The sequence below is a fragment of the Neoarius graeffei genome, chromosome 2, assembly GCF_027579695.1.
Source record: "Neoarius graeffei isolate fNeoGra1 chromosome 2, fNeoGra1.pri, whole genome shotgun sequence".
NCBI lineage: Eukaryota > Metazoa > Chordata > Actinopteri > Siluriformes > Ariidae > Neoarius > Neoarius graeffei.
Genome location: NC_083570.1, coordinates 56549842 through 56694020, shown reverse-complemented (window position 1 = coordinate 56694020; position 144179 = coordinate 56549842). Strand labels below are relative to the sequence as shown.

Below are 144179 nucleotides of genomic sequence, written 5' to 3'. Positions count from 1 at the left end.
TGCCTCTGCTTTGTAGACGCCCTCTCCGATAGCCGGGCACCTTGACCGCCTCTGCTTTGTAGACGCCCTCTCCGATAGCCGGGCACCTTGACCGCCTCTTCTTTTTAGACGCCCTCTCCGAGAGTCAGGTACCTTGCCCGCCTCTGCCTTTTAGACCCCCTCTCTGAGTCGGGCACCTTAACCGCCTCTTCTTTTTAGACGCCCTCTCCGAGAGTCGGATACCTTGACCGCCTCTTCTTTTTAGACGCCCTCTCCGAGAGTCGGGCACCTTGACCGCCTCTGCCTTTTAGACGCCCTCTCTGAGTCAGGCACCTTGACCGCCTCTGCTTTTTAGACGCCCTTTCCGAGAGTCGGGCACCTTGACCGCCTCTACTTTTTAGACGCCCTTTCCGAGAGTCGGGTACCTCGCCCGTCTCTGCTTTTTTTAGACGCCCTTTCCGAGAGTCGGGCACCTTGACCACCTCTGCTTTTTAGACGCCCTTTCCGAGAGTCGGGTCCCCTGCACGTCTCCTCTTTTTAGACGCCCTCTCCGAGAGTCAGGTATCTCGCCCGCCTCTGTTTTTTTAGACGCCCTTTCCGAGAGTCGGGCACCTTGACCGCCTCTGCTTTTTAGACGCCCTTTCCGAGAGTCGGGCACCTTGACCGCCTCTGCTTTTTAGACGCTCTCTCCGAGAGTCGGGCACCTTGACCGCCTCTGCTTTGTAGACGCCCTCTCCGATAGCCGGGCACCTTGACCGCCTCTTCTTTTTAGACGCCCTCTCCGAGAGTCAGGTACCTTGCCCGCCTCTGCCTTTTAGACGCCCTCTCTGAGTCAGGCACCTTGACCGCCTCTGCTTTTTAGACGCCCTTTCCGAGAGTCGGGCACCTTGACCGCCTCTACTTTTTAGACGCCCTTTCCGAGAGTCGGGTACCTCGCCCGTCTCTGCTTTTTTTAGACGCCCTTTCCGAGAGTCGGGCACCTTGACCGCCTCTGCTTTTTAGACGCCCTTTCCGAGAGTCGGGTCCCCTGCACGTCTCCTCTTTTTAGACGCCCTCTCCGAGAGTCAGGTATCTCGCCCGCCTCTGCTTTTTTAGACGCCCTTTCCGAGAGTCGGGCACCTTGACCGCCTCTGCTTTTTAGACGCCCTTTCCGAGAGTCGGGCACCTTGACCGCCTCTGCTTTTTAGACGCCCTTTCCGAGAGTCGGGCACCTTGACCGCCTCTGCTTTTTAGACGCCCTTTCCGAGAGTCGGGCACCTTGACCGCCTCTGCTTTTTAGACGCCCTTTCCGAGAGTCGGGCCCCCTGCACGTCTCCTCTTTTTAGACGCCCTTTCCGAGAGTCAGGTACCTCGCCTGCCTCTGCTTTTTTAGACGCCCTTTCCGAGAGTCGGGCACCTTGACCGCCTCTGCTTTTTAGACGCCCTTTCCGAGAGTCGGGCCCCTTGCACGCCTCTTCTTTTTAGACGCCCTTTCCGAGAGTCAGGTACCTCGCCTGCCTCTGCTTTTTTAGACGCCCTTTCCGAGAGTCGGGCACCTTGACCGCCTCTGCTTTTTAGACGCCCTTTCCGAGAGTCGGGCACCTTGACCGCCTCTGCTTTTTAGACGCCCTTTCCGAGAGTCGGGACCCCTGCACGCCTCTTCTTTTTAGACGCCCTTTCCGAGAGTCGGGTACCTCGCCCGCCTCTGCTTTTTTAGACGCCCTTTCCGAGAGTCGGGCACCTTGACCGCCTCTTCTTTTTAGACGCCCTTTCCGAGAGTCGGGTACCTCGCCCGCCTCTGCTTTTTTAGACGCCCTTTCCGAGAGTCGGGCACCTTGACCGCCTCTGCTTTTTAGACGCCCTTTCCGAGAGTCGAGCCCCTTGCACGCCTCTTCTTTTTAGACTCCCTTTCCGAGAGTCAGGTACCTCGCCTGCCTCTGCTTTTTTAGACGCCCTTTCCGAGAGTCGGGCACCTTGACCGCCTCTGCTTTTTAGACGCCCTTTCCGAGAGTCGGGCACCTTGACCGCCTCTGCTTTTTAGACGCCCTTTCCGAGAGTCGGGTCCCCTGCACGTCTCCTCTTTTTAGACGCCCTCTCCGAGAGTCCGGTATCTCGCCCGCCTCTGCTTTTTTAGACGCCCTTTCCAAGAGTCGGGCACCTTGACCGCCTCTGCTTTTTAGACGCCCTTTCCGAGAGTCGGGTACCTCGCCCGTCTCTGCTTTTTTTAGACGCCCTTTCCGAGAGTCGGGCACCTTGACCGCCTCTGCTTTTTAGACGCCCTTTCCGAGAGTCGGGTCCCCTGCACGTCTCCTCTTTTTAGACGCCCTCTCCGAGAGTCCGGTATCTCGCCCGCCTCTGCTTTTTTAGACGCCCTTTCCAAGAGTCGGGCACCTTGACTGCCTCTGCTTTTTAGACGCCCTTTCCGAGAGTCGGGCACCTTGACCGCCTCTGCTTTTTAGACGCCCTTTCCGAGAGTCGGGCACCTTGACTGCCTCTGCTTTGTAGACGCCCTCTCCGATAGCCGGGCACCTTGACCGCCTCTGCTTTGTAGACGCCCTCTCCGATAGCCGGGCACCTTGACCGCCTCTTCTTTTTAGACGCCCTCTCCGAGAGTCAGGTACCTTGCCCGCCTCTGCCTTTTAGACCCCCTCTCTGAGTCGGGCACCTTAACCGCCTCTTCTTTTTAGACGCCCTCTCCGAGAGTCGGATACCTTGACCGCCTCTTCTTTTTAGACGCCCTCTCCGAGAGTCGGGCACCTTGACCGCCTCTGCCTTTTAGACGCCCTCTCTGAGTCAGGCACCTTGACCGCCTCTGCTTTGTAGACGCCCTCTCCGATAGCCGGGCACCTTGACCGCCTCTTCTTTTTAGACGCCCTCTCCGAGAGTCGGGCACCTTGACCGCCTCTGCTTTGTAGACGCCCTCTCCGATAGCCGGGCACCTTGACCGCCTCTTCTTTTTAGACGCCCTCTCCGAGAGTCAGGTACCTTGCCCGCCTCTGCCTTTTAGACGCCCTCTCTGAGTCAGGCACCTTGACCGCCTCTGCTTTTTAGACGCCCTTTCCGAGAGTCGGGCACCTTGACCGCCTCTACTTTTTAGACGCCCTTTCCGAGAGTCGGGTACCTCGCCCGTCTCTGCTTTTTTTAGACGCCCTTTCCGAGAGTCGGGCACCTTGACCGCCTCTGCTTTTTAGACGCCCTTTCCGAGAGTCGGGTCCCCTGCACGTCTCCTCTTTTTAGACGCCCTCTCCGAGAGTCAGGTATCTCGCCCGCCTCTGCTTTTTTAGACGCCCTTTCCGAGAGTCGGGCACCTTGACCGCCTCTGCTTTTTAGACGCCCTTTCCGAGAGTCGGGCACCTTGACCGCCTCTGCTTTTTAGACGCCCTTTCCGAGAGTCGGGCACCTTGACCGCCTCTGCTTTTTAGACGCCCTTTCCGAGAGTCGTGCACCTTGACCGCCTCTGCTTTTTAGACGCCCTTTCCGAGAGTCGGGCCCCCTGCACGTCTCCTCTTTTTAGACGCCCTTTCCGAGAGTCAGGTACCTCGCCTGCCTCTGCTTTTTTAGACGCCCTTTCCGAGAGTCGGGCACCTTGACCGCCTCTTCTTTTTAGACGCCCTTTCCGAGAGTCGGGCACCTTGACCGCCTCTTCTTTTTAGACGCCCTTTCCGAGAGTCGGGCCCCCTGCACGCCTCTTCTTTTTAGACGCCCTTTCCGAGAGTCGGGCCCCCTGCACGCCTCTTCTTTTTAGACGCCCTTTCCGAGAGTCGGGCACCTTGACCGCCTCTGCTTTTTAGACGCCCTTTCCGAGAGTCGGGCCCCTTGCACGCCTCTTCTTTTTAGACGCCCTTTCCGAGAGTCAGGTACCTCGCCTGCCTCTGCTTTTTTAGACGCCCTTTCCGAGAGTCGGGCACCTTGACCGCCTCTGCTTTTTAGACGCCCTTTCCGAGAGTCGGGCACCTTGACCGCCTCTGCTTTTTAGACGCCCTTTCCGAGAGTCGGGACCCCTGCACGCCTCTTCTTTTTAGACGCCCTTTCCGAGAGTCGGGTACCTCGCCCGCCTCTGCTTTTTTAGACGCCCTTTCCGAGAGTCGGGCACCTTGACCGCCTCTTCTTTTTAGACGCCCTTTCCGAGAGTCGGGTACCTCGCCCGCCTCTGCTTTTTTAGACGCCCTTTCCGAGAGTCGGGCACCTTGACCGCCTCTGCTTTTTAGACGCCCTTTCCGAGAGTCGAGCCCCTTGCACGCCTCTTCTTTTTAGACTCCCTTTCCGAGAGTCAGGTACCTCGCCTGCCTCTGCTTTTTTAGACGCCCTTTCCGAGAGTTGGGCACCTTGACCGCCTCTGCTTTTTAGACGCCCTTTCCGAGAGTCGGGCACCTTGACCGCCTCTGCTTTTTAGACGCCCTTTCCGAGAGTCGGGCCCCCTGCACGCCTCTTCTTTTTAGACGCCCTTTCCGAGAGTCGGGTACCTCGCCCGCCTCTGCTTTTTTAGATGCCCTTTCCGAGAGTCGGGCACCTTGACCGCCTCTGCTTTTTAGACGCCCTTTCCGAGAGTCGGGTCCCCTGCACGTCTCTTCTTTTTAGACGCCCTCTCCGAGAGTCGGGTACCTCGCCCGCCTCTGCTTTTTTAGACGCCCTTTCCGAGAGTCGGGTCCCCTGCACGTCTCTTCTTTTTAGACGCCCTTTCTGAGAGTCAGGTACCTCGCCCGCCTCTGCTTTTTTAGACGCCCTTTCCGAGAGTCGGGCACCTTGACCGCCTCTGCTTTTTAGACGCCCTTTCCGAGAGTCGGGCACCTTGACCGCCTCTGCTTTTTAGACGCCCTTTCCGAGAGTCGGGCCCCCTGCACGTCTCTTCTTTTTAGACGCCCTTTCCGAGAGTCGGGCCCCCTGCACGCCTCTTCTTTTTAGACGCCCTTTCCGAGAGTCGGGCCCCCTGCACGCCTCTTCTTTTTAGACGCCCTTTCCGAGAGTCGGGCACCTTGACCGCCTCTGCCTTTTAGACGCCCTCTCTGAGTCAGGCACCTTGACCGCCTCTGCTTTTTAGACGCCCTTTCCGAGAGTCGGGCACCTTGACCGCCTCTGCTTTTTAGACGCCCTTTCCGAGAGTCGGGTACCTTGCCCGCCTCTGCCTTTTAGACGCCCTCTCTGAGTCAGGCACCTTGACCGCCTCTGCTTTTTAGACGCCCTTTCCGAGAGTCGGGCACCTTGACCGCCTCTGCTTTTTAGACGCCCTTTCCGAGAGTCGGGTACCTCGCCCGCCTCTGCTTTTTTTAGACGCCCTTTCCGAGAGTCGGGTACCTCGCCCGCCTCTGCTTTTTTAGACGTCCTTTCCGAGAGTCGGGTCCCCTGCACGCCTCTTCTTTTTAGACACCCTTTCTGAGAGTCAGGTACCTCGCCTGCCTCTGCTTTTTTAGACGCCCTTTCCGAGAGTTGGGCACCTTGACCGCCTCTGCTTTTTAGACGCCCTTTCCGAGAGTCGGGCACCTTGACCGCCTCTGCTTTTTAGACGCCCTTTCCGAGAGTCGGGCCCCCTGCACGCCTCTTCTTTTTAGACGCCCTTTCCGAGAGTCGGGTACCTCGCCCGCCTCTGCTTTTTTAGATGCCCTTTCCGAGAGTCGGGCACCTTGACCGCCTCTGCTTTTTAGACGCCCTTTCCGAGAGTCGGGTCCCCTGCACGTCTCTTCTTTTTAGACGCCCTTTCTGAGAGTCAGGTACCTCGCCCGCCTCTGCTTTTTTAGACGCCCTTTCCGAGAGTCGGGCACCTTGACCGCCTCTGCTTTTTAGACGCCCTTTCCGAGAGTCGGGCACCTTGACCGCCTCTGCTTTTTAGACGCCCTTTCCGAGAGTCGGGTCCCCTGCACGTCTCTTCTTTTTAGACGCCCTTTCCGAGAGTCGGGCCCCCTGCACGCCTCTTCTTTTTAGACGCCCTTTCTGAGAGTCAGGTACCTCGCCCGCCTCTGCTTTTTTAGACGCCCTTTCCGAGAGTCGGGCACCTTGACCGCCTCTGCTTTTTAGACGCCCTTTCCGAGAGTCGGGTCCCCTGCACGTCTCTTCTTTTTAGACGCCCTTTCTGAGAGTCAGGTACCTCGCCCGCCTCTGCTTTTTTAGACGCCCTTTCCGAGAGTCGGGCACCTTGACCGCCTCTGCTTTTTAGACGCCCTTTCCGAGAGTCGGGCACCTTGACCGCCTCTGCTTTTTAGACGCCCTTTCCGAGAGTCGGGTCCCCTGCACGTCTCTTCTTTTTAGACGCCCTTTCCGAGAGTCGGGCCCCCTGCACGCCTCTTCTTTTTAGACGCCCTTTCCGAGAGTCGGGCCCCCTGCACGCCTCTTCTTTTTAGACGCCCTTTCCGAGAGTCGGGCCCCCTGCACGCCTCTTCTTTTTAGACGCCCTTTCCGAGAGTCGGGCACCTTGACCGCCTCTGCCTTTTAGACGCCCTCTCTGAGTCAGGCACCTTGACCGCCTCTGCTTTTTAGACGCCCTTTCCGAGAGTCGGGCACCTTGACCGCCTCTGCTTTTTAGACGCCCTTTCCGAGAGTCGGGTACCTTGCCCGCCTCTGCCTTTTAGACGCCCTCTCTGAGTCAGGCACCTTGACCGCCTCTGCTTTTTAGACGCCCTTTCCGAGAGTCGGGCACCTTGACCGCCTCTGCTTTTTAGACGCCCTTTCCGAGAGTCGGGTACCTCGCCCGCCTCTGCTTTTTTTAGACGCCCTTTCCGAGAGTCGGGTACCTCGCCCGCCTCTGCTTTTTTAGACGTCCTTTCCGAGAGTCGGGTCCCCTGCACGCCTCTTCTTTTTAGACACCCTTTCTGAGAGTCAGGTACCTCGCCCGCCTCTGCTTTTTTAGACGCCCTTTCCGAGAGTTGGGCACCTTGACCGCCTCTGCTTTTTAGACGCCCTTTCCGAGAGTCGGGCACCTTGACCGCCTCTGCTTTTTAGACACCCTTTCCGAGAGTCGGGCCCCCTGCACGCCTCTTCTTTTTAGACACCCTTTCCGAGAGTCGGGCCCCCTGCACGCCTCTTCTTTTTAGACGCCCTTTCCGAGAGTCGGGCCCCTTGCACGCCTCTTCTTTTTAGACGCCCTTTCCGAGAGTCAGGTACCTCGCCTGCCTCTGCTTTTTTAGACGCCCTTTCCGAGAGTCGGGTCCCCTGCACGTCTCTTCTTTTTAGACGCCCTCTCCGAGAGTCAGGTACCTCGCCCGCCTCTGCTTTTTTAGACGTCCTTTCCGAGAGTCGGGCCCCCTGCACGCCTCTTCTTTTTAGACGCCCTTTCCAAGAGTCGGGCACCTCGCGCCTCTGCTTTTTAGACGCCCTTTCCGAGAGTCGGGTACCTCGCCCGCCTCTGCTTTTTTTAGACGCCCTTTCCGAGAGTCGGGCACCTTGACCGCCTCTGCTTTTTAGACGCCCTTTCCGAGAGTCGGGCACCTCGCGCCTCTCCTTTTTAGACGCCCTTTCCGAGAGTCGGGTACCTCGCCCGCCTCTGCTTTTTTTAGACGCCCTTTCCGAGAGTCGGGCACCTTGACCGCCTCTGCTTTTTAGACGCCCTTTCCGAGAGTCGGGTCCCCTGCACGTATCTTCTTTTTAGACGCCCTCTCCGAGAGTCAGGTACCTCGCCCGCCTCTGCTTTTTTAGACGTCCTTTCCGAGAGTCGGGCCCCCTGCACGCCTCTTCTTTTTAGACGCCCTTTCCAAGAGTCGGGCACCTCGCGCCTCTGCTTTTTAGACGCCCTTTCCGAGAGTCGGGTACCTCGCCCGCCTCTGCTTTTTTTAGACGCCCTTTCCGAGAGTCGGGCACCTTGACCGCCTCTGCTTTTTAGACGCCCTTTCCAAGAGTCGGGCACCTCGCGCCTCTCCTTTTTAGACGCCCTTTCCGAGAGTCGGGTACCTCGCCCGCCTCTGCTTTTTTTAGACGCCCTTTCCGAGAGTCGGGCACCTTGACCGCCTCTGCTTTTTAGACGCCCTTTCCGAGAGTCGGGCACCTTGACCGCCTCTGCTTTTTAGACGCCCTTTCCGAGAGTCGGGTCCCCTGCACGTATCTTCTTTTTAGACGCCCTTTCCGAGAGTCAGGTACCTCGCCCGCCTCTGCTTTTTTAGACGCCCTTTCCGAGAGTCGGGCACCTTGACCGCCTCTGCTTTTTAGACGCCCTTTCCGAGAGTCGGGCACCTTGACCGCCTCTGCTTTTTAGACGCCCTCTTCAAATCCTTTCACACACAGAGACAGAACCATGACGCCATGTTGAACTTTCTGTCCGAGTGAAGACTGAACACTCCAGAGGAATGTGTGTGTCCAACATGAGCTCGGATCCTGTTTCTTTTGTGTCGCGTCCCTGTGTAAATGAACACACCCCTACAGCAAGCAGGCGTCACGAGACCCGGAGGCGCTCACTAGCAGACGCACAGGTGCACAAGAGGAGAGTAAATTTGAAGTGAAGTGACCGAACACTTCCTCGCCTAGACTTTTTATTTATTTATTTAAAAAAAATCCGTGCCGTTAATTTTAATGTTATTTGAACAACACAAACACATGAGTGAACTCAGCGTCGCGTCGCGTGACTGAACGCGGTTGCTATGGCGCTCTCAGAGCTCTACACAAAGGTAGGGGGTGAAACGGAAGTGTTTTAAATATTTATTTTTTTACTCGGCTTAGTGTTTCACAAACTACCGTAACTTATCCAATTTATGTACTGTGTTTTGGAAAACCTTTTAAACATTATTTTACTTATGTTTCTGTTGGTTAAAAGTTTCCTCAAGTGCAGCATATGGTAGAGAATCCTGACTAGCAGCAGCTCACCTGTAAATCTGGTGTGATTATTGTTGTTACTTATCTTTCGAATAGTTTCTGCTCTTTTTTCAAGTTTGAGTGACTTTCTGAAAACATTCCAGATTGTGTTTTTGTGTAAAAATGCTGCCTTTACTGCAGTATAACCGAGTATGGGTGCCAGATGCAGAGCAGGTGTGGAAGTCAGCTGAGCTCCTGAGAGACTACACACCTGGAGATCCAGCTCTACAGCTGCAGCTAGAGGATGGAGCTGTAAGCACTCGTAGTATACTTTTTGTTTGTGGACACCTGAAGAAAACCACACCCGTATGTGCTCGTTGAATAATCCTGTCCCAGGTTTAGTCCCGTTGTTCTGATTTTAGATTTCCGCTCTTCTGGGTAGATTTTGGAGCGTGGCTGTGGGGATTTGTCGTTACTGATGTCAGGTGAGGAGCCTGGGATGCAGCCAGCGTTCCATTTCATCCTAAAGGTGTTCGGTGAGGTTGAGAGTCAAGGCTTCGTGCAGGAGTTTTTCCGCTCCAACCTTGGCAAATCATGTTTTCAAGAAGAAGAAGCACAGTGAGATTCATCCTCTGCATTTAACCCATCTGAAGCAGTGAAAACACACACACAGAGTAGTGGGTAGCCATACTACAGCACCCAGGGAGCAGTCAGAGGTTAAGTACCTTGCTCAAGGGCACTTCAGCCCAAGGCCACCCCACATTAACCTAACTGCATGTCTTTGGACTGTGGAGGAAACCCACGCGGACACTGGGAGAACATGCAAACTCCACACCGAAAGGCCCTTGTCGGCCGCTGGACTCAAACCCAGGACCTTCTTGCTGTGAGGCAACAGTGCTAACCACTACACCACCGTGCCGCCCCGCCTTTACATTACATGGCATTTAGCTGACGCGCTTATCTAGAGTGACGTACAAGTGCTGAACTTCTAGATAAGAGAGTTCTAGTGCCAAATGAACAAGTGACAGAATAACACCTAGTGTAATATTCTCTTGAAGTAGCAAACAGCCAACCATACAAATGAAGTGACAAAGTACAGCTAAATGGAGAAAAATAAAACCCTAAAGGTTAACACCAGGGCGGCACGGTGGTGTAGTGGTTAGCACTGTCGCCTCACAGCAAGAAGGTCCTGGGTTCGAGCCCTGGGGCCGGCGAGGGCCTTTCTGTGTGGAGTTTGCATGTTCTCCCCGTGTCCGCGTGGGTTTCCTCCGGGTGCTCCGGTTTCCCCCACAGTCCAAAGACATGCAGGTTAGGTTAACTGGTGACTCTAAATTGACCATAGGTGTGAATGTGAGTGTGAATGGTTGTCTGTGTCTATGTGTCAGCCCTGTGATGACCTGGCAACTTGTCCAGGGTGTACCCCGCCTTTCGCCCGTAGTCAGCTGGGATAGGCTCCAGCTTGCCTGCGACCCTGTAGAAGGATAAAGCGGCTAGAGATAATGAATGAATGAGGTTAACACCAAGTCATCATGACCAGGCGAGACAGCACACAGCCTGGGTTGGTGAGGACCGCTAAGTCTGCTACATGGTGGCACAATGGGCAGGGAAGCAGGGGAGAGGTGCAGCCTGAAGAGGTGGTTCTTCAGTCTGCGCTTGAAGGTGGTCAGGGAGTCGGCAGTTCTGATCTCTATGGGAAGGTCTTTGGACTGTGGGGGGAAACCGGAGCACCCGGAGGAAACCCACACGTACACTAGGAGAACATGCAAACTCCACACAGAAAGGCCCCCGCCGGCTGCTGGGCTCAAACCCAGAACCTTTTTGATGTGAGGCGACAGTGCTAACCACTACACCTCTGTTTTCATGGCGCTTGCTTTGTGCACAGGGGCATTGTCACATTGGAACAAGTTTGGGCCTCTTAATGAAAGTGAAGGCAAGTTTGTAATTCTATATGAGGGTGTGCTTCCAGCTTTGGTGAAGGAACACACACGGATGTGATGTTCAGGTGTCCACATGCTTTTGGCTGTATAGTTTATATTTCAATTGTATTGGAAATTCAGTTTTGAGTATATGATTTGTTAGATTAACTTTGTTCTAGTTGTTTTAACTTTATGTACTTTAGGTGTAGATTTAGTCTGTCATCTTGCTTCTTGGGATAGATTAAACATTTTAGAGCTTTTTTAAAAGTCTTTAAAAAAAAAAAGCCTGGATAAATACTGCATATTATCTAACATCCTTGAAACGGGCAAGATGTTTCTCATTAGTAGTCTAAATGAACTAAGGAGGTCTGCTTTATCTATCCATATATGAAAATAGTAAAACGCTGAATGGTTGATTTAAGGCTATTTAATATTTCATAATTAAATCAGTGTTTCTGTAACATATATAATGCATACAATCTAGAATATGAGGAAATTCTTCAAGGACACTAACAGATTTAGGAAAAAAGGTTAACTTTTAAAGATGTATTTCACCTGCCAGCCCTGATTTTTCATACTTAACTAACTGAAGTCCTGCAAATGTTACATGGAAAAAGAAAAGCGGTTAATAATTCACAGTAACTGTTTTTAAAAAGAAAAGATTTCAGTAGCCTATGGAAGTGTAAGCAGTAAGGATCTACTCAGGTTTCTGATGGCAGTTTACTACTAATTCAGTTTTATTCACAAATGGCTGGACTGAAGTGCATCCAACCTCATCACACTTCAGATATTCTGAACCAACGGAAACTTACCCTTCTATCAATTTATACCTAGTAGTAAGTTCTCAGTATACTTACAAGTTTAAATTGCATTTTAACCTTGGTCTTGATTTAAAAAAAAATGAAGATGGATAAATTTGACATTGGAGTTATGGTTAGTTACACATCCACTTTTATAAGTGGTACTTGACAAGATATTGCTCATCTTTCAGACAGTCCTTTTCTCAGTCTACCAAAAAACACAAGCAAACAAAACCTGAACGGTCTTCTCCTTTAATTGTCTTTAACCAAAAATGAAGTACTGGCCAGCAAAAGAAAAAGTATATAGAGCTCTATATGTAAAATGTGAAGGGGTGTGTTTGCCTTCAATAACCAAAATGGTCTAAAGGGTGGTGTGGCAGCAGTTCTGCTCCTCAAGGGCCACGGGGAAATGGCAGGAGTCCATCCACTAGCAAGGAAACATCACGTAATCGGGTGACATGAGGGGAGTAAGTGCAAAGCTTGGCACATGTTAACTCTGCTACAGCTATTACCATCTGAGCCTGCGTTTCCCACTAGAAGCATTATTATATACAAGCTGGCAGTTGTAAAGCTAACATAACGCATCATTGTAACACTTAAAGGAACAGTCCACCATACTTCCATAATGAAATATGTTCTTCTCTGAATTGAGACGAGCTGATCCGTACCTCTCCGAGCTTTGTGCGACCTCCCAGTCAGTCAGATGCGCTGTTACTTCTGTTAGCAATGTAGCTAGGCTCAGCATGGCCAATGGTATTTTTTGGGGCTGTAGTTAGATGCGACCAAACTCTTCCACGTTTTTCCTGTTTATATGACCAGTGACATGAAACAAAGTTCAGTTACACAAATTGAAACGTGGCGATTTTCTATGCTATGGAAAGTCCGCACTATAATGACAGGCGTACTAACACCTTCTGCACGCTTCGACAGCGCATTGATACCTTCACTCGGAGTTGTACCATTTTTTTTTTATTTTTATTTTTTAGACAGGGCGGACGGACCAGGGCATTCGCCTGCCTGGCCGTGCCCGATGAGGAGCACTCTCGGCCGGCTTGGGAGGCAGACGGCAGCCCCTCCTGGAAGTGTGGTTTTACCATGGGCCTCATGCGGAAAAATGGCAAAGTCCCAATTTTACCATGGGGCTCGAGTTGTACCATTTTTTTCAGACAGGGTGGACGGACCAGGGCATTCGCCCGCCTGGCCGTGCCCGAAGAGGAGTGAAGGTATCAATGCGCTGTCGAAGCGCGCAGAAGGTGTTAGTACGCCTGTCATTATAGTGCGGACTTTCCATAGCATAGAAAATCGCCACGTTTCAATTTGTGTAACTGAACTTTGTTTCATGTCACTGGTCATATAAACCTATGTAAACAGGAAAAACGTGGAAGAGTTTGGTCGCATCTAACTACAGCCCCAAAAAATACCATTGGCCATGCTGAGCCTAGCTACATTGCTAACAGGAGTAACAGCGCGTCTGACTGACTGGGAGGTCACACAAAGCTCGGACAGGTACGGATCAGCTCGTCTCAATTCAGAGAAGAACATATTTCATTATGGAAGTACGGTGGACTGTTCCTTTAAAGGGCAACACACACAAAAACATAACATGGCAGCATAATCTGACCAAAATTACAGCTGGATTACAGAAAAGGGCTCATTTTCTTTTAGTGTAGTGTATTATTTAATTTTAATCTAATTTTATTTCAGTTTAAAATGTAAATCTGTTTGTTTATAGCTTAAAACTGTGACGCATAATATCAATCCATAACAGTTATAAGACTGGACTAATATAATAATGTAATACAGCACCCTTTAAACTTGTTCATACACCGCTTCTCAAAGAGCACAGACACTGATTGACTTTGTTTTCAGCATGGTTAAATGCTCAATATACATTAAGACCTGTTGTGTGTTAAGTCTATGAGGAGTTTCATCTTGTATGACATTTCTCCACATAAATACCTAAGGACCGCCACTTTGTAAGGTTTAATTCAATGAAAATTTAGTAAAACTCCTGACAAAGGCTGTTGGGAAAACCAGATTTCAAAGAATCCAGAATCACACTTGCAGTACTGATGGTTATGTTACTTGCAGATTTTGTACAAATCTGATATGAGAACTTTATTAGTTCATGCTGCTGTTCTGGCTGATTCTGTGCCTCAGGAGATCCTGTATGCAGTGGATGTGGATGGTCAGTTACCTCCCCTCCGTAACCCAGACATCCTGGTGGGGGAGAATGACCTAACCGCACTGAGCTATCTCCATGAACCGGCTGTGCTACATAACCTGCGTGTCAGATTTGTGGAGTCGAAAATAATCTACACATACTGTGGTAGGTGAGGATGTTGTTTCCAGGAGTTTAATCATTTTATGAGCTCACCGAAGATAAGACTCCGAAGCTATTATGGGACCTTGAAAAACCACATAAAATGCTCTCTGACTCAACGGTTTGCTGTGCTCAGAGTTTTTAGTACGAATAGTCATGAAACTAAAACAATTCAAACTCCGTGTTGTCCTACCAAGAGATATGGGGTAGGATATGACCTTACCATGCATTTCCAAGCATTTTACGGTTAGTTTTTCTGAGGTTTGCTATTAGGTCACAGCACATACAATGCACAAAACAATGCCACGTTCATCACTAAAGATTATTTATTTACAGTAAAAGTACAACAGCAGTCTTTTTTTTTTTTGAAGTAGTAGTTAAGAGAGAGGAATATGTGAACCCACTTATGAAAAACTGAGTTTTAATTATTTTTATGCAACTTGCTGCTCTTACTTAGGATGTATAGTCAATCAGTTAAATAAAACAATTAAATGGCTTAATACAGGGTGTTTCAACAAATTTGATATTATTTGAGCTGTAAATAGCCATAAAATTAGTATTAAAAAAAAAGTATAAAATTTATTCCTCAAAATTTGAATGAGAAATTCAAAAGGTATGTGGATTCCATGAACAATTTCACAAATTTTCAATATGTGCGCCACCTGACACACACACAGCCTTCCTCTTTGAACTTTTTGTGCCGTGTCCAAATCTACATTGCAGTTGGTGCATTTTTACAGAATTCTCTCATGAATGCACGCTGCACAGTCTTGTTGGACTGTGTCCGAGCGTACTCTAACACACAAAACGCCTTTTCTTTTCCAGTGAATGGCGTTTCTATACCTAAAAAGATAAAAACAAAAAAGATTACACATAAAATTTTGACTTGTTTCCACACATGCTGTTAAAATTTGAGGTCAGTTGAATGAGAATTGGCAAAATTATTAGACTGTGAAATGATATAAAAAAAAATTTAAAACACCCTGTACATTATCACCCGATCAACAAATTATTTTACACTTTCAGTTTGCCATTAGGTGTTAAAAGCACTCTGTAATTGGCCCAGAGTCTTGTTCGTCTCTTTCTCATCTCTCATCTCATTATCTCTAGCCCCTTTATCCTGTTCTACAGGGTCGCAGGCAAGCTGGAGCCTATCCCAGCTGACTACGGGTGAGAGGCGGGGTACACCCTGGACAAGTCGCCAGGTCATCACAGGGCTGACACATAGACACAGACAACCATTCACACTCACATTCACACCTACGCTCAATTTAGAGTCACCAGTTAAACTAACCTGCATGTCTTTGGACTGTGGGGGAAACCGGAGCACCTGGAGGAAACCCACGCGGACACGGGGAGAACATGCAAACTCCACACAGAAAGGCCCTCGCCGGCCACGGGGCTCGAACCCGGACCTTCTTGCTGTGAGGCGACAGCGCTAACCACTACACCACCGTGCCGCCCGTCTCTTTATTTCTCATGCTTATAGCAGGACATCATATTACTTACTTTTAGCTTTGAGTTACTCTTCTGTAATTCTTCTTTTCACATATTTATATGTTTATCCCTCAGAGTCTTTCTTGTTTTATACTGTGCATCTTAGGCATTATCCTAGTGGCGGTAAACCCATATAAACAGCTCCCCATTTATGGAGATGCAGTCATCCGTGCTTATTCTGGCCAGAACATGGGAGATCTGGACCCTCATATATTTGCTGTGGCAGAAGAAGCTTATAAACAGATGGCAAGGTAAGTTTATTCCAACATTCAGGTCAACTGACATTGATGTGCACCATTAGATATAATGAAATTACATCCTGCAACATCAGTACAACTTTATTGGTTTAATTATCCTGGGGAAAATTAACATTTTCAGTCCTGTATTTCAAATGTACTTGATCGGCTAAGACATATTCAAAATCAAGATTTAATTTCTTTAGTTTTGCACAAGACTGTGAGACAAAATGTTTTGCATCCTGCAAACTAGACTATACACTGAAATCATCACATACTTGCTTTCAGTGATGTTAGTACGGATTGCATGGAAATATTTTTTCTTTTTCATAAAATCTCAGTATTCAAATTAATTAAATCTGTGTTCACAATAAGTGCTACTACAGTTTTTGCTACAGTATGCACTTACCGTTGTGGTCAGAAGTTTACATACAGTGACATGAATGTCATGGCGATATTTGGGCTTTCAGTAATTTCTTTGAACTCTTTCTGTGGCAGAATGATTGTACAGCATACATCTTTAATTAAAAAAACCACTAGAATTTGTTGCACAAGTTTTAATTTTCTTTGGGATTTCTGAAATCAACACGGGGTCAAAATTAGACATACAGGGGTCAAAAATTTACATACGCTCGCCTAGATTATTAATTCAGAGGTGTTGAAACTTCCAAAATGTCTCTTATCTTGCCAAGGCTGAGGACGCTTTACTTCCCGTTAGTGATCATGATTGATTCCAGCTGGTAGCTTCTCTGTGCCTTCATAAAAAGGGTTTGTTTACAGCACTCATTTGATTGACCAACACAGAGTAAAATGGGAAAGTCCAAGGAGCTCAGTGCAGATCTGAGAAAGTGGATCACAGATATACACAACTCTGGAATGTCTCTTGGAGCCATTTCTAAACAACTGCAAATTCCAAGATCGATTCAAACAATTGTATTTAAGTTATTGTGAGGTGTAGTCGTTTTGCCAAGCCACTTTGCTTCAAGAAAACCCAAATTGTCACCCTCAGCTGAAAGGAAATTGATTTGGATGTTTAGGAACAACCTGGGAACCACCATGGCACAGCCCTGCCATGAACTGGAAGCTGATGGATCACTGTCTACAGTTCAGATCACCATGGACTAAGAGGCTGCTATCCAAGAAATAACCCCCTGCTCCAAAATTGACACCTTCAAGCTTAACTAAAATTTGAAGCTGACCACACAGACAAAGGAAAAAAGCCTTCTGGAGGAAAGCTGTATGGTCAGATAAGACAAAAATAGAGTTGTTTGGCCACAATGACCACCATGTACAGAGGAACACTGTACCAGCTGGTGGTGGTGGTAGGATCATCATGCTCTGGGGCTGTTTTACTACCAGTGGAATTGGTTCATTGCACAAAGTGGATGGAATAATGAAGAAGGAGGACGACCTCAGAATTCTTCAGCATAAACCGTCAGAAACTTGAACAAGACTTGGGATTTACAACAGGACAATGAACCCCAAACATGCATCACAGCTGGCTGTGGAGGATAAAGCAGGCTAGCATTAAGCTTAAAACAAGTCCTGACTTCAACCCTATTGAAAATATATGGACTGTGCTTATAAGTCGAGTCCATGCCAAGAAAAAAATATTTAATTGAACTCTACCAATTCTACCATGAAGGGTCGTGAAATATCCAACCAGAATTCTGCCAGAAGCTTGTTCATGGTAAACAAAAAATGTTTGGTCAAGGTGAATCTTGCGAAGAGACATTTTACCCAAATATTATGTGTGCTGTATGTATATTTTTGACCCCGTATGTATAATTTTGACCCTGTGTTGATTTCAGAAAACCCAAAGAAAATTAAAACTTGTGCATCAAATTCTAGTGTTTTTTTTTTTCAATTAAAGATGCATGCTGTGCATTTTGCTACAGAAAAAGAAGAGTTCAAAGAAATTACTGAAAGCCCAAATATCACCATGACATTCATATCCAAGATGACATTCATGTAACCATATGTAAAATTCTGACCACAACTATATCTATAAAATAGATACATATAGATAACAGTACATACAATGAATAAAGGTTAGATTATACAGTATCCTTTTCTGTGAATGCTTATAACGTATTTATACAGGAACAACAAGAATCAGTCCATCATAGTCAGTGGGGAGTCTGGAGCAGGGAAGACTGTGTCTGCTCGCTACGCTATGAGATACTTTGCAATGGTCAGCAAATCGAGCAGCAACGCCCGGGTGGAGGACAAGGTTTTGGCATCGAACCCCATCACTGAAGTACTGTGGTCCATCAGCAATATCACTTATTATTCTATCCACATTCACTGGATATGAGCAATTGCGTGCTCTGATTGATTGGCCACTCTAATACTAGGCTATCAGCTCATATACCATGAGTAGAGAAAAACAAAATGGCGGTGCGTGTTGCTGAACCAACCGAGGATTAAATAAAAACTCTCCTTGAAAACAAAACCCCAAAAAATACAAAAAAAAAGCATCAAAATATGGAATAAAAGTATTTCATGGTAAGAATGTATCTTTTTTTTATTTTTCAATAATTATTATTATAGCATTTTTCACAAATTACTGCTGTCTTTGCGCTGGTTTGTTTACATTCTAAGCAGAAATTATTTTGTTGGACATTTTGTATAAAGTTTTTATTTATCAAATTTGCAAAAAATAAAAATGCTCTACTTCTCAAAATCCAGTGAATGTAGATAGAATAAAACAGTTATTCCACTCAATCTCATCGTACATGGCTTATGGCCGACTCGGCCCTCTGCGCCTCATCAGCTATCAGCTCATGTACGATTCGATTTAATGGAACATCTGTTAATTATATGCTCTTACATAAAGTGACATAAATAATAACATAATAATGTGCTGTGCACTTTTGCTCTACATTTGCAGGCAATCGGTAATGCGAAGACCACCAGGAATGACAACAGCAGCCGATTTGGGAAATACACTGAAATCAGTTTTGATCGGAGATATCAGATAATTGGTGCTAACATGAGGACGTACCTTCTAGAAAAGTCTAGGGTTGTTTTTCAGGTAAAGAAGTTTGCATGTTGTGGTCAGGGGTAGCTGGTATGAATGCACTAGAAAGGCTGAGCTTCCCATGAGGTTCAACAGTAAAAAGACATCAATATACAGTGTCATTTTTGGCCTCTACATCAGATTATTTGCTGTTAAAATGTTTTAAGGTGGATTATTTTGGACTTTTGTGGAACCGAGTATAACACCACCTCGGAAATAAAGAATGAAGGAAATAAAAGTAGATGGAAGAAGCATACGTTTGGCAGATACTCTTATCCAGAGCAACTTACAAAAGGGAAAGGAGTTTTATATTTTTATCTCATTTATACAACTTGCAGGGGTGGGTTTCCCAAATGCATCGTAGCACAAAGATCATCATTAAATGGTAGAGTGAGCAGCACAATGAACACACTCTCTCCTAGTTAAGATGCTCTTAGCGTTAAGAGGCTATTGGGAAACCCACCCCAGTTGAGAGTTAAGTCCCTTACTCAGAGGCCCAGCAGTAGCAGCTTGGCAGGGATGGCATTTGAGCTCATAATTTTCTGATTAGTAGGCCAATGAGCTACCACCACCAGGTTAGTGTTTTTTATTTGAATAAATGTTACAGCATTTCTGTTTAACATGTTGGAAACATTGTTTACGCATCTAAAACACCTTAAAAAGGGAGAAATTACAAGTTTAGATACCCAATTGTGCATGAATGTGTAATAGTTTGCCACACATCATTCTTATTACATCCTTGATGAGACCTCATGATATAATGCATTGCTCAATTCTGATTCTTTATTCTCAAGCTACAGTGCCTTGCAAAAGTATTCATACCCCTTGAACTTTTTCACATTTTTCCACCTTACAACCACGAACTTAAAAGTTTTTCATTGAGATTTTATGATAGACCAACACAGAGTAGCACATAATTGTGAAGTGAAACGAAAATGATAAATGGTCTTCAAAATTTTAAACAAATAAAAATCTGACAAATGTGATGTGCATTAGTATTCAGCCCCCCTGCGTCAGTACTTTGTAGAGCCACCTTTTGCTGCAATTACAGCTGCAAGTCTTTTGTGGTATGTCTCTACCAGCTTTGCACATCTAGACACTGAAATTTTTGCCCATACTTCTTTGCAAAATAGCTTAAGCTCAGCCAGATTGGATGGAGAGTGTCTGTGAGCAGCAATTTTCAAGTCTTGCCACAGATGCTCAATGGGATTTAGGTCTGGACTTTGACTGGGCCATTCTAACACATGAATATTCTTTGATCTAAACCATTCCATTGTAGCTCTGGCTGTATGTTTAGGGTCATTGTCTTGCTGGAAGGTGAATCTCCTTCCCAGTCTCAAGTCTTTTGCAGCCTCCAACAGGTTTTCTTCCAGGATTGCCCTGTATTTAGCTCCATCCATCTTCCCATCAACTCTGACCAGCTTCCCTGTCCCTGCTGAAGAAAAGCATCCCCATAGCATGATGCTGCCACCACCATGTTTCACAGTGGGGATGGTGTGTGCAGGGTGATGAGCAGTGTTAGTTTTCCGCCACACATAGCGCTTTGCATTTAGGCCAAAAAGTTCAACTTTGGTCTCATCTGACCAAAGCACCTTCTTCCACATGTTTGCTGTGTCCCCTACATGGCTTCTGGCAAACTGCAAACGGGACTTCTTATGCCTGTCTTTCAACAATGGCTTTCTTCTTGCCACTCTTCCAAAAAGGCCAGATTTGTGGCGTGTACGACTTATAGTTGTCCTGTGCACAGATTCTCCCACCTGAGCTGTGGATTTCTGCAGCTCCTCCAGAGTGATCATGGGCCTCATGGCTGCTTCTCTGACCAGTGCTCTCCTTGCTCACTCTGTCAGTTTAGGTGGACGGCCATGTCTTGGTAGGTTTGCAGTTGTGCCATACTTTTTCCATTTTTGAATGATGGATTGAACAGTGCTTCTTGAGCTGTTCAGAGCTTGGGATATTTTTTTATAACCTAACCCTGCTTTAAACTTCTCCAGAACTTTATCCCTGACCTGTCTGGTGAGTTCTTTGGTCTTCATGATGCTGTTTGTTCTTCAGTGTTCTCTAACAAACCACTGAGGCCTTCACAGAACAAGTGTATTTATGCTGAGAGTAAATTACACACAGTAGGACTCTATTAACTAAGTAGATGACTTCTGAAGGCAATTGATTTGCACTGGATTGTATTTAGAGGTATCAGAGTACAGGGGGCTGAATACTAATGCACACCACATTTTTCAGATTTTTATTTGTTTAAAATTTTGAAGACCATTTATCATTTTCGTTTCACTTCACAATTATGTGCTACTCTGTGTTGGTCTATCACATAAAATCTCAATAAAAAGCTTTTAAGTTCGTGGTTGTAAGGTGGAAAAATGTGAAAAAGTTCAAGGGGTATGAATACTTTTGCAAGGCACTGTATATATTAGATTTTAGCCTCCCATCTAATATCACCATCAGCCGTAGGTTATAATGATGCATTATGTTTTACATATGTTTATTTGAATGGTCATGCTGAGGATTTCTTATTAGCTATTTTTTTGTTCTGCCTCCAGTCAGAGAATGAAAGAAACTATCACATCTTCTATCAGATGTGTGCTTGTGCAGACCAACCACAATTTAAGAGCTTGAGACTGCGTGAGTGTGTATGCTGTTTAAGTTTATCTTTGCCTAATTAGTATCTCGTTGCAACAGTATACAAGCCTGTTTATTATTTTGATGTATATGATGCTCATGTTAAAAAACAAAAGCAAAATAAATAATAGATATATACAGTGGTATGCAAAAGTTTGGGCACCCCTGGTCAAAATTGCTGTTATTGTGAACAGTTAAGCAAGTTGAAGATGAAATGATCTCCAAAAGGCATAAAGTTAAAGATGACTCATTCCCTTTATATTTTAAGCAAAAACAATTTTTTATTTTCATCTTTTACATTTTCAAAATGACAAAAAAGGAAAAAGGCCTGAAGCAAAAGTTTGGGCACCCTGCATGGTTAGTACCTAGTAACACCCCCTTTCGCAAGTATCACAGCTTGTAAACACTTTTTGTAGCCAGCTAATAATCTTTCAGTTCTTACCTGGGGGATTTTCACACATTCGTCCTTGCAAAAGGCTTCCAGTTCTACAAGTTTCCTGGGCTGTCTTGCATGCACTGCTCTTTTGAGATCTATCCACAGATTTTCAATGATGTTTAGGTCAGGGGACTGTGAGGGCCAGGGCAAAACCTTCAGCTTGGGCCTCTTGAGGTATTCCATTGTAGATTTTGAGGTGTGTTTTGGATCATCGTCTTATTGTAGGACCCATCCTCTTTTTAACTTCAACTTTTTTACAGATGGTGTGATGTTTGCTTCCAGAATTTGCTGGTATTTATTCGAACCCATGCTTCCCTCGACCAGTGAAATGTGCCCTGTGCCACTGGCTGCAACACAACCCCAAAGCGTGATCGATCCACACCCATGCTTCAGAGTTGGAGAGGTGTTCTTTTCCTGGAATTTGGCACCCTTTTTTCTCCAAACATATCTTTGCACATTGTGGCCAAAAAGTTATATTTTGATTTCATCAGTCCACAGGACTTGTTTCCAAAACGCATCAGGCTTGCTTAGATGTTCATTTGCAAACTTCAGACGCTGAATTTTGTGGCTAGGATGCAGGAACAGTTTTCTTCTGATGACTCTTCCATGAAGGTCATATTTGTTCAGGTGTTGCTGCATAGTAGAACAGTGCACCACCACTCCAGGGTCTGCTAAATCTTTCTGAAGGTCTTTTGCAGTCAAACAGGGGTTTTTATTTGCCTTTCTAGCAATCCAATGAGCAGTTCTTTCAGAAAGTTTTCTTCATCTTCCAGACCTCACCTTGATCTCCACTGTTTCTGTTAACTGCCATTTCTTGATAACATTACAATCTGAGGAAACGGCTACCTGAAAACACTTTGCTACATTCTTGTAGTCTTCTCCTGCTTTGTGAGCATCAATTATTTTATTATTCAGAATACAAGGGAGTTGCTTGGAGGAGCCCATGGCTGTTGATTTTAGGGACAAGTTTGAGGAGTCAGAGAATTTATACAGCTTTGAAATCTGCATCATCTGACCTTTCCTAATGAATTTGAACAAGCCACAGCTCAATAAGCTAATTAAGGTCTGGAACCTTGGTAAAAGTTACCTGAGAACTCAAATGTATTGGGGTGCCCAAACTTTTGCATGGTGTTCCTTTTCTTTTTTCACTCTCCAGTTGTACAAAACAAAAATAATACACAAATCTTACAGAAAACGCTGAAAAGAAATGTCGTCTTTACCTTTATGCCTTTTGGTGATCAGTTCATCTTCTGCTCACTTAACTATTCATAGTAACAGACATTTTCAGTAAGGGTGCCCAAACTTTTGCATGCCACTATATTATTATTATTATTATTATTATTATATTTTATTTTTTGACATACAAGTGGGCGCAGACAAGTTTAACTATACCTGCATGGGAGGGGAGACAGAGATCCAAGGAATGGATGATCGTGCTGATATGGCTGAAACTTGCCGGACATTCACTCTACTGGGTAAAAACTGTACACTTTTGTCTGTCCTGCAGCATGACTTTTTGTATTTCGTGTTCTTTAATGATTAATGTGTTGCACATACATTGAATAGCACAGTAATGTTCTGTTTTCTTCTGTAGGACTAAAGAATGACTTTCAGTGTGACGTGTTCAAGATGCTGGCAGGGATTTTGCACTTGGGCAATGTGGTGATCCAAGCAGTTGGGTCAGACCAATCATCCATCAGTGTAAGGAACATTTAACTTACGGCTTAGTTTATGACTCCTTCACCTCAAATACTCTGTGTGATAATTTTATATTGTTTATATTGATCATCATCTTTTAAAGCATGTCTACACTGAATGTAGCCTATTTAAGGACTAAATGGAAGCACGGAATGCACATTCCATTCTTCCCATCTGGATATTCATCATAGAAGTGGCATTAATGTACAACCCTGATTCCAAAAAAGTTGGGACAAAGTACAAATTGTAAATAAAAACAGAATGCAATGATGTGGAAGTTTCAAAATTCCATATTTTATTCAGAATAGAACATAAATGACATATCAAATGTTTAAACTGAGAAAATGTATCATTTACAGAGAAAAATTAGGTGATTTTAAATTTCATGACAACAACACATCTCAAAAAAGTTGGGACAAGGCCATGTTTACACTGTGAGACATCCCCTTTTCTCTTTACAACAGTCTGTAAACGTCTGGGGACTGAGGAGACAAGTTGCTCAAGTTTAGGGATAGGAATGTTAACCCATTCTGGTCTAATGTAGGATTCTAGTTGCTCAACTGTCTTAGGTCTTTTTTGTTGTATCTTCCGTTTTATGATGCGCCAAATGTTTTCTATGGGTGAAAGATCTGGACTGCAGGCTGGCCAGTTCAGTACCCGGACCCTTCTTCTACGCAGCCATGATGCTGTAATTGATGCAGTATGTGGTTTGGCATTGTCATGTTGGAAAATGCAAGGTCTTCCCTGAAAGAGACGTCGTCTGGATGGGAGCATATGTTGCTCTAGAACCTGGATATACCTTTCAGCATTGATGGTGTCTTTCCAGATGTGTAAGCTGCCCATGCCACACGCACTAATGCAACCCCATACCATCAGAGATGCAGGCTTCTGAACTGAGCGCTGATAACAACTTGGGTCGTCCTTCTCCTCTTTAGTCCGAATGACACGGCGTCCCTGATTTCCATAAAGAACTTCAAATTTTGATTCGTCTGACCACAGAACAGTTTTCCACTTTGCCACAGTCCATTTTAAATGAGTCTTGGCACAGAGAAGACGTCTGCGCTTCTGGATCATGTTTAGATACGGCTTCTTCTTTGAACTATAGAGTTTTAGCTGGCAACGGCGGATGGCACAGTGAATTGTGTTCACAGATAATGTTCTCTGGAAATATTCCTGAGCCCATTTTGTGATTTCCAATACAGAAGCATGCCTGTATGTGATGCAGTGCCATCTAAGGGCCTGAAGATCACGGGCACCCAGTATGGTTTTCCGGCCTTGACCCTTACGCACAGAGATTCTTCCAGATTCTCTGAATCTTTTGATGATATTATGCACTGTAGACGATGATATGTTCAAACTCTTTTCAATTTTACACTGTCGAACTCCTTTCTGATATTGCTCCACTATTTGTCGGTGCAGAATTAGGGGGATTGGTGATCCTCTTCCCAGCTTTACTTCTGAGAGCTGCTGCCACTCCAAGATGCTCTTTTTATACCCAGTCATGTTAATGACCTATTGCCAATTGACCTAATGAGTTGCAATTTGGTCCTCCAGCTGTTCCTTTTTTGTACCTTTAACTTTTCCAGCCTCTTATTGCCCCTGTCCCAACTTTTTTGAGATGTGTTGCTGTCATGAAATTTCAAATGAGCCAATATTTGGCATGAAATTTCAAAATGTCTCACTTTCGGCATTTGATATGTTGTCTATGTTCTATTGTGAATACAATATCAATTTTTGACATTTGTAAATTATTGCATTCCATTTTTATTTACAATTTGTACTTTGTCCCAACTTTTTTGGAATCGGGATTGTAGAATATAAGTGTAGCTGTTTTGATGAAAAATATTGAGATGTTAGTGGTCGGAATGAGATTTTAAAAAACCGGAAGTCAGAAGCAAGTGTCAATTTCAGTTCAATTAACTGGAATTGTTTATTGGATGTGACTCAGTTTTTTTTTTTCCCACGGTTAGACTTGAAAGCTTTGAATATTAATTGAAATAATCATTTATATTCTTTCATATAAACACAAGTAGGCGGCACGGTGGTGTAGTGGTTAGCGCTGTCGCCTCACAGCAAGAAGGTCCGGGTTCGAGCCCCGTGGCCGGCGAGGGCCTTTCTGTGCGGAGTTTGCATGTTCTCCCCGTGTCCGTGTGGGTTTCCTCCGGGTGCTCCGGTTTCCCCACAGTCCAAAGACATGCAGGTTAGGTTAACTGGTGACTCTAAATTGACCGTAGGTGTGAATGTGAGTGTGAATGGTTGTCTGTGTCTATGTGTCAGCCCTGTGATGACCTGGCGACTTGTCCAGGGTGTACCCCGCCTTTCGCCCGTAGTCAGCTGGGATAGGCTCCAGCTTGCCTGCGACCCTGTAGAACAGGATAAAGTGGCTAGAGATAATGAGATGAGATAAACACAAGTAAGCCCTACTTTTGAGAAATACGAAGGCCTACAGAACACAAAGAGGGTATTAGAAATAATCTTTTATTACTGTTTAATTTTGATAGAGAATGGTAGATGTGAATGATATTCATATTTTATAATTGTATTTGTAATTAACATTGATTTCACCTTTGTGATGGATAAATGAGAGTTAAGATCAGCTTTATATTGCACAAATAAAGCCATTAGGTGAAACTTTGAAGAGAGTGTACCGATTTAACGGTTTTGCCTAATTAGCATAATGAATACTAATTAAATACTCATCTCATCTCATTATCTCTAGCCGCTTTATCCTTCTACAGGGTCGCAGGCAAGCTGGAGTCTATCCCAGCTGACCACGGGTGAAAGGCGGGGTACACCCTGGACAAGTCGCCAGGTCATCACAGGGCTGACACATAGACACAGACAACCATTCACACTCACATTCACACCTATGGTCAATTTAGAGTCACCAGTTAACCTAACCTGCATGTCTTTGGACTGTGGGGGAAACCGGAGCACCCGGAGGAAACCCATGCGGACACGGGGAGAACATGCAAACTCCGCACAGAAAGGCCCTCGCCGGCCCCGGGGCTCGAACCCAGGACCTTCTTGCTGTGAGGCGACAGCGCTAACCACTACACCACCGTGCCGCCCCTAATTAAATACTAATTAGCATAATTTGTTTTTACTCATTTTTCAAATTTTGTATTCATATACAACCATCTATGTGCCTGCCAATTTCCATGTAAATATCTTGAAAAATAAAAAAGTTATTAAGAAAAAACATTTGGTCTCATTCGTTTATGGGGCCCATTTTGGACCATGTTATCCTAATACAGAATATTATGGCAGTTTTCTAAAAATGAAGCCGTTTGTCAATCTTTGATTTGTAATATCTCAAGAACGGATAAACATTTTAACTCTGTAAAAAAGTATGTTCTGCATTCAATTCTGAATTCAATGAGAGCAGTTTCAAGCAATTTGGACTGAATTTGAATTTTCACCTGATATGGCTAATTAATGTTCTCTCTCTCTCTCTCTCTCTCTCTCTCTCTCTCTCTTTTTTCTAGTCTACTGACTCTCACCTGGCTGTGTTCTGTGATCTGCTTGAAGTCAGAGGAGAAGATATGTGTCGCTGGTTATGTCATCGGCGTATTGTCCTGACATCTGAAACTGTAATCAAACCACAGCCAAGGGAGCGTGCTGTAAATGCCCGGGATGCACTGGCCAAGCATCTATACGCTTATCTCTTTGACTGTATCATCCACAGGATTAACCAGGCACTGCGTGTGCCTGGGAAACAGCACTCTTTTATAGGAGTGCTGGATATCTACGGGCAAGATAAAGCTCTTTTTTTTATTATTATTACTGACTGTATTGGTTTTGGCATATTTTATAAATTATAAACACTTTTTTTGGAAGATCTTAATTACGCACTAAACCCTCCTTTACTCTCAAAGCATACATTATTAAAGATGTGTGAAATGGATCCGTTTCTGATTTTGCTTTGTCTTTGGGACTTTACAGATTTGAAACCTTTGATGTGAATAGCTTCGAGCAGTTTTGCATCAACTATGCCAATGAGAAACTCCAACAACAGTTCAACTTGGTATGTTCCCCATCTCTTTCTGTGTGCTGTGTTTAAAGCCCAGGCCATAATGGTTGTTCACTGAATCAGGGATTGGACTGACCAACTCTTTTCCTTCCTGTCTGGTTGTTTCTTATTAGCACGTGTTTAAACTTGAGCAAGAGGAGTACATGAAGGAGGACATCCCCTGGACGCTGATCGATTTCTATGACAACCAACCAGTCATTGATCTGATTGAAGCCAAAATGGGCATTCTGGACTTGCTGGATGAGGAGTGTCTGGTGAGGAAATCTGTAAAAATAGCAACCGTGTTTCGACAGCAATTTGATACGAATTTGCGTTTTTATTCAGTGTTGTCTCGGCTTCAGTGTTCTGTTTGCTCCACAGTTTCCTCAGGGTACTGATAACAACTGGCTGCAAAAGCTCTATAATTATCTAAGCTCAAAGCCTATGTTTGAGAATCCTCGTCTATCCAATGAAGCGTTTGTGATCCATCACTTTGCAGACCGGGTGAGGAGACATAATGTGCATCTGGTCTGTTTTGTTGATGCTGCTGGTATACCTTTTTGTCAGCTGTAGGATTTGAAGAAGTGCTATTAAACCCACTTTTCAATTCCTAGGTAGAATATCAGTGTAAAGGGTTCTTGGAGAAGAATAGAGATACCCTCTATGAAGAGCTGGTGGACATCATGAGAGCCAGCAAGGTACAAACTGTTACTTGCCCTAAACTATGTATGGCTTTTTAAATTTTTTTTTTTTTAAATAAAGAATCCGCCGTTAAAAAGAGCAACATTTTGTACCAAGGACCTCGAACAGTATAACTTTAATAATGAACTGTAAAAATGTATACTGGATTAAGCCTACAGATACTAATTTAAAAATACTTTACTATTTTAAATAGCTCCCTTTACTGAGATTTGCATTCATCTGAAACAGAGATTAGTAAAAGGACAGATTTTGCTTTTGAACTGTCTCAAATGTATGCGGCTGAAGATGTTTGAAACCTTTTTGCTGTCAGTTTCCTCTCTTGGCAGATTTCTTTAATGAAGAGGATCAAAATTCTGTGCATCTAATGAAGGGTGTCAAAATAAAAGCAGCACGACCTGGAATCAAACCAGCCAATAAGCAACTCAGAACCACTGTAGGAGATAAGGTGCACGATCAAACGGGTCACCATTGCTATCTGTATCCATAAAAGCTAACATCTGTTTATTGTGAGCAAATACAGTGGTGCTTGAAAGTTTGTGAACCCTTTAGAATTTTCTACATTTCTGAATAAATATGACCTAAAACAAGATCAGATTTTCACGCAAGTCCTAAAAGTAGATAAAGGGAGCCCAGTTAAATAAATGAGACAAAAATATTAAACTTGGTCATTTATTTATTGAGGAAAATGATCCAATATTACATATCTGTGAGTGGCAAAAGTATGTGAACCTCTAGAATTAGCCGTTAATTTGAAGGTGAAATTAGACTCAGGTGTTTTCAGTCAATGGGATGACAATCAGGTGTGAGTGGGCACCCTGTTTGATTTAAAGAAGAGGGATCTATCAAAGTCTGATCTTCACAACACATGTTTGTGGAAGTGTATCATGGCACGAACAAAGGAGATTTCTGAGGACCTCAGAAAGTGTTGTTGATGCTCATCAGGCTGGAAAAGGTTACAAAACCATCTCTAAAGAGTTTGGACTCCACCAATCCACAGTCAGACAGATTGTGTACAAATGGAGGAAATTCAAGACCATTGTTACCCTCCCCAAGAGTGGTCGACCAACGAAGATCACTCCAAGAGCAAGGCGTGTAATAGTCGGCGAGGTCACAAAGGACCCCAGGGTAACTTCTAAGCAACTGAAGGCCTCTCTCACACTGGCTAATGTTCATGAGTCCACCATCAGGAGAACACTGAACAACAACGGTGTGCATCGCAGGGTTGCAAGTAGAAAGCCACTGCTGTCCAAAAAGAAGATTGCTGCTCGTCTGCAGTTTGCTAAAGATCACGTGGACAAGCCAGAAGACTATTGGAAAGATGTTTTATGTATGGATGAGACCAAAATAGAACTTTTTGGTTTAAATGAGAAGCGTTATGTTTGGAGAAAGGAAAACACTGCATTCCAGCATAAGAACCTTATCCCATCTGTGAAACATGGTGGTGGTAGTATCATGGTTTGGGCCTGTTTTGCTGCATCTGGGCCAGGATGGCTTGCCATCATTGATGGAACAATGAATTCTGAATTATACCAGCGAATTCTAAAGAAAAATGTCAGGACATCTGTCCATGAACTGAATCTCAAGAGAAGGTGGGTCATGCAGCAAGACAACGACCCTAAGCACACAAGTCATTCTACCAAAGAATGGTTAAAGAAGAATAAAGTTGATGTTTCGGAATGGCCAAGTCAAAGTCCTGACCTTAATCCAATCAAAATGTTGTGGAAGGACCTGAAGCGAGCAGTTCATGTGAGGAAACCCACCAACATCCCAGAGTTGAAGCTGTTCTGTACGGAGGAATGGGCTAAAATTCCTCCAAGCTGGTGTGCAGGACTGATCAACAGTTACCAGAAACGTTTAGTTGCAGTTACTGCTGCACAAGGGGGTCACACCAGATACTGACAGCAAAGGTTCACATACTTTTGCCACTTACAGATATGTAATATTGGATCACTTTCCTCAATAAATAAATGACCAAGTATAATATTTTTGTCTTATTTGTTTAACTGGCTTCTCTTTATCTACTTTTAGGACTTGTGTGAAAATCTGATGATGTTTTAGGTCATATTTATGCAGAAATATAGAAAATTCTAAAGGGTTCACAAACTTTCAAGCACCACTGTGTATAACATTGTCAAACCCACAAGGGAGTACACTGGTATGTTAAATCAAACTTTGCTCCATTCAGTGAGCGACTGTGAAAACTGACAGCCATTCTAATTTAAGCGAAGTCTTTCAACTCTCTTCCTGTTTATCATTTCAGTTTCGGAGTTCACTGTATCTGTTAATGGAAACTCTTAATGCTACTATACCACATTATGTTCGCTGCATTAAGCCGAATGAGGAGAAGCTGCCATTTGAGTGAGTAATTCCAACTGATATGAAACATTATAATTTTGTTCCTTTCTTGTTCCATGTTTCTGAAGTCTTTGTCCACAGATATGACTCAAAGCGTGTGGTTCAGCAGCTACGGGCCTGTGGAGTACTGGAGACTGTTCGAATTAGTGCTCAGAGCTACCCATCTAGGTAAACACAGTCAATCACTGTCTCAACATTACACCTTTTTCAGATTTATTCATGGTAGCCTTAAAGTCTCAAGTATTTTTTAAAGTGTGCTTAGGGACAGTATAAAAAAAAATTGCCTCGAGTACAACTAGGAAACATGATATTGAAATATAAAGTATTTACGTAATGTGTAAATGTAAGGACATTACTATCCAATCCCAGAGTAATCTGCTACTTGTGCCTCAGTTGTACACTTGTTTTGTATTGCAGATGGACCTACATTGAGTTCTACAGCCGTTACAGTATTCTGATGAGTCAGGCAGAGCTCAGATTAGGGGAGAAGAAGCAAACATGTCGAACAGTGTTGCAGAGGCTAATCCCTGTAAGAACGCCTTTATTTACTTTACTCGTCTTTGTTCATTACTCACCCTTCACATTGCTATCAGCTTCATAATGCAGAAGAATTCCCTTTTTCATTTGTTTTTATTTGTTAATATCTTTGGACCAGAGTCTGAGATTGCCAGTCTACCATCCTGTTCAAAATAAAATAGTCAACCAAAATTCTCATCAAATATGTGCTTCATTTTAACACCATTGATATTCAGATTCATGTTCAGAATTGGTGACTTAAGTCCAAAGGTTTTGTCAATATTTACACAGGGAAAATTAAACATATTCAAAGTCTCATTATAGACATGCTTAGCAGGGCTTTCCACAGAAAAAATAAAATATCAGAGCAGTGTTACTGATGTGGAGCCCAGCCCGTAAGGACTGGCCTGGCCCGGAGGGCCCCAAAGGCTGCTAAGGGAGTCCGGGGGCATGCTTTCCTGGAAAATTTTGAAATTAGAGACTACAAATGGTGCATTTTGGTGGCATCTAGGGCTGATTTAGGCACAATTCAACATTATTATTTTTTTAAATTTGCCGTTTTTTTTACCTTGTCAAATATGCAAGGGGCAAAATTTAAAGGGCAAAATTAGACTTGAAATGAAAACACTTCATACCACGCCTCTTCATTTTCCAATTCCAGGATGCCAGGAACAGGATCAAGGTCAAATCATGCAACAGCGCCATCTAGCGGCCAGTGCCTAGAGCATGGTTTTATGTATGGTTGCGAATGGCAGTCAGTGCACGCAGCGAAACCTTTTATTTTCACTTCTGGGTTGAGCACCAGGATAGTCTAGACCTCTATATTACAATATCTTCCTATTTCTATAGTTATTACTTATTTTCAGAGGGGAATAGGAGATATTTAGGTCCGGAAAGTACTCTGCATTGTTCAATTGATGGTATTGTGTGTTTTTTTTTTGTTTTGTTTTTTTACTTTTTTTTGGTGTGCGAGTGACAGTGTAGGGCTGATGTCACACAGTACGGTGGAGTGCTGTGTATCCACACTTTGGGGAAAGCCCTGCTTAAGTAGATTTACTGTGAGGCCCATTCAGATTATGTCAGTCATGTAGTTTGGTTGCTGGCTTATCTGGAGTCCAAGAGATGGTTTCCAGCATTTTCCAGACTAATATCTTTAAACACAAGCACTTACCTTTAAACCTGAAAAAAAGGTCACGGGATAGAAAATGCAGACTGAAGATCCAAATCACTTTTTTTTTCTTCTTTGCTGTGAAAAGTAATACGATGAGCTCCTGAGTAATGCAACAGAAAAGTGTTCGCCCCATCGTCAGGAGATCTCAAGCTTGAATCCTGGCGATGCCACAGCTATCTGTGACCAGGAGTCTAGAGAGCAAAACTGGTTGTGCTCTCTGGGTGGAAGGAATGGCATACTCTTTGTTCTCTGGCAGTCACAGCATCACTAGCCAATCATGGGGATCTGTGAGCTTATTTGAGTGTGTTACGCTGCCCTGTGGTGCGGCATGAGTAAATATGCAGTTGGCTACATGTAAGAAGTGTCTCCAATTAAGATACTGTCCCGTCCAACGTGTCCTCTAAGCCAAAAGAAACATTTCATGGACTTTAAATGGATGAAATATTTAAGTTATTCCACGAAATCAAGTCATACATAAGTTGACAGCCGACAAGGCACATAGCGCTGAGTTGGCTATAAGCCATGTCCGATGAGATTGAGTGGACTAACTGCTTTATTCTATCCATATTCACTAGATTTTGAGAAACGAAGCATTTTTATTTTTTGAAAATTCGATAAATAAAAACTTTTTTATACAAAACATCCGACAAAATAATTTCTGCTTAGAATGGAAACAAACCAGCACAATGACAGTAGCAATTTGTGAAAAATGCAATAATAATTCTTGAAAAAAAAAGTTCTTACCATCAAATACCTTTATTCCATATTTTGTTGCCTTTTTTTTTTGCCGGTTTGTTTTTGAGTGCAGTTTTTATTTCGTCCCTGGTTGGTACCAGCAACACGTTCTGCCATTTTGTTTTTCTCTACTCACAGTATATGAGCTGATAGCCTAATACAGGGGTCATCAAAATTTTTTCTCTGGGGGCCACATTGTCGTTCCTGACTGTGATGGGGGGCCGGGGTCGGGTCAGCTAAATAACATAGAATTGTATGACCCAGACAAATATGACCACCAGCAGGCCTCATTGTGTAGTAGAGATTACTAGCCTGGCACAGCCATCCACACTACTATATCCCCACCACTATATCAACACAACTATATCAACACTTGATTCCTGGCACATATTTGTTTATCTTTACTAGTGGTTTGCAAAAGTAGTAATCAAGTCTTCACACTTTATTTTAATTTGAAATACCACAGATATTCCGTTTATTTATTTTCCAATAAAAATAACATCAAAGCTGTCAAGGTAAGAAACATCTGCCTAGTTGAGGTGACTGACACTGGCAAAGGCGAGTGGAAAATTATAAATTGTAGGTAGGCCTCTTGATATTATTAATAATATTAATAATAATTGTGTGCAGCACTTAGTAAAGGTCAAATAAATAGGCCTATAAAATAAATACATTTTAAAAAACAGTGAAATTATAATATAAGCAATAGAGCAATAGATCACAGCAGTTGTGCTGTGTCCTGCACGTCATTGCTCTCATCCATGGCCAAAGCAAAAAACTCGAATTCTGATGCTTTCTCATTCAGCTGGTCATACACGTTGTCCCCCAAATCTTCGGTTTGCCTGGTCATAGTAGGTGCGGAGAGACTCACTGCGTTGAGCGCATCCTTCTTGTCAGGACACACCTCCTCGGCCACAGCAAGCATGCATACTTTAACAAAGTCCCCATCAGTAAACCGCTTTCCATGGGTAGCTAGTAGGTGAGCTACCTTATAGCTAGCTCGGACAGCAGCCTGGTTGATCTGGGTTTGGCGAAGGAATACATTCTGTTGTGCAGCCAGTCCGCATTTCATCCTCCGAATCCTGCCTTCTCTTGTTTGCCCTCGCAAACTGGCATACTCTTTGTGGAGGGTTTCGTAGTGACGACGCAGATTATATTCTTTGAAAACCGACACACTTTCTTTACATACAAGACAAACTGCAGGGTCCTTACACTGAACGAAAAAATAATCAGTGGTCCACTGTTCTTTAAAAACTCTGCACTCTCTGTCAGCTTTTCGCTGACCGCTAGCCATTTTGCTGTCCTGAACACTGACAGTTCTCTGCACATGCGCTGCCGGTCACTGCTTGATCGCAAGCATATGACGAAAATTCGGAAAATATGAATAGTTAATTTTATAACTAAATATCAATTTTAATTGATAAGATCAACAAAATACAAGAGGCAGACATGTTATTATTTGCCAAAAAGCAATTTAAAAAAATAGGCCATGACCACTTTTGGGGATTGCCTCATAGGGCCGGTTCAAGTGGTGGGGGGCAGAGGGGCTGGTGGGCCGGTCAAAGGGGGGTGGCGGGCCGGAGTCGGCCCGCGGGCCGTAGTTTGATGACCCCTGGCCTAATAGTAGAGTAGCCATTCAGAGCACACGATTGCTCATATCCAGTGAATGTGGATAGAACAATAGTGTTATATGTATTTATCATTGGCCTCAAATGCCATTACATAGATTTTGGGTGCAATTCTTACCCAAATCATAGCTTAGCCCTTTCAGGTTTCATACCTCTCCTTCGCACATCTCAATCATAATAATTGTTTACATTATTTTAAATGATATGCTTGTGCATGCATGCATGCATAAATAAATAAATAAATAAATAAAATCATACCTGGTACATTTCAGCATGACCACATTACGGTTACATCAGATGGTCAGACAGTGGCAGTGAACTTAATACTACAGCTTATACGAGCCAATATCACATGAAAAATCGATTTCATTCCAAGTTCTGAATCGCACACAACTCCAGTCTGTATGCAAGTCCGGCACGACTGTCCAAGTAGTATTAAGTCCATAGTTACATCTGAATACCGATGTGCGGAGGTTTGGTATTTAACTTCTCACCATGCATCAACTCATCTCTGAAAATATCAATAAATATTTTTTGCAGGTATTTATTTTCTGGTTACATTGTTGTTAAATTCTTATAGTGTTCGGTCACAGCTGAAAAATATCAGTTGAATATGTCTGACGGTGATGTTTTAATCACAACAGGACTCTAATCAGTACAAGTTCGGACGGACCAAAATCTTCTTCCGGGCAGGACAGGTGGCGTATCTGGAGAAGCTGCGTTTGGATTATCTGCGCACTGCATGTGTGACCATCCAGAAGCATGTGAGGGGCTGGATTCAGAGACGCAGGTATCTGCGCATGAAACAAGCTGCCATCATCATCCAGCAGTACATCCATGGCAAGAGACAGATCAGGTGAGCGAGCCAGTCAAACTTCTTACTGAAGAAGCAAATCTCTGTTGTGGATTCAATAACATGACTTTTCAGTTTGTTTGGGGGCGTCGTGGCTCAGGTGGCTAAGGCGCCATACCATAAATCTGGGGACCCGGGTTCGATTCCGACCCGAGGTCATTTCCCGATCCCTCCCTGTCTCTCTCTCCCACTCATTTCCTGTCCTGTCTCTACACTGTCCTATCCAATAAAGGTGAAAAAAAGCCCCAAAAAAATCTTTAAAAAAAAAAAGAATTCGCTGGTATAATTCAGAATTCATTGTTCCGTCAATGATGGCAAGCCGTCCTGGCCCAGATGCAGCAAAACAGGCCCAAACCATGATACTACCACCACCATGTTTCACAGATGGGATAAGGTTCTTATGCTGGAATGCAGTGTTTTCCTTTCTCTAAACATAATGCTTTTCATTTAAACCAAAAAGTTCTATTTTGGTCTCATCCGTCCACAAAACATTTTGACAATAGCCTTCTGGCTTGTCCACGTGATCTTTAGCAAACTGCAGACGAGCAGCAGTGTTCTTTTTGGAGAGCAGTGGCTTTCTCCTTGCAACCCTGCCATGTACACCGTTGTTGTTCAGTGTTCTCCTGATGGTGGACTCATGAACATGAACATTAGCCAATGTGAGAGAGGCCTTCAGTTGCTTAGAAGTTACCCTGGAGTCCTTTGTGACCTCGCCGACTTTTGTACGCCTTGCTCTTGGAGTGATCTTTGTTGGTCGACCACTCCTGGGGAGAGTAACAATGAATTTGAATTTCCTCCATTTGTACACAATCTGTCTGACTGTGGATTGGTGGAGTCCAAACTCTTTAGAGATGGTTTTATAACCTTTTCCAGCCTGATGAGCATCAACAACACTTTTTCTGAGGTCCTCAGAAATCTCCTTTGTTCCTGCCATGATGCACTTCCACAAACATGTGTTGTGAAGATCAGACTTTGATAGATCCCTGTTCTTTAAATAAAACAGGGTGCCCACACACACCTGATTTAATATCCCATTGATTGAAATCACCTGACTCTAATTTCACCTTCAAATAAACTGCTAATCCTAGAGGTTCACATACTTTTGCCACTCACAGATATGTAATATTGGATCATTTTCCTCAATAAATAAATGACCAAGTATCATATTTTTGTCTCATTTGTTTAACTGGGTTCTCTTTATCTACTTTTAGGACTTGTGTGAAAATCTGATGATGTTTTCGGTCATATTTATGCAGAAATATAGAAAATTCTAAAGGGTTCACAAACTTTCAAGCACAACTGTATGTGTTTCTTCTAGGCGCATGGTTACAGCAGCAGCTCTGAAGCAGGCCTGGGCAGCTGTGGTCATCCAGAAGCACTGTCGTGGCTATCTTGTACGCCGAATTTACCAGTATTTACTGGTAGCTACAGTCACTATTCAGGCGTATACCAGGGGATGGATTGCCCGCAAGCGCTACAAAAAGGTTTCTTATAAAAGTCTAGATTTAATGAAATTTTGAATAGCTTTTTGAAATATTTTGTGTTAAAGTTTTTGTGTGTATGTGTTTATCATTCATATAGATGGTGGAGGAGCATAAGGCTCTGATTCTGCAGAAGTACGCTCGAGCCTGGCTGGTGCGTCGCCGTTTCCAGACCATGCGCAGACTCGTCTTAAACGTGCAGCTCTCTTACAGAGTCCAGCAGCTGCGTAAGAAATTGGAGGAACAGGCGAGTTCATAATCCCGAGTATTAGAAACTGCATCTGCAAAACTACAGATGCAAAATATGAGAGCTAGTATTGGATACACTTATGTCCTGTGAATCTTCAGAAAAGCCTTGGGCTTTTTCTGAAGATTACAGTATGATTTTTTTTTTTTTTAAACTGAACAATGGAAATTTTCTGGAAAAAAATGATGAAAAGTGTGTGTGTGTGTGTGTGTATATATATATATATATATATATATATATATATATATATATATATATATATATATATAATATATATATACACGTGTGTGTGTGTGTGTATAGGGTTGGTCAAAATTATGTTAACACTTAAATGGTTTCTACCATTTATTCACAAAACATACATCATATGCGCAAGATGATTTACAAGACGGTCTCAACCTGTTCAACACACAAAACCCAGCGAGCAACATTCTCATCTCATCTCATTATCTCTAGCCGCTTTATCCTGTTCTACAGGGTTGCAGGCAAGCTGGAGCCTATCCCAGCTGACTACAGGCGAAAGGCGGGGTACACCCTGGACAAGTCGCCAGGTCATCACAGGGCCGACACATAGACACAGACAACCATTCACACTCACATTCACACCTACGGTCAATTTAGAGTCACCGGTTAACCTAACCTGCATGTCTTTGGACTGTGGGGGAAACCGGAGCACCCAGAGGAAACCCACGCGGACACGGGGAGAACATGCAAACTCCACACAGAAAGGCCCTCGCCGGCCACGGGGTTCGAACCCGGACCTTCTTGCTGTGAGGCGACAGCGCTAACCACTACACCACCGTGCCGCCCAGCGAGCAACAGTACCGTTTAAAGAATAATAAAAATAAGAATCATAAAAATAATCTGTTAGTGTTAACATAATTTTGACTATTTTTTATGTATATATATATAGATGCTGCATTTATTACTGAACTATACACTGCATGTCCTGCATATGCATATATAATGGATATAATATAGTAGATTGTACTACATATAATGTTTAAGAATCCTACTGTATGATTCATCTGATGGCATAACAGCTGTTTAGTCCGAGAGGAGTATTTAGAGAACATATTATATTAGCCATATATGGAAAGATGTATCTACTGCTAATTTTTGTTATCTTCAGAATAAAGAGAACCGCGGTCTGATGGAGAGACTCACCAGTGTGGCCAACGCTCATGCTCAGGGATTAGACAGGGTGCAGTCCCTGGAGGTGGAGCTTAACAAAGCAGCCAATGAAAGACTATCTGTTGAAGAGAGGGAGAAGAAAAGGAAAGAGGAAACTGATCAGGTAGGACCTTGTAACTTGACTACTCCGGATTATGTAATTCACTGAATATTGTCTGGATAGCTTTCTATCAAGCAGTCTTTAATTCTATGAATGATACATAATTCAGGACATGCATTTTTTAAATATACCCAAGATACATAATTAAGTACATGCGATGAATTTTTCACATCGTACCCATGTATTTCACTCCATAAGGTGATTGCTCAGCTTCAGGACGAAAGGGATAAAGTCAAGCTGGAGAATGAGGCTCTCCAGATGAAATTTGAAGATTCCATACAACAAATGAGAGGTCGTCCAAATTATACCTAATTCGATTCATAATAATAGCTACATTTCACTTAAAACTATGCAACCAAAATGCCTTTTTTTTCCCCCCCAGACAATTTTGAAGAACTGAAGAAAAAGCTCATAGAGGACCTAGAGAGAGAAGAGAGGCTACGAAAGTAATAATGAGCACTTTCACATTTACAAGCTACATCGTGCTAATTTTCCTTCTAATCTTTTGGAAGTTGATACTGAGAAAAGCTTTTTTTCACTCTGGATTGACAGAGTTGCAGAACACAACAGTGAGCTACAGAAAGAGGACTTGGAGAAAGAGATTGCAGCACTGAAGGAGGAGAATCGCAGGCTGAGGGAGGACAAGATCCAGCTGCAGGCTCAGGCTGAGGAAGACACGCAGATCAACAAAGAGCTCCAGCAGCAGCTTGGTCAGCTCACCAAACATGTCAAGGTAGATTCTCTCACTGACGCATGAAAGAGGTCTGTAAGTTTTGTCATTATTAGGACAAAGTATTTTATTTTCTTAATGGGGTGTGCCTATTTATTCTTATCTGTTTAGGTGATACCGGAGTTACATAAAGAGATTAACAGCCTCCAAAATGAAAAAATTGAAGCAGACAGAAAGATGAGGGACCAAACTGAGCAGACCAGAGGTACTGTCTGACACGTACAGTACGAGTAGGGATAGTTTCCTATATGTTTTACTCAATACTCTCCACCTAGAGTAATCATGCTGCATTTTTGTGGCTACTGCCTCATAGAGGCGGAGCCACCATGTCATCGTGTTGTAAGAATGAGTGTAACAATAGCGCACCGCGCATGCACATATGCATAAGCGTTACAATCACCAGAATGGCGAATCATGATCTCGCGATACGAACAGTTGAGCTCACGTTATCAAACACTACGTTCAGACTGCAACCTGAAACGACCCATATCCGATTTGTTGTGAAATCCGATTTTTTTGTTAGGCCGTTCACATTACCAATTATATGAGACTTGTATGCGATCTCCAATATGAACGGAAAACGACCCAAAAGTGTCCCGCATGCGCAAATTGACACGTAATAAGCACATCTACGTCATACGTAAACAAAAAAAAAGCGCACTCTTCAAGTTTAATGATTTCTTTTTTTTTTGTTTGTTTGTTTAATTATCTGGTTAGTGTTAAAGTGTGAGGTCTCGTGTGTGTTTTTGTTTCTGAACTGAAATGAAAACGTGTAGCCTGGTAACGAGGGTTGACTCCTAAATGTCTCTCTAATTTCTATACAAGTGCACTACATGTTACTAGGAAGTAATGGATTTTTAAACTCTATATAGTGCACTCGAGCTTCAGTAGGCAGTCATTTGGGATACGGCCGCTGTATTACCAAACTCTTAATTCAGGCTTAATAATTTGCACATATTTATTTCGTCATATTAATAAACTTTTTCTACATTTTTATAAATATTTATTTAGATTGTTTATAGCCAGCTGAATTCTGCAACTTCTCTCAGCGCTGGCTCAAGGTGCATAAACACCAGTGCAGTTTGCTATGGAGATGAGGCGAGACCTGGCGATGTGGTTTTTGTGGCGGAACTCACACAATAATCTGATTAATGTGGGCAGCAGACTAATGAGACCGAAGGTGTCAAATTACTGGAAATTTCCAGAACAATCTTATAATCTTGTAATACAGGATGGTTTAAGTTATAAATCAGTTATAGAAACTGTTTTATTTAATCAGGCTAACAGATCAACATCCAGGTCCCTACCAAATCCACCATTAGCTTGATCAATTCTATAAAAGTCTATTTAAATTCTGAAAACTGTACAAATGTTGTTGTTTTCCACCAAAGAGGCGGGATTAGCCAACGCAGAATAGTGACGTTTGTCTCTTGTTGATGACGTGTAGGTCGCATGAATGCGACCTGTCCGGTCAGAGTGCAGTTGCATGTGAAAATATCGGATATGCATCGGAATTAGGACCACATATCCAAGCGGCCTGGGTCGCATGTGAAAAAATCGGATCTGTGTCGTTCAGATTGTCAATAACAAATCGGATACAGGTCGCATATGGGCAAAAAAATCGGATATGGGTCGTTTCAGGGTGCAGTCTGAATGTAGTCAAAGTTGCACAAGAACGAGTGCCAAAGCCACTATGTCTTCATGTTGTAAGAATGTAACAATAGTGAAATTTCGTAACCAATCAGCACTTATCCTGATCAAGTTCGATTACCCGTTCTACTTCGTGATAAACTTCGGAACCAATCAGAACCAGAAACGAAATAAGAGAAACTAACCCTGTGTCCAAAATCGCTCACTCGTTCACTACTCTCTACTCCCTATATAGGGAATTACGACATAGAGGACTATATAGTGAGCTCATTTGGTAAAATGAAAAAACAAACAAACAACGCTTTCAGACACTAGTCCGTCGTGCTGGTATTTACATCATTACTGTCGCACAGTTACAACGTGTCATATCAGCTGGCTGGTAGTTTTCAAAATAATAAATGCATGTATTTTTGTGATAAATCCATATTATACTGAGCGCATTTCCCACATTAATCAATACAAAGTACCTGCATCTTTCAGTTGTTTTAAATCAAGGCTGAATTCTTTCTTTTGCCACTGCCTTTTATTAAATCAAATTTGAGACTTTGATTTCTTTCAGCGCAACTGCAGTGTATGATGGGATATATTGCTTGGTTAGTGACCATCGGTTGTACACTACTTTTTGTGATGCATTGTGGGATGTTTTGAGTGCACTATATAGGGTGTAATCATCCTCACTATCATTTCGGACAGCACTACAGAATGGCGTCCTCACTATATAGTGCCCTGTATAGTGAATAGGGAGCGATTTCGGACTCGGGGTATAAAAGTTAAAAGTATAATTGGTCAAACTTCTGCTATTCGCTTTAATTTTTTTATTTAATTTTTTATTTTAGAGTTTTTACACTACACTTGTGAAACAAAATGTGCTCATTAGTACTAAATAATGCTTCTAAGACAATTCATGAACAAGTGCTTTCTTACTATTTTGAAAATGGATATAGTTCACAGCACTGTATTGTAAACAAAATTGGTAACCAAAATACTGCAAGCCCTGATGCTGCTCACAGCCTGGTGATGCTTGCAAGACATGAGGCGAGTATAATTGATGACATGTATATATGCGATATTTACCAGAGGTGGACAAAGGATCCAACTTCATTACTTAAGTCAAAGTACAGATCCCACTGGTCAAATTTTTACTCCGATACAAGTGAAAGTTGTCCAGTCAAATTTTTATTTAAGTTAAAGTACTGAAGTACTTGCTTTTAAAAATACTTAAAGTGCATATCCTGGACCAATTTTTTTTTTTAATATGAAAGTAGGTCCCTTTACACACTCATCCAGAAGGGTAATTTTTCACAAGGCCATCTGTCTACAGCAGAATAAAATAAAATAACAAAATGCGTCTGGAAAAATTCCAAGGGAGTCTGGAGCCAGAATTGTGACGTTACCTGCAGAAGCGCCAGCAGGCTGCGAGAGCTTTGCACAGTTTCAGTGCACAGCCTGTGTAGACCAAGCGCTCCCATTTCTCTCTCATTGTCCGGTCTTCTGGAAAACGATGAGTCCTAATCCCATCAAGATTGGTGTTGCTACACCCTCCTACGATACATCTGTTAACCATTTTAATAATTACGCGATAACGTTGAAGTAATTTGCAGAAAACCACCAGGTTATTTTCTCATAAACAAACCAGCGCTGACGTAGGATTCAGAAGGAGACGTCCCGCACGCGATGTCACGAAAATCAATGTTTGCCAGGAAATCCAAATGCCAAGTTTTTTCAGAGGCGGACCAATTCGCATCAAATGGCTTGATTTCAACTGAATTTTTCTGGTATTGTGCAAGGTAAAAAAATTGCGCAAAATGTTAGATATTGGACCAAAGTTTAATATAAAATAGGAGAATTACATTGATCTTGCTCCTGAATTTACCCATGATATGCACTTTAAGTATTAAAAGTACATTTTCTGTCAACGCATCATTGTATTATTGCCACAGCGCTTACAAAACCTAATGCCTCTGAAGCAACCGACTGGATTTACTGACTAGCTTATAGAACCTGCAGAATAAACACCTTTAAACACAGATTTCTACATTCTGTTTATTTGGCAAGATTATGCTGAAACATATTTCTGAAAGGACTTCAGATAAGTGAACATTATTCATGTTGGCGTAACTGTTTTTACATGCTAACTAACAGTGTCCGAGTTAACTAGCTACGCATTAATGTTAGCCGTGGACAAGGCTACGGCAACTTGGTGAGCAAATCCACAGAAAGTGATGCGACTAAAAGACTGTATAGCTGTTGCAATGTTATTGCCAGCTCTGAAAGCACAGACAACTTCATTGCAAGCTTTCTCTTGGAATAAAATGTTTACAGACCTCAATGTGCTTCCGCAGGTCGGACGGCGAGTTTTCCATGATATGGTTTGTTTTCGGCAAACAAAGCAAACGATTAAAACAAAATGACTCTTTAATCCTTTCAGAAAACAGAAACATGAGTTCTAGGTACAGTCATGAGTGCGTATGCATTCCCCAGAAGAACCGCCTCCTTCCATTCTGCCATCAGTTGATCGTGTTCAAATAAAGTTGTTGAGAAATCATTGAACTTGATTTTATACAGTCTATGGACGTGACGTGACCCGAGTGATTACTGATTTGGGTTTTTTTCGCAGGTGACACTGAGCAAGCCTATCACGTTTTAGAAAAGAAAAGAAAAAACATCCACTTTCAAAGCCTCTTCATAGTAACGAGGACATTGACAGAAATGTAGTGGAGTGAAAAGTATGATATTTGTCTTTCAAATGTAGTGAAGTTAAAGTCATAAGTTTCCAAAATAATAATAATAATAATACTCAAAGTACAGATACTTAGTGTATTCAAGTAAATGTACTTCGTTACTGTTCACCTCTGATATTTACTGTATGGACATGGTACCAGAAAACAATTTTATTTATCAGCAGTAGCCACATGTGCCCATAGGGTACCTATTTTTATCTCGTATTGCTCAGATAAAGTATGTGCTGGAGTATAGAATCAGTATGAGAAAAACTATATCAAACTCCAATTACTAAAGACTGGTCTTTGTTTTGCTTTTTCTCAGCAAAAATGAATACGATTACTAGGCAGCTTCTGGGTGAGACAAAAGAAGACATCATTCTCAGGTCATGATGAACTTTTTTTCCTTCTTTTTGAGAATTCCGATGAACATGTCTGTCTCCAAAGCATAAACTGTAAACAAGGCAAATCCTCTAGTCCTGCAAAGCTTCAGGTTTTCTCTACCTCCAACAAACCTGATCCATCTTCTGGAGGAGGCCTTGGTCATTAGCTCATGATCTAGAGCAAGTGTATTTAGGAAAGAAAAAAAAAAGAAAACTTGAAACTCTGCAGGGCAGTAGAACACAAGGACTGGCGCGGAGTCCATGAGTTTTTACTTTCCTTTAATGCAACTCATAAAAATTCAGTTCCTCTGCATGCACACATACACACTGATAGTTGGGTTTGTTACAGGTTGACAAAAGAGGCCACAGAAGCTGATGATGATGAGGAAGAGCTACTGTTTGCATTTAATGGGCTGCAGAACGCCACCAGGTTTGAGAAACATCTCATCTCATTATCTCTAGCCGCTTTATCCTGTTCTACAGGGTCGCAGGCAAGCTGGAGCCTATCCCAGCTGACTACGGGTGAAAGGCGGGGTACACCCTGGACAAGTCGCCAGGTCATCACAGGGCTGACACATAGACACAGACAACCATTCACACTCACATTCACACCTACGCTCAATTTAGAGTCACCAATTAACCTAACCTGCATGTCTTTGGACTGTGGGGAAACCGGAGCACCCGGAGGAAACCCACGCGGACACGGGGAGAACATGCAAACTCCACACAGAAAGGCCCTCGCCGGCCACGGGGCTCGAACCCGGACCTTCTTGCTGTGAGGCGACTGCGCTAACCACTACACCACCGTGCCGCCCTGGTTTGAGAAACATTATAAGTATAAAAAGCATTTTTCAGCCTACTTTATGTGGCACCTCTGTAGTGTACCTGTGATTACAAGGAATAGTTTTAAAACATTTCAGTCAACATTTCAATTTCACAGTTATTCAGTTTGTTCATTCATTATCTGTACTGCTTATCCACTGCGGATAAAGCGAGAGGCGGGGTACACACTGGACAGGTCACCAGTCTATCGCAGGGCTAACACAGAGAGACAGACAGCCATTTACACTCACATTCACACCTATGGGCAATTTAGAGTAGTCAGTTGACCTATTCCACATTCGGGCTGTAAGAGGAAACTGGAGCACCTGTTTGGAAACCCACGCAGGCACGCAAACTCCACACAGAAAGGCCCCCAGTCAACCAGCAGGTTTGAACCCGGAACCTGCTAGCTGTGAGACAGCAGTGCTAACCACTGCACCACCATGTCACCCATTTCACAATTATACAACACAAATTACAACTGTTACGCTAAAAGCCTTACGCCTATGATTGAATATCTTTTTTAAAATATTTACAATGCAATAATAATTCAGATTAATGATCCTTTGCATAAGGTTTTGTGGCATCCATGTAGAATGAAATGGAGACATTTTCACTTTATACTTGTCTTTGATGGGGGACACAGGTTGTTGTTTTTTTTCTGAAAAATGTCCTATTTTGAAAATGACCTTTTGACTAAATCATTGGTTCTACAAAAATCTATTTCACATAAATATTTACTGACTTCCACACCATCTGCCCTCTGTTCTTATAACTCTGTTCTTATGAATGAATATATAATAGGTTTTCTGTCCTTTCTCGGTAGATGAAAACGTCAAAGTTCTGATTCTGATCTGTAGAGGTGGTAGATGGAGATCAGTTTAAAGTCGTGCTATATGCATTCACAATTATGGAAGCACGATATTGCAGCAGTTTGTGTTGCTGCCTCACGACTCCAGGGCTCAGTCCTGAGCTTGGGTCACTGTCTGTGTGGAGTTTTATATGTTCTCACCCCTTGTTTGTGTGGGTTTCCTCCAGGTTCTCCAGTTTCCTCCCATCTTCCAAAACCTGCCAGTAGGTGAATTGGGTATGCTAAATTAATTAAATGTGAATGTGTGTGTGGGGGGGCAGGATGGAGCAGTTACTGATGAATGAATGATTTTATGAATACAAGTTCATTGTTTCTTCAAACATATTTTTTGTTTTTATCTGCTCATACTCTGTCCCTCTTCCTGGTTTAGGCTGGTGGAGTCTCAATTACGGGAGCAAAGGGAAGGTTATGAAAGTAAGCTGGAGGCACTGGTTTTCAAAAATGATCACCTGAGTAGAGAGAACCAGCAGCTACAAACCCTCTTTCAGGAGAAGAGCGATGTCAACCACAGCATTGGACAGGAGGTGGCCCGGCTCACAACTGAAAACATGGTAGTGTACATCAGCGTTCTTTATTCTCACCTCTGGTGAAGCTGGTGAATGAGTCCTGACCTTCTGGCAAGCACCATTTGAATGGCATAATCTATTAAAATCTATTTTACTATCTGGATAAATATACAGTTGTGGTCAGAAGTTTACATACAGTGACATGAATGTCATCTTGGATATGAATGTCATGGCGATATTTGGGCCTTCAGTAATTTCTTTGAACTGTTCTTTTTCTGTGGCAGAATGATTGTATAGCATACATCTTTAAAAAAAAAAAAACAACAACTAGAACTTGATGCAAAAGTTTTAATTTTCTTTGGGTTTTCTGAAATCAATACAGGGTCAAAATTAGACATACAGGGTCACAATTTTACATACGCTCACTTAGATTATTAATTCAGACGTGCTGAAATGTCCAAAATGTCTCTGATCTTGCCAAGGCCGAGGTCTCTTAATTTTCTGTTAGTGATCATGATTGATTCCAGCTGGTAGCTTCTCTGTGCCTTCATAAAAAGGGTTTGTTTACAGCACTCATTGGCTTGACCAACACACAGTAAAATGGGAAAGTCCAAGGAGCTCAGTGCAGATCTGAGAAAGAGGATCGCAGATATACACAACTCTGGAATGTCTCTTGGAGCCATTTCTAAAAAAAAACCCTGCAAATTCCAAGATCAGTTCAAACACTTGTATCCAAGTTATTGTGAAGTGTAATCACTTTGCCAAGCCACTTTGCTTCAAGAAAACCCAAACTGTCACCCTCAGCTGAAAGGAAATTGGTTTGAATGGTCAGGAACAACCTGGGAACCACCATGGCACAGCCCTGCCATGAACTGGAAGCTGATGGATCACTGTCTACAGTTCAGATCACCATGGACTAAGAGGCTGCTATCCAAGAAATAACTCCCTGCTCCAAAATTGACACCTTCAAGCTTAACTAAAGTTTGAAGCTGACCACACGGACAAAGGAAATGCCTTCTGGAGGATAGCTGTATGGTCAGATAAGACAAAAATAGAGTTGTTCGGCCACAATGACCACCATGTACAGAGGGACACTGCACCAGCTGGTGGTGGTGGTAGGATCATCATGCTCTGGGGCTGTTTTGCTCCCAGTGGAACTGGTTCATTGCACAAAGTGGATGGAATAATGAAGAAGGAGGACTACTTCAGAATTCTTCAGCATAAACCATCAGAAACTTGAACAAGACTTGGGAGTTACAACAGGACAATGAACCCAAACATGCATCGGAGCTGGTTGTGGAGGATAAAGCAGGCTAACATTAAGCTGAAAACAAGTCCTGACTTCAACCCTATTGAAATGGACCGTGCTTATAAGTCGAGTCCATGCCAAGAAAAAAAAAATTACTTGAGCTCTACCAATTCTACCATGAAGAGTTGTGAAATATCCAACCAGAATTCTGCCAGAAGCTTGTTCATGGTAAACAAAAATGTTTGGTCAAGGTGAATCTTGTGAAGAGACATTTTACCCAAATATTAGGTGTGCTGTTTGTAAATATTTGACCCTGTATGCATAATTTTGACCCTGTGTTGATTTTAGAAAACCCAAAGAAAATTAAAACTTGTGCACCAAATTCTAGTGTTTTTTTTTTTTAATTTAAAGATGTATGCTGTACATTCTGCCACAGAAAAAGAAGAGTTCAAAGAAACTACTTGAAAGCCCAAATATTGCCATGACATTCATGTCACTGTATGTAAACTTGTGACCACAACTGTATCTTATTATGTGAAAATTTAAGCTTGTTAATTTTGGGAAAGTGATTGGGGAAACATTTCTGTGTTGTATGGAGGTGATTCCTGAACTGAAGCAACAAATAACGGCGTTACAGCGTCACAACCATGAGCTGGAAACACAGCAAGAGGAACAACGCACCGAGATGACTGGTGAGCTCTTTACAGGGAAAACACTCCTTCATTATGGTCATAATTGCTTGCTATTATTATTATTTTTTTTTTATTTGTTTGACAGAAAATAACATCAGGGTAACCAATGAGCTTCAGCGTAAGCTTGAAGAGGAACGCTCACAAAACAGGTAACTTCCATGTCTCCATTTTTTTTTTAAATCCTAAAACCATGTTACTGACTGTGTACCAGTATATATGTTGTGTGTGGATTTCTACTTGCAGGCTTTTGGAGCAGAGGAACAGAGAAATTGAGAGAGACCAGGAGGAGATGAAGAAGAGGCTGGAGGAACTAGAGGAAAATCTAGAGCAGCTTAAGAGACTCCAGCAAACAGACAATGAAGCCAAGAACAAACTCAGACAGGAGACCTCACGCCTTACAGCTGAGAACATGGTGTGTGTGCACTCCTGACAACTATATGCAACTAATATTGTCAGTGGTTAGTTTAGGTTTTAGATACATCTTTTGTTCACAGGACTTTGAAGAGCAAATAGATATGAAAGACAGGACCATAAAGAGGCTGCAGGACCAAATCAAAGCTCTTCAGGCCCCAGTGAAGGGTAAGGTGCAGAGCTGGCTGGCTGTGATGTAGTGATTTGGATTTACATTGATAAAAATGTATCAACTCTTTTCTCAACAGTCAGTGAGAAAGCTGGACCAACTGTTCCAAAAGAATACCTTGGCATGCTGGAGTATAAGCGAGAGGATGAAGGCAGGCTTGTGCAGACATTGATACTTGGTAATTTCCACTTCTGCTCATTGCTGTCTGTATGTCGGTAAAATTTACATACTAATCAACATACATGTTATATTAAATTGATTAGATTGACAGCATGTATTAGCTGGTTACAGTGGTGCTTGAAAGTTTGTGAACCGTTTAGAATTTTCGATATTTCTGCATAAATATGACCTAAAACATCATCAGATTTTCACACAAGTCCTAAAAGTAGATCAAGAGAACCCAGTTAAACAAATGAGAAAAAAATATTATACTTGGTCATTTATTTATTGAGGAAAATGATCCAATATTACATATCTGTGAGTGGCAAAAGTATGTGAACCACTAGGATTAGCCGTTAATTTGAAGGTGAAATTAGAGTCAGGTGTTTTCAATCAATGGGATGACAATTAGGTGTGAGTGGGCACCCTGTTTTATTTAAAGAACAGGGATCTATCAAAGTCTGATCTTCACAACACGTTTGTGGAAGTGTATCATGGCATGAACAAAGGAGATTTCTGAGGACCTCAGAAAAAGCGTTGTTGATGCTCATCAGGCTGGAAAAGGTTACAAAACCATCTCTAAAGAGTTTGGACTCCACCAATCCACAGTCAGACAGACTGTGTACAAATGGAGGAAATTCAAGACCATTGTTACCCTCCCCAGGAGTGGTCGACCAACAAGGATCACTCCAAGAGCAAGGCGTGTAATAGTCGGCGAGGTCACAAAGGACCCCAGGGTAACTTCTAAGCAACTGAAGGCCTCTCTTACATTGGCTAATGTTCATGAGTCCACCATCAGGAGAACACTGAACAACAACGGTGTGCATGGCAGGGTTGCAAGGAGAAAGCCACTGCTCTCCAAAAAGAACATTGCTGCTCGTCTGTAGTTTGCTAAAGATCATGTGGACAAGCCAGAAGGCTATTGGACAAATGTTTTGTGGACGGATGAGACCAAAATAGAACTTTTTGGTTTAAATGAGAAGCGTTATGTTTGGAGAAAGGAAACCACTGCATTCCAGCATAAGAACCTTATCCCATCTGTGAAACATGGTGGTGGTAGTGTCATGGTTTGGGCCTGTTTTGCTGCATCTGGGCCAGGACGGCTTGCCATCATTGATGGAACAATGAATTCTGAATTATACCAGTGAATTCTAAAGGAAAATGTCAGGACGTCTGTCCATGAACTGAATCTCAAGAGAAGGTGGGTCATGCAGCAAGACAACGACCCTAAGCACACAAGTTGTTCTACCAAAGAATGGTTAAAGAAGAATAAAGTTAATGTTTTGGAATGGCCAAGTCAAAGTCCTGACTTTAATCCAATCGAAATGTTGTGGAATGACCTGAAGCGGGCAGTTCATGTGAGGAAACCCACCAACATCCCAGAGTTGAAGCTGTTCTGTATGGAGGAATGGGCTAAAATTCCTCCAAGCCGGTGTGCAGGACTGATCAACAGTTAGTTGCAGTTATTGCTGCACAAGGGGGTTACACCAGATACTGAAAGCAAAGGTTCACATACTTTTGCCACTCACAGATATGCAATATTGGATCATTTTCCTCAATAAATAAATGACCAAGTATCATATTTTTGTCTCATTTGTTTAACTGGGTTCTCTGTATCTACTTTTAGGACTTTGTGTGAAAATCTGATGATGTTTTAGGTCATATTTATGCAGAAATATAGAAAATTCTAAAGGGTTCACAAACTTTCAAGCACCACTGAATAAGGGAGGTCTGATGACTCGCCGTTTTATATCTGAGATTTCAAAGCAATGTACGTAAATCACATACGAATTTCTGAATAGTGGGTGTGTGAACTACAGGTACATCAGTCACAATAACTGGAAAATTATTTAATGTTTTAAGGGGAACAGCCTCATAAGTCAAAGTAGTGTCAAATACGGGCAAGGAGAATCAGCGAAGAGGAACAGTGGTCACTAGTCAGAGTTCACTGATTGGGTTAGAGGGACACTTTACAGGATAGTTGCTAAATTTCCCAAATTTACAGCCATACAAATAAACCAGGATGGTGGTGGCTCAATGGTTATGGCACTGAGTTGCTGATCAGAAGGTTGGGGGTTTGAGACCTGGAGCCACCAGGGCTGCCACTGTAGGGCCCTTAGACAAGGCCCTTAACCCTACGTGCTCAACTCTATCCACATTGACCACACATAGAGGTCAAGGAAAAAGAGGTAGATAACCAACCAACCACAACCATAAAAATTAATTGCATGAGCAGTTCTGTTCAGATCGCAAGTTGGCCTAGTGGTTAGCGTGTCCGCCTCTCAGTCAGGAGATTGCAAGTTCTACTTGTGGTCAGGTTATACCAAAGACCATCATAAAAATGGTACCTACTACCGTCTGGCAAGGCACGCTGCAATACATATGCGAGTGGGGAAGTCAAACTCTCGCAGTTCCCAGAGGACTAGCCCCCCCACTATAACCCTAGCTGTATAGGCGAGAGGCCAAAGGCTATCGAAACAGAGATCGGCGCCGCACCCATATGCCTCAAAGAGCTGGTTAGTACTAGGACAGGAGACTGCCTGGGAAGACCAGATTCTGGTGTGAGAGGGATTTTGACTTTTTTGACTTGACTTCTTCTGTTCAGTCTCAACATCATGAGCTTCTCACAGCTGGAATTAGGAAACCGTTTGTATCAGTTGTCTACCTGTAAAGATGGGGTAAGAAGTACAAAACCTAGACCTCTGAGCAATGGAAATATAATATAGTCTGAGTCAGCTTTCATCATATTTCCTACATCTAGCCAAGTGAAAGCCAATTGAAGCCTCAACCATTAATGTCTGCTACCAACGGTTATTTACAGTGGAAGATGAAAAAAATCTTCTTGAAGAATGGTCCATCATAATACCTCAAATTATTCAGGACTTCTGGCAGAATTCCAAGAACGATTAAAGCTGTTCTGGAGGCATACAGTGGCCCAATTCCTTATTGTTTCCTTAAAGGGATAGTTCGGGATTTTTGACATGAATCTATATGGTATCCCCGTCAGCAGTGTCGTGCATCCACACTGACTTACCCCCGACAGTGTTCTGTGAGCTTAGATATTGTACAGTGTTGGTCAGTGCACAAGTAGTTCCGGCAGGTTTCCTGGGGTCTGCAAAGTAACACGTTTTTCTTCTCAAAACAGCTCGTGTTCGAATGAGTGATTTATTAGCATAACAAAACCCTTGTAGTCCAAAAAGTCACACCTTGTAATTGCTTGGGGCTACTTTCTCTCAATAGCGATCAGTGCGCGCTGTCACTGTTAACAGTTGTGTGCGAGCTAGCCAACAACTTTCATTAGTTGTTCGACAGTGTTTAGCAGCAGCAAATTGCTTTCCTCCTCAGTATACAAGTGCGCTTCCATGGCAGGGAAAAATAAACTACCACTGCTGCCTATGTAGTGCCCTATTTATACAAATAGGAGTCATTCAGGATTCAGCCATGACACGGAGCAAAAACATGGCTGAATCCTGAATGACTCCTATTTGTATAAATAGGGCACTACATAGGCAGCAGTGGTAGTTTCTTTTTCCCTGCCATGGAAGCGCACTTGTATACTGAGGAGGAAAGCAATTTGCTGCTGCTAAACACTGTCGAACAACTAATGAAAGTTGTTGGCTAGCTCGCACACAACTGTTAACAGTGACAGCGCGCACTGATCGCTATTGAGAGAAAGTAGCCCCAAGCAATTACAAGGTGTGACTTTTTGGACTACAAGGGTTTTGTTATGCTAATAAATCACTCATTCGAACACGAGCTGTTTTGAGAAGAAAAACGTGTTACTTTGCAGACCCCAGGAAACCTGCCGGAACTACTTGTGCACTGACCAACACTGTACAATATCTAGGCTCACAGAACACTGTCGGGGGTAAGTCAGTGTGGATGCACGACACTGCTGACGGGGATACCATATAGATTCATGTCAAAAATCCCGAACTATCCCTTTAATATTATTATTAATGTTACAAGTTTTCATTATTGTGTCCACCCTCTGTATATGCTGCTATTAATAAATAACAGAAAATGAAGAAACAACAATGATTCTTTGTGAGTTGTCCGGTTTGAAGACTGAATATTTGTGGTCTGCAGAGCTGAAGCCAAGGGGAGTAGTGGTGAGTATGATCCCCGGGTTGGTGGCCCATCTGCTTTTTATGTGTATTCGGCATGCTGACTACCTCAATGATGGAGAAAAGCTGAAGTCCCTCATGCATGCCATCATCACTGGAATCAAACAGGTCACCACGGTAAGACCTCCTGATTGCTCTTTAGCTTATATAGTGCCCTCCAGAAGCGCTGGTATACTTCATTAAAATGAGCAAACATTAATGCATAAAAAAATGATCTGTACCCTTATAATTAATATTATATGACACATGCTCTGGAGAGAATAACAGCACTGAGTCTCTTGCTGTAATGTCTAGCAAGGCTAGAGATACACTTGGAGGAATTGTGATCTATTCCTCGATGCAGAACATTTGAACCTCCGTTGTATTCTTAGGTTTGTGCTTGTTAACTCAGGCAACAGGATTTCTTTAGGGACTGAAAAACTGAGCTTCTCACTATATAACATGCGTTTTGTTTATGTTGATTAGGAGTGTGTTTGGCTTCATATATCACTGCAAAAAATGGCCTTTCAAAAATAAGAAATAAAAGATTAAAACAAAGCATATTTGCTTGAATCAGGTGAAAAAAAATCTGCCAATGGAACTAGTCAAATTTGACTTGGTAAGATTTCTTAAAGTAAGATGAAAAATCTAACCTGTTTTTAGATGAAATAATTCCAAAATAAGATTGAGGAACTTATTATGCGAGATCTGATTTAACTCAAAATAATCAAAATAGTTCTTATAACAAGATCGTACTTCTTACATTTAGCCATTCAAGTAATTTTTATTTATTTCATTTTAAGGGTATTTCACTTAAATTCATGACAAAGTCTTAGCAGTAAAAACTGAATTTAAGATAAATATACTAATATTAGGATTGTTCAATTCTACAACTAAGCATTGCTAGCTTAAAAGATTCTCCTTTTGTGACCTGTAATTAGTAAAATACTCTAGATATGAGACCAGAGACTATCTTGAATCAAGTTGACGACACGTGTAGCATTGCAACAAGTTTATTTTTTTTTCCCATTTCAACATTCAAACATTAAAACATCTCTTAAGATTCCACTTCCCCAGGACCTCAGGCACCAAAAAAAAAGTCTACGCATTTTGACTCAGTGCTTACACAACGCCAAAGCAACAGTGCATTTTGGGGGCACTGACTATTCATGTGTACGAGGGGTTTACAAGATCAGGCACAAAAAAAAAAACAACACTGAACTTAACTCACAGCATTCCAAAAAGACCTCACTAAAACGCCCTCCACTCACTCCTAGCCTTTTTGAAGGCACTTGTCTGGTCTAGAGTATGTACAGCATCTAGAAGGAGCTCACTCTGAATGACTGAGAAAACAGTTGCAGTAAACTTAGGATCTGTAAGGTGGAGTTGAATTGTAATGAAAGACTCAAAGATTTCAGTAAAGTTCATTTATTCCCAAAACAAGCATACTTTTTTTTTCTTGAAACAAGATGAACCGCATTTGACAAATGTCCAAAATGTACTTACTTGTTTTAAAAAAAAAAAAACTTGTTTTATTTTCAAAGGTGCTCCAAATAAGACTTTTTCAAGACATTTTGTCTATACAAGATTTTCAAGATGGACTGTCTAAAAACTAGCCTTTCTAGCTAAATGAGGTTTTGCTTGTTGGGCAATTATGTCTTATAATAAGGGTGGCTAGATGTTCTGACTTGAAAATAGACAAATAAACTTCCTAAGATTTTTATTTTTTGCAGGGTAGCCAGGTTTGAAGCTTCTATCAGAGGCACCCAGAGCAGAAATGTCCCGATGATATTTAGCAGAATTCATGATGCCATCAATCTTCACAGCAATCATCACAAAACACCCCAAAAGCATCAATGATCCATCACTACATTTTTATGTTCCAATCTTTTTTTTTTTTTTTATCCTTCTCATATGCAGTCTCCTTGCTGATGGCATGCATGACCGAAAAGTTTTTTATACTCCTGCTCCAAAGGGGAGGGGGGGTATACTGGTTTACCTCTGTCCGTCCGTCTGTCAAACGCTCTTTTTCTCAGCAACCACAAATCATAGCCACTTGGTACCAAACTTCAGCTTGGGGTTCTATACCGTGTATACCGTTTTCAGGTCTGTCGCACATCGACTTCCTGTTTACCGACTGAATGTATTTACGAAACATATAGGGTGGATTTTGACGCTATTTCAAGAAGCAAAATGCTATTTCAAACTGGCAGTTTACCAGGATGCTATTTGAAATCCCTGGGGAAAACACTGCTCTTTACTTAGTTGTTTTAGGGTTAATTATTTGTTGAATTAAACATTCATAATAAGTGTCCTATTCCTTCGATTGCTTGCATTCTGATATAAGCGAGAGCGGGAAGATATGCGAGTGAGCAGCAGCTCACAGTTGATTTTTTTTTTTTCCTCATCTGACCACAACACACGTTACCAATGGTTGTTCTTGTAACATTTGAAGTTCAGTTGCTGCATTTTGTGAGATGATCCCAGGAAGAATCGCCATCAAATTTATACCCCCAGGGGAACAAGAAATAGTTAAAGGCAATAGAGTTCCATTGAAAATATGGATATTATAAAGAGAAATAGTTTATTTGAGTGTAAACTTTATTTCATGCAATCATTTTTGCTCACTTTTATGAAGCATGTCAATAATTCTGAAGTACACTCTGTTATCCTGTATTACCTAATGTAACCACCAGGAGAAGTAGTAATGAAGATGATGATGATATCAGCTTGTCCTCCTGTTTTCAGAACCATCAGGAAAATTTTGAGATGTTGTCCTTCTGGCTCTCCAACACATACCACCTGCTCAACTGCCTCAAACAGTACAGTGGAGAAGAAGTGAGTAGAATTAATAATTATTCAACGAAATCAAGTCGTACATGAGCTGATAGCTGATGAGGCGCGTAGTGCCAAGTTGGCTATAAGACATGTACGATGAGATTGAATGGAATAACTTTTATTATATCCACATTTACTGGATTTCAAGAAACTGAGCACTTTTTTCTTATTTTTCTTTTTTGCAAATTTGATAAATAAAAACTTTATACGGGCAGCACGGTGGTGTAGTGGTTAGCGCTGTCGCCTCACAGCAAGAAGGTCTGGGTTCGAGCCCCGTGGCTGGCGAGGGCCTTTACATGTTCTCCCCGTGTCCGCGTGGGTTTCCTCCGGGTGCTCCGGTTTCCCCCACAGTCCAAAGACATGCAGGTTAGGTTAACTGGTGACTCTAAATTGACCATAGGTGTGAATGTGAGTGTGAATGGTTGTCTGTGTCTATGTGTCAGCCCTGTGATGACCTGGCGACTTGTCCAGGGTGTACCCCGCCTTTCGCCCGTAGTCAGCTGGGATAGGCTCCAGCTTGCCTGCGACCCTGTAGAACAGGATAAAGTGGCTAGAGATGATGAGATGAGATAAGTCCTCTTAGAAATATAGTTAGAAGCTAAAATCCTATTCTTTAATCCATAGGAGTTTATGAAGCATAATACTCCTCGGCAGAATAAGAACTGCCTGCAGAAATTTGACCTGTCCGATCACAGACAGGTCTTCAGCGATCTTGCCATTCACATCTATCACCAGTTTATCAATATGATGGAGGATGCCCTGTTCCCGATGATCGGTATGTTACTAATGGTCTCTTTTCTATCTCTCTGTCTGACCTGAGACCAGTCTTGTTTAACTCCTTAAAGCGAATATTTCTGGAGATGCTGTTTTATCACCTCATGCATTTTAACATAAATGTAGGTCCTCTACCGAATCTTACTGAAAAAAATAAATGGTGATGGTTAATGTCCAGTTATGCATTATTTTGTGCCATATTGGTGTGTCTCTTTCTCACTCCAGTTCCTGGGATACTGGAGCATGAGAGTCTGCAAGGCATCTCAAGCATGAAACCCACAGGTTTCCGTAAGCGCTCCAACAGCATGCTGGGAGATGGGCTCAGAGAAGGTGAGGGCCAGAACTACAGTATCTCCTCTATCCTACAGCTGCTGAGTGATTTCCACAGCTGCATGGCACAGCAGGGCATGGATCAGCAGCTGCAGGGTCAGGCTCTCCGCCAGCTCTTCTATCTGATTGGAGCCACCTCACTCAACAGCATCCTCCTCCGCAAGGACCTCTGCTCCTGCCGCAAGGGCATGCAGATCAGGTAATTGGGGTTAGGAAAGAAATAACTGTATAGAACTACAGTGAAAAAAGACTAATAATTGGATGTTTTGCATTTGTAATGCAATGCAGTGTTAAAAAATGCCATGTGTATGAAACACTGAGCAGACAGACTTTAAAGGAAATACGCAGAACCATGGCCTCACTTTTTGTTTATAAACGTACTGAGACCTCAAGAATGGCACAGGAATAGTTTTAAGCATGAACAATAAATCTAATAGAGTAATTTTTATGATTAAAGTGATTCATATAGGTAGCGGTCTGAGTGAATGACCTTGACGTCCATAATGTCACAGCAGGAAGTCTATCGGTCTCATCGCCATTTCCGCTATACTAAAACACAGAGCTGACTGCAACTCCGATCCTCCATTTTGAGCTAATTTATTGCCATGCCACGTAGATGTGTTGCTGGCGGGTGCAGCAACACGACAGAAGGTGGATTTACGTTGCATTCATGGCCCAAGAATGTTCAAACTGCAAAGATTTGGACGCATTTTGCGAGAAGTTCACGGGCATATTGGGTGCCTACGAAGTGGTCTCTCCTCTGCTCTGCACATTTTACTGAAGACTCGTACGAGACCTCTGATCTGTTGAGGAGCGTTGGCTATAAGCCCGGATTGAAAGAGGGTGCAGTACCAACAATTAAATAAAACTACAAGAAAAGGAAAGTATTTATTTATTTTATTTTATTTAAAAAAAAGGAAAGTAAGTTCAGTTGCACCAGTTCTCCTGGAGTGTGCGCCGATGGTTGTTGGTAAAACCCAGGACGGAACGGGACATGACACATTATCGCTTGGGCAGTGACCTCCCCGCGGTTGTTGCTAAAACTGTTGACATCCCGTCCCGGGTTTTAGTAATTGCCTGAGCTGAGCAGTAATGGCGGAGTACTCAGTATGGAGAAAATGGAGAAAGAGTGGCCCGGCCGTCTGATTTCTCCGCTGGATATGCTTGCCTCAGCAGCAATATCTTGCCCTTACGTGGAAGAAGCAAATGAAATGGAGAACTGAACGAACAACTGAAAGTCAGATTGTTTTTCAAAACAATCGGCCACAAGAAGCGAGAACAGACGGGTAAGCTCCGACTCTCATTTGGATACAAAACAACAAAAACAACAACACTCGTTGTTTACCTGCATTTAGATTAATACATGTAACTTGTATTGTGTGTTTAAGTTACCGGTATAAGATTATTTAATTTAATTCAGAATGTGATTGTCTCAGTTCATCTGATTATTTAATTAGCCTTTTACGTTTTATCAGTGAAAATGCATGCATGTACATGTATGTTGCATAAGTTATAACACCTATCCTGTTTTAATGAGAGTCAACCCACAATCAGTGAAGTCGAATCAGTCTTAGTTGAGCAAGTCGGTAACGGGATTTCTTACTTTCACCATAAATTTTTATTGATATGACTTTGGTCTATAGCTGTAAAGGCCTCGGCCTGAAAACCGGTTACCGCTGTGACGTCACACGCTCAGGGCTGGCTGGCTCAGCGGGGCAGCTCGAATACCAACTTTGCAGTCGATTTTAACTCTCAAAAATTAATATTTTTTTATTCCCATTTAAGCAGCATACAACAGTCAAGGATGGCGATACTATCCACTCAGAAATGTATTTCAAAATAAAGGTTCTGCGTATCTCCTTTAAGGAATACAGAATGAGAAGATGGGATTATTGAGCATAATTATTAGTATGTTTTCAAAATCATTTTATTTCACTGTAATCCTTTACCAGTGTTTGGACAATACAGGTTTATTAGCTACTATATGCCTCTTTGGGATAGTATTCAAATACCATTTTTGCCATAGACTCTACTGTATATGTGAAGAAAAACTTATATATATATATACACGGTGTGTGTGTGTATATATATATATATATATATATAGGTGTAATATCAGTTACTTGGAAGAGTGGCTGAGGGATAAAGGCCTTCAGGGCTACAATGTTATGGAGACTCTGGGGCCGCTGTCCCAGGCTGCCTGGCTCCTGCAGGTGAACAAAACCACTGACAGTGATGCAGCTGAGATCCAGCAGAGATGCCATGAACTCTCACCGGTTCAGGTGCAACAGATGTCCTCACACTCCTCCATTCTCATTGCTGCTGATTATTGTAATTTATGTTTGCTCAGTTTTCCTCTGTGCATTTTCAGATTGTGAAGATCCTCAACTCGTACACTCCCATCGATGACTTTGAAAAGCGAGTTGCGCCATCTTTTGTGCGGAAAGTTCAGGCAAGTTTGTACATTCCTTCTTCTGACTGATCATGTGACCACATTTTCCAGTTATTGTTAGTTTAGTATTATTTTTCATTCTATTAAAAGTAGAATTTGTGTAATCAGAACTGATTGTGAATGTGATGGAGAGCCTTGGCTATTTGGTCTGTTTTTGTTTGGGATTCTGCTTTGTAACAGGCACTGCTACAGGAGCGTGAGAGTTCCACTCAGTTGATGATGGATGTCCAGTATCGCTTCCAGGTGACTTTCCCTTTCTGTCCATCCACACAAGCTCTAGAGCTCCTGCAGGTGCCCAACAGCCTTCACCTAAGCTTTGTCACCCGCATATGAGCCCTGACTTGGACCGACTGCAGCATTGAACTTCCTCGGCTATAAACATGCTTTTTATGAAATAATCACTGTTTTTGATTAACTAACATTTTCATGTGCAATTCATCACGTTATTTTAGACTTGGTGCCATACAGCATAAATATTATGTGATTTTTTTTTCTGACTCTTTGAAGTATGTTTTTTTTTTTTTTAAATATACAAAAGTATTTCTTTGGAAGATTTCCAGCAGCAAATTACTCATAAATGAACAAAATGTACATTATATTGGCAAATGTTTTTGGACACCTGACCATCACACTGATGTGCTTGTTGAACACCCCATTACAATGTCCCACTTTACTGTTATAAGAACCTGTACTATTCTGGGAAGGCTTTCCACTAGATTTTGGAGCATGGCGATGGGGATTTTGTGCTCATTCAGAGTCATTAGTGAGTCCGGGTCATTTGAGTTCTCCCAATTCAAGTTTTGCAAACCATGTCTAAATGGCGTTTGCTTTGCGCACAGTTGTCATGCTGGAACAGGTTTGGGTCTCTTAGTTGCAGTGAAGGGGAATTATAATCCTATAGTGTGCATAGACTGTACTTTTGGCAATCCATCCATTATCTGTAGCTGCTTATCCTGTTCTACAGGGTCGCAGACAAGCTGGAGCCTATCCCAGCTGACTATGGGTGAGAGGCGGGGTACTCCCTGGACCTCATCGCAGGGCCGACACAGAGACAAACAACCATTCACATTCACACCTACGGTACGTTCAATTTAGAGCCACCAATTAACCTAACCTGCATGTCTTTGGGCTGTGGGGGAAACCGGAGCACCCGGAGGAAACACACACACACACAGGGAGAACATGCAAACTTCACGTAGAAAGGCCCTCGCCGGCCACTGGGCTCGAACCCAGAACCTTCTTGCTGTGAGACAACAGTGCTAACCACTACACCACCGTGCTGCCCTACTTTTGACCATATAGTGTATTTAATATATATATATGATGTATTATGTAGTCACCTGAATCACATAAAAGTGTTAGAGACTAAGTATATGATATTATTTATTAACCAGTTTAAACGTTTTGGCTAATAAAATAATTTGCACATTGTATTAAATAAATCAGTTGTTACCTTTGCTTGTATTCCTGTCACCATAGCAGCCCATAAATATTCATTGACGTCTGTGTGTATATATGTATGTATGTGTGTGTGTGTATGTAGATAGATAGATATGTACAGGTGTGTATGTGTGTGTGTGTGTGTGTGTATATATAATATTATACACACACAGTGGTGCTTGAAAGTTTGTGAACCCTTTAGAATTTTCTATATTTCTGCATAAATATGACCTAAAACATCATCAGATTTTCACATAAGTCCTAAAAATAGATAAAAAGAAGCCAGTTAAACAAATGAGACAAAAATATTATACTTGGTCATTTATTTATTGAGGAAAATGATCTGATATTACATATCTGTGAGTGGCAAAAGTATGTGAACCTCTAGGATTAGCAGTTTATTTGAAGGTAAAATTAGAGTCAGGTGTTTTTAATCAATGGGATGACAATCAGGGATCTATCAAAGTCTGATCTTCACAACACATGTTTGTGGAAGTGTATCATGACACAAACAAAGGAGATTTCTGAGGACCTCAGAAAAAGCATTGTTGATGCTCATCAGGCTGGAAAAGGTTACAAAACCATCTCTAAAGAGTTTGGACTCCACCAATCCACAGTCAGACAGATTGTGTACAAATGGAGGAAATTCAAGACCATTGTTACCCTCCCCACGAGTGGTTGACCAACAAGGATCACACCAAGAGCCAGGTGTGTAATAGTCGGCGAGGTCACAAGGGACCCCAGGGTAACTTCTAAGCAACTGAAGGCCTCTCTCACATTGGCTAATGTTCATGAGTCCACCATCAGGAGAACACTGAACAGCAATGGTGTGCATGGCAGGGTTGCAAGGAGAAAGCCACTGCTCTCCAAAAAGAACATTGCTGCTCATCTGCAGTTTGCTAAAGATCACGTGGACAAGCCAGAAGGCTATTATCAAAATGTTTTGTGGACGGATGAGACCAAAATAGAACTTTTTGGTTTAAATGAGAAACGTTATGTTTGGAGAAAGGAAAACACTGCATTCCAGCATAAGAACCTTATCCCATCTGTGAAACATGGTGGTGGTAGTATCATGATTTGGGCCTGTTTTGCTGCATCTGGGCCAGGACGGCTTGCCATCATTGATGGAACAATGAATTCTGAATTATACCAGCGAATTCTAAAGGAAAATGTCAGGACATCTGTCCATGAACTGAATTTCAAGAGAAGGTGGGTCATGCAGCAAGACAACGACCCTAAGCACACAAGTCGTTCTACCAAAGAATGGTTAAAGAAGAATAAAGTTAATGTTTTGGAATGGCCAAGTCAAAGTCCTGAGCTTAATCCAATCGAAATGTTGTGGAAGGACCTGAAGCGAGCAGTTCATGTGAGGAAACCCACCAACATCCCAGAGTTGAAGCTGTTCTGTATGGAGGAATGGGCTAAAATTCCTCCAAGCCGGTGTGCAGGACTGATCAACGGTTACCGGAAACGTTTAGTTGCAGTTATTGCTGCACAAGGGGGTCACACCAGATACTGAAAGCAAAGGTTCACATACTTTTGCCACTCACAGATATGTAATATTGGATCATTTTCCTCAATAAATAAATGACCAAGTATAATATTTTTGTCTTATTTGTTTAACTGGCTTCTCTTTATCTACTTTTAGGACTTGTGTGAAAATCTTTTTTTTGAAATTGTATCTTTATTTGGAATGGACAGAAGAATACATCCGCATGGCATCATTAATAGGAATACAAGCAAAAACCATTCCAGTTTTTTGTGTTTAAACCAGGAAGGGCGTAGCACTCGCCGACATGGTCAATAAGTCCACAGAATGAAAAGTCGTGAAGCCTGGGTCAGACTTTATTTGTCTCTTGCATGACCCTTATTCCTTTAACCCAAGATTGGGCAAGATTTGAGTCACAGTTGCCTGTTGGGAACATGGTTAACTTCTTAAGGCCCAGTCTGACGAAGTGTGTAGGGCCAGTGGAGTACACACGTTCTCCTGGAAAGCATCCTGGAACATCTCAGTTAACAGTAAACAGTTAGTACAGAACTATATACAGAAACAGTTGGTGGGGGGGTCCCCGCTGCTGCCGACATAAAAATAAACATTCCTTATCAAGCAGATCAAATGATTAGGGTACAACATAATATTGCCAGTGAGATCAGGTAAAGTCTGCTCTCGTGGGGGTAATGAAGGAAATCCATTTGTTCCAAATTTGGTAAAATTCGTTCTTTTGGATTCTTATTTGGTAGGTCAATTTTTCCATTCTAAATATCTCCAAAGTAATTCCAATCCAGTCGTCTAGGGTGGGCTGAGTCGGACTTAACCATCTCCTTGTAATTGTCTTTTTACTTGCCACCAAGAGTATTTGCAGCAGCTTTATCTCTCTCTTACTTTTCAAAAAAGGAACATAACCCAAGTACAGTGCATCAAAACTCAGGGGTATTTGAGTGTGAAAGACAGTGCTTAATGTAGACTGGACATCCCTCCAGAAAACTACTAACTTGGGACAGTCCCAGAAGATATGGTAGTGGTTGACAGCAAACGAGCCACAATTCCTCCAGCATGGCGTAGTTGCACCTTTGTACCTCTCCTGATGCGGTGTCTTAAAATATCTTATAATATTCTTCCAGCAATGCTCTCTCCAGACCATAGAGTTAGATGTTGACCATTGAAAGGACCAGATATTACTCCAGGCCTCCTCGGAAATCTTGATCCCTGATTCCTTTTCCCATTTATCTTTAATGTATAGGGTGTTATTATTGCTGGAGTAGGAAAGAGCTTTATACAGTTTTGAAATAGATTTAGAGGGGATCATGGTCAAGGCATTTTTCATAATGTGGGAGAATGCTAATTCAACATCTGAAAGGTCAGTTAGTTTACATTCATGATCGATATAAGAACGTAGTTGCAGGTATCTATGAAAATCGTTCCGTGCCAAGCCATGTTCGTCTCTCAGGGTAGCAAAGCTGCACACAGTGTTTCTTTGCGTAAGTGATATGAATGCTGTGAGGCCATACAATGTCCACAATTTGAACCCGGAGTCGTGTCTGTTGGGAAGGAAATCTGAGTCATAAGCGAACCATCTAAATATCCTCAACATTTTATCTATCCCGCTGATATTGATCACCCTCTGCCAAACCTGTAATGTATGGGTCAACCAAGGGTTACCCAACTTAACCACCCTGTCTATTAAGCCCTTATCCGCTATTACTGCTTGAATTGGGAACTGTATCAGTAATTTGGACTCTAGCTCCTTCCATTTGGCTGTATATGTTGCATTACTCCATAATAGAAGGGCAGCAAGTTGTGCAGCATAATAGTAATTCCTTAGGCAGGGGAGGCCCAGCCCTCCCCTCTCCTTGGGAAGTTGAAGAGTGGCAAATTTAATTCTTGGTTTCCGACCCAGCCAGATAAATCTGGAGATCCATTTATCCCACTCCCTGAATTGGTTTTCACTCACTTCAACAGGAAAATTCCTAAAAAGATAAAGTAGACGTGGTAACACATTCATTTTGATTGCACTAATTCTAGCACTAAGGCCCAGGAAAGGGATCAGGCTCCATCTATGTAAATCGTTCTTTACAATAGAGGATATTGGCTCATAGTTTGCCCGGAAGAGCCCCGAGAGGTCCCTGGTCAGAATTATCCCTAGATATTTGATTTTCTCGTTTTCCCAATTTAGCTTAAATTTGTCACTAAGAGCCGCAGGGGCTGTATAATTAAGTGTCATCACCTGGGTTTTTGAGATGTTGACTTTATAGCCCGAAAGCTTACCAAAATCACTCAGAGACGACATCAGTTCCCTGAAAGATCTCTCTGGATCCCCCAGGCACACCAGTACGTCATCAGCAAACATCGCTACCTTGTGTTCAACTCCTGAAAGAGCAATACCCTTGATATTTTTGTTTTGTCTTATTAATTGACCTAGTGCTTCTATAAATAAGTTAAAGAGGAGAGGTGAGACTGGACAGCCCTGTCTACAGCCACGTTGCAGGGTAAAGGCACTTGAAAGATCACCATTGATCTTGATACGGGCTGAGGGTCTATCATATAAGGCCTGAATTGTTCTGATAAACTTGTCATGAAGTCCAAACTTCCCCATCACCTTGTACAGGAAAGCCCATCTGACTGAGTCGAAAGCCTTCTCAGCATCCAGGCTTCCGACAATTGCTTGAGTTTTGTCGTTTTGTATTTGTCCTAGGATATGTAATATTCTTCTGATGTTATCTGTTGTTTGTCTGTGATGAATAAAACCACTCTGGTCTAAATTAATGAGGTTAGGCAGCAGCTTCTCCAATCTGCGGGCAAGAATAGAAGTGAATAGTTTATAATCTAAATTTAAGACGCTAATTGGTCGATAATTCCCACATTCTTGTCTATCTTTCCCTTCTTTTAGGATAACTGAGATAGTAGCCTCCCTCCAGGAGGGCGGAACTACTCCGTTCAGTAGGATGTAATTGAATGTCTTAAGCAATATAGGGACTAGTTCCGTCCTTAGGATGCGATACCATTGGGAATTGTACCCATCCGGCCCAACTGCCTTTCCTGATTTTAGTCTGGAGATAGCTGCGTTAATTTCCTGTGTTGAAATTGGCTTTATCAAATGCTCATTTTCAGATTCAGAAATTAAAGGTAAGTCTAGACTGCCGAGAAAGGAATCAATGTAATGCTCCTCAGAAGCATCAGATTGTGAATATAGATCCCTGTAGAAGACCTCAAAGCATTCCTGTATCCTCTCCAGTTTGGATTCTATTGCATTAGTTTTAGGGTTCTTAATTTTATAGATAGAGCTTTCCTCCTGTTGTTTCCGTAGTTTGTACGCCAAATACTTAGTTGATTTCCCTCCGATCTCATAATATTTCTGCCTTAGGAAAGTTAGATTCCTCTGAGCCTCCTGTGTGTATATATCATTGATTTCTCCTTGTAGTTTCCTGATTTCCTGCTTTACAGTGGGGTTAGGGTGGTTAATATCTTCCTGTTGTTTCGTCTTTAGCCTTGACAGTAAAATTGTTAGCTTTTGATCTTTGGTTTTTTTCAGGTGAGAAGTGATGGAAATTAATTTGCCTCTCATTACTGCTTTCAACGCGTCCCACAGAATGATTGCAGACACCTCTCCTGTGTCGTTAATTTCTAGAAATTCTTTAATGTCTTCTTTTATTTTAGAAACGATGGTAGGATCGTTGAGTATATTTGAGTTAAATTTCCACAGGGTATTTCGTTTTTTCCTAGCCATCCGCAGAGACATAGAAATAGGACTATGATCAGATAAATCCCTTGTTAATATTTCACAGTCTCTAATCTTGAATCTGTCCACATTAAACATAAAGAAGTAATCTAGCCTAGCATAGACTTTGAATGAACCAGAGTAGTGTGTGTAGTCTCGGCTAGATGGATAGAGCTCTCTCCACACATCCATGATTCCCATTTCTATCAGATAAGACTTAACTTTCCTAATGAGTGTATTAGCGTGCTTAGTCGGGTTGGAGGAGTCTAGTGTGGGATCAAGTCTGAAGTTGAAATCCCCCCCACAGACGACTGTGCCCTGTGAGTCCACCATTAAATCAAAAATTTTCCTGTAAAAAGCCCAGTCGCTCCCAGGAGGGGCGTACACATTTAGAATAGTAATTTCAGATCCCTCTATACTTCCTGTTACCCTGACAAATCTGCCCTCCTCATCACTTATTTCTGAAATGTGTTCATAGTTAAGGGTGCCAGAAATTAGTATCGCCACCCCCCTTTTGTGTTTTGATTTAACCGATGAGGAAAATACATGTTTAAAGCCCCTTCTCCTCAGCCTCAGATGATCTGCTTGGTTCATGTGGGTCTCCTGAAGTAAGGCAATTTGGGCTCTTTCTTTCTTTAATTTAGATAATATTTTGTTCATCTTAATTATATTCAGAACCCCATTTACATTGAAGGACATAATTTTCACTGGCTCAATTTGCATGTAAATGTATTAGATACACAAACAACGTACCCCAACAGCAGCGGACAACCCATCCCCCCATGAAACAAACCAGAAACAAACAGATATGTGTGGTGTTTAACTGAAACACAAATGCGTCAAACCAAACTTCCAGCAGTGAATCACTTCCACTGCTTCCCTTAGTCTTTGAAGGAATACCCCTATCTACTCTCTGAGTTAGGGGGCCTTCCAATGTGATGGCGCCCTCTGAAAAGAGAATCCCACCCCATTTTGACTCGACCCTAGTTGTACATTACCCTGTCGTCCATGTCACAAACACATTGTAATATTAGTTCTCTTCCCATCTGTATACTTGCAGCCTCTCCTTGTATCCTGCAGCTCCCCGGTTCTGCCGCGAGCGCCGTCCCCCGGCATCCCGCCACGCCGACCATCTCTGTATTTTCTCTCTAGGGGTTGTCGACGGTTTAATCACTTTCACCGGAAACCCCCGGCTCGCCAGGTCCGCCGTCGCTTCCTCCACCGTGTTGTAGACTCTTGCACCTTCCTCATAAAACACTTTAAGGCGGGCTGGGTAGAGGGTTCGGAATCGTAGGTTCTTGTCCTTCAGGACCCTCCGCGCCTCTGCGTACTCCTTCCTCATAGCCATGATCTCCGGGGGATAGTCGTGGTCGAGGTTTATCTTACTGTTGTTCCACATAAAGCCCTTCTTCTGCCATGCCAGCCTAAGCACTTCTTCTTTAGTAGTGAAACACAAAAACTTTACCAGGGTCGATCTAGGCTGGGAACCGCCGGGAGGGAGGGAGGGAGGGAGACGCTCTGTGTGCCCTCTGGATTTGGAGAGCTATTGACGAGGGGATGTTTAAATTCTCCCGAAGTAGCTTCTCCACAAAATTAACCATGGATTGTGATCCAACCTCCGCTCCCTCTGGGATCCCGTATATCCTGATGGTCTCCCTCCGCGAGTATGCCTCCAGTGATGTCAGCTTAGGCCCTGTCCACACGGCAACGGATTCAGGTGACTCCGATACAATTGCTTATCGTTTAGGCCTGGCGTCCACACGGCACCGGCGTTTTGGGTGCCCAAAACGCAATCTTTTTGAGAACGGGTTCCAGAGTGGAAAGATCTGGCAACGTTGCCGTTGTGAAGTCGTCTGGATGAGTAAAACGGATTTGTTTACGATGACGTCACAACCACATGACTGTGAGTGCTTCACGCCGGGTAGAAGTGTAACGGATATCACCAGGAAAAAGCCTTACAGAGCACTAGTGAGAGTGAAACACGAGCTTGGATATTATTATTATTATTATTATTATTATGTTCAGTGTTAGTTCACAGTAGTAATGCAAGAAGCAGAATAGTGACAGTAATAGTGAAGCAAAAACATGCAATTGTACAAACACTGCAGCTCTACAGCAAAATATTCATTTATGAAATGGTCTGATTCTTAACACCAGTAGTGCCAATGATCTTCTCATTGCGATGCGAGTTGTCAACAAATCCTATAACTTGGTTCATGAAACGCGCTTACAAAATATTTTCACTGTGAATATTTATTGTGTAATGGTGCAAAGTGAGAGAGAGAGAGAGAGAGAGACTCTGCCCTTAGGACAGAGTCAATCCCGCCAGCAAAAATAGAGAAAAAAAGAGCGATCTCACCTCTTCAGATGTGGGTTTAAGTCCTACAATACATTCCTCAAAAAGGGCGTAGAGGAGCAAATTAATCATTATTTAATTAGCATTCAATTTATTCCGGACCATTAAAGACGCCGCCTTCCGCGTAGAATCATAGGTCATCCTCGCCGCCATTTTGGAGAGGTCAAAGCGGAGAATAAAGATTAGCTGCGTTTAACTTTACCAACAGGTTTGCCATCCAAACAAGATCACATGGGATTACCTTTCACAGGTGAGACTGGAAAAATACTTTTCATTGTATTTGGTCATTATAATGTAATTTTACAAACAGATTTTCCTGACTTTGTGGCTAATATGCATCCTTACTTCTTCTATTGTTCTGGTGTCTCCGAAGGGACCGTCTTACAGCGCCCCTAGAGGTGTGGCATGTGTATTGCATCGTTTTCAGCAAGCGTTGCGTTGCCATATGGACCTGATATTTTACTGATTGTTGCCCATTTGGACGCGATATATTTTTAAATAACATCTCGTTGCCGTTGTCGTGTGGATGTAGCCTGAAGTTTTTCCTGCATTATTAGCATTTCGGCTAATATCTCGTCTGTGCCTTGGATCTTATCTTCATGCTCGGCGACCCTGGATTCCACATCGTTGATCCTCGCGTTTGTTTTATCCAGTTCCCCTCTGATATCTTGTAATTGTGTTTTCGTGTCTTTTCGGAACTCTTTCACCTCTTTCCCGACGGCTCTTAACTCGTTCAGTATCAACATCAAGTTTACCGGCTCGTCCTCTTTCTCTGTCCCAGCGCCGTCATAGCTGGGGGCGGGGGAGGCGTCCCGGCTAGCCCCGGGAGAGCTAGCATTAGCTTCACCTGTTAGCTGCGTTTCGTCATCTTCGGCAGTTAACTTTTTACCCTTTTTGTTCCTCTTGGACGTCATCTGTGCCCCTTATCCTTTGTTTTCGTGCACTTCGTAAGGTAATAATTTCGCTTCGGGGCAGTTTTATTTAACTCTTGTCGAGAGCTCTCTCTCTAAGCCGCCATCCTCTCCGACCCCCACCGGAAGTTCTTGTGTGAAAATCTGATGATGTTTTAGGTCATATTTATGCAGAAATATAGAAAATTCTAAAGGGTTCACAAACTTTCAAGCACCACTGTGTAGAGCACAGATCAGTCAGGGTTTGTGGAGGAAGTGCGGCTCTGTCTGTGATCTTAGTGACCTGCTTTGATTTATTCCGGGCGCGAGCGCCTCACAGGATGCTGGAAGCAGGGCATCCTTCCCGTGACGTCACATCAGCTGCATCCGCCGCTCGCGCTCTAACATCATCATCATCATCCATCAGCCTTTAGTCCTGTTCGGGAAATAATAGCTACTACATAATAATAATAATATTTCTAATAACGCGCTTTGCTCAGATAAACATCTCATTCAGTGTGTAAAAGAAGATGGCTGCCCAGGAAGTGCAGCCGAGTGAGACCATCGCGAAGCTGAAATCCGAGTCGGAGACTCTGAAGACGAAGCTGGAAGAGGAGCGGGCCAAGCTGCATGATGTGGAGTGTGAGTATCAGAGACGAGCGGGCCTTCAGCACATCATCACACAGCTGGACCGGTTCACTCCTGCGGTTCTTTTCCCCCCTAAAATAATAATAAAAAAAATGCTTTGATGGAAAGAAAATCGTTTTTTCACAGGACGCAGTATGAAGCTGTGAGTTATTCATAGTATCTGTTTAGTGAGCATGAGCTATAATAATAATGCGTAATAACGCGTCTATCACTGTACATAATGACATAGACATGTATAATGCTATCCATGCTGTAGTCTAGTGTTTAGTACAGTATAGAGTGTTATAATGAGTAATAAGGGATCTATTCAGATTTGTGCTTGACAGCCTGTTTTAGGTTGCTGTAGCTCAGCTCTGTGACGACATTCTGCCAGAGAAGTGAGTGAAATAGAATACAGGAATATATCTACAGTACCAGCCAAAGGTTTGGACAGCTGGAAGAAGGGATTTTTTTTTGTGCAGATTGTTAATATAATATGCAAACAATCCCTACTCAGTCATCATGTGCTGTTTGATATATATTGATCTGAAGTAATAACTTGCACTATAGGAACAGTTACTACTGTATGTATGTATATATATATATATATATATATATATATATTTGTCCAGAATAATAATAGTGTCATTGTTAAAGATAAATAAATGGGTTTTACATATCGAGAAATATGTGATGTTTCTGGGTTCTCATCTCATCTCATTATCTGTAGCCGCTTTATCCTGTTCTACAGGGTCGCAGGCAAGCTGGAGCCTATCCCAGCTGACTACGGGCGAAAGGCGGGGTACACCCTGGACAAGTCGCCAGGTCATCACAGGGCTGACACATAGACACAGACAACCATTCACACTCACATTCACACCTACGCTCAATTTAGAGTCACCAGTTAACCTAACCTGCATGTCTTTGGACTGTGGGGGAAACCGGAGCACCCGGAGGAAACCCACGCGGACACGGGGAGAACATGCAAACTCCACACAGAAAGGCCCTCGCCGGCCACGGGGCTCGAACCCAAGACCTTCTTGCTGTGAGGCGACAGTGCTAACCACTACACCACCGTGCCGCCCTCAATAATAATATTTTTTTCTTTATTTTTATTAATTAAAAGACACTTCATGTCTTAATGATGGATGTTGTTTCTCTTTACTTAGTTGAGCGCTTCTTGACGTAATATGGATTACTACAGTTGTGGAATAGGGCTATTTAGTGTGTTTTTATTATTTACAGTTTGATCTCAAATGCGGGGTGGCACGGTGGTGTAGTGGTTAGCGCTGTCGCCTCACAGCAAGAAGGTCCTGGGTTTGAGACCCGTGGCTGGCAAGGGCCTTTCTGTGTGGAGTTTGCATGTTCTCCCCGTGTCCGCGTGGGTTTCCTCCGGGTGCTCCGGTTTCCCCCACAGTCCAAAGACATGCAGGTTAGGTTAACTGGTGACTCTAAATTGAGCGTAGGTGTGAATGTGAGTGTGAATGGTTGTCTGTGTCTATGTGTCAGCCCTGTGATGCCCTGGCGACTTGTCCAGGGTGTACCCCGCCTTTCGCCCGTAGTCAGCTGGGATAGGCTCCAGCTTGCCTGCGACCCTGTAGAACAGGATAAAGTGGCTACAGATAATGAGATGAGATGAGACCTGTTAACTGAAAAGCATTCCAGGTGACGACCTCATGAAGCTGGTTAAGATAATGCTAATGTTGTGCAAAGCGTCATCAAGGGAAACGCTGGCTACTTTTGAAGAATCTAAACTGTGAAACATATTCTGCTTCTGTAAACACTTTTTGTTTACCGCATAATTCCATATATCATATGGACACAAGTGTTTGCTGGGAAATACCCCACTCGTATTTTTCATGTGAACTATATCTGGGACATGGAGAACCAAAATCGTGACATAAATCTCTGTATGTCACTCGTGAGGAAATCAGTGAATTGTTTTGATAAATTTTGGTGCGTTTTGTTTGTGAATGTATCTATATACCCATCCATTATCTCTAGCTGCTTATCCTGTACAGGGTCGCAGGCAAGCTGGAGCCTCTCCCAGCTGACTATGGGCGAAAGGCGGGGTACACCCTGGACAAGTCGCCAGGTTATGGCAGGGCTGGCACAGAGACAAACAACCATTCACACTCACATTCACACCTACGGTCAATTTAGAATCACCAGTTAACCTAACCTGCATGTCTTTGGACTGTGGGGGAAACCGGAGCATCCGGAGGAAACCCACGCAGACACGGGGAGAACATGCAAACTCCACACAGAAAGGCCCTCGTTGGCCGCTGGGCTCGAACCCAAGACCTTCTTGCTGTGAGGTGACAGTGCTAACCACGACACCACCGTGCCACCCTGTGTCTATATAATAAAAAGAAAATCACAAATTGGCTTGAAGATATGAAGTTTATCTTCTCCTGTTGAAAACCTCATATTTTTCATGCGAAATACATCGTGGATCTGAGTAACACATTTAAATAATATTGGCTGGCATTTTTTCGTGGTATATCAGATATAGTCTTCGACTTGTTCAATATCATGCTAGCTGAATGGAATATATCTGATATACCACAAAAAAGGCCATTATTATTATTATTATTATTATTATTATTATTATACACACACACACACACACACACACTCTTTTCCAGTTTACTGATATCCATTGGTATGTTTTTCTCTTGTAAATATGTGTGAAGAATATCTAATGAAGTTTTGGTAGCCTTTCGGGTGTTCAACACGTCTTTCTCTTTCCCAACGAACAAAGAAATGCTTCTGCACATGTGCAGCAGAAAATTTTCTCACTGAATATTTGCATCAGCTCCGACGTGTGACATCATGTTGTCTTGACAACCATGCAATATCATAAACCATATTCAACACTCATTCTCCACTGGGTAGAGTGACATAATATATGTAGGATAAGCGATATGATAACAATATTGCATGCTATCAATAAACCTGCTAGAAGGGGTTAGAATGCATGTTTTTATGACTACATGTTAGAATGCACGTTTTTACATGTTTTTTTCATAGAATACATGTTTTTATTCCATTTCAAAGTGTCCTGTATATATAACATTTCCCAATATTTCACACTGATGACGTCACTCCCAGTGTTGTCCCGCTGACTACACATGCATTGTCAAAATGGTGAACCGGTTCAAAATTAAAATTCCTTTGATTCATTTGCGTATTTTTTTGGATGTGTCCACATATAATATAAAGAACATTACCCGGTGGCAAGAAGATATGAAGTTTATCTTCTTGTGTTGAAAAATGTTTTCACTTGTTCGCTTTGCTCACTCGTGAATATGTTCACCACTCAGAGATAAACGTCATATCTTTGTGCAACCTTGTAATATCCTCTCTCTCTCTCTCTCTCTCTCTCTCTCTCTCTCTCTCTCTCTCATATATATATATATATGTGTGTGTGATATATATACACACCTTCAAAAATAAAGATATGAAATGTTTCTACATTTAAAAATATATAAAGAGCAGTAAACGATAAACAGTAACAAATGAAAAAAGTTGATATCTAGTGTGACGACCCTTTGCTTAAAAATTAGTAATCTCAGGTACAATGTGTTCAGTTTTATAAGGAATTGAGCTGCAAGTTTTACTGAGCATGTTGCAGAAACAGACACAGTTCTTCTGGACATTTTGACTGTCACACTTACTTCTTATTTTTGCAGCAAAACCCAGCAGCCTTCATTCTATTTTTTGTCTGAAAAGTGTTGTCCCAGTATGGTTGTCTTATGTAATACGCTGCTTTCTTTATTGACATATAAACATTTTTTCTGTAGCATTTAATTTTTTAATGTAGAAACATTTAATTTTTGAAGGTATCTTTGCTTTACAGCATTTCTTTCATGTGCCTAAGACTTTTGCACAGTGCTGTAGATTTTTAATACCAATAACATTAGTGTGCCCTTCAAACAGGCTGTTTTGTCTTCACCTACCTTGTTGACAGTCATTCTACATGCCAAATATAACAAAGCATTAAGGTTTTTTTTAATACTCAGATTGTAAGGCTGTATGTGTCATTTAAGGCTGAAGATATTCTTTTGCATTATAAACTTAAGTATGAATAATTATACATTTAAGCTGTGCCCTGCAGTGTATGTGCAACCCTTTGACTGAAACCCATTTAATCAGTAAAAACAATAAGTCATAAGATAAACAGGATGTTTTATCCTTAAGACTCTTACTAACAGTATGGCCAAGGTAAAAGTCTGTCCCCTCAACTATTTGCTGTATTTTTCAAATATTGCCAGCACTGCATGACTTCGTCCAGCTCAATAAGTCAATACAGTTACTAAGATATAGCTACAAAGAATATTAATTTATAGAATTTCATTTATTTATTGTAATAATATGGTTGTCATGATAACCAAACAACCGTGTAATAAGCAACCCTGTACCAAACAGCCAAACTACCGTGTACCAAACAGCCAAGCAACCCAGGAATAAACAGTGAAACTACCCTGTGCCAAACAGCCCTGGAATAAACAGCCAAAATACCCTGTACCAAACAGCCAAACATCCCTGGAACAAATAACTAAGCATCCCTGTGACAAACAGCCAAGCAGCCCTGGAACAATCAGCCAAGCATCCCTGTAACAAACATCCAAGCATCCCTGTACCAAACAGCCAAGCATCCCTGTAACAATCAGCCAAGCAAGTCTGTAACAAACAGCCAAGCATCCCTGTAATGAACAGCCAATTGTCCCTGTAACGAACAGTCAAGCATCCTTTAATGAACAGCCAAGTATTCCTGTAATAATCGGCCAAGTGAGCCTGTAACAATCAGCCAAGCATCCCTGTAACAATCAGCCAAGCAAGTCTGTAACAAACAGCCAAGCATCCCTGTAATGAACAGCCAATTGTCCCTGTAACGAACAGTCAAGCATCCTTTAATGAACAGCCAAGTATTCCTGTAATAATCGGCCAAGTGAGCCTGTAACAATCAGCCAAGCATCCCTGTAACTATCAGCCAGGCATACCTTTAACAAACAGCCAAACTACCCTGTAACTATCAGCCAAGCAAGCCTGTAACTAACAGCCAAGCATCCTTTAATGAACAGCCAAGTATTCCTGTAATAATCGGCCAAGCGAGCCTGTAACAATCAGCCAAGCGAGCCTGTAACTTTCAGCCAAGCATCCCTGTAACTATCAGCCAAGCATACCTGTAACAAACAGCCAAGCGAGCCTGTAACTAACAGCCAAGCATCCTTTAATGAACAGCCAAGTATTCCTGTAATAATTGGCCAAGCGAGCCTGTAACAATCAGCCAAGCATCCCTGTAACTATCAGCCAAGCATACTTGTAACTATCAGCCGAGCATCCTTTAATGAACAGCTGAGTATTCCTGTAATAATCGGCCAAGCGAGCCTGTAACAATCAGCTAAGTGAGCCTGTAACTATCAGCCAAGCATCCCTGTAACTATCAGCCAAGCATCCCTGTAACTATCAGCCAAGCATACCTGTAACAAACAGCCAAGCAAGCATGTAACAAACAGCCAAGCGAGCCTGTAACTAACAGCCAAGCATCCTTTAATGAACAGCCAAGTATTCCTGTAATAATCGGCCAAGCGAGCCTGTAACAATCGGCCAAGCGAGCCTGTAACTATCAGCCAAGCATCCCTGTAACTATCAGCCAAGCATCCCTGTAACTATCAGCCAAGCATACCTGTAACAAACAGCCAAACTACCCTGTAACTATCAGCCAAGCAAGCATGTAACAAACAGCCAAGCGAGCCTGTAACAAACAGCCAAGCAAGCATGTAACAAACAGCCAAGCAACCCTGGAATAAACAGCCAAAATACCCTGTAACAAACAGCCAAGCATCCCTGTAACAAACTGCCAAGCATCCCTTAATGAGCTGCCAAGCATCCCTTAATGAACTGCCAAGCATCCCTTAATGAACCGCCAACTTACCCTGTAACAATCAGCCAAGCGAGCCTGTAACTATCAGCCAAGCATCCCTGTAACGAACAGCCAAACTACCCTGTAACAAACAGCCAAGCACGTCTGTAACAAACAACCAAGCAGTCCTGGAACAAACAACCAAGAAAGCCTGTAACAATCAGCCAATCATCCCTGTAACAATCAGCCAAACAGCCCTTAATGAACAGCCAAGCATCCTTTAATGAAAAGCCCAGCAAGCCTGTAACTATCAGTCAAGCAAGCATGTAACAAGCAGCTAAGCAACCCTGGAATAAACAGCCAAAATACCCTGTAACGAACAGCCAAGCATCCCTGTAACGAACAGCCAAGCATCCCTGTAACAAACTGCCAAGCATCCCTTAATGAACAGCCAAGCGAGCCTGTAACTATCAGCCAAGCTTCCCTGTAACAAACTGCCAAGCATCCCTGTAACAAACTGCCAAGCATCCCTTAATGAACTGCCAAATGGCCCTGTAACAAACAGCCAAGCAAGCCTGTAACAAGCAACTTGATTTTTATGACTCTAATGGTGAAACATCCTACTCATCATGTAAAGCCTTGTAATGTAATTGTCATACAGAATATTTCCGTACACTCTTTATACCTAATATTATTTTCCTAAGCTTAGTAGTGAGTGTGCTTATTGAAGGTTGAGTCTGAGTCGAGCATAAGACTATTTAGGCACCAGGTTTTCAAGCTCACTTCTATTAAGGGAAGAGTAAAATATAATCTATGAAACACCTGCTTCCTTACCCAGTGCACCAGGTGGCAGAGAAGGTGGAGTCTCTCGGCCAGTTCGTCATGAAGACCAGGAGAACTCTGAAAGGACATGGCAATAAAGTGCTTTGCATGGACTGGTGTAAAGACAAGAGGAGAATTGTGAGCTCGTCCCAGGTACAAAAATAAATCTTCTTCCATTGCCTTACCCCATACAGTATGAATTAATGGATTTTACACCCTGTGTAGTGCACTATTGGGTCCCACAGGAAGCCATTTAGGATTCTTGCTCCACAGGAAGTGTTGTTATCAGCAGAATAATTGCTGTGGTCTGACTGCAATTTGAGAGCTATCCATGATCCTTCAATCGTTTCTGCAAATAAAAAGACCCATTACATGACTGTTCTATTATGTTTTCAGAATATCTATACCTTATGTACTCTTTTTGTCCTGCAGGATGGAAAGGTGATTGTGTGGGATGCGTTTACAACCAACAAGGTACATGAATTACACTGAGTGTTTAAACTCATCAATAATAATACATATTTCTTTTACATCAGGGAGGGACTGATTTAAAAATATGTATCAAAGTTATTAAATCTGGCTGATTTATGATAATTTTTAAAGGGTGATCTTGTCCTAAAGTTAATCCTTTTGTGTGTGTGTGTGTGTGTGTGTAAGGCTAATTTTAGGGCACTCTTTTATCTGTAGCAAGCTTCCATACTCATAGCTTAGGAATTGTGATTCTGCGCTAAAAGAATCTCTGAGAATATTTGTAAATAGTGTTTAAAAATATTAAAAGTTTAAAGTTTCATTTAGGACAGATTTTTATACGGCCCCAGATGTTTAGCTGCTTACTTCTCGTGTTTTCCCCCATAGGAGCATGCCGTGACCATGCCATGTACATGGGTGATGGCCTGTGCTTATGCACCGTCTGGGTGTGCAGTAGCATGTGGGTGAGGACCTGGGCCCTTTTATGGCTTTTTACAAAGAAATCCAAAGGAATGATTGTTGTTGTGTTAGACATAAACAAAAATAATAATAAATTAATTTAAAGTTTTACAGTTCCAGCAGGGGCATAATTGTGAAGATAAGTAGCTGAGATATGTCCTCATTTTAAGTTGTATAGCCTTCTAAAATGAGCTATTTGTGTTTCGCAGTGGTCTTGACAACAAGTGTTCGGTGTACCCATTATCCATGGATAAGAATGAGAACCTGGCAGCGAAGAAGAAATCCGTGGCAATGCACACCAATTACTTGTCTGCCTGCAGCTTCACCAACTCAGATATGCAGGTCCGCAATATTTGTCTTCTTCTTTCTTTTTTAATTCAGCACTGAATAAAATGAAACTGTAAATACTATGTCGATCAGCATGTCACTTATAGCATGCTGAATCAAATCAGCATCTTAAACATGCTGATAATACAATAGAGCATCTCTTAGAACATGCCAAGATCCGCATTTGTTAGACCTCTATTATTAAAGGGCTGTTTTCCTACGTGTAAGGACTCTTTATGGCTCTTTTTCAGATCCTGACATCAAGTGGTGATGGAACATGTGCATTGTGGGATGTGGAAAGTGGGCAGCTGCTCCAGAGTTTCCATGGTCATGCAGCTGATGTGCTTTGCCTGGACCTTGCTCCCTCTGAGACCGGCAACACCTTTGTCTCTGGGGTTAGATTTCCAAAATACATCAGAAACATGTCGGCACTCTTACTACACTCTCTCTCTCTCTCTCTCTCTCTCTCTCTCTCTCTCAGAGGTACTATTGTCATCGTGCAATGACCTTTTTTCCCCATTTCCCTAACAATATCTCAGGGCTGTGATAAAAAGGCAAATGTATGGGACATGCGCTCAGGACAGTGCATCCAGTCATTTGAGACCCATGAGTCAGATATTAACAGTGTGCGGTGAGTTCACCTTCTAGCACACCATTTTATCTGAGCTATCAGTGTGGATTAACAGACAGTTGTGATTTTCAAGTATTCACATTACTGCTATATTCTAAAAGCCAGCTTTTTTCTTTAGTTCCTAATGCCTACCTGTTTGCTACAGATACTATCCGAGTGGGGACGCATTTGCCTCTGGCTCAGATGATGCTACTGTGAGTTTTCTCCTTTTTTTATTCTAGTTCCTTCATTAATTCTTATCATACTTACATAGTGAAGAGAATGGTAAAGAAGGCCAAGAGGACCCCAAAATCAGAATTGCACAGTGGCTGTGAGGATTTAAAATCAATTAGTAGACACCAGCTACATAAGAACAAGCTGGAAATACAGACAGTATGAAATAAGACACATGTAAAATGCTGAACCACCTGAATTTAATCAAGTATTATTGTAACTACAACTGCAATTATGTATTGTGTTGATCTTGTGAACTTTTTTGGCCGTGAACAACCCTGGCATGTTTGGTGAAAAATAGAGACTGTATTTCAGACTATAATGCTAGTGGATCAAAATGCTAATTTTGTGGCCTGAAAGCTGGTTGCCTCTGTCAGAAGGTTCGGATTTGTTTGTCGATAGACCTTTCACCTAGATAATAATACCAATTAGTATAAATATGGGCGGCACGGTGGTGTAGTGGTTAGCGCTGTCGCCTCACAGCAAGAAGATCCGGGTTCGAGCCCCGTGGCCGGCGAGGGCCTTTCTGTGTGGAGTTTGCATGTTCTCCCCGTGTCCGCGTGGGTTTCCTCCGGGTGCTCCGGTTTCCCCCACAGTCCAAAGACATGCAGGTTAGGTTAACTGGTGACTCTAAATTGACCGTAGGTGTGAATGTGAGTGTGAATGGTTGTCTGTGTCTATGTGTCAGCCCTGTGATGACCTGGCGACTTGTCCAGGGTGTACCCTGCCTTTCGCCCGTAGTCAGCTGGGATAGGCTCCAGCTTGCCTGCGACCCTGTAGAACAGGATAAAGCGGCTAGAGATAATGAGAGAGAGAGAGAGAGTATAAATATGGATGTGACTATAGGAAATCACGTGCACTGATTGGTCGAGAGATCCAGATTGTTTCTCAAGAATCACCTTGAACGACTAGACAAAATGGCGGTCAATCGCTTTGTCACTGTAAGTGAGGAAGAATTAGAAATTATGAAAGAAAACGCTGTTCCTAAAAGCACTGAAGATGCTACAAAGTTTGGTCTAAAACTATTCAAAGGGAAGGTGGAATTGTGATTTATTTTATCAATTTTAAAACCAAGTATTTTATGTGACTCGGCGTAGATAGTGACACAAGTCTGCGTACATTACCTTTGCATGCCACTTTTGACGTTTGAAATAATTTTTTTAAGACCCATCCATCCATTATCTCTAGCCGCTTATCCTGTTCTACAGGGTCACAGGCAAGCTGGAGCCTATCCCAGCTGACTACGGGCGAGAGGCGGGGTACACCCTGGACAAGTCACCAGGTCATCACAGGGCTGACACATAGATACAGACAACCATTCACACTCACATTCACACCTACGGTCAATTTAGAGTCACCAGTTAACCTAACCTGCATGTCTTTGGACTGTGGGGGAAACCGGAGCACCCGGAGGAAACCCACGCGGACACGGGGAGAACATGCAAACTCCACAGAGAAAGGCCCTCGCTGGCCGCTGGGCTCGAACCCAAGATCTTCTTGCTGTGAGGCGACAGCGCTAACCACTACACCACCGTGCTGCTTTTTTAAAGACAAATTTTAAAAATATTTTTTAATAATCACCTGTGTATTTATGCTAAAATAATTATCCACCTCAGGCTCAGTGAACGTCGGTGAATAATAACCGAGACGAAGTCTCACCTTCTGCGAATAATTATTAAATATACATCAAATCAACACAGAAAGTTGTGGGAACACAAATTCTATATTTTGCACTTGCCATCTGACTTTGAACCTGATTGTGAATATGTTTTGAATCGAAGACGAATGTCCACATACACAAACATAAGGATAAAAAGGAGCCTGAAATGTTCTACATGGACGAGTGATCCAACATCCTTTACAAGTATCTCTATTCTCATTAGACATTACAGGAAGAGGTTCATTGTTATTATCTCTAGTAAATTCTTCGATAAATTGCATTTTGCCAAAAATTGCATTTTGCCAAAAATTGCACACCTTAACAAACAAATTTATGACAAAAATTTTCGTATTCATCAAGGGTAACCAATAATTCTGATTGGAAGGACACTACTGCAGCTTTATCAGACTGATTTGTTTTCCTCAGTGTCGTCTGTATGACCTGAGGGCCGATAGAGAAGTGGCAATTTATTCTAAGGAGAGCATCATATTTGGAGCTTCCAGTGTAGACTTCTCTCTCAGTGGTAAGTGCTGCCTTTTACACCATTGCACTAAACAGTATGATTACTGGAAGAATACACGCATATCAGCCTTTTTAGAGAAAGAGTATGATATACATAGAAATATAATCAAATTTTGCATCCTTGACATCACAGAATTAATTTTATATATATATATATATATATATATATATATATATATATATATATATATATATATATATTATATATACAGTGGTGCTTGAAAGTTTGTGAACCCTTTAGAATTTTCTATATTTCTGCATAAATATGACCTAAAACATCATCAGATTTTCACACAAGTCCTAAAAGTAGATAAAGAGAACCCAGTTAAACAAATGAGACAAAAATATTATACTTGCTCATTTATTTATTGAGGAAAATGATCCAATATTACATATCTGTGAGTGGCAAAAGTATGTGAACCTTTGCTTTCAGTATCTGGTGTGACCCCCTTGTGCAGCAATAACTGCAACTAAACGTTTGCGGTAACTGTTGATCAGTCCTGCACACCGGCTTGGAGGAATTTTAGCCCGTTCCTCCGTACAGAACAGCTTCAACTCTGGGATGTTGGTGGGTTTCCTCACATGAACTGCTCGCTTCAGGTCCTTCCACAACATTTCGATTGGATTAAGGTCAGGACTTTGACTTGGTCATTCCAAAACATTCACTTTATTCTTCTTTAACCATTCTTTGGTAGAACGACTTGTGTGCTTAGGGTCGTTGTCTTGCTGCATGACCCACCTTCTCTTGAGATTCAGTTCATGGACAGATGTCCTGACATTTTCCTTTAGAATTCGCTGGTATAATTCAGAATTCATTGTTCCATCAATGATGGCAAGCCGTCCTGGCCCAGATGCAGCAAAACAGGCCCAAACCATGATACTACCACCACCATGTTTCACAGATGGGATAAGGTTCTTATGCTGGAATGCAGTGTTTTCCTTTTCCAAACATAACACTTCTCATTTAAACCAAAAAGTTCTATTTTGGTCTCATCCGTTCACAAAACATTTTTCCAATAGCCTTCTGGCTTGTCCACGTGATCTTTAGCAAACTGCAGACGAGCAGCAATGTTCTTTTTGGAGAGCAGTGGCTTTCTCCTTGGAACCCTGCCATGCACACCATTGTTGTTCAGTGTTCTCCTGATGGTGGGCTCATGAACATTAACATTAGCCAATGTGAGAGAGGCCTTCAGTTGCTTAGAAGTTACCCTGGGGTCCTTTGTGACCTCGCCGACTATTACATGCCTTGCTCTTGGAGTGATCTTTGTTGGTCGTCCACTCCTGGGGAGGGTAACAATGGTCTTGAATTTCCTCCATTTGTACACAATCTGTCTGACTGTGGATTGGTGGAGTCCAAACTCTTTCGAGATGGTTTTGTAACCTTTTCCAGCCTGATGAGCATCAACAACGCTTTTTCTGAGGTCCTCAGAAATCTCCTTTGTTCGTGCCATGATACACTTCCACAAACATGTGTTGTGAAGATCAGACTTTGATAGATCCCTGATCTTTAAATAAAACAGGGTGCCCACTCACACCTGATTGTCATCCCATTGATTGAAAACACCTGACTCTAATTTCACCTTCAAATTAACTGCTAATCCTAGAGGTTCACATACTTTTGCCACTCACAGATATGTAATATTGGATCATTTTCCTCAATAAATAAATGGCCAAGTATAATATTTTTGTCTCCTTTGTTTAACTGGGTTCTCTTTATCTACTTTTAGGACTTGTGTGAAAATCTGATGATGTTTTAGGTCATATTTATGCAGAAATATAGAAAATTCTAAAAGGTTCACAAACTTTCAAGCACCACTGTAGATAGATAGAGAGAGAGAGAGAGAGAGAGAAACACCCATACACCTGCTGTTTTATGCTGTTATCTAATCAGCCAATCCCTTGACAGCAACTCAATGCATAAAATCATGCAGATACAAATCAAGAGCTTCAGATAATGTTCACTTCAAACATCACAGTGGGAAAAATTGTGATCTCTGTGACTTTCACTGTGGCATGGGTGTTGGTGCCAGATGGACTAGTTTGAGTATTTCAGAAACTGCTGATCTCCTGGGGTTTTCACACACAACAGTCTCTAGAGTTTACACAGAATGGTGCGAAAAACAAAAAAACATGGAGTGAGCGACAGTTCTGTGGGTGGAAACAAACACCTTGTTGATAAGAGAGGTCAGAGGAAAATGGCCAGATTGGTATGAACTTCCAGGAAGGATATAGTAACTCATAGCAACACTTTACAACCGTGGTGAGCAGAAAAGCATCTCAGCATGCAACAGTAGAAGACCATATTGGGTTCCAGTCCTGCCAGCCAAGAACAGGAGTCTTAGGATCAAGAGCAAGGTCCTATTAAAGTGGCCAGTGAGTGTATGTATATAGTACTAGTCAAGTTTGGACACACCTTCTAATTAAGTGTTTTTTCTTTATTTGTATTAATTAAAATATGCTTCATGTCTTAAAGTAATGACGGATGTTGTTTCTCTTTGCTTAGTTGAGCTGTTCTTGATATAATATGGATTAATACAGTTGTGGAATAGGGCTATTTACTCCATTTTTATTATTTACTATTTACTGTTTGATCTCAAACACATTAAGAAGGCAAGAAATTGCACTAATTAACTTTTGACGAGGCACCTGTTAATTGAAAAGCATTCCAGGTGACTCCCTCATGAAGCTGATTAAGATAATGCCGATAGTGTGTAAAGCATTGTCAAAGTAAACATTGGCTACTTTGAAGAATCTAAAATATGAAACATATTTTGTTTTTTTAACACTTTTTTGTTTACCACATTCCATCTATGTTCCATATGTTATTTCATAGTTTTGACGTCTTCAGTATTGTTCTACAATGTAGAAAATAGTCAAAATACAGAAAGACCTATGAATGAGTAGGGGTGTACAAACTTTTAACTGGTGCTGTATAATATGTAAATACAAGGGTAAGTCAAATGAAAAGCTTTTCACTGATTATTCCAAATAGATGTCACAAAAGTGCATAGTATTTTTCTACATACATATCCCCATTTTGTTCAATGCAAGTGTGCCAGTCTGGATTCTTCTATAAAAAATGAATTCTTCTGGTTGAGACACTGAAATTAACATTTTCATTTGACTCACCCTCGTATTTACTGTACATAATATACAATCTAGCATTGATGTACTGTACTGTATATTGTGTCTTGCAGGCAGACTACTATTTGGTGGCTACAACGACTACACCATTAACGTGTGGGACGTTCTAAAGGGAACTCGCGTATCCATTTTGTTCGGACACGAGAACAGAGTCAGTACCCTTCGCATCTCTCCAGATGGGACCGCGTTCTGCTCAGGGTCCTGGGACCACACTTTACGTGTAAGAAAACAAAGTATATTTTGAGATTTTATTTCATACTAATATGTTTTGCTTAATATTTAACTGAAAGCAAATGATTGTAAGTCTTTCATCTTTTGCACCCTTGCAGAAGGGGGAGGAGTTATACAGTTTGATGGCCACTGATAGGAAAGACCTCCAGAATGCCACAGGAGATCTTTCCTACCAGTGGCCATCAAACTGTATAACTCCTCCCCCTTCTGCAAGATGGACAGCTGATCAATCATGACAATAAAACCAATATCATGTGCAATATTCTGAGTGGTCATGTACAATAATGTTTCTTTCACAACACCATGTGCAATATTGTTTTCCCCAACAAATGTGCAATATTTACTTTCACCATTAGGTTAGTCTCTTGCGTACATAACTTGTTTTATTTCTACTGTTAGAATGCTAACCATCGAGGCACTGGTGTTTGCATTTTCTATTCCCCTTATGTAACTTACAGTATTTCTGTTGTTGTACTATTAAGCACTGTTTTTTCGGCATTTATTTCTTGCACAGTTCTTATCACGTTTTTTCCCCCCCTCCAGCTTGTACTGTTGTATTTTAATTTATACCGTTTTGTTATAGAGCGACTTCTGGCACAAGAATTTCCCTCGGGCTTAATAAAGTTTTATCTTATCGATATCTTATCTTTACATTTTACATACTAAAATGTCTCTTTTTTTATTATCTTAAACATATCTTCCTTTGCATTTTGTTGTGGATTCTGTATTAACTACTTAATCAAGATATAAAAGGTTCACGGAATTTATAGCACATTTTTATGATCCAGCGTTATTGTCAGTAATAAAGCTGGTAAATTGATCACAGACTGATCTAGCTCTATAACTGAGCTGTTAAACTACATCCCAGTGCTGTAACCATTAAGGGACTGGACAAAACTATGATTCCTAACATTATGACACCTTTCTAAATACAAGTCATACTCTTCTGGACCTTAATCAATACAATCATGCGAAAGTTTTGCCGTCTCTCATGATCAATTTATCATGATTCAGAGAAAGGAAAATACCTTTTTGTAGAACATAGTCGAGTTATTTACATGATGAAAATGTATTTTAAGTATTCTCATTGTGGTTGAATTGGACTAAAATTCAGACTCTGAATCAGATTATAAGAACAGTTAGTCCATGTGTACAAAGTTTGGTCTAAAACTATTCAAAGGGAAGGTGGAATTGTGATTTATTTAATCAATTTTAAAACAAAGTATTTTATGTGACTCAGCGTAGATAAGTGACACAAGTCTGCGTGTATTACATTTGCATGCCACTTTTGACGTTTGAAATAATTTTTTGAATACGATTTTTAAAATATTTTTTAATAATCACCTGTGTATTTATACTAAAACAATTATCCGCCTCAGGCTCAGTGAATTGTCTTATCTTATCTTAATTTATCGATATCTTATCTTTAGATGGAGTACATGGTTCAGAGAAAAGAAAATACCTTTTTGTAGAACATAGTCGAGTTATTTACATGATCTCATCTCATTTCATTATCTGTAGCCGCTTTATCCTGTTCTACAGGGTCGCAGGCAAGCTGGAGCCTATCCCAGCTGACTACGGGCGAAAGGCGGGGTACACCCTGGACAAGTCACCAGGTCATCACAGGGCTGACACATAGACACAGACAACCATTCACACTCACATTCACACCTACGCTCAATTTAGAGTCACCAGTTAACCTAACCTGCATGTCTTTGGACTGTGGGGGAAACCGGAGCACCCGGAGGAAACCCACACGGACACGGGGAGAACATGCAAACTCTGCACAGAAAGGCCCTCGCCGGCCACGGGGCTCGAACCCGGACCCTCTTGCTGTGAGGCGACAGCGCTAACCACTACACCACCGTGCCACCGTATTTACATGATGAAAATGTATTTTAAGTATTCTCATTGTGGTTGAATTGGACTAAAATTCAGACTCTGAATCAGGTTATAAGAACAGTTAGTCCACGTGTACTATACAGCTACAACATGAGTAACCTTTTTTATTTTAACATTCAGTTTTATTTGTAAGATATTTAATGTGTATCACAGCAAACTTCAGCCAGTTTTCATCCTCTTCCTTTGTCTTTGCAGGTCTGGGCTTGAACAGCAGCTTGCATTGCCTACTTGGATCTGTTTGGCATTGACATCAACAGCAACATTTACTAGAACAACTATTAACTTAAAGTGTTGGATTTATAAGAAATGCACAGTAGAGTAGAACAGGGTTGAAGAGAGACTAGTCTATACAGACGAGCACAATGTTATTTAGATTTTTTTGTATGTATGTATGTATATGTGTGTGTGTGTGTGTGTATATATATATATATATATATATATATATATATATATATATATATATACAGGACCAAAACTTGGCCAGAGACACTAACTGCATCTGAAATTATATACTATGGGCTGTTTATCAGAGTAAATACTTCTCACTAATACACGAAGTGCATGCAATTTATAAACAACACTATAAATAATGGGGTGCTTCTCTGTGTTCATGTCACCTGCTAGCTTCGGCTATGAGTGAATAAACAAGCCAGTGCTTGAACGGAATAAGTTAATATATAAATGGCAGCAATTGTGAGGAAGTTTTCTTATATTTACTATTGAAAGAGGCAGTTTCCTATTTGTTGTTGGTTTTTTTTAATGAACACAAATACTACTCAGTTGGCCATATTTAAAATGACAAGGTAATACATGGACGTATTAGATTTCAGCTACATCTGAAGCTATTGGACACTTCTTACCCATCAACTGTACTAATAACTAGCCCTCTTCTTACAAACTCCTCCTGGAATTGGCCACTTTGTTCCATTTATGTCTAGGAAAAAAAAATCAAACGATAGCCGGCATGAGTCATTAAACTCAATTGCAAATGTATCTCTGTCTTGTGATAATGTCTTTAAAACACAGATAGATGAACTGCACTTACCGCTGTGTAACTCTTTGTAGGAGGCTTGTGTGTTCAGTTATGATTTCAGATTCTAGTCTAAAATAGCAAAGCAGTCAGCTGGAAGAAGGGATTTTTTTTTGTGCAGATTGTTAATATAATATGCAAACAATCCCTACTCAGTCATCATGTGCTGTTTGATATATATTGATCTGAAGTAATAACTTGCACTATAGGAACAGTTACTACTGTAGCGATATGTATGTATGTATATATATTTGTCCAGAATAATAATAGTGTCATCGTTAAAGATAAATAAATGGGTTTTACATATCGAGAAATATGTGATGTTTCTGGGTTCTCATCTCATTATCTCTAGCTGCTTTATCCTGTTCTACAGGGTTGCAGGCAAGCTGGAGCCTATCCCAGCTGACTACGGGCGAAAGGCGGGGTACACCCTGGACAAGTCACCTGGTTATCGCAGGGCTGAAACAGAGACAAACAACCATTCACACTCACATTCACACCTACGGTCAACTTAGAGCCACCAATTAGCCTAACCTGCATGTCTTTGGACTGTGGAGGAAACCGGAGCACCCGGAGGAAACCCACGTGGACACGGGGAGAACATGCAAACTCCACACAGAAAGGTCCTCGCTGGCCACTGGGCTCGAACTCGGACCTTCTTGCTGTGAGGCGACAGCGCTAACCACTACACCACCGTGCCGCTGTATGTGGGAACAGTTTTTGAATTTCTTGTCTAACTTTCTCAGCTTTCTTGCCAAAAACCATTGATAACATACTCAAGGTCTTGGCTATCTATATGTGAAGGAAAAAGTTTATATCATATTCTGAAGATGAATGGGTTACCTTTTTTTGCAAAATGTAATGATACATTTGGGAATCTGGGACACATACAGTATTGGGTTAGGTTTCAGAATTCACAATCAACATATTCTACTGCTGTATGAACAAAGTAGAGTAATATATTATAGAGTTATATATTAAGATGTTGGCCAAAGAAGCATTCTTTAGTAGAATAACTCATTGCAAGTTAGGATTTAAAAAAAAAAAACCTACCAACATCAAGCTCTAAAATTATACCACATTATAGACTAAGAAAAAATATCTGCATACTAAGTCGGAGGATTTCGATATTTCTCATTCCTCTGATTATTATAAGAAAAAACCCACCAGCATTTAATGTACATAAAATCCAACAATGCAAGCATGGTTATGAGAAGTTTCATGTACTCATTCATACTATACATCCATTATATCCCCTCACTTTTCCTCTCTACTTATCATGTGCCAAAAGTATATGGACACCTGACCATCCCACCCATATGTATTTGTTGAAAATCCCATTCCAGCTTTATTCCCCTTTTGCTCTTATAATATCCTTCACTCTTCTAGGAAGACTTTCCACTAAATTTTGGATTGTGACTATGGGGATTTGTGATCATTCAGCCACAAGAGCATTAATGAGGTCATTGATGTTGAGCTTAGGGTTCATTCGGTGTTCCAGTTCATCCTAAAGATGCTCAGTGGGGTTGAGGTCAGGGCTCTGTGCAGGTCACACGAATTCTTCTACTCCAAACTCGGCAAAGCATGTTGTCATGGAGCTCGCTTTGTGCACAGGGGCATTGTGAAACTAGAACAGGTCTTAGTTCCACTGAAGGGTAATTGTAATTCTACAGCATAGAAAGACATTTTGTACAATTGTATGCTTCCAACTTTGTGAAAACAGTTTGGGGAAGGAACATTTATAGGTATGATGGTCAGGTGTCCACAAATTTGTGAGTTTTTATGGGTCAGTGGGTTAAGACTCTGGGTTACTGATCGGAAAGGCAGGAGGGGTTGCCGCTGTTGGGTTCTTGGGCAAGGCCCTTAACCCTATCAGCTCAACCTCTCCAGAACAACCTTATATAGAAGTAGTGAAAAAGATGTAAAAGGAGAAGATGAAATAAACTAGCCTAGTATTACAGCATTTTTTTTTTCTTCCTCAAGAGTTCCTATTTGGGGCGGCACGGTGGTGTAGTGGCTAGCAAGAAGGTCCTGGGTTCGAGCCCAGCCGCTGACGAGGGCCTTTCTGTGCGGAGTTTGCATGTTGTCCGCGTGGGTTTCCTCCGGGTGCTCCGGTTTCCCCCACAGTCCAAAGACATGCAGGTTAGGTTAGGTTAACTGGTGACTCTAAATTGACCGTAGGTGTGAATGTGAGTGTGAATGGTTGTCTGTGTGTCAGCCCTGTGATGACCTGGCGACTTGTCCAGGGTGTACCCCGCCTCTCGCCCATAGTCAGCTGGGATAGGCTCCAGCTTGCCTGCGACCCTGTAGAACAGGATAAAGCAGCTACAAATAATAGATGGATGGATGGATGGAGTGCCTGTTTGACCACACCCACTTTTATGACGTCATACGCAAAAGTGCAAAGTGCCACAGCAAGGGATTTAGTAACTTTGACTTTCACTTATCGGGCAAGAAAATGAAATCCGCTACGTTTAACTGAATTCACTCTTACTATCATTATTTCCTTCAATTTTGTTTATTTCAATATACGGGCTGGATGGTAAATAATGAGCTGTGTTTAATGGTTGACTCCAGCAGGTGGCGCTAGCAAGCATTTTGCTTAAATTCACCACAGAAGAAGATACAGGATATGACAGTGCGTTCTTGCTGTCAAACCTGGGCTGAATTCCAAATATCTCTCTAGTGCACTAGGCGAAGGGGATATAAATCATTGCTTAACAACCTCTGTAGTGCACGTTTCTAGGGGACATGGCGGTGTTTGGGATTGAACCAGCGGCTAGTTTCAGTGCTGTAAACATTTCTCCTTTTCAGTGTCCAGCGACTTTATGACTATCTTTAAGCTGTTTATTTTGGGGGGACGTTTGTGCATTTGGTGTCCCAAAAGACAGAAGTGCCCGAAAGAACAGGGCTGCTTTATAATTTGTGCCTTTCCGAGCTGCAATGAGTGATGTTGTTGAGAAGACCCTCAGTGCTCTGCCGAGTCTGCTGTCGCTCGATTCTCAGCCTGGAGCCTCCAAACTTTCACCCACCTCTAAACTAGGACACCTGGTCAGAAGCATCACTGAACTCACATCCAAGAATGTGAGTGTTTTGTTCACAAATCCTTCCTGACACACAGTGGAAATGCATTATTTTGCCATCAGGTTGGAGCAGTGCTAACTCATCATTTTATTTTTTTCCTTCAGGAAGAAGAGAAGCTCATCACTAAAGAACTGGCTGCTATTAAAGATCAGATCTCATCACCTTATACTACAATGGTGAACCTGCTTTACAGCCCTCATGGCCTGTCTATGTCTCTGGTACTGTAGATGAATATCAAAATGCATACATCTATATCTATATATTCTTTTCCTGTTCAGAGACAGATGCGAGAGCTGATGGTGAGAGCCATGTATTGTGAGATGCTTGGCTATGAAGCCTCTTTTACTTACATCCATGCCATCAAACTGGCTCAGCAAGGCACCGTACTGGAGAAGAGAGTCGGTATGTTACACACTTTAACATTAATTAGGATGCTTGATGATATCTGAAGCTGATTTTCCACTCTGTGCTTGTTCTCTCTCATGTGATCGCAGGTTACCTTGCAGTGTCACTGTTTCTTAATGAGAGTCATGAACTGCTGTTACTGCTGGTCAATACAGTCTTAAAGGTGCGTATGTTTATTGGATTCAGCACAAAGCAGCATGTGAACATCTGGATCTTCTCTGGACTACCTATGTGTCAACTTTTACAGTTTATTTACATATGGGTAGTTTGTTTAATCCTTATTATACACAGAATCCAAAAAAGATAAGCCTTATTTACATTGGAGCTCTGTTTAGAAGAAGAAGAAACCTTTATTTGTCACATGCACAGTGAAATTCATCCTCTGCATTTAACCCATCTGAAGCAGTGAACACACGCACGTGCACACACACCCAGAGCAGTGGGCAGCCACACCAGAGTGCCCAGGGAGCAGTCAGGGGTTCGGTACCTTGTTCAAGGGCACCTCAGCCCAAGGCCGCCCCACGTCAACTTGACCGCATGTCTTTGGACTGTGGGGGAAACCGGAGCACCCGGAGGAAACCCACGCAGACACGGGGAGAACATGCAAACTCCACACAGAAAGGCCCTCGCCAGCTGCTGGGTTCGAACCTGGAACCTTCTTGCTGTGAGGTGACAGTGCTAACTACTACACCACCGTGACGCCCAAAAAAAAAAGTCACCACATTTTTGCTGTGAATGTCATTCCGTTACCGCAGCCAAATTGTTTAATAGTCTTGATGACAGTATCAAGAAATCTTTTTCTGTGAGGGTTTTTTTTTACTAATAATTACTGGTCTAAAATTAATTATTAGCCTACGTATTTTGTACGTATTTGGCACTAATCTGACCTTTGATATTTTATCTGATGCTATACAGAATGTACTGAAAACCATATTTAAAAATCATCACCCCAATTACATTAGTATCACTTCAGCAAAATACAGTTAAAAGAAGTATATAAAAATATAGATAAAAATATAAATATATTCAGAAATTAGCAAAGATTAATAATAATAATAATAATAATAATAAACAATAATAAGAAACTACATTAAACAATTCTGCATAGCATCAGATAAAATATCAAAAGTCAGATTAGTGCCAATACTTAAATACGTACAAAATACGCAGGATAATAATTAACTTTAGACCAATAATTATTAGTAAAAACCCTCACAGAAAAAGATTTCTTGATACTGTCATCAAGACTATTAAACAATTTGGCTTCGGTAACGGAATGACATTCACAGCAAAAATGTGGTGACTTTTTTTTTTAAGTTGCAGTACTCAAGATAATAGTACTAAATAAAATTTTCACACTGTATGGGGTATCTTTTGACCCTAAAAAAGCACAGAAAAATTGGCTATGTTTAACTCTGAACGCAGAATCTTTTATGAGGAAAGCAAAGTAAAGTCAGTAACGGAATTACGTCAGAAAAAACTGTACTTTCATTTCTTAAAATTCAAACCAAGATTTTGCTGAAGTGATACTAATGTAATTGGGGTGATGATTTTTAAATATGGTTTTCAGTACATTTTGCCTTGGATTCTATACTTTAGCAATATCGCTGAGCTGACAAGTTAAGGCAATCTTAATAATTTCATAATTTTGGCCTCTCTGCTGAAGAATTGCCCATATAGAGTTAAACATGAAATCCTGCAATAAGACAAGAAGATAATTGGGGTGTCACGGTGCATTCCAGTCACGATTCGATTCATGAATCTGGCTTGACAATTTCGTTCGAACTGGCCATTTCATACCGGGACAATCTGAATAGATCTGCAAAATTGGGCTCATCTGGCTCCACCTAGTTCCCATAATGCCATTTGTAAGAATCCACCATGTCCAAATTCTCATTATCTCTAGCCGCTTTATCCTGTTCTACAGGGTCGCAGGCAAGCTGGAGCCTATCCCAGCTGACTACGGGCGAAAGGCGGGGTACACCCTGGACAAGTCGCCAGGTCATCACAGGGCTGACACATAGACACAGACAACCATTCACACTCACATTCACACCTACGCTCAATTTAGAGTCACCAGTTAACCTAACCTGCATGTCTTTGGACTGTGGGGGAAACCGGAGCACCCGGAGGAAACCCACGCGGACACGGGGAGAACATGCAAACTCTGCACAGAAAGGCCCTCGCCGGCCACGGGGCTCGAACCCGGACCTTCTTGCTGTGAGGCGACAGCGCTAACCACTACACCACCGTGCCGCCCCTCATGTCCAAATTAAAACAACCAATCAGAGACATGAGGTGTGTTTGACAGTGTCAATTACTGCTCATGCACAGGCTCCGCGCATGTTTCGCTTGTGAAAACATTACCCTAGAATCAGAATCGGAATCAAGTTTATTGCCATGCAAGGAATTTGCTTTGGTGATCGGTGCTTGAACAGTTAAAATAGAAGAGGTTTTTTTAGCAAAGTAGCTATATACATAGAATAAAAAAATAGAAGAATCTGAAATATACAAATTTGAAAAGTGGACAAATTTAAGGGGAAAGTGCATGAGTTGTTGAAATCCAAGCCGTACAACATGTCCTGGAATGTGCAAAAATAGGTCACATGATGAAGCTGGAGAAGAGACTACAGTGGAGGAAATAATTATTTGATCCCTTGCTGATTTTGTAAGTTTGTCCACTGACAAAGAAATGAACATTCTATAATTTTAATGGTAGGTTTATTTTAACAGTGAGAGACAAAACATCAAAAAGAAAATCCAGAAAATAACTTCATATAAAAGATATAAACTGATTTGCATTTCTTTGAGTGAAATAAGTATTTGAACCCTCTAGCAAACAAGACTTAGTATTTGATGGCAAAACCCTTGTTGGCAAGCACAGCGGTCAGACGTTTCTTGTAGTTGATGACCAGGTTTGCGCACATGTCAGGAGGGATTTTGGTCACATCCTCTTTGCAGATCATCTCTAGATCATTAAGGTTTTGAGGCTGTTGCTTCGCAACTCGGAGCTTCAGCTCCCTCCATAGGTTTTCTATGGGATTAAGGTCCGGAGACTGGCTAGGCCACTCCATGACCTTAATGTGCTTCTTCTTGAGCCACTCCTTTGTTGCCTTGGCTGTATGTTTTGGGTCATTGTCGTGCTGGAAGACCCATCCATGACCCATTTTCAGTGTCCTGGCAGAGGGAAGGAGGTTGTCACTCAGGATTTTACGGTACATGGCCGCGTCCATTCTTCCGTTGATGCGGTGAAGTAGTCCTGTGCCCTTAGCAGAGAAACATCCCCAAAGCATAATGTTTCCACCTCCATGCTTGACAGTGGGGATGGTGTTCTTTGGGTCATAGTCAGCATTTTTCTTCCTCCAAACACGGCGAGTTGAGTTAATGCCAAAGAGCTCGATTTTGGTCTCATCGGACCACAGCACCTTCTCCCAATCACTCTCAGAATCATTCAGGTGTTCATTGGCAAACTTCAGACGGGCCTGCACATGTGCCTTCTTGAGCAGGGGGACCTTGCAGGCACTGCAGGATTTTAATCCATTACGGCGTAATGTGTTACCAATGGTTTTCTTGGTGACTGTGGTCCCAGCTGCCTTAAGGTCATTAACAAGCTCCTCCCGTGTAGTTCTAGGCTGATCTCTCACCTTTCTCGTGATCATTGATACCCCACGAGGTGAGATCTTGCGTGGGGCCCCAGACTGAGGTCGATTGATGGTCATTTTGTATTTCTTCCATTTTCGAACTATTGCACCAACAGTTGTCTCCTTCTCACCCAGCTTCTTGCTTATGGTTTTGTAGCCCAGTCCAGCCTTGTGCAGCTCTACAATCTTGTCCCTGACATCCTTAGACAGCTCTTTGGTCTTGCCCATGTTGGAGAGGTTGGAGTCTGATTGATTCTGTGGACAGGTGTCTTTTATACAGATGTCAGTTTAAGACAGCTGTCTTTAATGCAGGTAATGAGTTGATTAGGAGTGTCTAACTGGTCTGTGGGAGCCAGAACTCTTAATGGTTCGTAGGGGATCAAATACTTATTTCACTCAACGAAATGCAAATCAATTTATATATTTTATAAAATGTGATTTTTCTGGATTTTCTTTTTGATATTCTATCTCTCACTGTTAAAATAAACCTACCCTTAAAATTATAGACTGTTCATATCTTTGCCAGTGGGCAACTTACAAAATCAGCAAGGGATCAAATAATTATTTCCTCCACATGACACGACCATGGAATGTGCAAAATCGCAGTTTACGGACAGTGTATTAATGTTACAGATTGAAGTGTGAGTTTAGAGTCAGTGGGGGTCTCTGACCTTACTGATGAGGCCAGCTGCAGTGGGGAAAAAGTTGGCCTTGTGGTGTGATGTTTTGGTTCTAATGGACCGCAACCTCCTATCAGAGGGGAGCGATTCGAAAAGTTTGTGTCCAGGGTCAGAGTGGTTGGCCACAATCCTTCCTGGACTCGTACAGGTCCTGAAGAGATGGAAGGTTGCAGCCAGTCGTCCTCTCAGCAGAACGAATGATACACTGCAGTCTGCCCTTGTCCCTGGCAGTGACAGCAGCGTAAAAGATGGTGATGGAGGAGGTGAGGATGGACTCAATGATGGTGGTGTAAAAGTCCAGCATCATTGTCTTTGGCAGATCAAACTTCTTCAACTGCTGCAGGAAGAACATCCTCTGCTGTGCTTTCTTGGTGAGAGAGCGGGTATTTGTCTCCCACTTAAGGTCCTGAGTGACTGTAGTGCCCAGGAAGTGAAAATACTCCACAGAGGTTACTGGGGAGTCAAACAGGGTGAAGGGGGAGGGCAGAGATCCTCCTGGAGTCTACAATCATCTCCACTGTCTTTAGAGCATTTAGCTCCAAGTTGTTCTGCCTGCACCAGGACACCAAATGGTCAATCTCCCACCTGTAGGCAGACTCCTCTTCATCAGAGAGGAGTCCAATGAGGCTGGTGTCGTCTGTGAACTTTTTAGGAGCTTGACAGATTGATGACTGGAGGTGCAGCTATTGGTAGAAGAGTCGAGGAGAAAGGATGCAGCCTTGGGGGGGGGGGGGGATTTGGTGCTGATGGTTTGGGAGTCAGAGACGTGTTTCCCCAGCTTCACGTGTTGCTTCCTGTCAGACAACCGTAGGTGCTAAAGAAGGCAACTGGACTTGCTTGAAATTCTTGAAAAATTAAGAATTTCAAGCAAGTCCAGTTGCCTTCTTTAGTACCTATGGTTTACTATGACCTGGATGACTGAGAACCTTCAGACATATTCCTGTCAGATGGGAAGTCAGTGATCCACCTGCAGGTGGAGTCAGGCACACTCAGTTGGGAGAACTTGTCCTGCAGAAGAGCCGGGATGATCATGTTGAAGGCGGAACTGAAATCCACAAACAGGATCCTAGCATAGGTCCCTGGGGAGTCCAGGTGCTGGAGGATGAAATGAGGAGCCATGTTGACAGCATCGTCTGCAGATCTGTTGGGTCTGGAGGCAAACTGCATGGGGTTTAGGAGAGGGTCAGTGATGGCTTTAAGGTGGTAAAGCACAAGGTGTTCGAAGGATTTCATAACCACAGAAGTCAGGGCGATGGGTCTGTAATCATTTCCAAGAAGAAGAACAACAACTTTATTCATCACATGCTTGTGAAATTCCTCTCTGCATGTAACCCATCTGATGCAGTGAACACACACACATGCACACACAAGTGAGCAATGAGCACACACACACATACCCAGAGCAGTGAGCAGCCATGCTAACAGCACCCGGGGAGCAGTTGGGAGTTAGGTGCCTTGCTCAAGGGCACCTCAGCCCAAGGCCATCCCATATTAAACTAACTGCATGCCTTTGAACTGTGGGGGAAACCGGAGCACCTAGAGAAAACCTACGCAGACATGGGGAGAACATGCAAACTCCACACAGAAAGGCCCCCGCCGGCCGCTGGGCTCAAACCCAGAGCCTTCTTGCTGTGAGGCGACCGTGCTAATCACTTACACCACCGTGCCACCCATGGTGGTGTAATCCTGTGATCCTTGGCTTTTTGGGGACAGGGATAATGGTGGAGGCCTTGAAGCAGGCTGGTACGTGGCACGTCTCCAGTGAGATGTTGAAGATGTCTGTGAACACTGGAGACAGCTGATCAGCAGTGCTTCAGGGTAAATGGTGAGGCTGAGGCCCTGTCCACACGGCAACGGATTCAGGTGAATCTGATAAAATTGTTTATCGTTTCGGCCTGGCGTCCACACGGCACCGGCGTTTTGGGTGCCTAAAATGAAATCTTTTGAGAACGGGTTCCAGAGTGAAAAAATCTGGCAACGGAGCTGTTGCGAAGTCGTCTGGATGAGTAGAACGGATTTGTTTACGATGATGTCACAACCACATGTGCTTCACGCCGGGTAGAAGTGTAACGACCTCGATGCGAGTTGTCAACAAATCCTATAACTTGGTTCATGAAACGCGCTTACAAAATATTTTCACTGTGAATATTTATTGTGTAATGGTGCAAAGTGAGAGAGAGAGTGAGAGAATAGCCATTAGGGCAGAGTCAATCCCGCCAGCAAAAATAGGGAAAAAAAAGGAGCGATCTCACCTCTTCAGATGTTGGTTTAAGTCCGACAATACATTCCTCAAAAAGGGCGTAGAAGAACAAAGTGTCATCAACGTGTAGCATTCAATTTATTCCGGACCATTAAAGAATTCTGGAGGATATCAGAATGTTGGCGTACCGGCTTCCATCTACCCCCGTTCATTCCTCTCTCTCTCCATCTACCCTTGTTCATTCCTCTTTCCGCGTCTCCATTCAAAAAACGAGCATGTGATTTAAAGGGACTATATCCATAGGATAGGGAGTGAGAAAGTGTGCGTGTGACAGGGATGGTCACTGTGCGCATGCACAGTTGTGCGCATGCGTCTACTTCTATTGTTCTGGTGTCTCCGATGGGACCGTCTTACAGCGCATGTAGAGGTGTGGCATGTGTATTGCATCGTTTTCAGCAAGCGTTGCGTTGCCATATGAACCTGATATTTTACTGATCCGTTGCCCATGTGGATGCAATATTTTAAAAAAAATCTCGTTGCCATTGTCGTGTGGATGTAGCCTGAGTCAGGACCTGCTGCTTTGTGGGGGGTTCAGCTTCTTAAAGAGCTTATTGACATCTCTCTCCAGAATGGAGAGAGTTGAGGCTGTGGTGATTGATGGATGGGCCTCAGAGTTGTGAAGTTGTAGAGAGGCCCTGGCAGCAGTAGAGGTGGGGGAGGTGGGAGTGGTGGGCTGGAGCTGTAGTGTGGAGTCATGGGAGTTGTTATCAGGACAGTCCCATTGTCTTTCAAAGTGGCAGAAGAACTCATTCAGTTGGTTGGCCAGGCGCAAGTCATTACGAGTGGGGGGCTGAAGGTTTGTAGTTAGTGATCTGTCTGAGCACTTTCCTGACAGACGTAGAGTCGTTAGCTGAGAACTGGTGTTGAAGTTTCTCAGGCCAAGTTTACATTAGACCGTATCTGTCTCGTTTTCTTCGCGGATGCACTGTCCGTTCACATTAAAACGCCGGGAAACGGGAATCCGCCAGGGCCCACGTATTCAACCCAGTTCGTGTCTGGTCCGGTGCTGTGTAAACATTGAGGATACGCGGATACACTTTGCTGAGCTCTATCTGACGTCGTCATTGGACAACGTCACTGTGACATCCACCTTCCTGATTCACTGGCGTTGGTCATGTGACGCGACTGCTGAAAAACGGCGCGGACTTCCGCCTTGTGTCACCTTTCATTAAAGAGTATAAAAGTATGAAAATACTGCAAATACTGATGCAAATACTGCCCATTGTGTAGTTATGATTGTCTTTAGGCTTGCCATCCTTCCACTTGCAAGTGGTAAGTGACGCGCATGCCCGATATGCACTGGGATCACACACACAGCGGCTCAGTCCCGAATCACTGCTCGTGCACTTCACTCGCACGCTCTGTGAGCTGCGCAGGGCCGGAGTGCGCACCCTCCAGAGGGCACTCGCTGTTCAGGGCGGAGTGATTTGGAGCGCAGGATGCCTGCGGAGCCGAGCCGCTGAGGAGAAATTTACACATTTCAACTTACGTGCCGTCTAATTAGTCATGTGGTTAGCATATCTGTGTATTGGCGTTGCTGTGTGCACGCTAATCGTTTTTAAAAACGTTAATCTGATGAGCCGCTGATACGGTCTAATGTAAACCCCACCTCAGAGTACAGTCGTTTAGCTTCTCTCACCACCTTGCTAAACCCGTTCCTAGACTCTTTAAACTTGTTCCTGTCCCCACTTCTGAACACTTCTTCCTTTTGCAACCTTAGCTGTCTGAGCTTATCTGTGAACCAGGGTTTGTCATTATTGTAACTCACCCTGGTTTGTGATGGAACGTAGCAGTCCTCACAGAAGCTGATGGAGGATGTCACAGCCTCTGTGTACTCATCCAGGCTATTGATAGCAGTCCTGAACACATCCCAGTTTGTACAGTCCAAGCACGCCTGAAGGTTCTCCGTAGCCTCATTGCTCCACATCTTTGAGGTCTTCACTACAGGTTTCCTCAGCTTTAATTTCTGCCTGTATGCAGGAATCAGGTGAACCATGACGTGGGCAGAGTGGCCCACTGCAGGCATTGTTAACTGTAGTGTAGCAGTGATCTAAAATATTCTCCTCTCTGGTCAGGCATTTAATAAACTGTCTGTATTTTGGTAGTTCATACATTACATGGCATTTAGCAGATGCTTTTATCCAGAGTGATGTACAACGAGTGCAAAAGTCAGGTACACGAAGTGCTGAACTTGTAGACAAGAAAGTTCTAGTGGCAACTGTGGTAATATTCTAGTGCCAATACCTAGTGTAATATTCTGTTGAAGTATCAATACTCAAACGGCCAAGGAAACAAACCAACCGTACAAAGTAAAACTAAATAGAGAACTCGAACGGCTAACCCCAGGTTAGACTGTACACAGCCTGGGTTGGTCTCGACTGAAACATGGTTACACAGTGGGCAGGGAAGTAGAAGGATTCACCTGAAAGGATTCTGACTAGCGTTGTTCTTTGTGAAGTGCCCATGCAGTCGTATCAGTTTGGTGTTTGTCCTAATATTTGTGTGTCTGTGGTCTCACACCAAAATGTTCTCATCAGTGGTTTAGAGCTTATTTAGCACTATTCACAACAGTTTCTGTTGTAAGACAACTTAATTTGCCATGGTTGCTAGCCGACACATGCATTGCAGCCTGCTCTGTGGGGAGCGGTTTTGGAAGCAGGGCTCAAGCGTAGAGGAAGAGGGGAACCCAGAAGTTGTACTCATTCAAATTTTCAATCTATGCTCACTCTCTTCTGAATCCTACTGACTGCAGCTTTAATTGTAGTGATCTGAAAAATCCACCTTTATTAAAACAAAACTAAAAAGAGGTTTTTGATCCCCTTTGGCAGCAAAAACAGACAACTCCAACATTTTTTTTCCTTTCCTTCTCAAAAAACAGACAAGTCCAAATCTAGTATATGACTGGATTAGGTTTCTTTTTACACCCAACCTGCAATACAGTTACCTGTTCATTGAGATCATCAAAGTTTTCCATGTTTTATTGCATTATTTGGTGAAAATAAATGCCAATTTAGCGAGCAAACCAAGAAAGGTCAACAAATCATGGGCACAGCCATGACTGATGATGTCACTAGTTTTGGAGCGCTGATTTGCTGAAACGGAGTTGTTAGTATCTGTGAAAAATGAGATATGGCAGATATCAGTTTCTGAAATGAAATCACGAATAAAATGGGATTTTACAATGGAGATGTTTGGTTTTGCAGAAACCCCCTACCCAAACCTGCTGAACAGAAAGATGGCACCACAAATGATCCATTGATGATATTGGTTCATTTTTTTCCAGGTTGTCGCTTATCAGGTTTTGTGCTTCAACTATTCAAAAAAAAAAAAATCTCAAATAGCCATGAACATGGGTTTAATCTGGTAAACAAAATGTACTACAGGTTCACTATATTTAAAAAATAAATAAATATATATAATTTTTAGCGAATAAGAAAAGTGTGTCTCCTGGGGACCTGGGAAATGATAGAGCTCTGTAGAAGAAATAGAGCTCCAAAGTTGGTTAAAATGACTGTTTTCCACAGCCTTTGGTGTTGTTTGAAAGCTACTGAAGAGCTCTATTTAACTGTAATGTGGTCGGATAACCATATGACAGTATGATAGACATATCATGCAATCATACTTGAAGACATTTCTATGACATGCAGTCTTTAGTTTTGCTTAGTGCCAGCAAAATAGTAGTGTTGCTTAAAAAAAAAAAAGGTTGTTCAATAATATATCTACAAAAGGAAAAAAAATATCCTACACCTATAAAGAGGTTTTTTGGGGGGGGGAAGAGTCCTGTGCAGCCTTTTACAGTTTTCCAATTTGAAAAATGTTAACATAAATGTTAACTTGCCATTTACAGGATCTTCAAAGTACCAACCTCATTGAGGTCTGTATGGCTCTGACTGTTGTAAGTCAGATATTTCCCAAAGACATGATACCATCCATTCTGCCCTTGGTAGAAGAGAAGCTGTCTCATCAAAAGTAAGATCCAGAAATAATCAAATCCATTTGCTCGAATGAAAAGTGTATTTCTTGCTCATGTTCGTTATTTGGTCTGCTTGTTTTTTAGGGAAATTATTAGACGGAAAGCGGTGCTTGCTTTATACAAGTTCTACCTGATCGCGCCAAATCAAGTGCAGCATATTCACAGCAAGTTTCGGAAAGCCTTGTGTGACAAAGATCCTGGAGTCATGATGTCCTCTTTACACATTTACCTACGGATGATTAAGGTTTTCACTTCTTCACAGGATTTCCTTCCTCTGTCCATATGAATAAAAACACTTGGCTGCATTTGATGTAACTTTTCCTTGAGAATATAAAGAGTCACTTCTTCTGTATGTTAGGCAACAGTTTGCTCCTCACTGTGCTGTGTCCTGTTTACTGCAGTAAGAGTGACCCATTACTTCTGTCTTGTTATCAGGAGAACCCTGACAATTATAAGGAGCTGACAAGCAGCTTTGTAACCATCTTGAGGCAGGTGGTTGGAGGGAAGCTACCAGTGGACTTTAACTACCACAGCGTCCCTGCACCATGGCTGCAGATCCAACTTCTCCGCATCCTGTCTCTGCTGGGTAAAGAGGACCAGAGGTACACACTGGAGCTACAACACCGTCTAAACACAATACTGATCTTCATTATCTTCTATAAAAGATAATTATCACCTCTATACCACAGCACTGTTGAAATCTTGATTCTGATTGGCCAGAAAATGTTGGCTCTGACTGTAGTTCCAGCTGAAAGGTGAATCACAGGTTTATATTAATGTGCTGATTCTCGCGTTATCATTTCTATCGTAACAACAGGGACTGGTGAAAGTTCCACATAAGCACCGCATATCCAGATTACAAATGTGTCATTGCTGTTATTGCTTGCTGAGCATTTTTGGAAGGAGTCTCCAGTGCCAGTGCTGAGGGTTTTCTGTTATCTTGGTAACATGACCAGCTGCTTGTTTTAATCTTAAATTATTTTTTAAAATATTAACTTTAAAAGAGAGGAAACGGAATGACTGACTGTCAAAACAGTGCCTCACCAGCCACTCTGTTTTTTATCGTTGTTTAATTGTTAGTGTTGGCAAAGTGCTGTGGTGGTGTCTTCTTCTTAGTGTTCTGCCTTTGGGCAGATCTTCCTACAGGTTTGACAGCCTTCATTCTTCTTTATCCTCTGCCATTCTTTTTATCCCCTGCCATGAGGTGCGCAGGGAAATATAGGAATGGAGTTCGTCCGTCCATCTGTTTCAATCTGGACAAGTTTTCTCAGAAAGTACATAAGCTACATCAATGAAACTTTGCATGCTCATATTACTGGTCATGATTTAAGTTGAGTTCGAAAATAATTTAAGAGATGATATTATTTTCAGAGTTATGGCCCTTCATTTCTGTTCTTGGACTTTGTACAAATGGACTCAAGCTGGACAAGTTTTCTCAGAAACTACATAAGCTACATCAATGAAACTTTGTGTGCTCGTATTACTGAAAAAAGCTGGGTAGCGTTTTTATAAAGGTGTCGTAGCACTTATGATATCATAAGTCAATATTAAAGCAATGGGCTTATAAGGGCGTAAGCGTTAAGAGGTCTTCATAAAATGCTCATGGCAGGGGATAGTGATGACCATGTCTTCTTGTTAATTCTCCATATGGTCTTCCTCCTCCCAAGTTGCCTATTAGTGTAGATTTAGATTTATTAACTTTGCCATAGCAAGATACATATATGTTATTTACCAGCTGGGAGGTCTGTATCGTGAAATACTGTGACCGAGGTCTTGAAAGTACTGAGTGAGGCCCTCTGGGCCGAGGTCAGTATGGTCACGGTATTTCACCATACGGACCAGCCTTAAGCTGGTAAATTTTATATATATATATATATATATATATATATATATATATATATATATATATTTTTTTTTTTTTTACCAATTTCTAACAGAAAACGAGAGCGCCCAAAAGGGAAAACCGAGCCGAGCCGCCATTTTGAATCCTCATTCACGGCTTCCTCCTTGGTATACAAGTGCACTTCCATGGCAGGAAAAACTACATTTTGCCGCCTATGTCGTCCCCTATTTATACAAAATTGAGTCACTCAGGATTCAGCCATATTTTTGCTTGGTGTTTTTGCTCGACCAAAGTTATACAGTATTATGACCTTTTATATTGCATTAATAAAGCCATTTGGTGAAACTTTGAAGAAGAGATTGTACTGTTTTAAAGTTTTTACCGAGCGTAATATTATGTATTAGGATAACATGGTCCAAAATGGGCCTCATTAACTAATGAGATCAAACTGTTAGCAAGTTAGAGGTTTTTATCTTTCTCCTGAAATGTTTTCTTTTATTTCTTCTTCCTCAGGGTAGTAAAACTCGCTTTCGCTGTGAACACTGTCGTTATCGCTATCCATGCTGTAAAATTAATGCTATTTTGAATCCTCATTCACGGCTGTAATGCAAATGGCTTCCTCCTTGGTATACAAGTGCACTTCCATGGCAGGAAAAAAACTACATTTTGCCGCCTATGTAGTCCCCTATTTATACAAATAGGAGTCATTCAGGATTCAGCCATGTTTTTGCTCGGCGTTAGCAAATTACAGTTTTTATCTTTCTCCTGAAATGTTTTCTTTTATTTCTTCTTCCTCAGGGTAGTAAAACTCGCTTTCGCTGTGAACACTGTCGTTATCGCTATCCATGCTGTAAAATTAATGCTATTCTCCTGAGAAATGCTCCCAAAAATTTATAAGATTTTTGATACTTATAAATAAATCTTATAAAAAAAAGATAAATGTTGACAAAAAATGCTACTATCTTTGTTGTTGTTGTGAATGAGCGAGTCGCCAGAGGTCTGTAACCGGGGTCCGTACCGTAGGATATGGACCCGCTTGCCAGCCAATCAGAGCGCAGGATTTGGACCGTGAAATAAATAAATAAATAAATAAATAAATAAATATATATATATATATATAATGTATGTATGTACATACATTGTGGCTGGGAAACCACTACAGCTTGCACCAATTACAGTGGCCCCATTGTACTGAACCTGCATGTCTTTGAACTGTGGGGGAAACCTGAGCACCCGGAGGAAACCCACACAGACACAGGGAGAACATGCAAACTCATGTTCGTCTTCTTCTCATGTTCAAACTAGCTCCTCTTCTTCCTCTTTTCCTTTCTAGTTTTCCTTCTGTTACTGTCCGATATAAACTGTCCCCTCTCAATACATGTCCTAGCCACTTCTTTCTCCTATTTTTAGTGTTTTCAGCAATTCTCTTTCAACTCCAAGTTCTTGCAGTATGCTTTCATTTGTTCTTTTTATCTCCCATGTAATCCTTAACATTCTCCTCCATAACCACATTTCCAATGCACCTAGCGTATCTTCTTCTTTCTTCCGTAGTGTCCATGTCTCTGATCTGTATAAGGCGACAGTCCAGACCAAGCATTTTATGTCTGATTCTTCATTCTTTTGGTCAACTTTTAGATGTTAACACCCTCTTGTTCCTTTCATATGCAGATTTAGCCATTGCAATTCTAGTTTTCACTTCTTTCTGAGTTGTTCCAGCTGCTGATATCAAACTTCCTAGATATGTGAAGTGCACTACTTTTCCAGCCTCTCATTTTCCAAAGTTATATTCAAAGGTTTTCCTTTCTTCCTACTTATGCACTGTACCTTTTTGTTTTTCAAACATTGGTCTTCATTCCCATATCCTTTGCTTTCTCGTTAAGTTCGTTGATCATTCTGCTCAATCCTTCCTCTGTGTTGTTTACTATTGCCTTATCGTCTGCAAGCATGATTGAGTTCACGTAATTTCCACCAACTTTCATACCGGTGTCCAAATATCCCAAGGAATTTTTCATGAACGTTTCAGCATTTATATAAAATAATAATGAGGATAGCAGAGGTGGACAGTAACAAAATACATTTACTTGAGTACTGTACTTAAGTACACTTTTGAGTATCCTGTATCTTACTTGAGTATTTATTTTTTGGAAACTTATGACTTTAACTTCACTACATTTGAAAGACAAATATCGTACTTTTCACTCCACTACATTTCTGTCAAGGTCCTCGTTACTCGTTACTATGAAGCAGCTTTGAAAGTGGAAGTTTTTTTCTTTTCTTTTCTAAAACGTGATTGTTTTTTTCGCAGGTGACACTGAGACAGTCTATCAGTAATCACTAGGGTCACATCACGTCTATAGACTGGATAAAATCAAGTTCAATGATTTCTCAGCAGCGTTATTTGAACACGATCAGTTGATGGCCGAATGGAAGGAGGCGGTTCTTCTGGGGAATGCACGCACTCATGGCTTTACCTAGAACCCATGTTTCAGTTTTCTGAAAGGATTAAAGATTCGTTTCATTTTAATTGTTTGCTTTGTTTGCCAAAAACGAACCACATCACAGCCTACAAAAACTCGCCATCCAACCTGCGGAAGCATGTTGAGGTATATAAACGTTTTATTCCAAGAGAGAGCTTGCAATGAAGTTGTCTGTGCTTTTAGAGCTAGCGATAACGTTGCAATAGCGACACAGTCTGGTTAGTCAAATGACTTTCTATGGATTTGCCCACCAAGTTGCCATCGCCTTGTCCACAGCTAACGATAACACACAGCCAGTTAACTTGCACGCTGTTAGTTAGCATGTAAAAACGGAGTTATGCTAACATGAATAATGCTAACTTATCTGAAGTGCTTTCAGAACTGTTTTAGCATAATCTTGACAAATAAACAGAATGTAGAAATCTTTCTTTTCTATGATTTCGAATTTGAAGAGTTTGCTAGCATGTCAGGTGGAGTTTCACTGACTAGCTAGCTTAACGTTAAACCACCATGATGCACAGCATGCGTTCATTTTGTGAATTCACATTTCTGTCTTTGGTAACGGTGTTAGGTTTTGTAAGTGTTGTGGCAATAATACAACAATGTGTTGACAGAAAATGTACTTTTAATACTTAAGTATTTTTAAAAGCAAGTACTTCAGTACTTTAAGTAAAAATGTGACTGGACAACTTTCACTTGTATCAGAGTAACATTTGACCAGTGGGATCTGTACTTTGACTTAAGTAATGAAGTTGGGGACTTTGTCCACCTCTGGAGGGTAGAGGACATGCTTGCCTAACTCCTCTTCCGATGGCGCCTGGCTGTGATGATTCATCTAATACCCGTATGCACACTGTTTGATTGCAGTACAGATTTTTAATCAGCCTTCTATCTTGGGCGGCACGGTGGTGTAGTGGTTAGCGCTGTCGCCTCACAGCAAGAAGGTCCGGGTTCGAGCCCCGTGGCCGGCGAGGGCCTTTCTGTGTGGAGTTTGCATGTTCTCACCATGTCTGCATGGGTTTCCTACGGGTGCTCCGGTTTCCCCCACAGTCCAAAGACATGCGGTTAGGTTAATATGGGACGGCCTTGGGCTGAGGTGCCCTTGAACGAGGCACCTAATTCCCGACTGCTCCCCGGGCGCTGTTAGCATGGCTGCCCACTGCTCTGGGTATGTGTGTGTGCTCATTGCTCACGTGTGTGCGCACTCGTGTGTGTTCACTGCTTCAGATGGGTTAAATGCAAAGAGGAATTTCACAAGTGTGTGATGAATAAAGCTCTTTCTTTCTCCAGTCCACTCCAGTGATTTGTAGAATTTGAATCATGATTGTCCAGTTCACTCTATCAAATGGTTTTTCGAGGTCTTCATAACAAACATACATTTCAAGATTATAATCCATTACTTTTTCTGACAGCGTGCTCATTGTCCTGTTTGCTTCTCTTGTACCTCGGCCATTCCTGAATCCAAACCGATCTTCTCCCAAGTAATGAATGAATGAATGAACCCTTTATTGTCACTGTTACCAGTGAAATTGACCATCAACCTGTCCTTACAAAGGGGGAACAGGACAGGAAGACAGGGATAAAAGAAAAAGAAACACAGTAGTAACATGAGGAAAGATGAGGAAAAAAAGAACCCCCCCCCCCACTATGCTCCTATCAGGAGTACAGTGTGGGAGCATTTAAAAACCTCCGCACAAGCACACAATAACACAAGTACACTTTAAAACATGGGACTTGAGGGGGGGGAAGGGGGGAAGGAAGGGGCAATTGGGTGGGGGGGAAGGGGTAAGGGGGTAGGAGGGGAGGGGAGGAGAGGAGGTAGAGGTAACCCAGTGCAAGCAAGCAGCCATCCGCTCCTGCAGCCATGCAAGCGGCGCTGGTCACGCACCCGCTTGTCACACTGGGGGTGAAAAACGGCGACCGCGGAAAATTAGGGAAGGAATGCGAAGAATGCGAGAGTGTCTCCCAGCAGTGACCTTCTGGGGGAAATGTTTTCCCAGCAACGGCCTTGATCGAGGCCGGTGCTGTTCAGGGAGCCGAATGTCGATAAGATAGAGATTGTTTGGTCTTTCGAACAGATGCAGTCTTTACACGTCCACACCACTCATCCATATCTGTCCATTTCTGTTCAATTCAATTCCATTTGGTCTCCTAAATACTTATTCCTTGCAAAGTTGAAAGCGTCTCCAAGATGACAACCATGTTGTGGTTCAAGTTCTGCGCACAGTCTGAGTGCCGACAGCTTTGCCCACCGCTCAATCATATCGGGCAGCTTTGTGGGGCTTTGAACAGCTGTCACCATTGTCTGATTTCCTCGATATACCAGGGCAATGCCTAATCCAATAAGCAAAAGTCTGGTAATCATGGTTCCGAATAGGTAGATATCTCCAATGTCCTCCACAGACGTTCCGGCAGGACAGGTGGGTTCCCCCGAACCCAGAAACTGTGTCAATTTCGTTAGGAGACCAGTTTATCAAATCCATGCTTTTTTTAGTTTAGAAATTCAATGCGGAGAGAGTCTCAAAAAAAAAAGTATAGGCAGACGAGACGAAACAAAGAGCACAAGCAGGAAAAAAAGGAGAGGAGAGCAGAGAAATGCGACCGCCTTCCGTGAGAGCACAGAGAAGTACCCTTCAGCAACTTAATTTAGGCACCTTGTCAATATTTTTAGTACTATCTTAGATAAGACTTATCGTTCTGTGTTCTGAGCATTTGGTTGTGTTTGGTTTCTTTGGGATTGGGATCATTATTAATTACATGGCTGTGGTGTAAGAGGAATAAAACACATTGGGACATGGTGTTATTGAAAAATAATCACACCACACCTCCCTGTCCTTGATTATTTATGGAATAACACACGACAGACCATGTAGTTATATAAAAATAATGCACGCTGGGGTGGTGTGATGTGGGATCGCGCAAAGCGGAGTATAACTGCACATCAGCAGTGTATTATTCTATTTATACCACAGCGATTTGCCAAGGATTACAGTATTTAATTTATTAATGAAGGACACAACATGCATTTTTAATGGTTTATACTTAGATTTAATGTTATGGAATGTCCGAAAGGTAAGAGAGTCCCTGTTATCGCTTATGTTATAGTAGTGCTAAACAGTCATTCATTCACAAGCTTTCTCTCCTTTTTTTTTCTCTCTCTTTGTCTCTGACAAACTGTGCAAAGCACCGTGACTGTTACAAAGTGCTGAAACTCACAATTCTGTCCGTAGATGTTAAATAAATGTCTCCTAACAAAAAAAACTCCTCCACCACGCCAGTGATTGTACATTTTACTTTGTTAAACAAAACTTTTTTTTTTTTTTATCTGTAAATTATTAGTCTTAGATTATGTTGAGCGTCCGCCGTACAAGTCCCTGTGTATGAGCCGTTCCTATAGAAACAATAATACATCAGAATAAGCACATTAATATTAAACTACTGCTGCAGGTTAATTGTGGTCTGATCCGTGCTATTATATAAAAATACTGCACACCTTCTGACCGGTCAGAGAATTTAACCACACTGTGGAATAATTTTCAATAACAGCACATTGTGTTATGTTTTATTCCTTCCACACTGGACTTTATAATGATACTTCCAATCTGTTCATTTTCAAGTTGAGCTTGATGCTTAATTCAGCTTTTCACGCTCCTAGCACAAGTGAGCTGATGTATGAGGTCTTAGATGAGTCTCTGCGCCGAGCAGAAATGAACCACAACGTTACGTATGGTGAGTTTTCCTCAGAATGAATATTATGTTGTAAATTATCGTTGACATGCCTTACTCTGACTGATTTTGATTATTTCTTTTTTTTTCCCCCAGCAATTCTGTATGAGTGTGTGAAGGCAATCTATACAGTATACCCTAAAGCCGAGCTGCTGGAAAAGGCAGCTAGATGCATTGGAAACTTTGTGCTGTCTCCGAAGATCAACCTGAAGTACTTGGGTAAAGTATATACGCCCTGTCCTGCCCAAGCTTCTCATCTCATTCTCTCAGGAGCTGCTAGAAACATCCAAACCACGCACTGAGAAATGTTCTGATTTTTTCTCTCTCTCTCTCTCTCTCTCTCTCTCTCTCCCCTACAGGGTTGAAAGCTTTAACATATGTGGTTCAGTATGATGCCAACCTTGCTCTGCAGCACCAGATGACTATTATTGAATGCTTGGATCACTCGGATCTCATCATCAAGAGAGAGGTGAGGAGGTGAATCTGCTTTGGCTTTGATCTTTTTTTCCAGTAAAACCAAACCTTGGATTAAATGCTTACATTTGGGGTTATGGTAAAACAAAAAACTCAAAACACAAACTCTCATTTTATTCAAGCAACGTAACACTTGTATGACCTCTTCTTTTAGAGAAAACACACACAGATAAGCTCACGGATAAAGAATTAGTTTCCTGCACTAATACGAAAGGCTTACCGTATGAAGACGTCAGAAGGTGAAAGACTAGCGTTGTATCCGATCTGTCGAATGAATACCTACTGAATTTGTGCATCACAGCTGATAGTTCAACAGCTCTAGAAACTTTTGTTTAGGTTTGTTTGGGACAGCAGGTGAAACACCTACAAATTTTAGCAGCTAAAATTTGCAAAGGGGCGGCACGGTGGTGTAGTGGTTAGCGCTGTCGCCTCACAGCAAGAAGGTCCGGGTTCGAGCCCCGTGGCCGGCGAGGGCCTTTCTGTGTGGAGTTTGCATGTTCTCCCCGTGTCCGCGTGGGTTTCCTCCGGGTGCTCCGGTTTCCCCCACAGTCCAAAGACATGCAGGTTAGGTTAACTGGTGGCTCTAAATTGACCATAGGTGTGAATGTGAATGGTTGTTTGTCTCTATGCGTCAGCCCTGCAATGACCTGGCGACTTGACCAAGGATCGGCTACAGCTTGCCTGTGACCCTGCACAGGATAAGTGGTTATGTATGATGGATGGATGGACGGACGGACAGTTGCATGCAATTGCAATGATCTGGATAAGTAACTGATATGAATGAATAGAGAAGGATTATCTTTTAATTCTTAACCATTAGTGATTTAATGTATGGCTAAATAATACAATTTGGAGTGAACATGTTTTAGTTAGCAGTGGGGCTTCATGTTACAACTTTTGACTAACACGTCAAAGCCCAAACATATGAGACACAGCTATTTTGACCAGGTATATTCTGTTAATGTGTCATTCAACTTTGTTTTTGTTATCTCACTCTTTTTTTTTAATTTAAATAAGCCATGTTTTGAGTAACAGAAAAATCTCTAAAAGCATAGGCCCCTTTCTGACCTAATTGAGCTAGTCTGATTTGATCTGATGAGCTTCATTCATCTGAGTTTGCTTATTCATTTACTTATTTTCATGACTTTGTCCCAAATTTAGTCCTGGCCATTTCCTACCCTCCAGTAATCTATCACGGAACAGTAATCAGGGAGAGTGAAGGCTATCATGGTCTGAGGCATGTGAAGCCACCTGACCTTTGTTGAGCTGCTGTTCATACAAAATCCGGTTGCAGCGGCGTAATACACTTTGAAGAAAGTGCTATCTTCCTCTTCTAAATGAATGAGCCCACAGACACCCGTGACTGGCTAGTGTCGCTGTGATTGATAGAGTATGCTCCCCCTCCCTCCCTCCCTCCCTCTCTCCCTCTCTGAAAGTATGGCCAGTTTTGCTCTCTTGCCCTCCTGGCTACGGATCAATGTGGAATCATTGCCATTTGAACTCGTGATCTCTGGAATTTTTTTTTTCTTGTATACACTACCGTTCAAAAGTTTGGGGTCACCCAGACAATTTTGTGTTTTCCATGAAAAGTCACACTTTTATTTACCACCATAAGTCGTAAAATGAATAGAAAATATAGTCAAGACATTTTTCTGGCCATTTTGAGCATTTAATCGACCCCACAAATGTGATGCTCCAGAAACTCAATCTGCTCAAAGGAAGGTCAGTTTTATAGCTTCTCTAAAGAGCTCAACTGTTTTCAGCTGTGCTAACATGATTGTACAAGGGTTTTCTAATCATCCATTAGCCTTCTGAGGCAATGAGCAAACACATTGTACCATTAGAACACTGGAGTGAGAGTTGCTGGAAATGGGCCTCTATACACCTATGGAGATATTGCACCAAAAACCAGCAGCTAGAATAGTCATTTACCACATTAGCAATGTATAGAGTGGATTTCTGATTAGTTTAAAGTGATCTTCATTGAAAAGAACAGTGCTTTTCTTTCAAAAATAAGGACATTTCAAAGTGACCCCAAACTTTTGAACAGTAGTGTATATTGTGCAATTGTGAACAATAGTCAATTCAGGTATCTACTGACAAAAATACTCCTATATAGGCCAATCAAATTGGTTTGCTGCTACGTATGATGATGGGATGATACAGTCAATGCTATAAATGCTTGAGATTAGATAAGCTACAAGAAAAGAAGAGCTGTTGGTCTTTTTGTTCTTTTTTTCATGTTTATTGACTATGCTACAGAGATTTTTCAAGTACTTAATTATCCGCTGTACTTAAAGTCCTTGGAATAAGTACTTAGTAATTGGGTCAACATCTGAAACATCACCTGCCAGTTGATGTCTGCTGTCCTGGAATTGTGCATCTCAAGACACACACAGGATCTTTGGCTAACAAAATTCGAGGCTGATATTAATGCAAGGCCAGGGGTTTCCTTGTATTAGAGAAGAAATGACACATGCAACAATTTTTTTTTTTTTTGGTCTGGGGAAGTTAATATTAGTGATTTTTATGAAGAATAGTTATATATTTTCAGCCTTTGATCATGACGACCCCATGTCTTTCTCTCAATACCAGCCCAAATCAATGAGCATTTATTAAAAGTAGCACCATAAGTTAATTTTTCTTTTCTTTTCTTTTCTCAAAGTCACTAGAATTGGTTATATTTTGAGACTGCTTTCTTTAGAATGTCCTTTATTATACAGCTAGAATCAAAAGCACTCAAGCTCATTTACTCTCTCTTCCTCCTTCTCTTTTCTTTCCTTCAGACCTTAGAGCTGCTCTTCAGGATCACGAACGCTCAGAACGTCACTGTGATTGTGGAGAAAATGTTGGGATTCCTCCGGCTTTGTAACGATAACTACACCATCATTGACCTCGTAGGAAAAGTGGCCGAGTTGGCTGAAAAATATCCTTTCATCGTTTCAAGAAGTTCCCTTCCATATGTAGATGAAAGATTATTTTTGAAAGATTAAGTTATTCTATAGTTTGGAGTACATTTCACATCAAGAAAAAAGTACAAAAACAATGTTTGTTCTCAATAGAACAATCAGTCGTTCAAGATGGTGTATTCCTTCAGTGTACCATATCCACTAGCTGCAAAGCTGAAACATTAAACATTTTTTTTTATATATAGAGGAAAGGACGTTTTCACTACAGTTTTTCAGCTATACTACGGACAAACTAGAGGTCATTAGTCATTTGATTAAATCCTGCTCTTAACATAAAATGCAGTTTTTAAGGGCTCTTGAGTCTGTTCTGCCATGTATACAATGTTTTAAAATTTATTTTAAGAGTGAGTAAAACTACCATACAAATTGTTTATTATTATTATTATTATTATCTCACATGGCCATAGGCCGGTGAGCTATTGCCATCACACTGTCCGTCCGTCCGTCCATCCAGAATTTGCAAAAATTGCTACTCATGAAAAGCAACTTGGCTCATTATAACCAAGTCTGGTTTCTCATGGTACGGCCGTGTGAGCTACTGCCAGTGTGGGGCAATAAGGCCGAACGGGCAGACATTGTCCGGTTATTTTCGCATTTGTCTGTCTGTGTCTCAAAAGCGTCAAACCGGATGGCTCATGAAAAATTATAAAGGTATGGGTCTAATCTACTTCCAATTTTCTTCCAAATGTTGCACTGGGCGAATACGTTATGTCGTAACACAGCTTGTGATTGGCCGATCACAGACCCTCTCGATGAATAACAAGTCGCCGCTCATCAGCAAGTAGGAGTGCATTCTGGCATGATGCCACGCGACACTGTTATCAGCTGGGTAGTTATACCACTAACGTTAAAAGAAAATAGACTACTACAGGTTTTGGACCCTGACAAAGAGTGTTTTCGGCGAATACATACATATTATGTATGTATGTGCACTCCACTGCAACAACTCTTAACAGATTCCTTCGGGGTGCCAGTAATTTGGCACTTACAAGGAAAAATATTCAATGGTTCTTTTAATTAGAACAAATAGTTTCTCCTATTGCTTGAGTGGAAAACATATTTCTTTTAAGAACGTTGCCAATACTTTTAGAGGACACTGTATAAATGTACTAGAAGTACTATAGCTTAGTTTGTATACAAGGTGATGTATGGGACTATATACTGTAGGTTGCATATGTTCCTATAAAAGCTTTGTACATTTGCTCCAGACAGCGAGTGGTTTGTTCAGACTATGAACGCAGTGTTCTCTCTCGGTGGTGACCTCATGCAACCAGATGTTCCCAACAACTTCCTCAGGCTGCTTGCAGAGGGTAAAACTGCATGCAGTAAACTTTTAGCAGTTCATTTCTTTCAGGTTGGGAATAGAACAGCGTGAAAAGCGATCCGATTTGACTTTGGTAGGTGTGTGTTTCAGGTTCAGATGTGGAGGAGGATGACCGGCAGCTCAGGCTCTATGCAGTGGACTCGTATATGGCAGTGCTGAAGGGCGATTGTTCTCACCTGCCCCAGTGCTTCCTACAAGTCATCAGCTGGGTGGGTACACACACACACACACACACGTCTTACTATCCTTCTGAGGACCTTACATTGACATGATTATTAATGTAGTTAATTAATGCTATGCCTGCACTTAACCCTAACCTCGGTAATGAAAAGCAAATATTTTGACTCTTAACAACAGCAGCAACAACAACACTTTCCTTGTAGGGCCCATCCCAATGTCCCCATAAGGTCAAAATTATCAGATTTTGCTGTCCTTGTGGGGACATTCACGTACGTTTACTTTTGGAAATGACATAATCTTCTTTCGGCTGCTCCCGTTAGGGGTTACCGTAGCAGATCATCCAGAACTGTATATTTGATTTGGCATTGGTTTTACACCGCATGCCTTTCCTGACACAACCTTCCCCAATCTATCCAGGCTTGGGACCAGTACTAAGTATACACTGGCTTTTGCAACCCCAGTGGCTGGGTATTTTTCCCTAATCTGCATGTTTTTGGACTGTGGGGGAAACCGAAGCACCCGGAGGAAACCCACGCAGACACGGGGAGAACATGCAAACTCCACACAGAAAGGCCCCTGTTAGCCATCAAGTTCGAACCCGGAACCTTCTTGCTGTGAGGCAACAGTGCTAACCACTGCACCACCGTGCTGGCTCTGGAAATTGCATGATGCCACTTTTTATTTTCTGATACTGAAACCTTTGAATGTCAGCAGATATCAATATCCTCCCAATATTTTTACTTAGAAAAAATAAACTACTAAAACTATTTTGTGATTTTAACTGAAGTAAAAAAAAAAGGTGCTAAAACATGACTAACATAAAGCTGCAGCATTTTTTTTTAGTTAAACTCTTTCATACAAATATCACAAAAAGTATTAAGTATAAATATAATAAAATCAGTCCTAACAACAACAACCCCCTCCCCCCCAATCAAGTCTCTTTATATGTAAACATTTCCAAAAAAATGTTGGAGGTGGTTCGGAAACCTTGTTAGGATGCCCCCTGGACGGCTCCCAATGGAGGTTTTCTGGGCATGCCCCACCAGGAGGAGAGACCCTGGGGCAGACCCAGGCCACGCTGGAGAGATTATATCTCTCGGCTGGCCTGGGAACGCCTTGGTATTCCTCTGGAAGAGCTGGTGGAGGTGGCCGGGGAGACGGAAGTCTGGGCTGCTCTGCTTAGGCTGCTACCCCCGCGACCTGGATCCGGATAAGCGGTAGAAGATGGATGGATGGATGGATGGATGGATGGATGGAAATAGCTCACTGGTCAGGTGTCCACATCTTTTTGGATTTATAAAAGGGTTCCTGGGTGGAGGGCAGTCCCTAGTATGGGTTTATATTTTTGCAAATATTGCAGATTATGATGGATGTGGAAATACATCCGTCAAATATTAGAAATAATGAAGTCTGTGTCGTTGTGTGCCTCATCACGTTCATGAGCTCGATCGTAATGAGGTATATTATCTGCACACTCCAGCTTATTCTCTTTCTGCTTTGCTTTCTCTTATGCTCTTTCTCAGCCATCCAAAGAACCTTTGAGAAGCACTGTTTCTATTAAAAACTGAGGAATGCATTCATATTAAAATTCTACATACTCTGTATAACAAAGACTCATTATGAAGACTCAGATTTTGAAATTGTATTTTAGAGTATTTTAAGACTAACCCCTGTTTTTTTTTTTTTTCTTCCCCTCCCCTCCATTTTCTTGTTCAGGTGCTTGGAGAGTATTCCTGCATGAGAGAAGACCTGGACCGGTGGGAGGTCATGGCGCTCCTGAAGAAGCTGTTGGAGCAGAGAGGAGTGAGCTCCGAGACCAGGAGCTGGGTGTTGTGTGCCCTCACTAAGCTCTGTCAGAGCTCTGGATCTACAGAGCTGGTACTGGAGCTGGCAGAGAGCTTGGCCTCCTCCCTGGACACAGTGCTTCGCCAGCAGGCTCATGAGCTGGAGTGTCTCAGCCGGGACTCACAGCTCCACGCTCGGGTACTGCTCCAATCCAGGGATGGCACGCAGGTGAGGAGCAGCTATTAAAATTCAATTACTGGCTTTATAGAAATGGATCCAGATCCATTGTCACTTCAGCATTTAATCATATCAATTTGTTTTTATGTTCTTTGGTTATTTTATACTACTTTTATTTTTATAATATCACATTTGGCTTTTACTTTATTTCTAATATTATTTTTGCTCAGATTTATACCTCATATTAAATGCATTTATTGGTATATCTGTTTAGTTTTTGGTATATTTTATATTGTACACTTCTGCTAGTGTATCTCAAAAAATTAGAATATTGTGAAAAAGTTCAATATTTTCCATCAGTTATTTAAAAAAGTGAAAATGTTATATTATAGACTCATTACACAAACTAAAATGTTTCAAGCATTTTTCTATTTTAATTTTAATCAGTATGGCATACAGTACAAAAACATGAAGAAAAATCTCAAAATATTAGAATATTTCATTTCGAGTTTGAGTAAAACAGTATGAACACGGTGTATCTCTCGGTCTAGTTCAGTACACACAACCACAATCATGGGGAAGACTGCTGACTTGACTGTTGTCCAGAAGATGATCACTGATGCCCTCCACAAGGAGGGTAAGCCCCAAAAGGTCATTGCTGAAAAGGGTGGCTGGAAAAGGTGCACAAGCAACAGGGATGGCCGCAGTCTTGAGAGGATTGTCAAGAAAAGTTGATTCAAGAACTTGGAAGAGCTTCACAAGGAGTGGACTGAGGCTGGTGTCAGTGTATCAAGACCCATCACGAACAGACATCTTCAAGAAAGGGGATACAACTTTCGCATTCCTAATATCAAGCTACTCTTGAGCCAGAGACAATGTCAGAAGTGTCTTATCTGGGCTAAGGAGAGAAAGAAATGGACTGTTGCTCAGTGGTCCAAAGTCCTCTTTTCAGATGAAAGTACATTTTGCATTTAATTTGGAAATCACGGTTCTAGAGTCTGGAGGAAGAGTGGAGAGGCACAGAATCCAAGGTGTTTGAAGCCCAGTGTGAAGTTTCCACAGTCTGTGATGATTTGGGGTGCCATGTCATCTGCTGGTGTTGGTCCACTGTATTTTATCAAGTCCAGAGTCAACACAGCCATCTACCAGGAGATTTTAGAGCACTTCATGCTTCCATCTGCTGATGAGCTTTTTGGAGATGCTGATTTCCTTTTCCAGCAGTACTTAGCACCTACCCACAGTGCCAAAACTACTACCAAATGGTTTGCTGACCGTGATATTACTGTGTTTGATTGGCCAGCCAACTTGCCTGACCTGGACCCCATAGAGAATCTATGGGGTATTGTCAAGAGGAAGATGAGAAACACCTGACCCAAAAATACAGATACACTGAAGGCCACTATCAAAGCAACCTGGGCTTCAATAACACCTCAGCAGTGCCACAGACCGATCACCTCCATGCCACACCACATTGATACAGTAATTCATGGTAAAGGAGCATCAACCAAGTATTGAGTGTATAAATGAATATACTTTTCAGAAGTTGGACATTTCTGTATTGTAAATCCTTTTTTTGATTGATCTTAGGGAATATTCTAATAATTTGAGATACTGGAGTTCTGATTTTCATGAGCTGTAAGCCATAATAATCAAAATTAAAACAAAAAAGGCTTTAAATATTTCACTTTATATACATACAGAGAATATAGAATATATGAAAGTTTACCTTTCTGAATTAAATTATGAAAAAAAGGAACTTTTTCATGGTATTCTAATTTTTTGAGATGCACTAGTATATTGTTTTTTATATTTGTATACATTTTACTTTTGTCTTTTTTATATTATTTGTTTGTTTGTTTTTTCTGTTTATTTGTCCTTTCATATTTCATACACCTTTAAAGGAGAACTGAAGTCATTTTTAAACTTGCTTTATTTCTTAGTGTTCTTCAATTATGTTTTCGGTTTTAGTAACCTTATATTGTGACTTGTATTGGCGACTAATTGCAATTAAATATTATACTTATCGGCCTATTTGGTTTTTAGCCATGTTGAATTTAGTTCGTTTGGTCCACGGCAGGCGTCACTTATCCGCGTGATCTTCACAAGACTTGTGCGAGACTTCGAAATGTGAAGTGTCAGCCAGGTGTCAGTGCCGCCATTTTGAAAACTGTTTTCCAAATGAAACATTGCACAAAAACGAGTTTAAATGACGATTACTGCCTACTTTTTTCAAACTTTCCTGATTGCTATCAAAACAAATAAAACTTCCGGCTTGATTACGTCAGCATTCGAAAGAGGGCGCGCGCGTCTTTTGACAATGTCAGCAGATGTTGGTCACTTTGATTTCCGCTGTATGTTTTACTTCCGTCCTACGATGTCTCGCACAGGTCTCAACGAATCTCGTTTACGGCCATTGCTTTGACATATGGACTGATATATTACAGAGCATATTTCAATGCATTCCTATATTTAATAAAATGAGAAATAGAAATTTGATAAAGAATTTGCCTTCAGTTCTCCTTTAACCATCTTATTTTATTCCATTTGAAAAGTGCTGTATGAATAAAGTCATTACTGTGCGTGCGTGCATGCAATACAGGTGGACTCTTCTCTCTCGTTTCTGGATGGGTTTGTATCTGAAGCTCTAGCTTCTGGAGCTGCTCCGTATAAACCCCCTCATCAGAGACAGGAAGAGCTGTGTCAGCAGAGAGGTAATACCGTGTTCTGAGCCTTATTTTTTCACTGTCTTGCCCAGGTTTGCTTTATAGCACTAATAGGGAACAAAATAACAGAAGTACCCAAACCTATATGAAAATTAAACCTTTGAATGGTATGAAGAATAAGAGAATGTCTAACGAGGTGCTGTTTCTTTTCTGTGTTTTGTCCCTAGCGCTGAGTTTGGAGCCGTATGGACTGTCTCTACCTGTGAGCATGTCCTCCTGTACGCTCACAGACAGACAGTCGCCGACTCTCCTGTCTGTGAGCTCTGGCCTCTCTGGTAACAGCACTGAACCGTCCCTTAGGACAGGGTGAGTATGAAGTTACAGAGATCTCAAGACACTCGGCTGTATACTTAAGTTGTTCCATGAAATCGAGTCGTACATGAGCCGAAAGCCGATGAGGCGCAGAGGGCCGAGTTGGCTATAAGCCATGTACGATGAGATTGAGTGGAATAACTGTTTTATTTTATCCACATTCACCGGATTTTGAGAAACGGAACATTTTTATTTTTTGCAAATTCAGTAAATAGAAACTTTATACAAAATGTCCTACAAAATCATTGCTGCTTAGAATGTAAACAAACTGATGAAATGACAGGAGCAATTTGTGAAAAATGCTATAATAATTCTTGAAAAATTAAAAAGATGTGTTTATTTTGTTGCTGTGTTTTAGGGGTTTTGCTTTCGAGTAGAGTCCCCCCCCCCCATCCTTGGTTGGTTCAGCAACACGCGCCGCCATTTTGTTTTTCTCTACTCACAGTATATGAGCTGATAGCCTAGTAGTAGAGTAGCCAATCAGTGTGTGATTGCTCATATCCAGTGAATATCTCATCTCATTATCTCTAGCCGCTTTATCCTGTTCTACAGGGTTGCAGGCAAGCTGGAGCCTATCCCAGCTGACTACGGGCGAAAGGCGGGGTACACCCTGGACAAGTCGCCAGGTCATCACAGGGCTGACACATAGACACAGACAACCATTCACACTCACATTCACACCTACGCTCAATTTAGAGTCACCAGTTAACCTAACCTGCATGTCTTTGGACTGTGGGGGAAACCGGAGCACCCGGAGGAAACCCACGCGGACACGGGGAGAACATGCAAACTCCGCACAGAAAGGCCCTCGCCGGCCCGGGCTCGAACCCGGACCTTCTTGCTGTGAGGCGACAGCGCTAACCACTACACCACCGTGCCGCCTCCAGTGAATATGGATAGAATAAAACATTTAGCTTGTGGTTAATTGTGTATTTCTGTAGTATATCATACTTATCAGTCTTTGTGTTTCCAATCACGTTTATTGTCAGATTACACCTACACGAGTGTAAGGTTGAGGGTAGATCTTGGGTTTCTTGTAATAGAAGTGGTGTTTGTTTACAGAGCGAGCACCCTCATGTTGGATGGTGTGAAGAGAGTGTGGGGGAAGGAGGGTTATCTGCCTCAGAAAGAGTCATCAGAAACCTCAGCAGTAGTAGACGAGCTGAACAGTGTCCTTCAGTCATCCAACCAAGAAGTGGCTACACAGGTTTCCCAGCCCGAGCCCAAACCCGAGCCTCCACATGTGGACCAGGAGAAGCAGCAGTTGGCGTCATCTCTATTTGTTGGATTGGGTTCTCAAAACGCCACATCTCTGGTGGGTTTACTGTAAATTTAAAGAAAAAAAAAATTCTACCAGATAGTATGGCATGGCTTGGTAAATTAACAGCTATCCTGCATTTGTTGGTGTTTCCATAATTAAGTAATTTGTATCGTGACTAAGTAACTGTTCTGAACTTGATTAACCTTTCTGCATATGTCAGCTGAGCCAGGATATGGGGGTGGAGCTTAAAACAGTCCCAGCAATTGATTGGTTAATATCCAGATAATTCTTCTGGCTGGAGTCACAGCACTAAGGCCAAATGCCGTATCTTGCAATGTTACCAAAAGGGAAAATAAATTCAGGAATCTGCCCTGTGACTCGGCTCAGCTCCGAGTGACCGCGCTCAACAGTGACCTGTATCTTAAAATGCAGGAGATGGACGTAAAGTTCATTAGTAACAAAACATGGCCAATGTAGAAATACAGTGACTGCAGATCACAGTCCATATTCACAGGAACTAGGGGATCACAGTCTTCAGGAATAGTATAGTAACTCAATTTCTTTCTTTGTTTCCTCCGCTAAGGAGGTTATGTTTTCAGTGCAGTTTGTCTGACTCTAAGCAGGATTGCGCAAAACCTGACCTGATTTCCGTGGAACATGGTGGCAGGGTGTAGCATGGGCCAAAGAAGAACCCATTAAATTTTGGAGCTGAGCCGACTCACAGGGCAGATCCATGAATTTATTTTCCCTTTCGGTAACATTGCGAGATACGGCATTTGGCTTTAGTGGAAGTCCGCGCTCAACAGTGACCTGTATCTTAAAATGCAGGAGATGGACGTAAAGTTCATTAGTAACAAAACATAGCCAATGTAGAAATACAATGACTGCAGATCACAGTCCATATTCACAGGAACTAGGGATCCTCTGTAATACACATGTAAGCACCTAAGTCTAATAATTTTGGAAACATATCCAGACATGTAAACTGGTTGCAATTGCAGATTTGCATCTCATACAATAGGTGACTGTTGTCCTTGGCCCAGGTCTGCACTCCCTGAGTGCCCTTTTAATGACTTTTCTGGGAGTTATAGGATGCATTGTTGTAGCTTTGTCCTATATATTTAGGTGGTGTTTACATTAGACCGTATCAGCGGATCGTCAGATTAACGTTTTTAAAACGATTCGCGTGCACACAGCAACGCCAATACACGATTCGTGTGCACACAGCAACGCCAATACACGGATACGTTAATCACATGACTAATTAGACGGCACGTCACATGATCCCAGTGCATATCGGGCATGCGCAAGTCACTCACCACTTGCAAGTGGAAGGATGGCAAGCGAACACCTTCAGCAGATAAACACACCTGGCTGTGATGTTCATGTTCTCACTGAGTTTAAGCGCCTGAAGGAGGTAAATAAGTTGAAATGTGTAAATGAACCTCAGTGCGGCTCAGCGCTTCCTCCTGCGCTCCAAATCACTCCGCCCTGAACAGCGAGTGCCCTCTGGAGGGTGCGCACTCTGGCCCTGCGCAGCTCACAGAGCGCGCGAGTGAAGCGCACGAGCAGTGATTCGGGACTGAGCCGCTGTGTGTGTGATCCCAACGCCAGCGAATCAGGAAGGTGGATGTCACAGTGACGTTGTCCAATGACGACGTCAGCTAGAGCTCAGCACAGCGTTTCCTCGTTCCTCAATGTTTACACAGCACCGGATCAGATACGAACTGGGTTGAATACGTGGGCCCTGGCGGATTCAAGTTGTTCCGCCTGTGGAGTCGTTTCCCGGCGTTTTAATGTGCACGGACAGTGCATCCGCGACGAAAACGAGACGGATACGGTCTAATGTAAACACCACCTCAAACTGTCTGGGTCGCTTGTTTAAAACTTCACTCTGTATTAAAAGGGGCAAGTAACAGGCCACATGTATTTCTTTTAAAATGAATTCATTTTATATAAAATAATTTTTTGCAAATTGAGAAGTATTTTACTACTTGTCACTAGTTACCACTTCAAAACCTCCAGTAAGCTCCTACTGTTATGTCGTCATGTTATGTGATGAAAAATAGACAAGCATACCTGACCTGGATATGGATAGTCCAGGGTTCCTTGGTTGGTTCCTGTGGCATACTGAACTATTCTGTAGAAAAATGATGAACATTTTTTGTGTTGGATTTTGTCTTGAGTACTACTTTGGGTTTTAGAATTAATAATGAGGCACCAAGATTGTTGTTTAACATTTGTAAGGTGTTCCTATACTGTCATGTGTATAAAATAATCATGACGTCATCTTATTCTTCTGGGATCTGGACTTGAACAAATGGTTTTTGCAGAGTGCATGTTCAATCTGAGAACAAGTACAGCGAAAAAAAAATCTGTCCAAAATATGCCTTTTATCACTGAATTCTGATTGGTCAGAAGGTGTTGATTAATATTCAGTAAAAGCAGGGCTCTGATAGTAATGCCAGCTTCAAGGCAAATCTCAGGTGATATTAATGCACTTTTTCCACTATGGTATCATTGCTATAGTAATAACTTGTGCAGCTGTTTGTATGGTGAAGTTTCTCTGAGGACATAAAGCTGTAACTTTACATTCTCTACAAGTCATGTTTTTTTTTCTTTGTAATTTCTCACTAACAGAAGCTGTGTACTTGTTTTGGTTTGGTTTTTTTTTTGTCTTATTAATATGGGGGGGAAGCTGGAGTGGAAACAGCTGCTTAACAGGAACTAACTCATTTCACAGATGTTCCACAACATTAAATGTAACTAACAATTAAAAAAGCAATACATACAGTCAAGCTGGAAAGTCTGCACACCCCTTTCACCTTCTCCATGTTTTATTACGTTAGAGACTTATTCTACAATAGATTGAGTTCATTTTTTGTCACAAAATTCTATATAAAATAGCCCATAATGACAAAATGAAAGCAGCTTTTTAGAAAATATGCAATTTTATTTTACTGACAAAAATAGGTTATTTAGGGATTACATATCTGTACACACCTTTAGCCTAATACTTGGTTGATGCACCTTTGGCAGCAATTACAGTTTCAAGGCATCTTGGGAAAGAAGCTACGAGCTTGGCACACTTGTTTCTGGACATTTTTGCCCATTCCTTTTGGCATATCCTTGCAAGCTCTGTCAGGTTGGATGGGGAGCAGCGGTACACAGCCATTTTCAGCTTCTTCCACAGATGTTCAATTGGATTTAGGTCTGGGCTCTGGCTGGGCCACTCAAGGACATTTACAGACTTTCTCCGAAGCCACTCCTTTGTTCTCTTGGCTGTGTGCTTTGGGTCGTTGTCATGATGGAAAGTAAACCTTTGCCCCAGTCTGAGGTCCAGAGCGCTCTGGAGCAAGTTTCCTTCAAGGATCTCGGTGTACTTAGCTGCATTCATCTTTCCCTCTATCAGGACTAGTCACCCTGTTCCCGCTGCTGAAAAACATCCCCACGTCATGATGCTGCCACCGCCATGCTTCACTATAGGGATGGCATTAGCCAGGTGATGAGTGGTGCCTGGTTTCCTCCAGACATGATGCTTGGTATTCAGGCCAAAAAGTTCAATTTTGGTTTCATCAGACCAGAAAATCTTGTTTCTCATAGTTTGAGAGTCCTCTAGGTGCCTTTTGGCAAACTCCAAGCGGGCTGTCATGTGCCTTTTACTAAGGAGTGGCTTCAGTCTGGCCACTCTACCATAAAGGCCTGTTTTGTGAAGTGCTGCCTGGATGGTTGATCTTCTGAAAAGTTGTCCCATCTCCACAAGGATACGCTGGAGCTCTGTCAGAGTGACCCTTGGGTTCCTACTCCCCTCCCTGGCCAAGGCCCATCTTCCCTGATCGCTCAGTTTGGCCAGGCAGCCAGGTCTAGGAAGATTCTTGGTGGTTCCAAACTTCTTCCATTTACAAATGATGGTGGCCACTGTGCTCTTTGGGACCTGTAAAGCTGCAGCAATTTTTCTGTACCCTTCTCCAGATCTATGCCTTGACACAATCCTGTTTCTGAGGTCTGCAGATAATTCCTTTGACCCCATGGCTTGGAGTTTGCTCTGACATGTACCGTCAACTGTGGGACCTTACACTGGAGATCAAAATTAGAGAACAACTTATAAAAACTTGAATAATTTTGAAATAATACCATCTTCACTGCTCAACAGTTAAATGACATTTTATTGTGTCCATATCATGGTTCAACAACATTTTTTTCACAAAATGACTAAAGGCATTTCACAAAAAAAAATATTTTTCAGAAAACGCACTGATCAAAATTAGAGAACACACTGATCAAAATTAGAGAACACACTGATCAAAATTAGAGAACAACAATCTGGAACAAAAATCTGAAGGTTACAACAGTCAGCAATTAGTAAGAAGTGTACAGGCCTCTGCTGTGAATGACTTCAGCACATCTGCGGCCACAGGATAGCACTAGTCTCTCACACTGCTCTGGTGTGATTTTGGTCCATTCTTCTTCCAGCCTCCTCCACAGTTCGGTGATTGTAGAGGGTTTCTTGACCATAACTTTGTCACCAAGGATTTTCCAGAGGTTCTCTATTGGGTTGAGATCAGGACTCTGGGCAGGCCATGCCATTAATTCAATGTTTTCACCTTCAAGGAAATTCTTTACCCGTTTTGCTGTGTGACATGGAGCATTGTCCTGCATAAAGACTGCAGGCTGATTGGGCGATGAACGCAAGTAAGGAACCATGTGCTGTTGAAGAAGGTTCTGATACACATTTGCATTCACTCGGCCATGTAGCTGTACAAGAGGCCCAACTCCCGCAGCAGAAAACATGCCCCAAACCATGACACTTCCTCCTCCACCTTTCACTGACTTCTTTACACACTTTGGGTTTAGTCTTTCTCCAATGTGTCACCGAACATAATGCTTCCCATCAGACCCAAATAAATTAAATTTGCTTTCATCACTGAAGTGAACCCTGGACCAGTTCTCCTCTGTCCACACAACATGCTCCTCAGCAAAGCTCAGTCTAGCTTTTTGATGTTTTTTTGCTAATGAGAGGTTTGGTCACTGCAGTGTGGGCCTTCAGTCCAAATGCTCTTAAACGGCGAGCCACTGTATGGCGAGACAGATCCTTACCATGTTCAGCACTGAACTGGCGAGCAATTCCACCTGCAGTATGGAAACGATTACCCATTGACATCCTTCGCAGTGACCTGTCCTCTCTTGCATTTGTCTTCCGTGGACGACCAGCCTTCTTGGGCAACTTGAATGAGTTTGTAGTTTTGTAAAGATTCAATATTCTTGAAATCACAGATTTGGAACGATCAACTTGTCTTGCTGTGGCTGATAGGGTCATCCCTTTGGTTTTCATCTGGACAACCTGCTGCCGGAGGCTTTCAGTCACTTTAGAACGACCCACCATCTTGCAAAGTCAATGAAACTGGCAGTTAGAATGCCACTTAAATAGGGGTTGACTGATAATCAAGGAAATTAGCACCATGTGCTAGATTAGCACCATTAAGTGGGAGGCACCTGAAAGTGTTCTCTAATTTTGATCAGTGCATTTTTTGCAAAATGCAGGTTTTTTGTTGAAATGCGTTATCCATTTTGTGAAAAAGTGTTGTTGTAGCATGGTATAGACACAACAAAATGTCCTTAAACTGTTGAGCAGTGAAGATGGTATTATTTCAAAATTATTCAAGTTTTTATAAGTTGTTCTCTAATTTTGATCTCCAGTGTATATAGGCAGGTGTTGGCCATCCCCAATCATGTCCAATCAATTGAATTTACCACAGGCGGACTCCAATTAAGTTGTAGAAACATCTCAAGCAGTATCGGTGGAAACAAAATGCACCTCAGCTCACTTTTGGGTGCCATATCAAAGGGTGTGCACACTTGTGTACATATGATATTTAACATTTTGATTTTTAATAAATTAGCACAAATGTCTAAAAACCTGCTTTCAATTTGTCATTATGGGCTTGTTTGTGTAGAATTTTGTGACAAAAAATGAACTCAATCTATTGTAGAATAAGTCTGCATCGTAATAAAATGTGGAGAAGGTGAAAGGGGTGTGCAGACTTTCCGGCTTGACTGTACCATGCTTAAATAAATAACCTTTGGCAAATTGCTGTGGTATTAGAGGAATAAAATATTTCAGGATATGCTAATATTAGAAAAAATATTAGAAAAACATTTGGGTAGTACATCACACCACCCTGGTGTTAATGATTATTTTCCGATAACAGCATGCGCCATTGTTTTGTTTTTTAATTATATACTTATTAGGCATGCAACTAATATATTTTGTGTGATGATAAATCGTGATACAAATTTATGACCATTTGAATTGCTGAAATTAAAAAAATTAATCGCGATTATCATCAGGTTGTGATGTGCATTGTTGAGACAGCAGAGGGTGCGATAATGTACAATAGCAGGAATACATGTGGCTTCACCCTAGGCAGAAGTAATACAGCTCTAATGCAGCAAAAAGGCACAAAAAAAGGCTTTAAAATGGGAAACGGCTGTTCTGCGATTGGCTGTACAAGTATATTTAACAATAAAACGGAACTCTATTTTTACAGACTGCTGAAAGCTAAAGAAAAGAGAAGAAAATGATGGTAGTACAAATGTTCATAAAAGTTTATTAAGAAAAGGCCTATTTGTTATTAACTTTATTTTTAATAAAATGAATATTTTAGTTAATAGGCTATTATATTTTACTCCAACCTTTACAAATGTGGGGAAATAATTTTTGTTGGTTATTAAGAAAATGAAACCAAAGCTGTGCTTTGTAATTTATCAAAAGGAATCTTTAAGTTGATCAAGAATAGGAAAACAAATGTTGCCTTTTTAGGCAATAAAATATTCTTAATTTAATTTTTTTTAAATATCATGGGAAAATTGAATCATGAACCCAATATTGTGACTTGAAGTGAATCAAGTTGGGTGACTCGTTACATACCTGTTACTTATTGATGTTCTTTCTGTGTCAGTTGGAGAAAACTGAGGCTCCAGCTCCCCGATTTAGAAGAAAACACCGCCAGCGTGAGTCAGCATCATCATCGAGCACCAGCGAGGCATCTACAAACTCATCTCATGCTTCCCGATGCAGAACAGACGCCTTATATGACAGCTTGCTGGAAGAGGAGCCAGTTGCACACATGCAGAACTCAAACCATGCCCTGACGTCCACGCCAGTTAACGGCAGCTGTGATGCGACACAGCCCAGCCTGACCACCAATGGTTTGGGTGAAAATGAAGCTGACACTGTTGAGATGTTGATGATCAGACCTAATGCCGCAGCAGAGGAAACTTCAGTATTGTCTCAAAACGGTTGTTATGACATCACTGTTCTACAGTTGCCATCTGAACTGGAAGACCTGCCTCACTCTGACATTATTAGCTTGACCTCTGACCCCCACCTGTCCATATCTTGCTGCCGCGTCTACAGAGAAGATGCTCTACTGCTTGTGCTGTTCATCTGCAACACCACAGAGACACCGGTCCGTGATGTTGCTCTGGAACTGAGTTGTGAGGAGCTGGAGGTAAGCGATGATAGTGATCTGGGAAGGAGTTTATTGTTTAATATACAGGGCACAAAAAACTCAGACGTTCACTCAGTAATCATGTGACTCAAATCTCATGTGTGATTTTTACCTACCTACCCACCCACTCACCGCTCTGAAGGAAGGGAGGTGGGGGGGTATACTGGTCTACCTCTGACCGTCCGTCTGTCCGAAACAACTTTTTTCTCAGCAACCACAAATCATAGCCACTTGGTACCAAACTTCAGCTTGGGGTTCTATACCGTGTATACCGTTTTCAGGTCTGTCGCACATCAACTTCCTGTTTACCTACTGAATGTATTTACGAAACACACGGTGTATTTTGACGCTATTTCAAGAAGCAAAATGCTATTTCAAAATGACAGTTTACCAGGATGCTATTTGAAATCCCTGGGGAGAGACACTGCTCTTTACTTACTTTGTTTTAGGGTTAATTATTTGTTGAAGTCAACATTCATAATAAGTGTCCTATTCCTTCGATTGCTTGCGTTGTGATATAAGTGAGAGCGGGGGGATACGCAAGTGAGCAGTAGCTCACAGTTGATCTATTTTATTTTATTTATTTAGGGTCATAAAATGCAGGCATTCCTTTACTTTAAGGTAAAAAAAAAAGTGTGTATATATATATATATATATATATATATATATATATATATATATATATATATCTGCTCTTTTAAATGATCCGATCATACAAATATAAATAACGCGTGTGTGATATATATCAGGGCTCGAAATTCGCGGTGGTCTGGTCGCCCGAGGTGACTTAATTTGTCATTTGTCGGGTAATTCCTGTCACTAGGCAGCCCGGCTGGCTAGTTGAAAATAAAAAATATATATGAAGCGAAGGTTCAGACTAGGGCTGTGCGATATATCGAATATACTCGATATATCTCTGAAAATTCTGTATGAGATACATATAATTATTATATCGTAACTATCGAGTATTTTATGGTCATCTGCTGACTTGCGTTTGTTTCGTGTTTATTGCGTTTGTTTAAAACCTTTTCCGGTGGTTTTCTCCCTGTCCCTCAGGCAGTAACGTGAAAGGCTACCTAAGGGTAACAAAAACAATAACGTCACGCACTCGCCAACCAATCCCGGGCGACATCTTGGTGCTGAAAGGAACTTGCGGGAAGATTTCCTAGTTTCGGTTTACAGTGCTGACTCAGTTCGTGCAGTCGCTGGTGTTGCATAGGCTACCGTGTAAGCACTGTCAATTTCAGCGACAAATTAAAAATGGAAGCGGATGAATTAGTTCCTAAAATAATTAGTAAGGGGTCAGTCATCTGGCATTTTTTTGGATCTCGCGAGGAGGAAGTGGAACAGCAAATGCCAATTTGTAAAGTGTGCAAAAAAAAAAAAACAGTATCAAAATACTCAGGTCTTGAAATAAAGGCACATTAGTCATGAACAATGGTAACTACTCTCTTTTGTGTTATTTTTGATAGAAGTAAAATTCATACATGAACAAATTTTGGCGAGTTGATTTTCTGTTTGGCGAGTTACTTTGGAAGGTAACTAGTCCGGCTGGCTGGTGAAAAAAATATATGAATTTCGAGCCCTGTGTGTGTGTGTATGTATGTATGTATGTATGTGTGTATATATATATATATATATATATATATATATATATATATATATAAAAATAAAATATGGATTATCGGATCATCCATCCATTATCTGTAACCACTTATCCTGTACAAGGTCGCAGGCAAGCTGGAGCCTATCCCAGCTGACTATGGGCAAGAAGCGGGGTACACCCTGGACCTCATCACAGGGCTGACACAGAGACAAACAACCATTCACATTCACACCTACGGTCAATTTAGAGTCACCAGTTAACCTAACCTGCATGTCTTTGGACTGTGGGGGAAACCGGAGCACCCGGAGGAAACCCACGCGGACACGGGGAGAACATGCAAACTCCGCGCAGAAAGGCCCTCGCCGGCCACAGGGCTCGAACCCAGGATTTTCTTGCTGTGAGGCGACAGCGCTAACCACTACACCACCGTGCCACTGATAATCGGATCATTTAAAAAAAAAGCAGATATATAATTTTTTTTTTTAAATGAATGCCTGCATTTTATGACATTTTGTGACAAATTGACCAAATATCCAAATGAAAATATTAACTCTTACAAATTGAACTCCCTGAAGATGGCGAGTCTGAGAGGAAATGTGATGGAGTGTTTGGGCAGCAAGGATTCCTCAGTGTGTCGCTACACTCTGCTGATGGAGAAACCTCACATTCAAGTGACCTTCAGAGGATCGGTGTTGTACCAAATACAGTCTGGACATTCACACACGCTTCTGTTCTCTGGCAAACTCTCCACTGCTGACTTCCTAAGGTATGACCTGCACAGCAGGACAGTACTTGAAATTACACTGCAACCCTGCTACAACGAACTCTTTTACTCACATATAATGAACCAAGTTCATGTCCCCCACCTTTAGTGACGATGAGTCGGAGTCTTCCAAAAAAAACATCAGCGAGCCATGCACTTCTCCTCCCCCCCCCAGAGACAAACAATAAGTCCGCAATCAAGTTAACAATACGTGTTAACACCATAAAACTTAACGAGCCTCGCTTAGGTGTCGATCACTAACAATTATCGAGAATCTAAGGATCAATAAAAGGACGAAATGACTGCTGACATCATCAGTGATTTGAAACATATGAATGAACTGAATGGTGAAAATTTAGAAAATGCAGCGAGTCGGTGGGTCGACAGTGATAATGATACACCGGAAACCGCCATCATTTCCATAACAGATGAAGAAATCAATTGCCTCCATCCATGATCCTTTAACTCAGTCAATGAACTGCGATAGTGACTCAGAAGGAGAAGTTCGTGATCAGGAGAATGTGCCTAAAATTAAAGCAGTCCAGGATTACAAGTTTCTTCAGCAAGTAAAACTGATGGGACATTAGTATCGTACTGTAACAGCTTATATGCTGGGGCAATGAGGAACTGGGAGACAGGCGCGACAGGTCAAGGTGCATTTTATTATTTATCTTTACTTTCACTTTTCAGTGACCTTTAGGGTTTGCTCGCGTGTTGGGGAACTCGTGTGTGTGTGTGTGTGTGTGTGTGTGTGTGTGTGTGTGTGTGTCTCTCTCTCTCGTTACTGACACAGAACATATTTAATAGACACCCAGTAATTAGACACCGGTGTAACTCCTCACGTTACCCACTGGTTCAACTGGACTCCTCGCCTTTCACAGCTGACGCTCGACCACACCCTCACTGCCACACGTACTTTTATTAACTGAAAGTTTACAATATTTGCATTATTTTTATGACCTTGAAAAGGGTGACTTGTTTCCTTTACTTTGTGAATATGTAAGTGAATTAAGCGTAAATATAAATTAAACACAGTTGGTCTTGTTTTACATAAGAGTGAGTGTTTGGTGTGACAAGTGGGTCCATTTCAGTATTACGAACTTTATTCGGTATAAGGAACTATTTGGACGTCCCCCGAGGAGTTCGTTATAGGAGGGTTGCAGTGTATCTAGACTTTCTTTCAATGTGCCTCATTTATCAAGCTGGACATGAATGGATTCATTCATAAATCCATCATCTCAGCATTTATCCAAGAAATTTGGTCTTCCTGAAAATCCTGTAAACTCAGAAGAATGTTCGTATTCTAGTCATGTTCCTAAGCATGTGTAAGTTTACACATAAGATTAAGTAATATAAACCTCGACCTGATCGACTTGCAAATCATACAGTATAATTTGCATGAATTACTGATCTTTTATATCTGGTATATGCTGTCGAGTTTAAAATGCTTATTTTTATTATGTCTATAGTGTTTAGCAGATGCTATCTCGAGCTACTTAATAGAAGTGTTTTGGAGTCTCTATCATTAACACATGCTCATGCTAGTTCACTAGGTCAAGGACTAAGGGAAAGTTTTTTTGAAAGTCAGTCGTTTTATATCATTGGCACTAATTAAATATTATTAAAAAAATAAAGTAAGCAAGCCAACAAAAAACTCATAAATTAAGACAAATAAAAGAAATCATTCAGTTAGGACAAAACACATACCTTGGCTGATGAAAGATGTAACTCCAGATGCAATACTAATAGTTTTATTATTATTATTATTATTATTATTATTATTATTATTATTATCCCCCTGGCATTATAATGTGGGGGGATATAGCTATCGCACTATCAGTCTGTCTAAGCATTTTAGTTTCTGGAGCGTAGCTCAAAAACTATTAGGAATTTTTTCATGAAACCTGACCGTTATGTTAAGTGACTAGAGGAGTTGTGCCTTTTGACATTTTGGGATTTCTGTGATTTTATTTTATTTTTTTTCCATATTTCCATGGCAACCAATTCAACTTAGGAAAATTTGGAGTGGGGGCCAGGGGGACATGCTCTCTCCTGATGACTCATAATTATTATTTATTATTATTATTATGGCTGCCGTGTGGCGCAACAAAAGTGTTCATCCAGAGATAACGGTTTTGAATTCTGATGATGCCACAGCCACCTGTGGCCGAGAGCAAAACTGGCCATGCTCTCCGTGAGGGAGGGGTGAAATACTCTAACTCCCCTGTCAGTTACAGTGACACTAGCCAATCATGGACACAAGCTTGTGGGGTAATGCTTTCCTCTGTGTGTGCATGTCTGACGCCACCCCTGATGTTACCTGAGCAGCAGTTTGAAAAGATGCAGTCAGCTGGAATTGGAATCGCATGCCTTTTAGAGGAAGCAGGTGATAGCCTTCACCCTGCCTGGCTGGTAGCGGTCATGTGATGGGGAGAGCTGTGTGGTGGGTGGGAACTGGCTATGAATAAATTTGGGAGAAAATCCAGGAAAAATCCAACTGTGCATTTGGACTTTTATGGAGGGTTTTTTTTTTTGGGGGGGGGGGGGCATCACTGAATGCAAACGAGCTGTGTGGGCAATGTGCTTTACACTCTACAAGTGATCTACATATGAACAGTAAGAAAATATTTCATTAAGTTATTCATTTTCTATACAACTTATCCACTGTGGGTGGTGGGTAAACTGGAGCTAATCCCAGTTGACCTGATCTGCATGTCTTTGGACTGTGCGAGGAAACCCATGCAGTCACAGGGAGAACATGCAAACTCCAAGCAGAAAGGCCCCTGACAAGTTCGAACCCAGAACCTTCTTGCTGTGAAACAACAGTGCTAACCACTGCACCACAAATTTTAGTTCGGTTTGGCTGAAACATTTACACAAGTTTACTAAAAGATTGAGAAACGAGGCCAGTATACAGGGTGTTTAAAAAATATATATATTATTTGAGATGTAAATATCCCAGAAACTACATAGTCTAGGCAAATGAAACCGAACAGGCTTAATGTTAAGCAAAACAAGTTTGTTTGATTTATTAGCTACGCCATAGCAAGATATATGTGTACATACATTATGGCTGGGAAACCACTACAGCTTGTGCCAATTACAGTGGCCCCATTGTACCGAATCTGCATGTCTTTGAACTGTGGGGGAAACCCACGCAGACACGGGGAGAGCATGCAAACTCCACACAGAGAGGCCCTTGTCGACTGTGAGGTTTGAACCCAGAACCTTCTTGCTGTGAGGTGACAGTGATGACCACTACACCACCGTGCCGCCCAAATATAAGATTTATTCCTCAAAATTTGAATGAGAAATTCAAAGGTATGTGGATTCCATGAACAGTTTCACAAATGTTCAATATGCGCACCTAACCCAGCCTTCCTCTTTGAACTTTTTGTGCTGTCTCCAAATCTGCATTGCAGTTGGTGCATTTTTAAAGAATTCTAATAAATGCACACTGCACAGTCTTGTTGGACTGTGTTCGAGTGTACTCTAACACACAAAACGCCTTTTCTTTTCTAGCGAATGCCATTTCTATACCTCAAAAGATAAAAACAAAATTTTGACCTGTTTCCATACACGCTGTTAAAATTTGAGGTCAGTTGAATGAGAATTGGCAAAGTTATTAGATTGTGAAATTATATCAAATTTTTGGAAGCACCCTGCATTTTGAATTCTTCAAATGTACATAAAGTGCTTTTCCAACAGGCCACTGATGCTGAGCACAGAGGAGTACGGGAAATTGTGGCTGTCCTTCTCTAACGATGTGAAGCAGAACCTGAAACTGCTGATGGGTGCTCAAGGTCCTCTCATAACCACTCTTGATGCTCTTCAGGAAAGCCTCCGACTGCACACAGTGCACGTCATTGGTAAGATGAGTTATTACTATTTTAAATCTCTGACTAAGCACCTACTGACTGAACATGATTTCTTCACCTTATTTGTGAAGGATGACTCATATTGTCAGTTCTCGCTGTACTGTGTGTGTTTCGTTTTAGATTTTATACGTTCTCGGTATTTCCTAGTGTGTAATGGAATTTGAATTTGGTTCAAAGGTTCAGAGGGCATCGTGGCGTGTCGTCTATTGAGTGGCGCCCCCTGCCTGATGCACTGTCGTGTGCATGGTGCTTCTCTGGCTGTATGGCTGCGTTCTCCTCTGCCTGCTTTCCCTGATTGTCTCCTCTATCACTGCCAGAGAGTCCTGCAAGAACCCTGAGCGTCAGCAACTCTATGCATCAATCATCAACTGAAATGTCTTACAATCTTTCTGCTAACTCTGTATGATGTAAAGATTATGAATGAAGAAGCCTGTCTGTGGATGTGATCAGATCTTCCTTGAAGTAATGACTGACTGTAAAGCAATATATGTCAGCTGTCCTTCTTTAACGAACTGCTTTATAATGCTACTGTTTGGGGTTTTTTGTTTGTTTTTTTAAATTGATCCCAATTCCTGAGCTAAAGCTATATCTCAAATATATATATTTATTCGTTTTCATGTTTTAAACCTTTCTTTCTGTCTTTTCATTCTCTTTCCTTCCATGTTCGAACGGACTTGACACATTGAATATTCACGTTTAATTCGTTACCGTTTTAATTACAGCAGTATTTGTTACGAAAAATCATTAATGAAGGAGCCATGTCTTCCTTTATAACTGTAGATGAAATATATTTTATAAAACACTATATATGTAGATAAGCGACTTATGTTACCATTTAAAGGTTTTTACTGTTGACAATATGGTGGCTTGTAACTGAAAACACGAGTATGTTTCCTAAAGCAGGTGAGTTTGTGTAGTATGCAAGAAAACACATTTGTTATATTGTGAATAACTTCACGAAATGAGTTCAGAATATAGTATTCAGTAATAATAATCTTTCTGAAAAATCTTATCTTTGTGTTGTATGCAGGAGAAACACTGGGAGGAAGTGAACTGTAACCAAACCACATATTTACACTTGAAAATTGAGAATCCTGACATTTCTGTGTTCTAAAACTTTTCATACAACAATGGTATAACCATCGTAATCTGTGTAAGAAAAAGTTGTTTTGTGTCCTGATGAGAAAATATTTGATTTAGTTCTATTAATGATTTACTAGTTTCAAGCCACTAAGTGATAATCATGTTAAATTAGGTATTTAGTTTTCATCATGATCATAATTATTTCAGTCCGTTGCATTTGAACGATGTTGTCCCAATCTGGACGCTGCTTATTGTTTGTCTGGGCCACATTTGCGTGGTAGGAACTTCATGGCCAGGCTCTGTGTGTCCTCCTCTACAGGCTGCTGTGAGAGGTTGTTGGTTTGCCTGATGGTGTTGACGGTGCAGCCAGGCTGAGGGGACACTGTGTACTGCAACAGAACCGTCACCAGTATGGCCTTCATCATTACCATAGCTACGTGCTTCCCCACACAGGCACGTGGCCCACAGCCAAACGGCTGGAAGAAACGACTCGGCACCTGGGAGTTCAGGAGTGCAAATCAGTATCATCAGATTTTATTTATTTATTTATAAAGGGATCCTCCAGCTGATTTATTCTCAAACTTATTTTCAGTAAAAGTAGTCACAGATTTCAAAAATCAAACTTATTTTTTCAGAGACCAAATAGTGTTCGAGAAAAATGAATTTTCTTTAAAATGCCATATAGGCTTGACGTATGCAATGATGTCATGTAATGGTCACTTGGAGCAACTCAGCTGTTTATATTCTCTGTTTACATCGTAGTTTTACAAGTATTTTACCGAATTTATCAGTTTTTAAATAAGTATGCATCATTGTGTAGCATAGAAATGCCACAATGATGCTAAAAAGAAAGCACAAGCTGGAACCAGACTGCATTCCCACACAGAAAATGCAAAGTGTGCTTGATCAGCTGGAACAGAGCATCACCGACAGAAACTGGATCAGATGCTACACAAAGAGGCATACTTATTTAAAAACTGATAAATTCGGTAAAATACTTGCAAAACTATGATGTAAGTAGAATATAAACAGCTGAGTTGCTCCAAGCGACCACTACATGTCATCGCATACGTCAAGCCCATCTGGCGTTTTAAAGAACATTCATTTTTCTCGAACACTATTTGGTCTCCGAAAATGAAAGTTTGATTTTCGAAATCTGCGACTACTTTTACTGAAAATAAGCTTGAGAATAAATCAACTGGAGAATCTCTTTAATTCAAAATATGCTGATATTACTGCAATGAGAGAGGGCTTATAAGTGTTTCAAAGCATTTAGCATGTAGCTGAGGACTGTTTATTGTACCTGTTGATAAATATTGATCCAAAGATGAATGAGAAAAGTATTTTAAACCTAATTTCCCTCATGCATTATTTCCTTCTACTTTTAATCTACCCACATGAATGGGTAATTTCCTACTTACATTTTTATCGAAGTTCTCCAAACTGAATTTGCTGGCTTTGGGAAAGAACTCTGTACTCTTGTGCATCCGTCCAATGTTCAGAATGATGTTTGTCCCTTTGGCCACCCTGTAGCCTTCAACGAAGTCATCATCTAGCGCTCGCCTCATGATGAAATCCACCACAGGATGGAACCGCAAAGACTCCTTTATAAAACTCTCCATCACTGTCAACTTCTGCAGGTCAGCCGACTCCATCTCCCGTCCACCTGTAAACACGGGTAGGATTGGTAGCATAATTTTTTTTTTTTATTATTTAAAACAACTCTTAAGGTTCTATATGTAAATTTGGCCGATCACTAGCCAATTTCATTGATGAATTAACGAATGAGTTCTTTAAATTAACTAATGAAGGTTGATTTTTGTGAGAAACAGGACACCTCTGAGCAAGGGACATGGCTAGAGAATTAACATTACTTGTGATATATACTTCCTGGCCAAGAACTACCATGAGGTGAGAAACCTACCTAGAACATTGTGCATCTCCTGCAGTATACGCTGCTCCACTGCTGGTGTCTGCTTCAACAGCACCAGCATAAAGAACAGACTGATGGACAGAGTGTCTGGTGCCGCAATTACCATCTCCAACACACACTGTCTCACATTGTCTTCTGAGATCTCTCCATGATTCTGATGGAGGTACACAAGCAACATCAGCATCATATTCTTTATGTAGGGAAACCCATACTTCAGGACATGCTATTATAGGAAAATAATCATCAATGGAGTGGCGTAATGCCACCTGACAAGTTTATTTTGGAGTAACGGCGCATCATTTTGGAGTAACACCGTGGCAGTTAGCACGGTTGTCTCACAGCAAGAAGGTTCTGGGTTTGAACCCAGCGGCCGGCGAGGGCCTTTCTGTGTGGAGTTTGCATGTTCTCCCCGTGTCTGTGTGGGTTTCCTCCGGGTGCTCCGGTTTCCCCCACAATCTGAAGACATGCAGTTAGGTTGACATGGGGCGGCCTTGGGCTGAGGTGCCCTTGAGCAAGGTACCAAACCCCTGACTGCTCCCCGGGCGCTGTAGTGTGGCTGCCCACTGCTCTGTGTGCGTGTGTTCACTGCTTCAGATGGGTTAAATGCAGAGGATGAATTTCACTGTGCTTGAAGTGTGCATGTGACGAATAAAGGGTTCTTAGTCCTAAAGTTTTTTTTTTTTTTAAACCTCTAATTTCACAGCAATTTGCCAATGTAAATTTATTAAAAGAACATTTTTCTCATTTCTCATAAGCTCAATTAATGCTGTGGAACATTCAGGAAACACATCGCTTTCAAAGCAGCAGCTGTAAACAGTTGTTCATCATTCCTGTCACCAGCCTTTTGTTTTTTGATAGCTAATTTGAAAAAAAAAATCCTCTCCTGACGCTTTACCTCACAGTTACAAAATGCTGATACTGGAGATTCCTTCAAAAATCCTAAATAGGCCTCTTGCAGAAAGCTTCACTAGATCAACAATTGCACACACTATTATTCAGTTCATGTGGCGTGTCTGCCATACAAGTCTCTCTCTGTAAGTTATTACTTTAGAATCAGTCATGTATTCGAGCGAGTGCATTTATAAAAACCTGTGATTTGTTTTATAGCTGCAACGACAGTCAGATCTGCTGTTATAGAAGAGTCATCAACCCCTTCCAGCCAATCAGAAGTGAGACTTGAACAGTGCTGTAGCATATATCTGACTTCAATTGTCGCAAATGTTCAGAAGTTTTATAGCATAAACTAACCTGAGCAAATATCAACTCGGTTGCAAAGTCAGTTTCATCCAGTTTTTCCATCGCATTGACAATTTTACGCTTTTGCTCCACAAGCCTCCCCATCTCCTCCTGTAGCTCCTTTCTACAAGAGAGTGGCTCTGGTTACGATATAGCACTCCAAACAAGGAAATTAATGTAATAAAAAAAGTTTTGGATTTCTGTGGGTAACCAACGCTGCTTGTTGATGTTTTTTAAACACCCAGTCGAGTCGGAAAAAAATGTCTGGTTGGATGAGCACTGTTTGCCAAGTGTCAAAGTATTTGTGGATCTTTAGTAGCAACTCTTTCTCTGTCAAAAAAGAGGAAATAGTGAGAATGTAAATATATATTCTACAATCAGCTCTGGGTGTCTACACCAATGTATAGTAGTGCTTGAAAGTTTGTGAACCCTTTAGAATTTTTGATATGTCTGCATACACAACACCATCAGATTCCCAGTAGATAACGAGAACCCAGTTAAACAAATGAAACAAAATGTTATACTCGGTCATTTATTTATTGATCCAATGCTACATATCAGTGAGTGACAAAAGTATGTAACTCTTTGCTTTCAGACCCCCTTGTACAGCAATAACTGTAAGTAAACCTTTCCGGTGAATGCTGATCAGTCCTGCATATCGGCTTAGAGGAATTTCAGCCCATTCCTCTGGACAGAACAGCTTCACCTCTGGGATGTTGATGAATTTCCTCACATGAACTACTTGCACAGCATTTCTATTGGATTAAGGTCAGGACTTTAACTTGGCCATTCCAAAGCATTAATTTTATTCTTTTTAAACTTTTGTCCTTTGGTAGAACGACTTGTGTGCTCAGGGTCGTTGTCTTGCTGCATGACCCACTTTCTTGAGATTCAGTTCATGGACAGATGTCCTGATATTTTCCTTTAGAATTCGCTGGAACAATTCAGAATTCATTGTTCCAGCAATGATGGCAAGCCGTTCTGTCCCAGATGCAGAAAACCAGGCCCAAACCAGGATACTACCATCACCATGTTTCACAGATTAGAGAAGATTCTTATGCTAGAGTGCAATCATTTTCCTTTCTCCAAACATCAGGCTTCTCATCTAAACCAAAAGTTCTATTTTGGTCTCATCCATCCATAATTTTTTTTTCCAATAGTCTGGCTTTTCAAGTGACCTTTAGCAAATTGTAGTCAGGCAGTAATGTTCTTTTTGGAGTAGCTTTCTCCTTGTGACCCTGCCATCCACACCATTGTTGTTCAGTGTTCTCCTGATGGTGGACTCATGAATATTAAAGAAAGAAACCTTTATTTGTCACATGCACACTTCAAGCACAGTGAAATTCATTCATCCTCTGCATTTAACCCATCTGAAGCAGTGAACACATGCGCACACACACCCCCAGAGCAGCGGGCAGCCACACAGCACCCGGGGAGCAGTCAGGGGTTAGGTACCTTGCTCAAGGGCACCTCAGCCCAAGGCCACCTCATGTCAACCTAACTGCATGTCTTTGGACTGTGGGGGAAACCGGAGCACCCGGAGGAAACCCACGCGGACAACATGCAAACTCCACACAGAAAAGCCCTTGCCGGCCGCTGGGTTCGAACCCGGAACCTTCTTGCTGTGAGGCGACCATGCTAACCACTACACCACCGTGCTGCCCTGTGAGAGGCCAATGTGAGAGAAGCCTTTAGATGTTTAGAAGCTACTCTGAGTTCCTTTGTGACTTTGCTGACTATTACACATGTTACTCTTAGAGTGATCTTTGTTGCTCGACCACTCCTGGCAGAATAACAATGGTCTTGAATTTCCTCCATCTGTCTGACTGTGGATTGGTGGAGTCCAAACTCTTTAGAGATGGTTTTGTAACCTTTTCCAGCCTGATGAACATCAACTCTTTTTCTGATGTCCTGAGAAATATCCTTTGTTTACGCCATGATGCGCTTCCACAAACACAGGTTATAAAGATCAGATGTTGATAGATCTGTTTTTTAGACAAAATGGAGTGCCCACTCATACATGGTTGTCATCCCATTGACTGACAAAAACCTGACTCTAATTTCACCTTCAAATTAACTGCTAATCCTAGGGGTTCCTATACTTTTGCCACTCACACATAATATTGGCCCATATTCCTCAATAAATAAATGACCAAGAATAATATTTTTCTTATTTGTTTAATCAGGTTCTCTGTCTACTTTTAGGACGTGTGAAAATTTTGATTGTTTTAAGTCATATTTATGCAGAACTATAGAAAATTCAAAAGGGTTCACAAACTTTCAAGCACTACTGTACAGTGTAAATGCATGCATTTTACTGCCTAACCATTGATAGGAATTCGGAGGAAGAGTTTGTTGGAGACATCAACCACTACACAGCGCAGGAAGTTCAGAGCATCCACATGGCCTGAGGAGTCCGTGAAATCACACAGGACATCCAGGTGCTTATTGGTGGCACTAACACACACACTCACTGTCCTCTGCAGACCAGGGCCTGTTAGGGCTGGGCCACATGTACAAATGGAAAAGGTTTTTGCATTATTTATCCAAGTGTTTCTTCAAACAATATATCAGAGATCAGGAAAATGATTCACCTTTGGCAAAATATGTGCGTAGTGTTTTCCAAAGTGGGACATTGCTGTTAAAGATAAGGCCTTGTTCATCCATACCGATGTACCTCAGTCCACTTCTACTAGCAAATCTGGCAATATAGTTACTGCTCTTCAGAACATGATACACAGCAGATGCTCTGAAAACACAGTCCCACAAATATTTTTGGGGGGAATATTTTGGGGTTTATGTACAATATGTAAGTGGAATTACATTGATACGCATAGCATAACCAACAAGAATATTTTTATAACTCACTTGCTTAGTACAAGTGTCTCCTCTCCCTGGATCCAAACCCGAGTCATGCAACCATACTTCTTATTATAGTAATTGCTGGCTGTACCAATACCCATCCACAAAAACCTAGAATAGCTTAGAATGGGACCAAGACCAAGTAACCAGTAGGGACCTGGGATAAAACAGGACATTAGCAAGTGTCATTACATCAGTGCTATTTTGACTGGAATCGACTTAGATTCAGTGTTAGTATCTTTGCTAAGTGGGACAGGTTATAACTCACCTGGTAAGGTAGATTTGTTTCCTCTTTTGTACGCTGTAAATGAAACTAGCAGTAGAAGCAACAGTAATGCTGATATAACTCCCAATCTGCTACACTCTACTGCAGCCATGATGTCAACCACGTTCTGTAGCTCCATCCTGTAACGCTTTCACTCCATGAAGCTTCAGTTAAACCACCTGGACCAAATGAGTCCTCACACTTGGGGGGAGCACCAGTTCAATAAAAGTTAGACTGTGAGTTGCAAGTAAATGACGAGAAAGCCTAAAGATCTAGTAAAAGGGGGGAGAGATTTATCTTCTGGCTTATATTAATGTACTCTGCCTTGACAGCACATGAGGTGGTCCTTGAAAAGAAGAGGGATTTGAAGGGATTTGGCAGGCAGCCATCCAATTTATAAAGTCCTTCAAATCAAAGGCTTTGTGTTATTGGAGCAGTCACAACATTCCTGAAAAATCTGTCTAAAAATGGAATTTGAGTGCCTTGTTTGCATGGAGAAGGTTTCATGCAAAAGTGCTTGATAAAAAGACAGATGTTCTTACCAAAATAATAAAGCCTCAATCTCCTTCACCTTCACTAGAAGGTCTAGGGATGAGTCCACACGCTTCACTTTGTAAACAGGGGGAAGTTTTTTCAAGAAAGAACATTTAGCTGACCTTAAAATGTTCTCAATGCAACAGCCTCTTACTCTCAATACAGCATAATTAACTTATCTTCAGAAATTGCTACTGAATTTAAATGATACAAAATAAAGACTGATAAGTATAGTTATAGATACTCACGTCATTCTGTGAGATGAAAGTTGAAGAATTTGTCGCAGGATTTGATATTTGTACCACGGCCTTGTGCTTCTCTACACTGCCTGCAGTGAGTCTGGCTGAAGCTTGCACACTCTCCTCAATTTAAACCTGATTGGTTTTAGATCCCTTTTTTTTTTTTTGCAGGAATAAAAAAAAAAGCTTTGCAAACCTTTTAAAGTGGTCTGTTGCTTAGAGACAGATCTTACTTGTGCATGTGAAGAGCCATTGTAAATCCAGACTTTTTTGCCTGTTGTGCAGTTTTGAATAAAATCCATGTGAAAAAGGGGAATATGAAGAATGGGTCAATGTCACATGCGCCGTGTTCTTGGTGCACATTTCACTTTCTTAGTCTTTTTATCTATTTATTTTTCTTGTTATTTAAATTTGTCTTTGTTCTATACTCTTGTTAATCCATCATCTGAAAGGGCTTTTAAGGAGGCAGGTCAGCCTGACCGAGCACTACATGAATGAATGGTGCTTTTATCTCTTAAAGGACAAGAGGACAGGAACCAATTACTGCACTGATGCTTGTTACAGGGCCTTTTGTTACTGTTCCTAGCACAGCATCAGTCACATTATATATGTGATTTCATTATATACACGGCTATTTTTTGCTTATTTTGACATTATGTCTTGATAGCATATGAGTGTAGAGTAGTACTTGGTTTTGTTCACTCGAGACATGTTTTCTGGGCATGTTTCAACACAATGGTCATGAGAAATTCTTTCAAATTCATACATTTAAATGTATAATGTACTATATATCTTCACAGAGACGTTTGTTGCGTAGTTGAGAACTCTATCGGAATAAGTTTAAAAAAACATGATTTGTTGTTCTTTTGTCACTCAGTGCAGCATTTAAAATATTCTACATATAGAATTGGCTATCTGAGTAAAAAAAACCTTTTTTTATTTTCAAGAAAAACACCAGTAAGACGTGACTATAGAGTACATAATTTCATACATCCTTATACACATGATTTAATCAATACTGTGTTCACTGTGGTGTTCAAATTGCATACTGTTCAGGCTAATGAATCATTTCTGTTTCATTTACTGTTGTTTGTAAATGCAACCGATTCCATTTTCACTCATCATTTGCCTCATTATTATGATACACAACACCCAGGGGTTCTCAGGCAGTCTGTTTTCTCATAGGCTTAAAAAGGAAACTGTAAATGTGCCAGACGCAACTGTGTCTGTTGAGGGCTGAGGAAAGGAAAATGGAGGGGGGAAAAAAACACAAAACTTTTCTTCTCCTAAAGAACCACTAACAACCAAAATTAACATTTAATGTCTTTTTAATGTTATGTATTACATTCATATTAACATTTCGACTTACCTCTCTAATTAATCTAATCTAACTACAGAATGAAAAGCTCCTAAAGCAGGTGTTTCCCATGGAAACGATTAAAGGTCATTTTCTCTGAGATAAGGCATTATTATTTTTGGATATCGATTTTATGATCAATGGCTAAAGGGCACTGGTTTTCTGTACCAAACAACTCTTACACGTAGGCTTATCTTATCATATAAACACAGGAACACACTGGAACGTTGCTAAGGTAAACATATATACAGATTCAGTACATCATAATCTTCACATTTATTACCCTCCGACTGTCCCTCTGTGTATACTGACATACATGAATGTCTCAAAGCTTATATTTAAATCTTATATTCGTATCGCCATCAAACTTGTATATTATGTTATTAGGCAGTTAATATTTTCTAAAACTATTAAGTATACAGTATGTATTGCACTATAGTGTGTGCTTGTATATTTAAAAAGTTAAAAGATCAAAAGCACACTAGATAGATTAAAAAACATATTCAGAAATTCTAAATGTATGAAAATAGTTAATATTTCAAGACAGCAAACCTAACAGCCTGCTATAAGTGAACTAAGTTAGGATCTTCCTCATCATCATCATCATCACCATCACTATGATCATGATCATCATCCTCATGATCATCATCATCATCATCATCAAGGTCGATGTCCTGGTCTCTGTCAGAAATGACCACTTCCTCCTTGTCATTAGGGTCGATGTCTGCCTTA

At 41.8% G+C, this 144179-nt stretch overlaps 5 protein-coding genes across 7 annotated transcripts in view; 3 read left to right on the top strand and 2 right to left on the bottom strand.

Annotated features, from left to right (window-relative positions):
• Window positions 1–8328: 8328 nt before the first annotated feature.
• myo5c (myosin VC) lies at window positions 8329–60527 on the top strand. 3 transcript variants are annotated; one of them, XM_060914480.1, is made up of 42 exons: window positions 8329–8543; window positions 8869–8979; window positions 13544–13712; window positions 15310–15454; window positions 17543–17699; window positions 18333–18476; window positions 21011–21092; window positions 22893–23000; window positions 23120–23226; window positions 26712–26977; window positions 27169–27250; window positions 27370–27510; window positions 27617–27739; window positions 27850–27933; window positions 28248–28382; window positions 30198–30295; window positions 30374–30460; window positions 30710–30821; window positions 34987–35198; window positions 36514–36679; window positions 36777–36923; window positions 38056–38220; window positions 38416–38509; window positions 38600–38663; window positions 38770–38950; window positions 39059–39152; window positions 43643–43703; window positions 44050–44130; window positions 45561–45596; window positions 45764–45944; window positions 47747–47840; window positions 47926–47989; window positions 48084–48252; window positions 48335–48419; window positions 48500–48598; window positions 52669–52823; window positions 55434–55523; window positions 56148–56298; window positions 56523–56826; window positions 58735–58909; window positions 58999–59079; window positions 59260–60527. In XM_060914480.1, the coding sequence occupies exons 1-42, from the start codon at window positions 8517–8519 to the stop codon at window positions 59410–59412; spliced, it is 5280 nt and encodes a 1759-aa protein (XP_060770463.1). In that variant the 5' UTR covers window positions 8329–8516; the 3' UTR covers window positions 59413–60527. The 3 variants fall into 3 exon arrangements, with proteins under 3 accessions (XP_060770463.1, XP_060770464.1, XP_060770465.1); XM_060914481.1 differs by lacking the exon at window positions 45561–45596; XM_060914482.1 differs by lacking the exons at window positions 8329–8543; window positions 8869–8979; window positions 13544–13712; ... (1 more) ...; window positions 17543–17699; window positions 21011–21092 and having other exon boundaries at window positions 18417–18476.
• Window positions 60528–69405: 8878 nt separating this feature from the next.
• On the top strand, window positions 69406–86267 carry gnb5a (guanine nucleotide binding protein (G protein), beta 5a). Its single transcript, XM_060908487.1, has 11 exons — window positions 69406–69623; window positions 76316–76452; window positions 76732–76773; window positions 77155–77231; window positions 77436–77568; window positions 77805–77948; window positions 78093–78184; window positions 78330–78378; window positions 80484–80580; window positions 83777–83943; window positions 86052–86267. Exons 1-11 carry the CDS (start codon window positions 69512–69514, stop codon window positions 86061–86063), a joined length of 1062 nt encoding a protein of 353 aa, XP_060764470.1. The 5' UTR covers window positions 69406–69511; the 3' UTR covers window positions 86064–86267.
• A 3394-nt stretch (window positions 86268–89661) lies between these two features.
• On the top strand, window positions 89662–134932 carry ap4e1 (adaptor related protein complex 4 subunit epsilon 1). The gene is made up of 21 exons (XM_060914477.1): window positions 89662–89970; window positions 90075–90146; window positions 90249–90372; window positions 90465–90538; window positions 100804–100925; window positions 101014–101173; window positions 101365–101531; window positions 108905–108978; window positions 109072–109194; window positions 109335–109444; window positions 112236–112377; window positions 113618–113728; window positions 113833–113951; window positions 115639–115935; window positions 118484–118595; window positions 118775–118913; window positions 119982–120234; window positions 127140–127691; window positions 129873–130063; window positions 133769–133929; window positions 134116–134932. The coding sequence occupies exons 1-21, from the start codon at window positions 89830–89832 to the stop codon at window positions 134274–134276; spliced, it is 3405 nt and encodes a 1134-aa protein (XP_060770460.1). The 5' UTR covers window positions 89662–89829; the 3' UTR covers window positions 134277–134932.
• A 336-nt stretch (window positions 134933–135268) lies between these two features.
• On the bottom strand, window positions 135269–141456 carry LOC132881705 (brain aromatase). Its single transcript, XM_060914479.1, has 9 exons — window positions 141321–141456; window positions 141059–141209; window positions 140785–140939; window positions 140517–140693; window positions 138406–138520; window positions 138203–138314; window positions 136946–137108; window positions 136443–136687; window positions 135269–135518 (listed from the first exon to the last, which is right to left on the bottom strand). Exons 1-9 carry the CDS (start codon window positions 141454–141456, stop codon window positions 135270–135272), a joined length of 1503 nt encoding a protein of 500 aa, XP_060770462.1. The 3' UTR covers window position 135269.
• Window positions 141457–144010: 2554 nt separating this feature from the next.
• Window positions 144011–144179, bottom strand: part of cdhr5b (cadherin-related family member 5b) — a 17203-nt gene continuing 17034 nt past the window's right edge. The window contains exon 15 of the mRNA XM_060902934.1: window positions 144011–144179. This exon is cut by the window's right edge and continues 329 nt beyond it. Coding sequence (XP_060758917.1) covers window positions 144011–144179 — 169 coding nt within the window.

Excerpts from the sequence above, each read along its gene's own strand:
- gnb5a (XM_060908487.1), top strand. The coding sequence starts at position 69,512 with ATGGCTGCCCAGGAAGTGCAGCCGAGTGAGACCATCGCGAAGCTGAAA. Across the intron at positions 77,569-77,804 it reads TCACCAACTCAGATATGCAG|ATCCTGACATCAAGTGGTGA; the intron begins GTCCGCAATATT and ends GCTCTTTTTCAG. Across the intron at positions 77,949-78,092 it reads GCAACACCTTTGTCTCTGGG|GGCTGTGATAAAAAGGCAAA; the intron begins GTTAGATTTCCA and ends ACAATATCTCAG.
- myo5c (XM_060914480.1), top strand. The coding sequence starts at position 8,517 with ATGGCGCTCTCAGAGCTCTACACAAAG. Across the intron at positions 28,383-30,197 it reads GAACCACTGTAGGAGATAAG|TTTCGGAGTTCACTGTATCT; the intron begins GTGCACGATCAA and ends TTATCATTTCAG. Across the intron at positions 30,461-30,709 it reads GCTCAGAGCTACCCATCTAG|ATGGACCTACATTGAGTTCT; the intron begins GTAAACACAGTC and ends TTTGTATTGCAG.
- ap4e1 (XM_060914477.1), top strand. The coding sequence starts at position 89,830 with ATGAGTGATGTTGTTGAGAAGACCCTCAGTGCTCTGCCGAGTCTGCTG. Across the intron at positions 89,971-90,074 it reads CTGAACTCACATCCAAGAAT|GAAGAAGAGAAGCTCATCAC; the intron begins GTGAGTGTTTTG and ends TTTTTCCTTCAG. Across the intron at positions 115,936-118,483 it reads AATCCAGGGATGGCACGCAG|GTGGACTCTTCTCTCTCGTT; the intron begins GTGAGGAGCAGC and ends CATGCAATACAG.
- LOC132881705 (XM_060914479.1), bottom strand. The coding sequence starts at position 141,456 with ATGGAGCTACAGAACGTGGTTGACATCATGGCTGCAGTAGAGTGTAGC. Across the intron at positions 141,210-141,320 it reads AAACAAATCTACCTTACCAG|GTCCCTACTGGTTACTTGGT; the intron begins GTGAGTTATAAC and ends GTTTTATCCCAG. Across the intron at positions 135,519-136,442 it reads TGGAGAACTTCGATAAAAAT|GTGCCGAGTCGTTTCTTCCA; the intron begins GTAAGTAGGAAA and ends CTGAACTCCCAG.